The sequence below is a fragment of the Salmo salar genome, unplaced genomic scaffold, assembly GCF_905237065.1.
Source record: "Salmo salar unplaced genomic scaffold, Ssal_v3.1, whole genome shotgun sequence".
NCBI classification, from domain to species: domain Eukaryota; kingdom Metazoa; phylum Chordata; class Actinopteri; order Salmoniformes; family Salmonidae; genus Salmo; species Salmo salar.
In genome coordinates this window covers 1-122,500 of record NW_025548927.1, presented here as the reverse complement: position 1 = coordinate 122,500, position 122,500 = coordinate 1, and the positions used below count along the sequence as shown (strand labels likewise).

Sequence of the window (122,500 nt, the reverse complement as noted above, 5' to 3'; positions counted from 1 at the left end):
ATCCAATCACTGAATAGCCTACTTTGTTTAGTACAACATCCCTCATGAGGTCACCAGAAACAATATTTTATTGAACCTTTATTTAACTAGGCAAGTCAGTTAAGATCAAATTGTTATTTTACAATGATGGCCTGCCCCGACCAAACTCGGACGGCGTTGGGCCAATTGTGCGCCGCCCTATGGGACTCCCAATCACGGCCGGTTGTGACACAGTGATTGTGACACAGTGGTTGTGACACAGTGATTGGGACACAGTGATTGGGACACAGTGATTGACAGTCTCAGACTGAAGTATGTAGCAGACCGATAGAGCAGCGGAAGAATTCAGTTTGAGTCGTTAAGGCAACAAAAGTAGTGCAATAAATAGCGAATAGGGTATGATGTGGGACGGAGCCCCTGCAGTTATAATTTATGAATGACTGGTTGAATGCGAGTGGAGATAGTGGGGTTTTACTGCCACCTAGTGGACTGAGTGAATACTGCATGTAATTATTTTCCACTGAGTTGGAGGCATTCTACATCACAGAAATGTTTTGACTCTTGGAGACAACTGGCAAGAGTTCAAATAGATTCCCTGACTGAAAGAGTTAGAAATAAAATGATATGAGGTCAAATCCAAAACCTTTTTCAGTTTTGGTTTTGCACAGTGTTGTCAACTTTGACATTAAAATAGTTAATGAATAGGGAAGCTCTCTAGCTCTCTAGCTCTCGTGTGTGTGTGTGTGTGTGTGTGTGTGTGTGTGTGTGTGTGTGTGTGTGTGTGTGTGTGTGTGTGTGTGTGTGTGTGTGTGTGTGTGTGTGTGTGTGTGTGTGTGTATTGCTGTTATGGCCCCCTGTTGGATGTCAGACAGGAAGCTCCTAACTACCCAGAGTTAATCAGTCATCTGCATTGTTTCCTCTGACTCAATAATGACTATAATGATGAATACTGATCACCTATTCATTCTTACACACACACACACACACACACACACACACACACACACACACACACACACACTATGATCCTCTCTCTCGCTCTCTCTCAATCTTAACAGGAAGTGGTGTAAGAGGGGATTGTTGTTCTGAGATGATGGACTTCCTGTATGGTTCTCAGAGTTCAACAGCAGCCAGAGGAAAAGACACACCTGCTGTGTGTGTGTGTGTGTGTGTGTGTGTGTGTGTGTGTGTGTGTGTGTGTGTGTGTGTGTGTGTGTGTGTGTGTGTGTGTGTGTGTGTGTGTGTGTGTGTGTGTGTGTGTGTGTGTGTGTGTGCATGTTTAATTATACTTGTGAGGACTAGAAGTCCCCACGAGAATAGTAAACAAACAAAAATTTGACCAACTGGGGACATTTTGTTAGTCCCAAATGCTATTTCTACGGGGTTTAAGGTGTGTGTGTGTGTGTGTGTGTGTGTGTGTGTGTGTGTGTGTGTGTGTGTGTGTGTGTGTGTGTGTGTGTGTGTGTGTGTGTGTGTGTGTGCTAACTTCAGATACAGTGACATTGAGCTGTCAGCAGTGACGGGTTGATGATTGACAGGTAACTCTGTCCTCTGCGGACACACCGGTCGGCATGACAATGAGCGAATACAGCCAAAGACCTGGGTACAGTTAACACTGATCTGGGACCAGGATAAATGGTGATTGGAGACTAGTCAAGGACAAGGTGAGGTCAGAGTTCAACTATCAGTCAAGGACAAGGTGGAGGTCAGAGTTCAACTATCAGTCAAGGACAAGGTGAGGTCAGAGTTCAACTATCAGTCAAGGACAAGGTGGAGGTCAGAGTTCAACTATCAGTCAAGGACAAGGTGGAGGTCAGAGTTCAACTATCAGTCAAGGTGGAGGTCAGAGTTCAAAGGTAATAGAGAATTGTCCTGTTTGTCTGTTAGTTTTTATGGAGTTTGGGGTGAGTGTCTTTCTGTCCATCTGTCTGTAACTTCTCATAATCTTGTTCTGGTTTAGCCAGTCTGTTTAACTCATGTGAAATCTGTTTTGGTTTAGCCAGTCTGTTTAACTCATGTGAAGTCTGTTTTGGTTTAGCCAGTCTGTTTAACTCATGTGAAATCTGTTTTGGTTTAGCCAGTCTGTTTAACTCATGTGAAGTGTGTTTTGGTTTAGCCAGTCTGTTTAACTCATGTGAAATCTGTTTTGGTTTAGCCAGTCTGTTTAACTCGTGAAGTCTGTTTAACTCATGTGAAGTCTGTTTTGGTTTAGCCAGTCTGTTTAACTCATGTGAAATCTGTTTTGGTTTAGCCAGTCTGTTTAACTCATGTGAAGTCTGTTTTGGTTTAGCCAGTCTGTTTAACTCATGTGAAATCTGTTTTGGTTTAGCCAGTCTGTTTAACTCATGTGAAGTCTGTTTTGGTTTAGCCAGTCTGTTTAACTCATGTGAAGTGTGTTTTGGTTTAGCCAGTCTGTTTAACTCATGTGAAGTCTGTTTTGGTTTAGCCAGTCTGTTTAACTCATGTGCAAATCTGTTTTGGTTTAGCCAGTCTGTTTAACTCATGTGAAGTCTGTTTTGGTTTAGCCAGTCTGTTTAACTCATGTGAAGTCTGTTTTGGTTTAGCCAGTCTGTTTAACTCATGTGAAGTCTGTTTTGGTTTAGCCAGTCTGTTTAACTCATGTGAAGTGTGTTTTGGTTTAGCCAGTCTGTTTAACTCATGTGAAGTCTGTTTTGGTTTAGCCAGTCTGTTTAACTCATGTGAAATCTGTTTTGGTTTAGCCAGTCTGTTTAACTCATGTGAAATCTGTTTTGGTTTAGCCAGTCTGTTTAACTCATGTGAAATCTGTTTTGGTTTAGCCAGTCTGTTTAACTCATGTGAAGTCTGTTTTGGTTTAGCCAGTCTGTTTAACTCATGTGAAGTCTGTTTTGGTTTAGCCAGTCTGTTTAACTCATGTGAAGTCTGTTTTGGTTTAGCCAGTCTGTTTAACTCATGTGAAGTCTGTTTTGGTTTAGCCAGTCTGTTTAACTCATGTGAAGTCTGTTTTGGTTTAGCCAGTCTGTTTAACTCATGTGAAATCTGTTTTGGTTTAGCCAGTCTGTTTAACTCATGTGAAATCTGTTTTGGTTTAGCCAGTCTGTTTAACTCATGTGAAGTCTGTTTTGGTTTAGCCAGTCTGTTTAACTCATGTGAAGTCTGTTTTGGTTTAGCCAGTCTGTTTAACTCATGTGAAGTCTGTTTTGGTTTAGCCAGTCTGTTTAACTCGTGAAGTCTGTTTAACTCATGTGAAGTCTGTTTTGGTTTAGCCAGTCTGTTTAACTCATGTGAAATCTGTTTTGGTTTAGCCAGTCTGTTTAACTCATGTGAAGTCTGTTTTGGTTTAGCCAGTCTGTTTAACTCATGTGAAGTCTGTTTTGGTTTAGCCAGTCTGTTTAACTCATGTGAAGTCTGTTTTGGTTTAGCCAGTCTGTTTAACTCATGTGAAGTCTGTTTTGGTTTAGCCAGTCTGTTTAACTCATGTGAAGTCTGTTTTGGTTTAGCCAGTCTGTTTAACTCATGTGAAATCTGTTTTGGTTTAGCCAGTCTGTTTAACTCATGTGAAGTCTGTTTTGGTTTAGCCAGTCTGTTTAACTCATGTGAAGTGTGTTTTGGTTTAGCCAGTCTGTTTAACTCATGTGAAGTCTGTTTTGGTTTAGCCAGTCTGTTTAACTCAGTGAAGTCTGTTTAACTCATGTGAAATCTGTTTTGGTTTAGCCAGTCTGTTTAACTCATGTGAAATCTGTTTTGGTTTAGCCAGTCTGTTTAACTCATGTGAAGTCTGTTTTGGTTTAGCCAGTCTGTTTAACTCATGTGAAATCTGTTTTGGTTTAGCCAGTCTGTTTAACTCATGTGAAGTCTGTTTTGGTTTAGCCAGTCTGTTTAACTCATGTGAAGTCTGTTTTGGTTTAGCCAGTCTGTTTAACTCATGTGAAGTCTGTTTTGGTTTAGCCAGTCTGTTTAACTCATGTGAAGTCTGTTTTGGTTTAGCCAGTCTGTTTAACTCATGTGAAATCTGTTTTGGTTTAGCCAGTCTGTTTAACTCATGTGAAGTCTGTTTTGGTTTAGCCAGTCTGTTTAACTCATGTGAAGTCTGTTTTGGTTTAGCCAGTCTGTTTAACTCATGTGAAGTCTGTTTTGGTTTAGCCAGTCTGTTTAACTCATGTGAAGTGTGTTTTGGTTTAGCCAGTCTGTTTAACTCATGTGAAGTGTGTTTTGGTTTAGCCAGTCTGTTTAACTCATGTGAAGTCTGTTCTGTTCATACCTCGTCATCACGTCACTTCATCCAACATCTAAAAAGGGGAGAGTCTGCTTATACAATTGCTCTCTCTCTCTGTGTGTGTGTGTGTGTGTGTGTGTGTGTGTGTGTGTGTGTGTGTGTGTGTGTGTGTGTGTGTGTGTGTGTGTGTGTGTGTGTGTGTGTGTGTACATAATTCATATATTATGTACTACTTTCTAAATTAGGTTAGCGCATATTTAATCATTTATGTATTCTCTTCTTCTACAACCCATAATTAAGAATTTATAGAGTTTTGAAAATGCTAATTTCCTTTCTGATCTAGGCAGACATCTGAAAGTTTGAGTGATTTGAAGCTCTGTGTTTTGAAGTTCAGCCTGACTATCTAGAAAATGTGTTGTTGATGATGCTTTTTAAATGATCAGGAAGTGGGAGAGGTGGGAGAGGGTAATTGAAAAGTGTGTGTGTGTGTGTGTGTGTGTGTGTGTGTGTGTGTGTGTGTGTGTGTGTGTGTGTGTGCTAATTTCAGATACAGTGACGGGTTGATGATTGACAGGTAACTCTGTCCTCTGCGTACACACCGGTCGGCATGACAATGAGCGAATACAGCCAAAGACCCGGGTACAGTAAACACTGATCTGGGACCAGGATAAATGGTGATTGGAGACTAGTCAAGGACAAAGGTGGGAGGTTATAATTGAACTCCATCAGTCAAGGACACGGTGAAGGTTATCTGTCAGATGACATGTTGTTGACACTTCTTATACTTTCAGATCTACATAGGGGCTAGGGGATCAGGTTAGGAGATAGGGGCTAGGGGATCAGGTTAGGAGATAGGGGCTAGGGGATCAGGTTAGGAGATAGGGGCTAGGGGATCAGGTTAGGAGATAGGGGCTAGGGGATCAGGTTAGGAGATAGGGGCTAGGGGATAAGGTTAGGAGATAGGGGCTAGGGGATAAGGTTAGGAGATAGGGGATAGGGGATAAGGTTAGGAGATAGGGGCTAGGGAATAAGGTTGGGAGATAGGGGCTAGGGGACAAGGTTAGGAGATAGAGGCTAGGGGATAAGGTTAGGAGATAGGGGATCAGGTTAGGAGATAGGGGCTAGGGGATAAGATTAGGAGATAGGGGCTAGGGGATAAGGTTAGGAGATAGGGGCTAGGGGATAAGGTTAGGAGATAGGGGATCAGGTTAGGAGATAGGGGCTAGGGGATAAGATTAGGAGATAGGGGCTAGGGGATAAGGTTAGGAGATAGGGGCTAGGGTTGATTTGGGATTCAAATCAAAGTTAATTTGTCACGTGCGCCGAATACAACAGGTGTAGACCTTACAGTGAAATGCTTACTTACAGACTCTAACCAATAGTGCAAAAAAGCTATTAGGTGAACAACAGGTAAGTAAAGAAATAAAACAACAGTAAAAACACAGGCTATATACAGTAGCGAGGCTATAAAAGTAGCGAGGCTACATACATGTAACCAATGTGAAATGGCTAGCTAGCGTTTCCATCTGCTGTTGTCGATGTGTGCAGAGGGTCCCTGGTTCGAGCCCAGGTAGGGGCGCGGAGAGGGACGGAAGCTATACTGTTACATACAGACACCGGTTAGTCAGGCTTATTGAGGTAGTATGTAGGTATGGTTAAAGTGACTCTGCATATATGATGAACAGAGAGTAGCAGTAGCGTAAAAGGAGGGGTTGGCGGGTGGTGGGATACAATGCAGATAGCCCGGTTAGCCAATGTGCGGGAGAACTGGTTGGTCGGCCCAATTGAGGTAGTATGTACATGAATGTATAGTTAAAGTGACTGTGCATATATGATAAACAGAGAGTAGCATAAAAAGGAGAAGAAAAATAATAATACTTTAACCATTTTCTCTGAATAAAAATACTATAAGGAGATTAGGCCAGCTGCAGTTTTGTAAACATTCGCTAGGTGACAGTAAATCCCCATTAATCCTCCCCTCCTCATCTTGTCTGCGTTCCACGCAAGCGCACAATGACGTCGTTTATCCTGAGAAGGATTCGAAATCGATTGTCGAAAAACTCAAGTCGATCAGCAAAATGTCGGATAAACAAAGTGCTCAAAAAAGGTATTACGAATCCAACTTGAATTCGTTTTTAGTACAGTATTGTGTATCAAATAACACATTGTTACTGTCTCATAATGTTTTATGATAGTTTGAATGTGTTAAACAAGGTGAATATGTTTTAGGAAACCGCTAGCTAACGTGACTAGCTAAGTTAGCTGCTTGCTATAGCTAAAATCGTAACTAACTTGTAGACATACAGATGATTCATAAATGGTACGTTTTTTTGTATGGCTGATTATTACCAACACTTGGTTTTCTGTTTGTAGTGCTAAAATAGCAGCTGGCGCCGTGGTGTGCGTGGAAAGCGAGATCAGAGGGGACGTCACTATTGGTAAGAGGACATAAAATGTAGCCTTTAGCTTAGCTAGCCAGGTAACGCTCGCTAACTATTTATTTAACAATGAGCAACAACATTCGTTTGTCTGTAGTAGCTCTAGTCTCCATATAGCTTGACATTATTACATGGTTCAGGTTACTGAGTACATATCCACTTTGCAGCCAGCTAAAATGGTTGATGTAGGAGGCTAACGTTACACATTTGACTATGGTTCTTCCAGGTGCCAGAACGGTGGTCCATCCCAAAGCCCGCATTATAGCCGAGGCAGGACCCATAGTCATCGGAGAAGGCAACCTCATCGAGGAACAAGCTCTCATAATTAACAGGTGAACATAACAATAGTGAATCTTATAGAAGTGGAAGGGTGCAATGGTGAGGTCTCTCCTGTGTTCTATTGATGCCTCTTTCTCCCCCCCCCTCTTAATTTCCCCCTCCCCTGTTACATCCATCCATTCTCCCTACACTTTATTCCTTCCATCCTTTTATTCTGTCTTTCCCCCACCTCTCTTTTGCTCTCTCCTACCTCTGTTTCCTCTGCCATATGATGGTCTACATTGTAGTGATTGAAGCTGGTGTTCTGTCTCTGATCAGTTATCCAGAGAACATAGCTCCTGACTCTGAGGGAGTGGAGCCCAAGACGATGACCATCGGCATCAACAACGTGTTTGAAGTTGGATGTAGTATCCTTTTATATTGAAGTGTGGTACACTGACCTATAGGGTACAGCCACTGACCTATAGGGTACAGCCACTGACCTATAGGGTACTGCCACTGACCTATAGGGTACTGCCACTGACCTATAGGGTACTGCCACTGACCTATAGGATACAACCACTGACCTATAGGGTACAGCATATAGAGGTGTAGTACAGCCACTGACCTATAGGGTACAGCCACTGACCTATAGGGTACAGCATATAGAGGTGTAGTACAGCCACTGACCTATAGGGTACAGCATATAGAGGTGTAGTACAGCCAATGACTGACCTTTAGGGTACAGCTATTTGGACATTTGACCTCTGTCTAATATTACATATCTGTATGTGTGTATATTGTTGCTCTGAAAGTCCTTTTGTTGGTAAAGTATGAAACTATCCTTAACCAATGATACTTGCAGTGTCTCAAGCTTTGAAAATTGGGGACAACAATGTCATAGAATCCAAAGGTAAGAAAGGTTAAAATGCCACAAATTCAGTAATGACAGTCTTCTTCCCAATGTTCTATATGACTGAGTGTGTCTGTGTAGTTTGGTTTTTAAATGACTTATGGAGAGAACCCTTCCATCATCTGAACTGTTGATTGGTTTATAAATGACTTATGGAGAGAACCCTTCCATCATCTGAACTGTTGATTGGTTTATAAATGACTTATGGAGAGAACCCTTCCATCATCTGAACTGTTGATTGGTTTATAAATGACTTATGGAGAGAACCCTTCCATCATCTGAACTGTTGATTGGTTTATAAATCACTTATGGAGAGAACCCTTCTATCATCTGAACTGTGTTCTCATATCTGTTCAACCCCCCCTCCCCCCTCCTCTCCAGCTGACCTGGGCAGGAACATGATTCTAACTTCTGGTTGTATCATCGGCGCCTGTTGCCAGGTCAACACCTGTGAGGTCATACCTGAAAACACTGTCATCTTCGGCTCGGGGTGTCAGAGACGTGTGCAGACAGAGCGACCACAGGTACACACACACACTGAGATTAGTGTTCTACGGGTCTGTGTGTATAAGGCCTGTACATACAGTCTATGTAGCTTTGTCTTTCTCCACTTTATACCAAAGAACCAGTCCATCCACTGTTTCCTCGTCAGCAGTGAAGAACAACATGTCTTTGTGTTCATGTGTTCTGCAGCCTCAGACTCTTCAGCTTGACTTCCTGATGAAGATCCTCCCCAACTACCACCACATGAAGAAGACTGTCAAAACCACCTCCGCCGTCACGCCGGCCAAAAACTAACCCCCAGCTCGCAGCCAAAAATGGACCTCTCTGGCAGACAGCGAATGAAGGAATCTCTTACCACTCAAAATGGACCTCTCTGGCAGACAGCGAATGAAGGAATCTCTTACCACTCAAAATGGACTGCTACTACTTTAACAAATAACTGAAGAATGTCACTGAACTGTTCTCCTTGTCTCACCACACCAAGGTCCTGTTTCCCAGACCCAGCTGGATTTAAAAAGCTTTTAGTCCATGATTAGGCTTGACCTGTGACTGGGAAACGGCCCCTTTGTAGTGGAAGTGTTATATGTTTCCTGTCTGACTGTTTACCACCAAATGCTTTATATCCAAATGTAATTAAAAGGACTTATTTAAAAGTTGTAGTTTGCTGTTTGGAGACTGTAGGACAGGGTTGCTGTACTCTGACTAGAAATACTCACTGGGTGCGTCCCAATAATCTCCCCTTTCTCCCAAAGTGTGCACTTGTTCACTTCCCTACATTGGATTTTAGGATCCCTCCCTGTTCTAACCTTCTCATCCTATGGGTTTTGAGGAGACGATTAGAGGACTCAAGGAAATCCAATACAATCTGTTTTGGTTTAGCCAGTGAAGTCCGTTTTTGTTTTACTTTAGCCAGTCTGTTTTAACTACATGGAAACTTGCTCCAACTCATGCCTACACCACTCCAATGCTCAGGAGGATGGAGAGGTTATTGGGACTCAGACACATTAATACCATGTGTAGATGTGGCAAACTTTAAACAGGTTTGGATTGGATCACTTTGATCAGATCAGAGAAACCACATGTTAATGTGAGGTGTAAACAGGGCTATACATATACCCTCTTCTCTTTTTTTTTAAATGGCATCCGCAAGATTAGAACCTGTGAACCTAGAACATTTGAGTCATTTAGCAGACTCTCTCATCCAGAGAGACTTACAGTAGGGAGTCATTTAGCAGACTCTCTTATCCAGAGAGACTTACAGTAGGGAGTCATTTAGCAGACTCTCTTATCCAGAGAGACTTACAGTAGGGAGTCATTTAGCAGACTCTTATCCAGAGAGACTTACAGTAGGGAGTCATTTAGCAGACTCTTATCCAGAGAGACTTACAGTAGGGAGTCATTTAGCAGACTCTTATCCAGAGAGACTTACAGTAGGGAGTCATTTAGCAGACTCTCTTATCCAGAGAGACTTACAGTAGGGAGTCATTTAGCAGACTCTCTTATCCAGAGAGACTTACAGTAGGGAGTCATTTAGCAGACTCTCTTATCCAGAGAGACTTACAGTAGGGAGTCATTTAGCAGACTCTCTTATCCAGAGAGACTTACAGTAGGGAGTCATTTAGCAGACTCTTATCCAGACAGACTTACAGTAGGGAGTCATTTAGCAGACTCTCTTATCCAGACAGACTTACAGTAGGGAGTCATTTAGCAGACTCAACGTAGTCAGTATGTAACATGAGGTTGAAAACCAGGCGGGCTGCTGTGTTCTGGATAAGTTCCAGGGGTTTGATGGCACAAGTAAGGAGCCCAGCCAACAGAGTTTCAGTAGTCCAGATGGGAGAGGACAACTGCCTGGATTAGGACCTGTGCCCCTTGCTGTGTGAGGCAGGGTCGTAGTCTACGGACGCTGTAGAGCATGAACCTACAGGAGCGAGTCACAGCTTTGATGTTTGGAGAGAACGACAGGGTGTTGTTCAGGGTCGTACTCTATGGACGCTGTAGAGCATGAACCTACAGGAGCGAGTCACAGCTTTGATGTTTGGAGAGAACGACAGGGTGTTGTCCAGGGTCACGCCACTGGTGTCGGCAACCGTGATGGAGAGATCTTTGAGTGGGCAGGCCTTTCCCTGGGAGGAAGAGCAGCTCCGTCTTGTCTAGGTTGAGCTTGAGGTGGTGGGCCGACATCCAAGCTGAGATATCTGCCAGGCACACACAGATGTGTGTCACCACCTCGGTGTCAGAAGGGGGAAGGAGAAAAGCAGTCGAGTGTCATCTATCTCAGTGCTAGCAGGGGGTGGGCCACCATCCTTGTTTTTGTATTTAAAGCTGTTCAGAGTTTGTAGGTTAGAAATGTAATTAGTAATGTTGGGTAGAGTTGGAAAACTAGTCGCAAACGGGATTAGAACTGGCGACCTTGGCAGGTTGCAACGCGCGTTTAACACCCCCCATACACCTCCAACCTGACACCCTAAAAAGTTACTTTTGTCTCTCAGCTGTAAATTCCACTCACTGCTCTGTCATTAAGCCTCGCCCACTGAGCTTTCATCCAACCAGTCTATTCGCCCACTGAGCTTTCATCCAACCAGTCTATTCGCCCACTGAGCTTTCATCCAACCAGTCTATTCGCCCACTGAGCTTTCATCCAACCAGTCTATTCGCCCACTGAGCTTTCATCCAACCAGTCTATTCGCCCACTGAGCTTTCATCCAACCAGTCTATTCGGCCACTGAGCTTTCATCCAACCAGTCTATTCGGCCACTGAGCTTTCATCCAACCAGTCTATTCGCCCACTGAGCTTTCATCCAACCAGTCTATTCGCCCACTGAGCTTTCATCCAACCAGTCTATTCGCCCACTGAGCCATCATCCAACCAGTCTATTCGCCCACTGAGCCATCATCCAACCAGTCTATTCGTCCACTGAGCCATCATCCAACCAGTCTATTCGCCCACTGAGCCATCATCCAACCAGTCTATTCGCCCACTGAGCTTTTATCCAACCAGTCTATTCGCCCACTGAGCCATCATCCAACCAGTCTATTCGCCCACTGAGCCATCATCCAACCAATCTTCATTTGTCTTTCCGTGATTCCTCGCGTCCTCTTTCTCCGAATCAGATATTACCTTTAAATGTAACAATCAGATTGAATCCAGATCTCATGTTATCAAGAAGAAACAGTACAGTGTGTTTTCTATGACTTTATTGTGTGTCCGTCAGAGAAAGGCCTCAGGAAAAGGTACTGTGTGTAACATGCTCAGTAATGAAGAAAGCTCCGAGACCAGCGGTCACCAACCAACCAGGAATTGGAGATACAGGGTGTGTAGGCTTTTGTTCTAGCCCTGCACTAACACAACCCATTCACCCAATCAAAGTCTTGATGAACAGTTTATTAGCTGAGTAGTATATTCTGATGAACAGTTTATTAGCTGAGTAGTATATTCTGATGAACAGTTTATTAGCTGAGTAGTATATTCTGATGAACAGTTTATTAGCTGAGTAGTATATTCTGTAAGGGTTCTATGGGAGTGGGGTGTTTGTCTAGCCTGGTTTCAACTCTGCTATGACTCCTTGTCATGCCGTTTGGAATGACAGCACAAAGACCTGGGACCAGGCTAGTGTTTGTCTGAGTAAACATGGTAGATTCTACGAGTTGTTTAGCTAATTCAGGAGTGTTTGTGCAGGTCTGGAGCAAAACCCTGCACGTCCTGTATTTCTCCAGGTTGCCATTGGTGACCACTGTTGTAAATGAATATAAGGAACATCCACAGCAGATGATCAGACTGCTATTATTTAAAACCACTTCCACACACATTCTCTCTCCAATACCACACACACAGTGTCCATCCTGTTCCAGACATTTACACATACAGCCCCTTCTAAGGCTGGAACTTTTCCAGACATCCCCATTGGAGTATTACCAGATTCCAGGGAATTTGTCATTACAGGAATATTCCAACTGGGATTTCTGGAAAACTGGAATTTTTGCTACCCTAAAGCCGTCCACCTTTTGTATTACCGCTTAGAACCAAACTGGTACAGTATTATCAGAAAGGACAGCGAGCGCCTCTTTAGGTTGGTGTGTTTGGCAAGGACTTCACTTCAGTCAATCAGTCAGCCATCTTGTGTCTCAATGTTCCAAAATGGCTTCCTTTCCTCATCTCTTCTCCTTTATCATCGGGGAGGAAAGGACACAAGAAAAGGAAGCAAGTTCACACTTTTGAGACACCGCCATTGTCTCCTCTCATCTTCATTGTAGTTTTGGTGAGACAAATAAAAAAAGTTTATTTCTGGCAAAACAAACTACAAAAACAACAACTCCCAGGTCACCCCTCTCTCACTGGGCCAGGGAAGAGGAAGTGGGAGGGGTATAACCAGGAAGTGACATCACTTCTTAGCGGGTACGCCCTCTGAGTAGTCCTCCAGTACTCCAGCCAGATGGTCGTTGTGAGTCTTGAAGCGCCTCTTCTTCTGTCCACCTGGCTTCTTCCTCTTGATTGGTAACTGTAGCAACACCACCAAAACAGACAATCACAGACCGGTTTATTGTAGAAACAACCAATCACAGATAAGTTATGTGATATGGATGAAGCAGTGTGTCAGTACTCAGTCGGGGTACCAGAGAGAGAGGAGAGGAATATAAAACAGACGGGGAGGGAAGGAGACAAGCTGAGAAATATGCAGAGAAAGATAGAGAGAGTGATAGGATAAGAGAGTGATAGAGCCAGGAGATGTGGACATAAATCCGTACCACCATAAATTGACTAAATTATCACAATGTCGATAAATAGAACAAGTTTATAACATGAATGTGCCCCTCAGTTACTTTTTATATGACCCTTCAACTTACTACTTCTAGTTTGAATGTTGTAGCGATCAACTGTCTCGGTAACAAATAGCCCATATCAGTATATCAGTCACGACTTATTTCATGTTAAACATCACATTCCTCTAGTAAAGGATCCTTATCATTACTATCCACATGTTAAATGTCCTCTCTATGTTCTGTGTGGGTGTCAAGATCATTTTCGGTTGATTGTCCCAGCAATGTGACAGACCGGCAGGCCTGGGCAATTCCAGTCGTCGGGGGGGGCTTGATTGGTGTCACACCTTTCCCCCCATCCCCTAGCAAAACACAGCTGATTTAAACTAACTGCTTTCTACACTGAAGATCATGATTAGTTGATTACTGGAGTCAGGTGCGTTAGCTGCCCCCCCCCACGACTGGAATTGAGACAGAAACAGAAAGTGAGAGAGAGAGAGAGAGAGAGAGAGAGAGAGAGAGAGAGAGAGAGAGAACAGCGGTGGAGAGGTAGAGAGATCTGGAGAGGTAGAGAAAGAGGTGGGGAGAGAGAGAAGCTCACCACTTTCTTGGGTCCAGTCTCCTGCATGGAGGAGATGCCCTGTCTCTTGAGATAGTCCTCTATCTTCTCTTCGTCCATAGAGTCCACTGGGATACTCCGCCACAGCTTGGTGAACTCTGGGACCATAGACCAGGAAACACAGACAGGATACCATTAGCTCGGGTAGGACAATAGTAGTTTATTACATTTTTACAACTAGGTCGTACTTGGCAGATAAAAGCTGAATTGCAGTACACAATACATACAAGTAAACAAATCAAAACATACAAGTAAGCAAAAAATTACATTCAGTTAATATCCTATATTGACTGAATGAATCCTGGTATGAACGAACTGAAAGCTCTACACTTCAAAATTACGTCATAGTAAAAAAAAGATATATATATAAACCTGCGGGATCTAACCACTGGGAGGAGCCATTGAGGTCATTACGTAAAAGAGAAACCAGACCAAGCAAAGGGAGAGAAACCGTACCAGTGCTCACACTTTCTACAGAGAACTAAGTGACTTTATGCAGTTGTACTTTAGACGTTACTTCTTTAGACTTATAAAACATAAACATTTTTTTTTAACCTTTGGCAATATTTACAGAATGTATTTCATGTCAATAAAGCTCCTTTAACTGAAATAAGGAAGAGAGACCTTATCAACGCTCTTATCTGAATCTACTGCAAACTGATAATTAAGGGAGAAATTGTACCAACACTTTCACATTCTGCATTGGAAGACAGGAGAAAAACCCTACCAATGCTCAGCTTTTCAACAGAGATTTAATGGGGAGAAACTATACAGATGCTCTCATCTTCAACCACTGCAAACTAAATTAAGGGAGAGACCATACCAACACTCTAGTTCTAATTAACATTATATTCTCACCTTCTACAGAGAACTAAGCAAAAGACACCATACCAATGCTCCCACTCATCTACCATGAGGGCATTTTTTTTTATTAAGGTAGAGAAACTACACCAACGCTCTCACCTTCGTCAACTGTAAACTGACAGTGTTTATCATTATAGAACAGAATCTTCTTCTTGTCTGGTCTTGTCACAAAGATGATCTGGTCTCCCAAAACCTGGGGAGGAACAGAGGCCGTTACTATGTCTGACTCATTAATACTCTTACACACACACACACACACACACACACACACACACACACACACACACACACACACACACACACACACACACACCTTTAGTGCCTTGGCAGAGTTAGGTAGTCCCTCCTCCACATCGTCTAGCAGTAATCCTCCCAGTCCCAGCTGGTCATGTTTATCCAACAGTCTGAGCAGGGCTTTCTTGTCCTTCAGGTGATATTTGGGCTTGAAGGCATATTTCCCATCCCTCACCTCTATCTTAGGGTTACTGGCCAGCGCCTGGGGGACGGGACAGAGACTTAGTCAAGTCACATTTATTTCAACGGGTCTCAAACCACTTGTCTGTTTGGCCCGAGGAAGAGGAGGGTGGGACGGAGGTAAATAAAGAGAGGGAGAGAGCAAGAAGAGAGAGAGGTGGAAGATGGTTTCTAAAAACGATGTTTTATGAGTAGAATAATGAGGGCAACAGTTTGGGGAGGTGGTAGTGGTTTTAAAGAATTCACAATTGATCCATATCAATAATCATTATCATTTAACAAGTTGTTGTTTCTGATACATGTCTTATTCTCTCTCTCTCTCCTTCAGACACACATGGGGCAGCAGGTGCTTGTGGGAGGTGGGAACTCAAACGTTACTGTTCACATGCTTTTGAAATCAAACCAATTCTTCAACCAATAGGATATCAGCTAGCTAAACGTTGCTAATAATAAAGTTAGCTAGCTTGCTTAACCTTGATCATATTGTCAAACGATCTACATTATTCACGTTGATAAGTTTGTAATTGTCAAAAACAGATTTGGCGTCATCTATTGAAAAGGTGAAAGGTCAAGCAACAAAACATTCTCAGTTTCCCACTCGCACCTCCCGATAATTCTGATAACATGAACGCCCCAACACACACCTCAGTCATCAGCCATTGTTTCTGCTTCATGATAACTCTGATAACCCCAACACACACCTCAGTCATCAGCCATTGTTTCTGCTTCATGATAACTCTGATAACCCCAACACACACCTCAGTCATCAGCCATTGTTTCTGCTTCATGCCGATGTCCAGTAGTTTGGTCTCATCTAGAATCTCCTCCACAGTCAAGTGGTGAGTATCACCCCGCTGGTGTCTGGTCTGGAGGACAGGAAGGAACATAGAGGAACAGGAAGGAACATAGAGGAACACATGATCAATAGTGAGACTCAGGGCTGGAAATGAAGCTAACCTGCTAGTCAAGGCTTTCAGTTTGGGCTTGAAAATATGACAAACTAAACCAACAGTAAAAATGTTGACTTTTCATGTATGGCATTTAGGACCTGAATGTCACCCAGGCTAGTGTTGTCTAATAGCCAGGTGGACAGTTTCTAAAATCCTTCAATTCAGTGTAGTAGGCTGAGTACCGTACAGAGAAGAACGGAACTCAGAATCCAGGACCTTATTGGTTGGTCACATGATACATTGCTTAAAAGAAGTCATCTGTGTAACAGCAGCTTGTCTGCATCGACTGTGTCAAGACAAGGTAGCTTCAGTACTGGGAGAAGGTATAGAGCACACACACACACACACACAGACACGCGCACACGCACACACGCACACACACACACACACAGGCACACACACACACACACACACGCACACACACACACACGCACAGGCACACACAGGCACACGCACAATCTGTGAACGTTATGCAGATTGTTATGAGTCAAAGTCTGGTGTGAAAAACCACCCAGGCTGTCAGAGTTACTGTACCAGAGCTCAACCATAAACATCTTGACTAAAAAAGTGTGTGTGTGTGTGTGTGTGTGTGTGTGTGTGTGTGTGTGTGTGTGTTGTTTACTTCCAAAAGAAAGAGTGGAGAACCAAAGAGTAGAAGGAGGAAGTAACATCACAATAAACCCAATAAGACAGATGGAGGGTTCAGAGGGGTTAAAGGGGAGTGGGGTAATTGAGATGACAGCTCAGACTGTTGAAGGAGGAAACAACCCAATAAGACAGATGGAGGGTTCAGAGGGGTTAAAGGGGAGTGGGGTAATTGAGATGACAGCTCAGACTGTTGAAGGAGGAAGTAACAACCCAATAAGACAGATGGAGGGTTCAGAGGGGTTAAAGGGGAGTGGGGTAATTGAGATGACAGCTCAGACTGTTGAAGGAGGAAGTAACAACCCAATAAGACAGATGGAGGGTTCAGAGGGGTTAAAGGGGAGTGGGTTAATTGAGATGACAGCTCAGACTGTTGAAGGAGGAAGTAACAACCCAATAAGACAGATGGAGGGTTCAGAGGGGTTAAAGGGGAGTGGGTTAATTGAGATGACAGCTCAGACTGTTGAGGGAGGAAGCTCACCATTCAGGACACCACTGAACAACCTCTATGACACCATGTGATTACTACAGTGGTGATTTGACAGTAGGATAACTGTGTGTGGTCCTGTGTAGATCAGTTGGTAGAGCATGACGCTAGCAACACCAGGCTTGTGGGTTCCACCAGTACGCAAACTGAACACACTCACTACTGTTAGTCACTCTGGACAAGAGCATCTGCTAAATGACTCAAACGTCATGGACATGGCATCATCCACGTATTGTGTGTGTGTGTCCACCTTACCTTCATGTAGTTGACTATCTTAGCCAGGCAACCAAACTTGTAGCCAGAGCTGCCTGTCAGAGCCTTCAGGTTAAAGTTACCATTACTGGTGTCTGGAGAGGAAGAGAGAGAAAAAAAACTAGTCAGATAAAACTATATCATAATTACCAGCTCAAATACAGACCAGGATCAGCATCTATACATGTTGTCCAGCTCAAATACAGACCAGGATCAGAATCTATACATGTTGTCCAGCTCAAATACAGACCAGGATCAGAATATATACATGTTGTCCTGCTCAAATACAGACCAGGATCAGAATATATACATGTTGTCCAGCTCAAATACAGACCAGGATCAGAATATATACATGTTGTCCAGCTCAAATACAGACCAGGATCAGAATCTATACATGTTGTCCAGCTCAAATACAGACCAGGATCAGCATCTATACATGTTGTCCTGCTCAAATACAGACCAGGATCAGAATATATACATGTTGTCCAGCTCAAATACAGACCAGGATCAGAATATATACATGTTGTCCAGCTCAAATACAGACCAGGATCAGAATCTATACATGTTGTCCTGCTCAAATACAGACCAGGATCAGAATCTATACATGTTGTCCTGCTCAAATAAAGACCAGGATCAGAATATATACATGTTGTCCAGCTCAAATACAGACCAGGATCAGAATCTATACATGTTGTCCAGCTCAAATACAGACCAGGATCAGAATATATACATGTTGTCCAGCTCAAATAAAGACCAGGATCAGAATATATACATGTTGTCCAGCTCAAATACAGACCAGGATCAGAATCTATACATGTTGTCCAGCTCAAATACAGACCAGGATCAGAATCTATACATGTTGTCCAGCTCAAATACAGACCAGGATCAGAATATATACATGTTGTCCAGCTCAAATACAGACCAGGATCAGAATCTATACATGTTGTCCAGCTCAAATACAGACCAGGATCAGAATCTATACATGTTGTCCAGCTCAAATACAGACCAGGATCAGAATCTATACATGTTGTCCAGCTCAAATACAGACCAGGATCAGAATATATACATGTTGTCCAGCTCAAATAAAGACCAGGATCAGAATATATACATGTTGTCCAGCTCAAATACAGACCAGGATCAGAATCTATACATGTTGTCCAGCTCTTGTTCCACACTAAGATGAGAGCAGTTATTCAATAGACTCATATAGGTCCTGTGAATATCAGTTATTCAATAGACTCATATATGTCCTGTGAATATCACATTGTACTAATTCAATAACGTTGTGATTATATTGTTTTTGTGGAAGATTTAAAAAAATATTTTAAAGAATTAAAATCTGTAGTACAAGCACTAGGAAGTGCCATTCCCCCTGTGTCTGATATGGTTATAAGGGCACTAGCTAGGGGGTATAAGGGCACTAGCTAGGGGGTATAAGGGCACTAGCTAGGGGGTATAAGGGCACTAGCTAGGGGGTATAAGGGCACTAGCTAGGGGGTATAAGGGCACTAGCTAGGGGGTATAAGGGCACTAGCTAGGGGGTATAAGGGCACTAGCTAGGGGGTATAAGGGCACTAGCTAGGGGTATAAGGGCACTAGCTAGGGGGTATAAGGGCACTAGCTAGGGGGTATAAGGGCACTAGCTAGGGGGTATAAGGGCACTAGCTAGGGGGTATAAGGGCACTAGCTAGGGGTATAAGGGCACTAGCTAGGGGGTATAAGGGCACTAGCTAGGGGTATAAGGGCACTAGCTAGGGGGGTATAAGGGCACTAGCTAGGGGGTATAAGGGCACTAGCTAGGGGGTATAAGGGCACTAGCTAGGGGGTATAAGGGCACTAGCTAGGGGGGTATAAGGGCACTAGCTAGGGGTATAAGGGCACTAGCTAGGGGGTATAAGGGCACTAGCTAGGGGTATAAGGGCACTAGCTAGGGGGTATAAGGGCACTAGCTAGGGGGTATAAGGGCACTAGCTAGGGGTATAAGGGCACTAGCTAGGGGGTATAAGGGCACTAGCTAGGGGGTATAAGGGCACTAGCTAGGGGTATAAGGGCACTAGCTAGGGGGTATAAGGGCACTAGCTAGGGGGTATAAGGGCACTAGCTAGGGGGTATAAGGGCACTAGCTAGGGGGTATAAGGGCACTAGCTAGGGGGTATAAGGGCACTAGCTAGGGGGTATAAGGGCACTAGCTAGGGGGTATAAGGGCACTAGCTAGGGGGTATAAGGGCACTAGCTAGGGGGTATAAGGGCACTAGCTAGGGGGTATAAGGGCACTAGCTAGGGGGTATAAGGGCACTAGCTAGGGGGTATAAGGGCACTAGCTAGGGGTTATAAGGGCACTAGCTAGGGGGTATAAGGGCACTAGCTAGGGGGTATAAGGGCACTAGCTAGGGGGTATAAGGGCACTAGCTAGGGGGTATAAGGGCACTAGCTAGGGGGTATAAGGGCACTAGCTAGGGGGTATAAGGGCACTAGCTAGGGGGTATAAGGGCACTAGCTAGGGTTCAGTTTCAGGCCCTACTCTAGTGGCTCTGCGTCTTTGGCTTCAGCTGTAAGATCCTCTTTCTGGAGACAAGCCAATCAGAGCAGCCCGTTGGTGTGACTCACTAAATGATTCATCACGTGGGCGGGAGCTGCTGCTGGGTGCTAATGAGAAGGCGGGGCATTCATTTAATCTGAGAAGATTTGGCCAATAGAGAGGAGAGGAACGGGGTGAGCTTAGCCATTGGTAGAGCGGTAAGGTCTGAGCACAGGCTGTGCCTTGTGTGGGGAAGATGAGCAGAACTGCAAGGAGTGGCAGGGAGGAGAGAGAGAGAGAGAGAGAGAGAGAGAGAGAGAGAGAGAGAGAGAGAGAGAGAGGACAGAGCGGGGGAAGGGAGAGCAAGAGCATATTTTGCCTGTATCCTTTACAAGCATCCACCCCACAGTATAAGCTACACAGGTGAGTCTGCATATTTCTCTGGCACAACGACGGTAAGTCTGTGTGTGTGTGTGTGTGTGTGTGTGTGTGTGTTTTTTTTGTGGGGACACAGGCAGATCTACAGTCTGTTTGCATGCTTGCCTGCTACAGCCATGTCTCAGGGCAAGGCATGTGTGTGGTGTGGTGTGTGTGTTGTGGTGTGGTGTGTGTGTGTGTGCATCTACTAGCCCAATCCATCCTATGAAGCCTACATTATATCTGTGATTGCTTTCATAAGAGGAGGGTTTACCTTCCATCCCTACAGCATTCTGGATAACAGCACTACATTATAAATGGTAAGGTTTATCAGCACCAGAGGACAGACAGACAGTAGCCCAGTCTATGGGTTATGCTGTGAGCAGACAGACGGTAGCCCAGTCTATGGGTTATGCTGTGAGCAGACAGACAGTAGCCCAGTCTATGGGTTATGCTGTGAGCAGACAGACAGTAGCCCAGTCTATGGGTTATGCTGTGAGCAGACAGACAGTAGCCCAGTCTATGGGTTATGCTGTGAGCAGACAGACAGTAGCCCAGTCTATGGGTTATGCTGTGAGCAGACAGACGGTAGCCCAGTCTATGGGTTATGCTGTGAGCAGACAGACAGTAGCCCAGTCTATGGGTTATGCTGTGAGCAGACAGACGGTAGCCCAGTCTATGGGTTATGCTGTGAGCAGACAGACAGTAGCCCAGTCTATGGGTTATGCTGTGAGCAGACAGACAGTAGCCCAGTCTATGGGTTATGCTGTGAGCAGACAGACAGTAGCCCAGTCTATGGGTTATGCTGTGAGCAGACAGACGGTAGCCCAGTCTATGGGTTATGCTGTGAGCAGACAGACAGTAGCCCAGTCTATGGGTTATGCTGTGAGCAGACAGACAGTAGCCCAGTCTATGGGTTATGCTGTGAGCAGACAGACAGTAGCCCAGTCTATGGGTTATGCTGTGAGCAGACAGACGGTAGCCCAGTCTATGGGTTATGCTGTGAGCAGACAGACAGTAGCCCAGTCTATGGGTTATGCTGTGAGCAGACAGACGGTAGCCCAGTCTATGGGTTATGCTGTGAGCAGACAGACAGTAGCCCAGTCTATGGGTTATGCTGTGAGCAGACAGACGGTAGCCCAGTCTATGGGTTATGCTGTGAGCAGACAGACAGTAGCCCAGTCTATGGGTTATGCTGTGAGCAGACAGACGGTAGCCCAGTCTATGGGTTATGCTGTGAGCAGACAGACAGAGATGAGTGTTAATATAACAGACTGTCAGACAAAGGATGAGTGTTAATATAACAGACTGTCAGACTAAAGGATGAGTGTTAATATAACAGACTGTCAGACTAAAGGATGAGTGTTTATATAACAGACTGTCAGACTAAAGGATGAGTGTTAATATAACAGACTGTCAGACTAAAGGATGAGTGTTAATATAACAGACTGTCAGACTAAAGGATGAGTGTTAATATAACAGACTGTCAGACTAAAGGATGAGTGTTAATATAACAGACTGTCAGACTAAAGGATGAGTGTTAATATAACAGACTGTCAGACTAAAGGATGAGTGTTTATATAACAGACTGTCAGACTAAAGGATGAGTGTTAATATAACAGACTGTCAGACTAAAGGATGAGTGTTAATATAACAGACTGTCAGACTAAAGGATGAGTGTTAATATAACAGACTGTCAGACTAAAGGATGAGTCTTAATATAACAGACTGTCAGACTAAAGGATGAGTCTTAATATAACAGACTGTCAGACTAAAGGATGAGTGTTAATATAACAGACTGTCAGACTAAAGGATGAGTGTTTATATAACAGACTGTCAGACTAAAGGATGAGTGTTTATATAACAGACTGTCAGACTAAAGGATGAGTGTTTATATAACAGACTGTCAGACTAAAGGATGAGTGTTTTTGTAACAGACTGTCAGAATAAAGGATGAGTGTTAATATAACAGACTGTCAGACTAAAGGATGAGTGTTAATATAACAGACTGTCAGACTAAAGGATGAGTGTTAATATAACAGACTGTCAGACTAAAGGATGAGTGTTAATATAACAGACTGTCAGACTAAAGGATGAGTGTTAATATAACAGACTGTCAGAATAAAGGATGAGTGTAGCAGAACAGAGACTAGACTGCTAGAGGATGGTTCCTGGTCTAAACTAGTGCACTACATAGGGAATAGGGTGCCAAGCAGGCAGTAAGGCTGTTGTGATTCAGACTGGCAAAGAGATGACCAGGTTTCTTCTCCTACACACACTCTATAAGGGTTTAATTAGGATGGATTTGGCTGGCTGGATGCAGCTGGCTGTATTCCCCCCCTCTAGATTGGATGGGACTAGACATTAGGGAGGGGGGGCCCTGCAGACAGACACAGCAGGAGACACCACTCTGCCTCAGCCTGCATGCTGTCTGGGGTCATACACCACTTCAGGGAGAAGACACAGAAAAGAGAGGGGGAGGGATGGAGAGGGAGGTAGAGGGTAATGGTAGGGAGGAACAGAGAGAGGAGGTAGAGGGTAACGGTAGGGAGGAACAGAGAGAGAGGAGGTAGAGGGTAATGGTAGGGAGGAACAGAGAGAGGAGGTAGAGGGTAACGGTAGAGAGGAACAGAGAGCAGAAGGTAGAGGGTAATGGTAGGGAGGAACAGAGAGAGGAGGTAGAGGGTAATGGTAGGGAGGAACAGAGAGAGAGGAGGTAGAGGGTAATGGTAGGGAGGAACAGAGAGAGAGGAGGTAGAGGGTAATGGTAGGGAGGAACAGAGAGAGAGGAGGTAGAGGGTAATGGTAGAGAGGAACAGAGAGAGAGGAGGTAGAGGGTAATGGTAGGGAGGAACAGAGAGAGAGGAGGTAGAGGGTAACGGTAGGGAGGAACAGAGAGAGGAGGTAGAGGGTAACGGTAGAGAGGAACAGAGAGAGGAGGTAGAGGGTAATGGTAGGGAGGAACAGAGAGAGGGAGGTAGAGGGTAATGGTAGGGAGGAACAGAGAGAGGAGGTAGAGGGTAATGGTAGGGAGGAACAGAGAGAGGGAGGTAGAGGGTAATGGTAGGGAGGAACAGAGAGAGAGGAGGTAGAGGGTAATGGTAGAGAGGAACAGAGAGAGGAGGTAGAGGGTAATGGTAGAGAGGAACAGAGAGAGGAGGTAGAGGGTAATGGTAGGGAGGAACAGAGAGAGGAGGTAGAGGGTAATGGTAGGGAGGAACAGAGAGAGGAGGTAGAGGGTAATGGTAGGGAGGAACAGAGAGAGGGAGGTAGAGGGTAATGGTAGGGAGGAACAGAGAGAGGAGGTAGAGGGTAATGGTAGGGAGGAACAGAGAGAGGAGGTAGAGGGTAATGGTAGGGAGGAACAGAGAGCGAGGAGGTAGAGGGTAATGGTAGGGAGGAACAGAGAGAGAGGAGGTAGAGGGTAATGGTAGGGAGGAACAGAGAGAGGAGGTAGAGGGTAATGGTAGAGAGGAACAGAGAGAGGAGGTAGAGGGTAATGGTAGGGAGGAACAGAGAGAGAGGAGGTAGAGGGTAATGGTAGGGAGGAACAGAGAGAGAGGAGGTAGAGGGTAATGGTAGAGAGGAACAGAGAGAGGAGGTAGAGGGTAATGGTAGGGAGGAACAGAGAGAGGGAGGTAGAGGGTAATGGTAGAGAGGAAAAGAGAGAGAGGAGGTAGAGGGTAACGTAGGGAGGAACAGAGAGAGGAGGTAGAGGGTAATGGTAGTGAGGAACAGAGAGAGGAGGTAGAGGGTAATGGTAGGGAGGAACAGAGAGAGGGAGGTAGAGGGTAATGGTAGGGAGGAACAGAGAGAGAGGAGGTAGAGGGTAATGGTAGGGAGGAACAGAGAGAGGAGGTAGAGGGTAATGGTAGGGAGGAACAGAGAGAGGAGGTAGAGGGTAATGGTAGGGAGGAACAGAGAGAGAGGAGGTAGAGGGTAACTAGGGAGGAATAGAGAGAGAGGAGGTAGAGGGTAATGGTAGGGAGCACAGAGAGAGAGGTAGTCAGGGTAATGGTAGAGAGGAACAGAGAGAGGGAGGTAGAGGGTAATGGTAGAGAGGAACAGAGAGAGAGGAGGTAGAGGGTAATGGTAGGGAGGAACAGAGAGAGGAGGTAGAGGGTAATGGTAGGGAGGAACAGAGTAGAGGAGGTAGATGGTAACGGTAGGGAGGAACAGAGAGAGGAGGTAGACGGGTAATGGTAGTGAGGAACGAGAGAGAGGAGGTAGAGGGTAATGGTAGGGAGGGACGTAGTTGGGGAACTAGACTTGGTAGTGTGGGTAGAGGAGGTAGAGGGTAATGAGGAACAGAGAGGGGTGTAGTCCTGGAGGAACTAGACAGGAGTGAGGTAGAGGGTAATGGTAGTGAGGAACAGAGAGAGAGGAGGTAGAGGGTAATGGTAGTGAGGACAGAGAGAGGAGGTAGAGGGTAACGTGGGAGGAACAGAGAGGGAGGTAGTCCTGGGTAACTGGTATGGTAGTAAGTGAGTAGAGGAGGTAGAGGGTAATGGGAACAGAGAGAGGTGTAGTGGGGAACTAGACTATGGTAGTGTGAGTAGAGGAGGTAGAGGGTAATGGGAACAGAGAGGGGTGTAGTCCTGGGGAACTAGACTATGGTAGTGTGGGTAGAGGAGGTAGAGGGTAATGGGAACAGAGAGGGGTGTAGTCCTGGGGAACTAGACTATGGTAGTGTGGGTAGAGGAGGTAGAGGGTAATGGGAACAGAGAGGGGTGTAGTCCTGGGGAACTAGACTATGGTAGTGTGGGTAATGGGAACAGAGAGGGGTGTAGTCCTGGGGAACTAGACTATGGTAGTGTGGGTAGAGGAGGTAGAGGGTAATGGGAACAGAGAGGGGTGTAGTCCTGGGGAACTAGACTATGGTAGTGTGGGTAGAGGAGGTAGAGGGTAATGGGAACAGAGAGGGGTGTAGTCCTGGGGAACTAGACTATGGTAGTGTGGGTAGAGGAGGTAGAGGGTAATGGGAACAGAGAGGGGTGTAGTCCTGGGGAACTAGACTATGGTAGTGTGGGTAGAGGAGGTAGAGGGTAATGGGAACAGAGAGGGGTGTAGTCCTGGGGAACTAGACTATGGTAGTGTGGGTAGAGGAGGTGAGGGTAATGGGAACAGAGAGGGGTGTAGTCCTGGGGAACTAGACTATGGTAGTGTGGGTAGAGGAGGTAGAGGGTAATGGGAACAGAGAGGGGTGTAGTCCTGGGGAACTAGACTATGGTAGTGTGGGTAGAGGAGGTAGAGGGTAATGGGAACAGAGAGGGGTGTAGTCCTGGGGAACTAGACTATGGTAGTGTGGGTAGAGGAGGTAGAGGGTAATGGGAACAGAGAGGGGTGTAGTCCTGGGGAACTAGACTATGGTAGTGTGGGTAGAGGAGGTAGAGGGTAATGGGAACAGAGAGGGGTGTAGTCCTGGGGAACTAGACTATGGTAGTGTGGGTAGAGGAGGTAGAGGTAATGGGAACAGAGAGGGGTGTAGTCCTGGGGAACTAGACTATGGTAGTGTGGGTAGAGGAGGTAGAGGGTAATGGGAACAGAGAGGGGTGTAGTCCTGGGGAACTAGACTATGGTAGTGTGGGTAGAGGAGGTAGAGGGTAATGGGAACAGAGAGGGGTGTAGTCCTGGGGAACTAGACTATGGTAGTGTGGGTAGAGGAGGTAGAGGGTAATGGGAACAGAGAGGGGTGTAGTCCTGGGGAACTAGACTATGGTAGTGTGGGTAGAGGAGGTAGAGGGTAATGGGAACAGAGAGGGGTGTAGTCCTGGGGAACTAGACTATGGTAGTGTGGGTAGAGGAGGTAGAGGTTAATGGGAACAGAGAGGGGTGTAGTCCTGGGGAACTAGACTATGGTAGTGTGGGTAGAGGAGGTAGAGGGTAATGGGAACAGAGAGGGGTGTAGTCCTGGGGAACTAGACTATGGTAGTGTGGGTAGAGGAGGTAGAGGGTAATGGGAACAGAGAGGGGTGTAGTCCTGGGGAACTAGACTATGGTAGTGTGGGTAGAGGAGGTAGAGGGTAATGGGAACAGAGAGGGGTGTAGTCCTGGGGAACTAGACTATGGTAGTGTGGGTAGAGGAGGTAGAGGGTAATGGGAACAGACAGGGGTGTAGTCCTGGGGAACTAGACTATGGTAGTGTGGGTAGAGGAGGTAGAGGGTAATGGGAACAGAGAGGGGTGTAGTCCTGGGGAACTAGACTATGGTAGTGTGGGTAGAGGAGGTAGAGGGTAATGGGAACAGAGAGGGGTGTAGTCCTGGGGAACTAGACTATGGTAGTGTGGGTAGAGGAGGTAGAGGGTAATGGGAACAGAGAGGGGTGTAGTCCTGGGGAACTAGACTATGGTAGTGTGGGTAGAGGAGGTAGAGGGTAATGGGAACAGAGAGGGGTGTAGTCCTGGGGAACTAGACTATGGTAGTGTGGGTAGAGGAGGTAGAGGGTAATGGGAACAGAGAGGGGTGTAGTCCTGGGGAACTAGACTATGGTAGTGTGGGTAGAGGAGGTAGAGGGTAATGGGAACAGAGAGGGGTGTAGTCCTGGGGAACTAGACTATGGTAGTGTGGGTAGAGGAGGTAGAGGGTAATGGGAACAGAGAGGGGTGTAGTCCTGGGGAACTAGACTATGGTAGTGTGGGTAGAGGAGGTAGAGGGTAATGGGAACAGAGAGGGGTGTAGTCCTGGGGAACTAGACTATGGTAGTGTGGGTAGAGGAGGTAGAGGGTAATGGGAACAGAGAGGGGTGTAGTGCTGGGGAACTAGACTATGGTAGTGTGGGTAGAGGAGGTAGAGGGTAATGGGAACAGAGAGGGGTGTAGTCCTGGGGAACTAGACTATGGTAGACCTGTCCCTTCACTACTCTCCCTCCATCAACATCAGCCAACAGAACATCCAGTAATACAATTAGACTACACTTTCACACAGGAAGTATCAGAGTAGAACTATAGTATTCTCCCCAGAGAGAGGAACCTTCAGTTACCATGACAGTGTTACTAATGTGGACTATCAATAGCAACACTACATAGCAACATTAAAAAGTATGATTAAAGTCCTATTGGCTACTAACATAGCAACATTAAAACAGTATGATTAAAGTCACAGTAGTCCTATTGGCTACTAACATAGCAACATTAAAACAGTATGATTAAAGTCGTAGTCCTATTGGCTACTAACATAGCAACATTAAAACAGTGTGATTAAAGTCGTAGGCCTATTGGCTCATTAGATGAGATGATGACAGCTAATGGGGATCCTAATAAACACACGTCAAATGATCCCAGTGACTTCATCAGAGACCGAGCCATTGTATTCAGGATAACTAGACTAACAGTCATTAGATTACTGTGGTTTGCTAACTCTATGTAATATAGAACTGTATATAATAGACATGTTGTCTGGTGTCCTCTAATGACAGGCCTGTATCATGTTACACTAACAACACTATGTAATATAGAACTGTATATAATAGACATGTTGTCTGGTGTCCTCTAATGACAGGCCTGTATCATGTTACACTAACAACACTATGTAATATAGAACCCTATATAATAGACATGTTGTCTTCTGTCCTCTAATGACAGGTCTGTATCATGTTACACTAACACTATGTAATATAGAACTGTATATAATAGACATGTTGTCTGGTGTCCTCTAATCACAGGTCTGTATCATGTTACACTAACACACTATGTAATATAGAACTGTATATAATAGACATGTTGTCTGCTGTCCTCTACTAATGACAGGCCTGTATCATGTTACACTAACAACACTATGTAATATAGAACTGTATATAATAGACATGTTGTCTGCTGTCCTCTAATGACAGGTCTGTATCATGTTACACTAACAACACTATGTAATATAGAACTGTATATAATAGACATGTTGTCTGCTGTCCTCTAATGACAGGTCTGTATCATGTTACACTAACAACACTATGTAATATAGAACTGTATATAATAGACATGTTGTCTGGTGTCCTCTAATGACATGTCTGTATCATGTTACACTAACAACACTATGTAATATAGAACTGTATATAATAGACATGTTGTCTGCTCTCCTCTAATGACAGGTCTGTATCATGTTACACTAACAACACTATGTAATATAGAACTGTATATAATAGACATGTTGTCTGCTGTCCTCTAATGACAGGTCTGTATCATGTTACACTAACAACACTATGTAATATAGAACTGTATATAATAGACATGTTGTCTGCTGTCCTCTAATGACAGGTCTGTATCATGTTACACTAACAACACTATGTAATATAGAACTGTATATAATAGACATGTTGTCTGCTGTCCTCTAATGACAGGCCTGTATCATGTTACACTAACACTATGTAATATAGAACTGTATATAATAGACATGTTGTCTGGTGTCCTCTAATGACAGGCCTGTATCATGTTACACTAACACTATGTAATATAGAACTGTATATAATAGACATGTTGTCTGGTGTCCTCTAATGACAGGCCTGTATCATGTTACACTAACAACACTATGTAATATAGAACTGTATATAATAGACATGTTGTCTGCTGTCCTCTAATGACAGGCCTGTATCATGTTACACTAACAACACATTGAAAGGGATCATCAGTCATCAGTCATCAGTCAGCAGTCATCAGTCATCAGTAAAGCTACTCAGAGCAGATCATGATAGTGGGAAGTACCACAGGAGAAGAGAGGTGGAATGACTCACTGCTAAACACACACACACCATAACAGCCTAGTCAGTCACACACATATTTGACGAGCAAAGGTGGAATGCGGAACAGAACAGTGAAACTCATGCACACATTCTACTTGAACTAGAGAAGCTTGAGCTCAACAGAGCAACCACACACACACACACACACACACACACACACACACACACACACACACACACACACACACACACACACACACACAGATAACTAATCAAACCAGGTCATACATTAACAGTCCAGTGTTTCAGGGTTGGTGGTTCCACACTAACAGTGTTTCAGGGTTGGTGGTTCCACACTAACAGTGTTTCAGGGTTGGAGGTTCCACACTAACAGTGTTTCAGGGTTGGTGGTTCCACACTAACAGTGTTTCAGGGTTGGTGGTTCCACACTAACAGTGTTTCAGGGTTGGTGGTTCCACACTAACAGTGTTTCAGGGTTGGTGGTTCCACACTAACAGTGTTTCAGGGTTGGTGGTTCCACACTAACAGTGTTTCAGGGTTGGTGGTTCCACACTAACAGTGTTTCAGGGTTGGTGGTTCCACACTAACAGTGTTTCGGGGTTGGTGGTTCCACACTAACAGTGTTTCAGGGTTGGTGGTTCCACACTAACAGTGTTTCAGGGTTGGTGGTTCCACACTAACAGTGTTTCAGGGTTGGTGGTTCCACACTAACAGTGTTTCAGGGTTGGTGGTTCCACACTAACAGTGTTTCAGGGTTGGTGGTTCCACACTAACAGTGTTTCAGGGTTGGTGGTTCCACACTAACAGTGTTTCAGGGTTGGTGGTTCCACACTAACAGTGTTTCAGGGTTGGTGGTTCCACACTAACAGTGTTTCAGGGTTGGTGGTTCCACACTAACAGTGTTTCAGGGTTGGTGGTTCCACACTAACAGTGTTTCAGGGTTGGTGGTTCCACACTAACAGTGTTTCAGGGTTGGTGGTTCCACACTAACAGTGTTTCAGGGTTGGTGGTTCCACACTAACAGTGTTTCAGGGTTGGTGGTTCCACACTAACAGTGTTTCAGGGTTGGTGGTTCCACACTAACAGTGTTTCAGGGTTGGTGGTTCCACACTAACAGTGTTTCAGGGTTGGTGGTTCCACACTAACAGTGTTTCAGGGTTGGTGGTTCCACACTAACAGTGTTTCAGGGTTGGTGGTTCCACACTAACAGTGTTTCAGGGTTGGTGGTTCCACACTAACAGTGTTTCAGGGTTGGTGGTTCCACACTAACAGTGTTTCAGGGTTGGAGGTTCCACACTAACAGTGTTTCAGGGTTGGTGGTTCCACACTAACAGTGTTTCAGGGTTGGTGGTTCCACACTAACAGTGTTTCAGGGTTGGTGTGTCTGTAGAGCAGTGCTCAGGACAAGCCCCATTTCCCATCCGTCTCTCTCTGGTTCACTCAACCAAACTGGGTCAGTCAGCACAATCGCTCTCACTGCTCCTGGCGTGTGTGTGTGTGTGTGTGTGTGTGTGTGTGTGTGTGTGTGTGTGTGTGTGTGTGTGTGTGTGTGTGTGTGTAAGCAAGCAGGAAGGCACTCTGCACCCCAGGAGGTTGTGTGCTGGTGGAGTAAGTGGTATCTCTCCCTCCAGGTCACAGCACCAGAACTCTGTGTTTAGAGGTTCTGTCTCTCTCCCTCCAGGTCACAGCACCAGAACTCTGTGTTTAGAGGTTCTGTCTCTCTCACTCCAGGTCACAGCACCAGAACTCTGTGTTTAGAGGTTCTGTCTCTCTCCCTCCAGGTCACAGCACCAGAACTCTGTGTTTAGAGGTTCTGTCTCTCTCCCTCCAGGTCACAGCACCAGAACTCTGTGTTTAGAGGTTCTGTCTCTCTCCCTCCAGGTGACAGCACCAGAACTCTGTGTTTAGAGGTTCTATAAAGGCTCTCTTTATAGACACTGGGTCTGAAAGACACGAGAACAGCCTGAACACCAGCAGCTCTCTCCCCTGTCAGACACTCTGATGTTACCCTGCTGTCCTTCTGTCTTTCAGACCCGGTGTCTGTTTACACCAGCAGCTCTCTCCCCTGTCAGACACTCTGATGTTACCCTGCTGTCCTTCTGTCTTTCAGACCCGGTGTCTGTTTACACCAGCAGCTCTCTCCCCTGTCAGACACTCTGATGTTACCCTGCTGTCCTTCTGTCTTTCAGACCCGGTGTCTGTTTACACCAGCAGCTCTCTGAAACCTCTCCAGGACCAAAACAACCCTGACTTCCTCCATCATTTCTCTCCCAGGTGAAACAACATGGACCGTCTCAACACCACCTCTCTCCCGTGGCTTCCTGACGCTGCCCCCCTGTCCCAGGTCTCCCTGCAGGTTCAAGAGGTGTACCCGTTCCACGACGGCTGGAACATAGCGTGCTTCGTCATCCTCCTCCTCTTCATCATCACAGTAGTCTCCCTGGCAGCCCTGGCCTTCCTCTACGAGCTGCTGGACTGTGGCTGCTGTGTCAAGGTTAGACTGGGCCCGTTACTATACTGTTCATTCAGCTGTTCCAGGGTTAGACTGGGCCCGTTACTATACTGTTCATTCAGCTGTTCCAGGGTTAGACTGGGCCCGTTACTATACTGTTCATTCAGCTGTTCCAGGGTTAGACTGGGCCCGTTACTATACTGTTCATTCAGCTGTTCCAGGGTTAGACTGGGCCCGTTACTATACTGTTCATTCAGCTGTTCCAGGGTTAGACTGGGCCCGTTACTATACTGTTCATTCAGCTGTTCCAGGGTTAGACTGGGCCCGTTACTATACTGTTCATTCAGCTGTTCCAGGGTTAGACTGGGCCTGTTACTATATCTATATATATCTATGAAGGTGACAGGTCTCCATCGTACAATAACAGGTCTATATATCTAAACTACGGTTATGAAGGTGACAGGTCTCCATCGTACAATAACAGGTCTATATCTACACTACGGTTATGAAGGTGACAGGTCTCCATCGTACAATAACAGGTCTATATCTAAACTACAGTTATGAAGGTGACAGGTCTCCATCGTACAATAACAGGTCTATATCTAAACTACGGTTATGAAGGTGACAGGTCTCCATCGTACAATAACAGGTCTATATATCTAAACTACGGTTATGAAGGTGACAGGTCTCCATCGTACAATAACAGGTCTATATCTAAACTACAGTTATGAAGGTGACAGGTCTCCATCGTACAATAACAGGTCTATATCTAAACTACGGTTATGAAGGTGACAGGCCTCCATCGTACAATAACAGGTCTATATATCTAAACTACGGTTATGAAGGTGACAGGCCTCCATCGCACAATAACAGGTCTATATATCTAAACTACGGTTATGAAGGTGACAGGCCTCCATCGTACAATAACAGGTCTATATATCTAAACTACGGTTATGAAGGTGACAGGCCTCCATCGTACAATAACAGGTCTATATATCTAAACTACGGTTATGAAGGTGACAGGCCTCCATCGTACAATAACAGGTCTATATCTAAACTACGGTTATGAAGGTGACAGGCCTCCATCGTACAATAACAGGTCTATATCTAAACTACGGTTATGAAGGTGACAGGCCTCCATCGTACAATAACAGGTCTATATATCTAAACTACGGTTATGAAGGTGACAGGCCTCCATCGTACAATAACAGGTCTATATATCTAAACTACGGTTATGAAGGTGACAGGCCTCCATCGTACAACAACAGGTCTATATCTAAACTACGGTTATGAAGGTGACAGGCCTCCATCGTACAATAACAGGTCTATATATCTAAACTACGGTTATGAAGGTGACAGGCCTCCATCGTACAATAACAGGTCTATATATCTAAACTACGGTTATGAAGGTGACAGGCCTCCATCGTACAATAACAGGTCTATATATCTAAACTACGGTTATGAAGGTGACAGGCCTCCATCGTACAATAACAGGTCTATATATCTAAACTACGGTTATGAAGGTGACAGGTCTCCATCGTACAATAACAGGTCTATATCTAAACTACGGTTATGAAGGTGACAGGCCTCCATCGTACAATAACAGGTCTATATATTAAACTACGGTTATGAAGGTGACAGGCCTCCATCGTATAACAACAGGTCTATATATCTAAACTACGGTTATGAAGGTGACAGGTCTCCATCGTACAATAACAGGTCTATATATCTAAACTACTCTATGAAGGTGACAGGTCTCCATCGTACAATAACAGGTCTATATATCTAAACTACGGTTATGAAGGTGACAGGTCTCCATCGTACAATAACAGGTCTATATCTAAACTACAGTTATGAAGGTGACAGGTCTCCATCGTACAATAACAGGTCTATATCTAAACTACGGTTATGAAGGTGACAGGTCTCCATCGTACAATAACAGGTCTATATATCTAAACTACGGTTATGAAGGTGACAGGCCTCCATCGTACAATAACAGGTCTATATCTAAACTACGGTTATGAAGGTGACAGGTCTCCATCGTACAATAACAGGTCTATATCTACACTACGGTTATGAAGGTGACAGGCCTCCATCGTACAATAACAGGTCTATATATCTAAACTACGGTTATGAAGGTGACAGGCCTCCATCGTACAATAACAGGTCTATATATCTAAACTACGGTTATGAAGGTGACAGGCCTCCATCGTACAATAACAGGTCTATATATCTAAACTACGGTTATGAAGGTGACAGGCCTCCATCGTACAATAACAGGTCTATATATCTAAACTACGGTTATGAAGGTGACAGGTCTCCATCGTACAATAACAGGTCTATATATCTAAACTACGGTTATGAAGGTGACAGGCCTCCATCGTACAATAACAGGTCTATATATCTAAACTACGGTTATGAAGGTGACAGGCCTCCATCGTACAATAACAGGTCTATACATCTAAACTACGGTTATGAAGGTGACAGGTCTCCATCGTACAATAACAGGTCTATATATCTAAACTACGGTTATGAAGGTGACAGGTCTCCATCGTACAATAACAGGTCTATATATCTAAACTACGGTTATGAAGGTGACAGGCCTCCATCGTACAATAACAGGTCTATACATCTAAACTACGGTTATGAAGGTGACAGGTCTCCATCGTACAATAACAGGTCTATATATCTAAACTACGGTTATGAAGGTGACAGGTCTCCATCGTACAATAACAGGTCTATATTTAAACTACGGTTATCCTTCTCATCCAGGGGAAGACCCATCGTGACCTGATGGAGGAGGAAGGACCCTTCCAGAACATGGTGGAGAAGATCCACAGTCCCACGGGGTCACAAACCGAGGTGGTGTAAAGGGGTTAAGGGGTCGTTGCCACAGTGACCAGGGCCAAGCAGGAAGTTAGGTCATGACCGTTGACCCTGAATCTGAACCCGAGACTGACTGTGCTGTGTGCTCACAGTTGGAGAATAGTGAGAATGCACCTTCGTATGTGTGAGATTGTGTGTGTGTGTGTGGAATGGTGGTGTAATCTATTCAAAGCACATCAGCAGGGAAGGCAGGAGAGAAGAAGAGCTCTCCTTTGCCAAGTCCAGGGGTTTTGACAAGTCTATTATTCGACGGATGTTTAGCCTAGCCTGCATCTTCATCCATCACCACATTGTAAAGTACAAGACATACCATTCCAGACAGCTAAAGACACAGAGGAGATCCACAATGATAGGCAACCCTCTAGGACCCAACAGAGCAAGAAAGTCACCCAAAGTCAACGACCAAGATGACCAAAAATTAAAGTAACTGTCGTAGTGTTTCCAGATTTCTATGAAAGTTTTCCTTTACAAAAAATAGTAATTAAGTTAAAAAGCAGCTTTTCTGTGTTGGAATGGTGTGGGCGTGTACTGGTTATTAAAAATATTAATGGAGCAGACCGCTGGTTGGCCATCTCATCCTGCTCAGGATGATGACCTCATCCTATATGAGGAAATAACAAGCGTTTTTTTAAATGGTCTGTTTGAGATCCAAGTTGGAGGTGGGGGGTTTTGAAGTGTTTTTTTCTCCAATTTATGATTTGACCACAAATACGATTATGGGAATTAATCAAAAACATTATGAGTTAAGCTCACTTTTAAAGTTAATATTCTGTTTTCACTGGACAGTTACTTTAAAAATGTCAACAAAAGATCCAGCTACCACAGAAGAAGTCCCACATTTTAATGTAATTTACAGATTGTTTTTATTCAATGCCCTAGTGCTTTGACTGCCTTTGTAGTGAAGATCTCATCCATTTGACAAAAACTGTTCACAACTTGCTGTGTAGTAATGATGTAATCAACATGTTGCCTGTGATAATGTCACCACTCACCAACATATTTTAAACCACAGCCAAGTGGCCATGATACTACTCTCTCTTGAAGGGGGGCACCTGTACACACACCGATGTAAATAAAATAACCTACTTGCATTGAGCACAAGGTATTATTTCACTTGCCTAAAATGATGATGTTGATGAATAAACAATTATCACGTAAGAAATACAAACTGTGTGGTCTCATTTCAAAAGTACTGACTAATGTTGAAATGAAGCTTATTAAAGTGTACAACGAGTGTTTGTGGTCAACGAAGAAAAACTAAACAAGCCATTTAAACATGTTTGTAGAAAATAACACTTTCATTGTAGAATGTAGAAGCAAGCAGGTACCCAGGCTACAGATGTGACACACAACCAGCAGTATAATAGATTTCAAGACTGTATGTTTTACAACGGAAAACGAAAACAAGCGTTTCTTATTTGACAGGTAAGTTTAGGTAATCTCTCCCTGTTTCAGTCAGATTTGTTCCATCTGGTGCCTAATGAACATGACCCAAATATAAAGGTGTGTACTCACTAGTAGAAACCAGATGGAAGTAAAAAGGCTGAAATGGGGGAGGAAGGGACACACCTACATTTGTCCAATAAGAAGTGCTTGTTTTCGTTTTTCTGTTGCAAAATCTTTTACTACAATTTATACTAATGAATACACTCCAGGTTGTAGAGCCTTTCTGGGGTGTATTCATTCTTGCAGCGGAAACAGTTTACCACTTAAGAACAAAATGGAAGCAAACGGGCAAACGAAACAGGGAGGGACCTACCTTAATTTGTCCAATTGAAACTATTTTTCTTTGCAAAATGTTTTCTATTTGGAGTAAATGGAAACCTTTTGCAACAGACTAAATGTTTTGCAACAGGATCGGCTTAATTAATACACGCCTGGTCTTACCTGCGCCATGTTTGGACCCGGATGCCTCTTTGTCAGCTTTGGACTTCTTCTTCTTGGAACCACCTGACTCGGAGGCTGCAGGTCTCTTCTCAACCGTGGGCTGAGAGAGAGCCCTCTTCTTAAAGAGCTCCCGCTCTCTCAACAAGGCTGGGTCCATCCTGATACAACACAACATTACAACGTTATACGCTAGCTACAGAAAGACAAAAATATACCTGAAGGCAACACAATGTTAGGGTTGGGTCCATCCTCTAAGTCAACATATAGCAGCATTATTAGCTCCTCAAAGACAAAATCCAGCTGAAGGCAACACAAACAAATAAAGTTAGTTCACAGAAACATGCACAACGTTGTTACACTTCTCAGTAGATATATGGGCTGAACAACGAGCAAACTATTATTTATTTAAGTCAATGTTTCAGACCTAGCTTGGGTGTTCACATACCATACAGCTTTTTATGATGTTCACACATAACGTTAGCTAGCTAGGTTTACGTAGCTAATACTGGTATCACACTGGTCAAGTTGCTACTCTGATACCTAACTAGTAGGTTGTCTGACACATCTGCCAGATCATCTAAGTGACATCACATCTTATGAGTGACAACAAATACAACTGAAATATGTATATTAGCTTCCTAGTTGCTATAAAATAAAACTAGTAAGCTAGCTAACTAGTCAGACAGCTTTTGGGCTTTGCTAGCATTTAAGATAATTTAGCTAGCTTGATTATTTCTGCTTACCTTTTTTTCTTCAAATGTCTAATCCCCTCTTTTGGATGAACAAATATTTAAACACTTATGCGCTAGCTAATTTGGGCTTTTGTTTCTTTAATATCAAGCTAGCTTCTTGTCATCGTGCATTCTCCGACTTCCGCTCTTAGTTCGATTGATCGGTAATCGGCAGCTAATCCTTGATTGTGTAGGTGCGTTCCATCCGGACGAGCAGAGCTCCGAAAAGCAACATTGCCATGTCAGCAGGTTTCCAGAAATGTTGCTACTTTCAATACGATGTCGCGGGTGGAAATGTATTGGTCGCGGGTTTTTGGGCTACTTATATTTTACACATCCGCCGCAATGTCATTTCTCTTAAAAAATAAAATAATGTATATATATTGTTGTTGTAGCCTATATATATTTCACTGTGACCTGCCGCTGCTGACTATCAGGCAGTGAGGCAGGCTGTTGCTGAGTGAGTGGTGGGGAGATCCGTGTGTGTGTGTGTGTGTGTGTGTGTGTGTGTGTGAGAGAGTCACGTGAGTGAATGAGCCATAGCAGCATGCGCGCACATTGTGATAACTTCACACATATTTCTAACCATTTGTCAATTAAACATATCAAAGTGCGTGCTAGAACTGATGCGTATCAAGAAATAACAGCTACAAACCACTAGAAAACTACTTTAGGCGCACTAGCAATAAAGCGCATTAGTTACATTCGATCAGAGGTGGTTTAAACTGCATTCTAATGTCGATTTATGGAAAACTGGATCAAGCAAAGGGTTTTACACATACTCAGTTATTGGGTCTGGAGCGCTGCACAAGTGGACATTTTTAAATGGAAGTTATGGAACGACCTCTGTGCTTCTGTTTTATGGGAAAAAGTTCCACGATGAAACTGACATTAAATGTAGAGGATTTAACATCTGCATATGTTGTCATCAAGTAGCCTATTCATTTATATGCCATTGTAGGCTACTGTAAATATTTGTGCCCCTTAGTTTAGCCTACCTGGAGCTGGCAAACCGATAAAAAAAATAATAGCCTATGACCTCAGTGTATTGTTGTTGTAGCCTTGTGTTATGATGCAATTATTAACGGCCATGTTTAGTCTGTCAATTTGAACTAACCATGCTGCTAAATCTTTCAGTTTACATCTTGCCTTGGCTACTATCTGAAATGAGATGTAGGCCTATCTGGGGCTATAGGCTACCTGCATCTAGCTAAACAAACCATGGCAAAATTGAATTAGCCTACAATCCTAATCCCAGATTTTAGTCAGTAACATATACCTATTGAAAAGAAAAGTCAATCTCGCAAAATATGCCATTTATAACAGTTTGTGTTCTTCACATCTGGCAATAGGCCTAATAACGCACATTTGCCAGAAGATAGCCTATTTTTTTAAAAGTTCTTCCAAGTGTTTCTTGCTCAGAGATTTCGAGTTCCTCTGTCCAACTTTCATCCCTCAAACTCTCCTGTCGGATTGATCTGTAATTATGCACATGCGCAGTCAAACGTGTTTAATCGATATCCATTGATGGAAATGATCTGGGGAGTTTAATAAAGGCAAATATTATTTTCTGTTGCAACATGTTAAAATTCCTTTATTATGTCACATTTGTTGGTAATAATTATTATTTTGATCGAAAACCGAATTTTGCTTCTTATTTCGTCGGTATTCCTTAGCAAATTCGCTTGATAAGTTATGGGAAAAGGGTTTATTGGATAAATGTGGCAACTCCTCTCTTGCTCAGATACAATATGTATTTTTACTTAATTCTCCATACTGGCTAATGATTATAATGGCGATTCTGATCCAACCATTAATTCATACATTGTTGTGCTCCTGGCCTGAGAGGATGGAAGTTCAACATGTAGCTAGATGTAGAAGGCTAATGTTAACTAGCTAACGTTGTCCATGAATGGAAGTTATCCTAGCGAGCATTTTAGCCATATAGCCTAGAACAACAAAAAATAAAAGCGGTACTGTATGACAGAGTGATAGACCATTTCATCAACATGAAAGAGAGGAGGAGCATTTGCTTTTCTCTACAAGTAGGGTGAGTCAACGTGTTTCTACTTGCACGCACACACACACACACACACAAATCAGAACTATGGACATGGCTTCCCCAGTGGTTTTACACACGCACCGCTACTGGAACTCGCACTCATCACGAGTTGATTCATGTGCAGCACCGTTATGTAATCGTACTTTGACCCTCCTCGCTCCCACTAGCATGTAAAAAACAAGGTGGGATCGGAAGTGTTATGGAAAGAGGCAAAATAACGAAAAAACACAAAGGCACATCTTCAGGCGGTGGGGACTGGGAGGGAAGGGAGAAAAACATCAACATGGTACAGCCAGAAAAGCATTACAAGGTGTTTTTCCTAGCAGTGATTACTTTGCTGGTTGCCATTTGCGTGGCAGAAGTCCCCTGTAAGTAAAATGATGAATAGTTAATTAAATTCATCCGTGCTAGTTAAAAAAAACTCCCAGGGCTAACGTTAGTTAAACGTTCGCTAGCGAGTTAAACAATATGAAAACTCACTCTTTGTGTGAAAGTTTACGCCACAAATGATTGAAATATGTCAGTTTGGTGGTTTCATTTCCTCGGTTTGGTCGTAAGAAGCGACAGACGTGGTAGAGACAACGGTAGCCGTAGCTAGCCACGTAATGTGTGCTGTAGCTAATGCTAACTTGGGAATCTCCTATCAACTACAATGGTGTGTAGTTAATGTTACCAAGGCCAATGTCAGCCACCGAAAAAACGCTGGTTTAGCTAACCGCCCTATTTCACAGCAACGTTTAAACTTCCCGGCTCCTCGGGGATATATTTTCTTCTTCTTCACTTCGAGGAGAAGTGGATTAATAAATCACATGATATCGGAGTGTGATAGCCATAACGTCATGCCTCCCTCCCTCTAGTGTGATTCAGTAACTAGCAGCAGTCTGAAGGCTAGTAGGGCTGTTGACTTGAGGCTAGTCTTGGCTAGCTAGCTACCGATCACATTGGTTAGGGGCTGACTACGTCTTCTTCGTGGTAAGTACTGTGCATGCCAAATGAGGACAATGACGTTTGAAGGATAGTCTGTACAGCAGGAGTTTTTGATTCAAAGGTAAACGGTTGTCAACAACGAGGAGAGTATCAGTCACTAAGCAGCTACTGCAGTGTAGGCCTACATTGATGGACCATTGTACACGTTCTATCTAGACTAGAAATGTGTGTGTGTGTGTGTGTGTGTGTGTGTGTGTGTGTGTGTGTGTGTGTGTTCTCAGCGTAAATATAAGCCTCTATTTACGCCACTGCTCATCAAAGAATGTGTGTGACTATTCTTATCAGGTCTGTGGTGTCTCATGTGCTCTCTCTGTGTGTCTCTCTCGGTCTCTGTCTCTCTGTCTCTCTGTGCGTGTGTTCCCCAGTATGCCACCCTCGGCATAAGGCTACAGTAGTAAAGATGGACGAGGCCTCTCTCACTGTGAACAATGAGCTGGAAGCTGAGATGGTCGTGAGTTGGCTATCAGACCACTGCTATCAGGTAACACTGACCTTTACTGCTGTATCTATCTCACACACACACACACACACACACACACACACTGTTGTCGTCATATTTCCCCTGTGCTCCAGTGTGTGTACCAGCCCCTGGGTGTGGTGCCAGCAGGCCCTGGACCAGGCATTCCCAGCTCAGTGGACTTCACCGTGGGCACACAGCATGGCATCACCCTGCAGCTCAACAGCAGCAGCCTCGTCAGCCTGGAACACTGCACGTAAGTAAGGAACCACCTATCAACATTACCACTACTAACCCTGGCCCTATGTCCAGCCCTATTCCCTATATAGTGAACTACTAGTGACCAGAGCCCTATTCCCTATATAGTGCACTACTTTAGACCATAGCCCTATTCCCTATATAGTGAACTACTAGTGACCAGGACTCTACTAAAGTAGTGCACTATATAGGGAGAAGGATACCGTTTGGGACGTACCCTTTATTATAGATCTGAAAGTATTGGACCTCAGTGTCTACAGTTGGATTTTGCACTGTAGGGTATAATCCAATTAAATACAATATCTAGGAAGTACATTGTATTTATACAGAAAGTACACTCACTGGTAGTAGTTTCCTGTCTCCTCCCCAGGGTTCATTTCCACTTTTGGGAGCATGGTAACTACTCTCTGTGGGTCAAGAACCTGAACGACTCTTCAGTGGTCAACTGTTCCATGGTCACTGACACAGAAACGGTCAACAGCTACCTGCGTGAGTACACACACTCACACACACACACACAGTTTTGTGCTCTGAAACCATTATTTTGAACAATGAGATGCCTTTCTGTCCTTAAAGCCATCATGGTGGCCTTTCTGTTGTTCACGGGCCTGGCGATACTGTCTGCTATTGGAGGCACAGTCATGGGGTAGGTTTGGATTATTTTAGAAAACATTAACACACGTTTCCATTTACTATCTTTGTTACCGTATGTCATCCCATTGTCTTGAGCCTGCCATCTGCATTTTTGTGGAGAGATGATCAGAGGCTTCTCCTAATCGATTGGTTATGTCTTGTATGGTACAGGCTGGACGTGGTGAAGAATCTGATGTTCCGATTGGGCAACTCCATGGAAACTGAGAGGCTCATCAACTCAGTGAGTCTCTGTGGTGGTCATTCTCCAGACTTAGTTCCGGAACAGGGGTCACTACAGTTAATCGGGGGGTCGCTACAGTTGATCGGGGGGTCGCTACAGTTGATCGGGGGGGGTCGCTACAGTTAATCGGGGGTGGGTTGCTACAGTTGATCGGGGGGGGTGGGTTGCTACAGTTGATCGGGGTGGGGTCGCTACAGTTGATCGGGGGGGGGTGGGTTGCTACAGTTGATCGGGGGGGTCTCTACAGTTGATCGGGGGGGTCACTACAGTTGAGGGGAGTTTTAGTGTTCTTTTGTTGGGTTCAGAGTTATATTTTCTTCTCAACGTGGCTGAACTATGCTCCTAAAGCATTGTTCAATATCCTTGGTCCTGGAGAGCTTATACTATACAGGGTATGCAGGCTTTTGTTCCAGCCCAACACTAACAGCTTTTGACTTACTCTCCTCTTTTCTCCTAGGAGCTGGGGTTTCCAGGCAGGACGGTGGAGACAGCCACAGACACCATACTCCCCACCCCAGCCACCCCCAGCCGGAGGCTCCGATCCCTGGACACTTTCAGAGGGTTGTCCCTGGTCATCATGGTGTTTGTGAACTACGGAGGAGGGAGGTACTGGTTCTTCAGACACGAGAGCTGGAACGGTGAGTCCACCATTCTGAATAGGAAAATATGAAGTACACACTTCTAGTGGTTTTTAGCAAGTGCTGGAGATCCAACAATATGTTCAGGAAAAATGAGAAGACTGAACTGCATTGTTAAAATGACAATATTTTTCCCCTCTTCACAGGACTCACAGTTGCTGATTTGGTCTTTCCCTGGTAATATCAGTTTTAATATTTTGTATTTAAGGACAAAATGTATTGGCTTTTTATTGAGGAAATCTAACTTTGCTCCAAAGGAGGAAACTGTGTGCCTCTAGTGAAGTCTGTCTCTCTCTCTCTCTGTCTCCCTTTCTCTCTCTCTCTCTCTGTCTCTCTCTGTCTCTGTCTGTCTCTCTCTCTGTGTCTCTGTCTGTCTCTCTCTCTGTGTCTCTGTCTGTCTCTCTCTCTGTGTCTCTGTCTGTCTCTCTCTCTCTGTGTCTCTGTCTGTCTCTCTCTCTGTGTCTCTGTCTGTCTCTCTCTCTGTGTCTCTGTCTGTCTCTCTCTCTGTGTCTCTGTCTGTCTCTCTCTCTGTGTCTCTGTCTGTCTGTCTCTCTCTCTGTGTCTCTGTCTGTCTGTCTCTCTCTCTGCGTCTCTGTCTGTCTCTGCCTCTCTCTCTCTCTCTGCCTGTCTCTGCCTCTCTCTCTGTCTCTGCCTCTCTCTCTGTCTCTGCCTCTCTCTCTCTCTCTGCCTCTCTCTCTCTGTCTCTCTCTCTGTCCTGTCTCTCTCTGTCTCTCTCTCAGGTTTGTGTTCATCATGGGCACATCTATATCCCTGTCTGTCAGCTCAGCCCTGCGGTGTGGTTTGTCTCGCTTCTCTCTCTTCACCAAGGCAGTCTGGAGGAGTGTTCAGCTCTTCCTCATAGGACTCCTCATCATCAACCCCAACTACTGTCAGGGACCACGTCAGTACACACACAAACACACACACACACACACGTGCTCACTCCCTTACAATGTTTTACTCTTCTAATCTGTGTGTGTGTGTGTGTGTGTGTACTACAGTATCATGGGACTCCCTGCGTATCCCTGGCGTGCTTCAGCGTCTGGCCTTCTCCTATCTGGTGGTGGCGTCTCTGGACCTCTGTGTGGCCTGGAACAGCCTGGACAACCTTCCTGTGGTCAGTCTGATATAACTACATGTAGAATTAACAGGACCTCTGTAAATGAACTGTTATTATACTGTTATAACACAAATAACCATGTTATAACCATGTCTGAATCTGTGTGTGGTGAGAAACCGCCTGGACAGCCTACCCGTGGTCAGACCAGCCTTATAACCGCGTCCCCGTGGTCAGACCAGCCTTATAACCGCGTCCCGTGGTCAGACCAGCCTTATAACCGGCGTCCCGTGGTCAGACCAGCCTTATAACCGCGTCCCCGTGGTCAGACCAGCCTTATAACCCGCGTCCCCGTGGTCAGACCAGCCTTATAACCCGCCCCGTGGTCAGACCAGCCTTATAACCGCGTCCCCGTGGTCAGACCAGCCTTATAACCGCGTCCCCGTGGTCAGACCAGCCTTATAACCCTGCCCCGTGGTCAGACCAGCCTTATAACCCGGCGTCCCCGTGGTCAGACCAGCCTTATAACCCGCGTCCCGTGGTCAGACCAGCCTTATAACCGCGTCCCGTGGTCAGACCAGCCTTATAACCCGCGTCCCGTGGTCAGACCAGCCTTATAACCGCGTCCCCGTGGTCAGACCAGCCTTATAACCCTGCCCCGTGGTCAGACCAGCCTTATAACCGCGTCCCGTGGTCAGACCAGCCTTATAACCGCGTCCCGTGGTCAGACCAGCCTTATAACCCGGCGTCCCGTGGTCAGACCAGCCTTATAACCGCGTCCCCGTGGTCAGACCAGCCTTATAACCGCGTCCCCGTGGTCAGACCAGCCTTATAACCGCGTCCCCGTGGTCAGACCAGCCTTATAACCGCGTCCCCGTGGTCAGACCAGCCTTATAACCGTGTCCCGTGGTCAGACCAGCCTTATAACCGCGTCCCCGTGGTCAGACCAGCCTTATAACCGCGTCCCCGTGGTCAGACCAGCCTTATAACCGCGTCCCCGTGGTCAGACCAGCCTTATAACCGCGTCCCCGTGGTCAGACCAGCCTTATAACCGCGTCCCCGTGGTCAGACCAGCCTTATAACCGCGTCCCCGTGGTCAGACCAGCCTTATAACCGCGTCCCCGTGGTCAGACCAGCCTTATAACCGCGTCCCCGTGGTCAGACCAGCCTTATAACCGCGTCCCCGTGGTCAGACCAGCCTTATAACCGCGTCCCCGTGGTCAGACCAGCCTTATAACCGTGTCCCGTGGTCAGACCAGCCTTATAACCGCGTCCCCGTGGTCAGACCAGCCTTATAACCGCGTCCCCGTGGTCAGACCAGCCTTATAACCCTGCCCCGTGGTCAGACCAGCCTTATAACCGCGTCCCCGTGGTCAGACCAGCCTTATAACCGCGTCCCCGTGGTCAGACCAGCCTTATAACCGTGTTATTACACTTCTAATCTAATGTCATGTCAAAATGTATCTCTAAATATATGTCGTAATGCTCACATTGAGTACGGATGGTTACAGTCAGATCAATATAATGGTTAGTTTAAAATGTTTACATGCTTAGCAAGTAGAACCATTTCCCTAATAATCCTGTTTATATGAACACATCTGAAATCAGACTACCTGATGGGACTTTGATAAACGCAGAAAATCGCCAATAAAAATGAACATTCTACCACAGCGACCATGTTATTTTTGTGAATCGTATTTCATTCTGAGTTTGGACACAAACTTTATATGTGAAAACTATTTCTAAGATGCATATTTAAAGTTGTTCTGAACTCTCTCGCGCGTAACAGAGAGGTTCGATCGGCTGATGCTCATGCTCAGATCAAATACACCGCTGGAACGCCGATTTAAGATGTTTACATGTCCTAATCGTTTAAAAGATGGCTCAGAAAACCAGGCCTGTGTACTATACTAAGATGTTTACATGTCCTAATCGTTTAAAAGATGGCTCAGAAAACCAGGCCTGTGTACTATACTAAGATGTTTACATGTCCTAATCGTTTAAAAGATGGCTCAGAAAACCAGGCCTGTGTACTATACTAAGATGTTTACATGTCCTAATCGTTTAAAAGATGGCTCAGAAAACCAGGCCTGTGTACTATACTAAGATGTTTACATGTCCTAATCGTTTAAAAGATGGCTCAGAAAACCAGGCCTGTGTACTATACTAAGATGTTTACATGTCCTAATCGTTTAAAAGATGGCTCAGAAAACCAGGCCTGTGTACTATACTAAGATGTTTACATGTCCTAATCGTTTAAAAGATGGCTCAGAAAACCAGGCCTGTGTACTATACTAAGATGTTTACATGTCCTAATCGTTTAAAAGATGGCTCAGAAAACCAGGCCTGTGTACTATACTAAGATGTTTACATGTCCTAATCGTTTAAAAGATGGCTCAGAAAACCAGGCCTGTGTACTATACTAAGATGTTTACATGTCCTAATCGTTTAAAAGATGGCTCAGAAAACCAGGCCTGTGCTTTCATCAATTATGACCTTTTTACGCTGATTAAGATGAGCAGAGTAAGATGTTTACATGACTTTAGCATAATCAGCCTAATGCCATTATCAGTTTAATATCTAATTATTAATGTGCATGTAACTGTACTCATTGTCACATAACCATCTTCTGACACTCAACATCAGCTAACTGTGACATTGACCGTTCTAGATGTACGGAAGAGATTGTTTTCAGACAGAATTCACCCCATTTCACTTGGTGTTAATGTTTTACCCGACTCATTGTCTGCTGGTCGGTATTGTTTCCATAGTGACCAAAACGGTTGTTTTGTTTTGGGGCTGTTTTTTTTTAATATTTTTTTTTTACCCAGGATGCTTGGTGGTACTCTGCTCGTGAGTTCCTGCTCTACTGGCCAGCCTGGCTGTGTGTGATCGTCTTGGAAACCGTGTGGCTCTGTCTCACCTTCCTGCTTCCTGTTCCTGACTGCCCAAGGTGAGATGAGAGGGAAGACTATGGCCGTGAACACATTGAGACAACACAGTTTCCATGGATCTGTCGCAGGATGAATGACAACGGAGATGATTTTCCGACCCCCCCCCCAAAAACAACGGTCTGACTTTTTAACGTATGCAACTCCTCTGACAATAGTTGATTTGAGTTGTACTTCTGACAGACAAAACGGACAATGATATAGTTCATATATGATTTAATCCTCGTCCATGAGTCTGAGGGTGGCCGGAGGTGATAGGAACTAGGAGATAACTAACACCTGACTCAAATCACCTACTGACCAGCATCTTCTCTCTCCTTAGTGGTTATTTGGGCCCGGGTGGTATTGGGGACATGGGCCAGTACCCTAACTGTACAGGGGGAGCAGCTGGATATGTAGACCGCTGGCTACTGGGAGAGAACCACATCTACCAAACACCTTCCTCGCGGGTGAGTTAACACTGACTTGTTTCAGGCAACAAAGAGAAAAATGACTTTCTGCGGGTGGTTTTTTTTCTTCTCGTAACGTGACGTGTCCATTTTTCAGGTGATCTACAAGTCTCACATGCCCTTTGATCCAGAGGGAGTCCTTGGCAGCATCAACTCTGTCCTCATGGCTTTCCTGGGACTACAGGTCACTGGAATTATCATTCACTGTCTCGCTCTGTCGCAGTCTCTCTCGTCTCTTTCTTGCGGTCTCTGTTTCTCTCTCTGTGTCTGTCTGTCTCTCTCAACACTCCTTCTCTGCATCCAAACTAATCTGCGTTCCTCTCACATATTCCTTCCCTCGTCCTTCTCTTTCCAGTGGTTCTGTTTCTACAGTACTAGACCGATGTGTGTAATTGCAGACGTGGAGTTGAATGTCTCAGCATAACTGAATGGATCAGTCTAATGTAATAAATGGGATTAACTATGAGGCTCCGTTTTTGTCCCTGGTATCTGTATCCAGGCAGGAAAGATCCTCCTCCACTACAAGGATCAGCATTCCAGTATAATGGCCCGGTTCCTCATATGGAGCCTGGTTCTGGTGAGATGATTACATTGCTGTTTGTCATTACTGTATTAGCTTTTGGTATATAGCCTTGGTCTGTCGCGTAAGCCTCGGTCTGTCGCGTAAGCCTCGGTCTGTCGCGTAAGCCTCGGTCTGTCGCGTAAACCTTGGTATATAGCCTTGGTCTGTCGCGTAGCCTTGGTCTGTCGGGCAGCCTTGGTCTATAGCCTTGGTCTGTCGCGTAAACCTTGGTCTGTCGCGTAAGCCTTGGTCTATAGCCTTGGTCTGTCTGGTATCCTTGGTCTGTCGCGTAAGCCTTGGTCTATAGCCTTGGTCTGTCTGGTATCCTTGGTCTGTCGCGTAAGCCTTGGTCTGTCGGGCAGCCTTGGTCTATAGCCTTGGTCTGTCGCGTAGACCTTGGTCTGTCGCGTAAGCCTTGGTCTATAGCCTTGGTCTGTCTGGTATCCTTGGTCTGTCGCGTAAGCCTTGGTCTGTCGGGCAGCCTTGGTCTGTCGCGTAGCCTTGGTCTGTCGCGTAGCCTTGGTATATCATTTAACATTTTAGTCATTTAGCAGACGCTCTTATCCAGAGCGACTTACAGTAGTGAATGCATACATTTCATAAATACATTTCTCCGTACTTTCTCCACACAGCCTTGGTATATTGCATCTTTTATCAGACTAAACCTCTCCATGTGTCTTCATATGACAACACTGAGACATAGTAGCATAGTATTTCTGTGTTCACCGTGCATGTTTTTTCCTTGTCAGCGTGATGTATCTTAATGTTTATCTTTCCAGGGAATCATATCAGCCACTCTGACCAAATGTTCACTGAATGAAGGCTTCATCCCCATCAACAAGAATCTATGGTAAGGAGACCAGGCCACATATAATGCAGTTTAACACTCTCAGGGCCAGTTTCCTGGACACAGATTAAATCTAGTCCTGGACTAAAGAGCACTTTGAATGGAGACTTTTCATTGAGTTTCTTAGTCCAGGACTAGTTTTAGGCTAATCTGTGTGCGGGAAACTGGCCCTTGATATTTCCAAGTAGGGCCGGGACAATACTCGTTAGTGTCGTGGCAAGAAAACGGAACACACAGCTGATTTACCTTCTTTAGGAAAACAGCCCTGATGTTGGAAACAAACATCATTATGTTGGAAAACAGCCCTGATGTTGGAAACAAACATCATTATGATGGAAACAAACATCATTATGTTGGAAACAAACATCATTATGTTGGAAACAAACATCATTATGTTGGAAACAAACATCATTATGTTGGAAACAAACATCATTATGTTGGAAACAAACATCATTATGATGGAAAACACTTTTGGAAACAAACATCATTATGATGGAAACAGACATCATTATGTTGGAAACAAACATCATTATGATGGAAAACAGCCCTGATGTTGGAAACAAACATCATTATGATGGAAAACAACCTATGTTGGAAACAAACATCATTATGTTGGAAAACAGCCCTGATGTTGGAAACAAACATCATTATGTTGGAAACAAACATCATTATGTTGGAAACAAACATCATTATGTTGGAAACAAACATCATTATGATGGAAACAGCCTTTTAAACAAACATCATTATGTTGGAAACAAACATCATTATGTTGGAAACAAACATCATTATGTTGGAAACAAACATCATTATGTTGGAAACAAACATCATTATGTTGGAAACAAACATCATTATGTTGGAAACAAACATCATTATGTTGGGAAACAAACATCATTATGTTGGAAACAAACATCATTATGTTGGAAACAAACATCATTATGTTGGAAACAAACATCATTATGTTGGAAACAAACATCATTATGATGGAAACAAACATCTTATGTTGGAAACAAACATCATTATGATGGAAACAAACATCATTATGATGGAAACAGACTCATTATGTTGGAAACAAACATCATTATGATGGAAACAAACATCATTATGTTGGAAACAAACATCATTATGATGGAAACAAACATCATTATGTTGGAAACAAACATCATTATGATGGAAACAAACATCATTATGTTGGAAACAAACATCATTATGTTGGAAACAAACATCATTATGATGGAAACAAACATCATTATGTTGGAAACAAACATCATTATGTTGGAAAACAGCCCTGATGTTGGAAACAAACATCATTATGTTGGAAACAAACATCATTATGATGGAAACAAACATCATTATGATGGAAACAAACATCATTATGTTGGAAACAAACATCATTATGATGGAAAACAGCCCTGATGTTGGAAACAAACATCATTATGTTGGAAACAAACATCATTATGTTGGGAAACAGCCCTGATGTTGGAAACAAACATCATTATGTTGGAAACAAACATCATTATGTTGGAAACAAACATCATTATGATGGAAACAAACATCATTATGATGGAAACAAACATCATTATGTTGGAAACAAACATCATTATGTTGGAAACAAACATCATTATGTTGGAAACAAACATCATTATGTTGGAAACAAACATCATTATGTTGGAAACAAACATCATTATGTTGGAAACAAACATCATTATGTTGGAAACAGCCCTGATGTTGGAAACAAACATCATTATGTTGGAAACAAACATCATTATGTTGGAAACAAACATCATTATGTTGGAAACAAACATCATTATGATGGAAACAAACATCATTATGTTGGAAACAAACATCATTATGATGGAAACAAACATCATTATGTTGGAAACAAACATCATTATGTTGGAAACAAACATCATTATGTTGGAAACAAACATCATTATGTTGGAAACAAACATCATTATGTTGGAAACAAACATCATTATGTTGGAAACAAACATCATTATGTTGGAAACAAACATCATTATGATGGAAAACAGCCCTGATGTTGGAAACAAACATCATTATGTTGGAAAACAGCCCTGATGTTGGAAACAAACATCATTATGATGGAAACAAACATCATTATGTTGGAAACAAACATCATTATGATGGAAACAAACATCATTATGATGGAAACAAACATCATTATGATGGAAACAAACATCATTATGTTGGAAACAAACATCATTATGATGGAAACAAACATCATTATGATGGAAACAAACATCATTATGATGGAAACAAACATCATTATGTTGGAAACAAACATCATTATGTTGGAAACAAACATCATTATGTTGGAAACAAACATCATTATGTTGGAAACAAACATCATTATGTTGGAAACAAACATCATTATGTTGGAAACAAACATCATTATGTTGGAAACAAACATCATTATGTTGGAAACAAACATCATTATGTTGGAAACAAACATCATTATGTTGGAAACAAACATCATTATGTTGGAAACAAACATCATTATGTTGGGAAACAAACATCATTATGTTGGGAAACAAACATCATTATGTTGGAAACAAACATCATTATGTTGGAAACAGCCCTGATGTTGGAAACAAACATCATTATGTTGGAAACAAACATCATTATGTTGGAAACAAACATCATTATGTTGGAAACAAACATCATTATGATGGAAACAAACATCATTATGTTGGAAAACAGCCCTGATGTTGGAAACAAACATCATTATGATGGGAAACAAACATCATTATGTTGGGAAACAGCCCTGATGTTGGAAACAAACATCATTATGTTGGAAACAAACATCATTATGTTGGAAACAAACATCATTATGTTGGAAACAAACATCATTATGATGGAAACAAACATCATTATGATGGAAACAAACATCATTATGATGGAAACAAACATCATTATGTTGGAAACAAACATCATTATGTTGGAAACAAACATCATTATGTTGGAAACAAACATCATTATGTTGGAAACAAACATCATTATGATGGAAACAGCCCTGATGTTGGAAACAAACATCATTATGTTGGAAACAAACATCATTATGTTGGAAACAAACATCATTATGATGGAAACAAACATCATTATGATGGAAACAAACATCATTATGTTGGAAACAAACATCATTATGATGGAAACAAACATCATTATGATGGAAACAAACATCATTATGATGGAAACAAACATCATTATGTTGGAAACAAACATCATTATGTTGGAAACAAACATCATTATGTTGGAAACAAACATCATTATGTTGGGAAACAGCCCTGATGTTGGAAACAAACATCATTATGATGGAAAACAGCCCTGATGTTGGAAACAAACATCATTATGTTGGAAACAAACATCATTATGTTGGAAACAAACATCATTATGATGGAAACAACCATCATTATGTTGGAAACAAACATCATTATGTTGGGAAACAAACATCATTATGTTGGAAACAAACATCATTATGTTGGAAACAAACATCATTATGATGGAAACAAACATCATTATGATGGAAACAAACATCATTATGTTGGAAACAAACATCATTATGTTGGAAACAAACATCATTATGTTGGAAACAAACATCATTATGATGGAAACAAACATCATTATGATGGAAACAAACATCATTATGTTGGAAACAAACATCATTATGATGGAAACAAACATCATTATGATGGAAACAGACATCATTATGTTGGAAACAAACATCATTATGATGGAAACAAACATCATTATGATGGAAACAAACATCATTATGATGGAAACAAACATCATTATGATGGAAACAAACATCATTATGATGGAAACAAACATCATTATGTTGGAAACAAACATCATTATGTTGGAAACAAACATCATTATGATGGAAACAAACATCATTATGATGGAAACAAACATCATTATGATGGAAACAAACATCATTATGATGGAAACAAACATCATTATGATGGAAACAAACATCATTATGTTGGAAACAAACATCATTATGTTGGAAACAAACATCATTATGATGGAAACAAACATCATTATGATGGAAACAAACATCATTATGTTGGAAACAAACATCATTATGATGGAAACAAACATCATTATGTTGGAAACAAACATCATTATGATGGAAACAAACATCATTATGTTGGAAACAAACATCATTATGTTGGAAACAAACATCATTATGTTGGAAACAAACATCATTATGATGGAAACAAACATCATTATGATGGAAACAAACATCATTATGATGGAAACAAACATCATTATGATGGAAACAAACATCATTATGTTGGAAACAAACATCATTATGTTGGGAAACAGCCCTGATGATGGAAACAAACATCATTATGTTGGAAACAAACATCATTATGTTGGAAACAAACATCATTATGATGGAAACAAACATCATTATGTTGGAAACAAACATCATTATGTTGGCATCCAGAGTCACATGTATTTATTTTCCAAGTTGTAGCACACCATATTTTACATCCAGCAGGTTTTTAAAGCACCAAACAGTTTGCTTTGTGTTTTATTTTGTTGCCATGGAATAAATGTAGCGATCCTGGAATAATTAGTGCCCTAGTTAATAGTGTAGTGTGGAATAATCAACCTCTGAGTTGTCTGTCAGGTCTCTCTCCTACGTGACCACCCTGGCGTGTTTTGCCTTGCTGCTTCTGGTGTTGATCTACTACACAGTAGATGTGAGGAGGTGGTGGTCTGGGGCTCCCTTCTACTACCCTGGTGAGAACTAGTTCTGTGTCAGCAGCTCTGCTTTGTACATTTATATATTTCAATCTGCATATATAGAAATGTACGCATAGATCTGACAATGATCCCTATTCTGCGTGACAGGAGAATCACGTCTGTCCTAAACTATACATTTCTATCTAAATGTTACGCAACTCCTGAACAATCCCTCTGACCCCTGTGCTCTATCCTGACCTTTGACCCTTTCCAGGTATGAACTCCATCCTGGTGTACGTGGGACACGAGGTCCTGGAGGAGTACTTCCCGTTCCGCTGGCGCATGGCCAACAACCAATCCCACGCAGAGCACCTGACCCAGAACCTATTGGCCACTTCCTGCTGGGTCCTCATCTCCTTCCTGCTGTACAGGAAGAACATCTTCTGGAAGATCTAGAGGGCCAGGACACGTTTCAATAGTCTTTCTTCAAGTCCTCTAAAGATTTAGGGGGAAGGTCTAAGGGGCCGGGCTGCGTCTCATAAATATTTTCTCAAGTCTTTCTGAAGGATCTGCTCTCTTCAATTCCTTGTGTCCTGTAACCAACGATCCACTGGGAGATGTCGAGCTGGGCCATATCTCAATAGTCCCCTCTCTCAATTCCTTGTGTCCTCTGTAACCAACGATCCACTGGGAGATGTCGAGCTGGGCCGTATCTCAATAGTCTCCTCAATTCCTTGTGTCCTTGAAGATCTTTGGCTGGGTTGCATTTCACTTGTCTTTCATCAATTCCTTGTATCCTTTCTCCAGCTTCCTTTTAAAAAGGGATAGTGTAAAGCGTTTCCTCTCCTTGTTTCCTTTCCTCATGTGCTCTACTTGCTTGACCCTGATGTTTTGAGAAGGGAACATAATCACTCAGGAAAAGGCTGGTCTGGGATTGTATACAAGAGACACGGAAACTCAAGAAACCATGATTACCATTTTTCTGCTCATCAAATGTTATTAGTCACATGCGCCAAATACAACAGGTGCAGTAGACCTTACCGTGAAATGTTTACTCACGAGCCCATAACCAACAATACAGTTGAAGAAAATAGAGTTCATGGAAACAATGCTACAGGCTCTGGTCTACGCTACACTTTCACTATGGACACACAGTTCAGAGGTCACTGGGATGTGTGTGACATCCATGTGGGATCAAACTGGGCTTCACAAAAAAAAATGGAGTGTACAGCCAAACAGGTATTGAATAGTGTATCATGGATAATACAAATGTGTTGATTCTCGTTTGTGCATGTACGAGCGCTTGCTTTCTTGGGACTGAAACAACCAATGCCAGACAGTTGAAATAACTTGTACTAATTAATGACATTGTCTTTTTTTTTTCTTTGCCAAAGTCATCAAGGAAATGAATGATGGATGAACCAACCGCCAACTAACTGTATGTGTACATTTCACGGGTCGTTCCACAAATTCAGTGCCTTTTTGAGAAGTGTAACTTGGTTTAAAAAAAAAAAAAGGTTTGATTTCACCTCATTTTAATATTCTGTCATAAAGAGCGCATATTCAACTTCATGACATGTTTTCCCATTTCAAGAGTACCACAGTAGGTGCCTATTCAATGCCAAATAAAGTAACAGGGTTGATGATCTCATCGTAAATCTGCCGTAAATCCCATTGTGACGGGAGAAGGAAAGCTCATGTGCAACAGGGAGTGGCAATTTAAATGCAAGAATCACCAAAAATGTTTAATTGTTAAAACATTTCTAGCCTGTCCGTCTATGGGTAAAAGGCTATGGGTAAAAGGGTTGACTTGTAATGCTCGACACGCTCAGTTTTCCAACACAAAACGCCAGAAAATGGCCATAAAGAGTAAAACCAGCTTACATGATTTGATTATTAGATGTTCAATGTCTCGAATTTTTTTTTTTTTTAATGAAAAATGTTGCCCTATTAAAATGAGACTTCAGTTCACGCAACAGGGTTCACTTTAAAATGAGGGACAGGTCATTTAATCCCTAAATAATCTTTAGAAATGACTTTTTGTCAAAGTAACAAAATAACTAGGGCTTTACAATGATGGTGAAAACATGGGGGACGTTTTTGGGGTTAAGTCGGTTAAAATCTTCCTAGAAGAAGTCGCAGAGGGTGCAAGGGAGGACATGTCAAATGCTGAATTATGTCACTTTAGCAAGTCTTATTCATATAAAAAAAAATCGGATTGATTGAATTTTCCATGTGGTCTATATTAAAGGGCGCTTCATTTAATATAACAGGCTTTTTCTCTTTTTTTCTACTTAAAATATCAAAGGAATACAAAAGGACCTTTTTCGTGGAATGACCCTCCATATGAACATACAGCAGTGTGCCAAAACACTACAGAAGAAGGAACCTTGGTCTCTTTTAAGTCCCAAATAGCACCTTATTCCCTTTAATAGTGCACTACATTTAACCAGAACCATATGGGTCCTGGTCAAAAAGGAGTGCACTACAAAGGGTACCATTTAGGATGAAATCTAGGACTTTCCTTTTAGGTAATTGTACTGTATGATATGTAAATGGGCACAACTATTCATGCAACACTGATGATTTATACCAAATTGAGACAACTGTGAACTTCTGTTACTGTATCATACTGAATCCTTCGCCCAAGTACTAGTATTTGTGTTTTAACGGTGTGGTTAATGAATTAAACTGTAAAAATGAAAATATATCGACCTAAGCTCATGCAAATAATGTGATATGTGTACTTTTCATCATTGTGAATAAATTGTATCAATAACTTTTAAATGCGACCAAAGACGACTAGCAGTGCTATTTGATACAGTACCAAAAAAACCCTCATTAAATAAATCTGAAAATGTATTCACTCACTGCTGTTATTCTCTCAGGGTAAGACCCACTGGGCAAACACTGGTTGAATCAATGTTGTTACCACGTCCTTTCAATTAAATGACTTTGAACCAACGCGCAATAGACGTTGAATTGACGTCTGTACTCAGTGGGGAGCGTCTGCTAAATGACTAAAATGTAAATAAAGCTTCGTGCCAAATGGCACCCTATTCCCTATATAGTGCACTACTTTAGACCAGAGCCCTATGGCACCCTATTCCCTATATGGTGCACTACTTTAGACCAGAGCCCTATGGCACCCTATTCCCTATATGGTGCACTACTTTAGAGCAGAGCCCTATGGCACCATATCCCTATATAGTGCACTACTTTAGACCAGAGCCCTATGGCACCCTATTCCCTATATGGTGCACTACTTTAGAGCAGAGCCCTGGCACCATATTCCCTTTATAGTGCACTACTTTAGACCAGAGCCCTATGGCACCCTATTCCCTATATAGTGCACTACTTTAGACCAGAGCCCTATTGGTCCTGGTCAGAAGTAGCAAGCTACACTATATAGGGAATAAGGCCCTATTGGTCCTGGTCAGAAGTAGCAGGCTATTCTATATAGGGAATTGGGCGGCAGCGTAGCCTAGTGGTTAGAGCATTGGACTAGTAACCGAAAGGTTGCAAGATTGAATCCCCGAGTTGACAAGGTACAAACCTGTCGTTCTGAACAAGGCAGTTAACCCACTGTTCCTAGGCTGTCATTGAAAATAACAATTTGTTCTTAACTGACTTGCCTAGTTAAATAAATAAAAATAGAGTTCAATTTAGATCCTGACATTCTTTCCTTTTTGTTATTGTTTTAGACATTTGAACATTCCATGTGATTCCTTTAAATTATTTTATTTTAATAAAATATAATCTATTACATGTGATCTGTTTGCGTACAGTCCTTGTGCCGTTTTGTTCTTACTTTACAACGTTGTTTCCATTAACTAGTAACAAAAGCCGTTGTTTAGTTGAATCGGGTGTGTTTGTGCTGGGATGGAACCAAAATGTGCACACCCAGTGGGATTTATTGAGAAGCACTGGGCTTCTATGTTATATGTGTGCCATCTGGTGAATGCAATTATAAAATAATGTTAATCTAGTTTGCTTAATTTGAAATGCGGTATAGTTTTAACAGTGAGTTGTTTTTGTAATCTAGCAAGTTGTATTCTCGGCACACAGGGTTAACTAACTCTGTGCACTCCAACCCCCCTTCACTGGTAAATGCAAACCAATATCATCTTCACTTTATGAATAACATTTTAATCTACAGTTTAGGCTACAATTATGCTGTGAGGTGTATCTTCACTCCTAAAGCAACCACTCTACTGTAGTTTATGACTGTATAAAAGCGTGGGAATCGAGTTACAGTTTCACCTTGTGGGAAGGAGAAGAGAAAAAAAAAACGAGCATAATCTCGCGATAGGTCGAGTCCAAACCCATTCTTGTCTATTGTGAGAGTTTTTCTATTCTCGCGCGATTTCGCAACTTTCCCACGCCTGTTGTGGCGTCTGCCCTCTGTCCGCCTCTCCTCCCCCTTTTTCTACTCTCGTTTATATTTTTCCCCTCGGGGTTTCTGTTCGTTCTGTTGTCCCAGCGGCGTTGGGAATGGATTTGGGATCTCGCGATATTTGGGACTTTGAGTTACAGTCGAAAATGGCGCCCGTTGTGACGGGGTAAGTGTTGAAATTCAGAGCAAAAATGAAGGAAGAACCGTTTAAAAAGTTCACTTTCTTTGTTTGGGTAACTAGTTTCCTAACCACTTTTTTGCACTCGCTTTTGTTCCCAGATAGCTTTGAAAGTGCTTTATAAATTGGCGTCGCGCACTTATTGCTACTTTTGTGTCAATGTTAGTGCGGTGTGTAACGTTAGCTAGCCACAACGAAAAGCTAGCCAACTAACGTTACCTAACTACCACTTTTTTTCGCCAGTAATGATATAGCTAACTAGTTACTTATTTTAGCTACATTTATGGCTAGATCACCTAGCCATTATGTGTATGCTGAGTTCAATTAAACAATGTTTTATATTTGTTCAATGTTACCTATTTCATTTACAAATCATGTAAAGTAGCAAAGACAGTATTGCTCGCATTTGTCCGACAAACTCGCAACAAAGTTAAACTAACGTTACTGATTGAATCTTGCCACCTGCAGCAGAAATCTAAGCTACTGTTTAGTAGAGGTTTTTTCATGGCAACACTCACCTGTTAATAATCATGATGTTTCAGATAGCTAGAATTGTGACAACTTTATAATTTAACGTTAGCTAGTATAATGATGTTGCGCTGATAGAAAAGTACCTTTTTTTTGTTTTGTTAAACAGGAAGTTCAGTGAGCGAGCTCCACCGCAGCGCCTAACAAGGTAAGGAAACGTACCCACCACAAGTTTCATAACTCCTACATCTCATTTAAACTGTTACATCAAAAATGAGAAAAATCTAGCTTCCACCTCCACGGCGTTTTGTATTACTAAGGTGTAAAACCACTTATCCACTTTCATTTCTTCCACTTTATCATAATATTTCTTCACACCCGTTTCTATAAAGGCGCACCATTCATACTGCTATAATCAATAGTGTACCTGTGACGGTTCCATAGGTTCCACTCTATGACGTAAATCAACAACTCAAGTGTCTAAAAGCATTATTTTTTATTTAACCAGGCAAGTCAGTTAAGAAGAGATTCTTATTTACAATGACTGCCTACCTGGGTTAATTAACTGCCTTGTTCAGGGGTAGAACAACAGCTCTTTTTACCTTGTCAGCTCGGGGATTCGATCTTGCAACCTTTCGGTTACTGGCCCAACGCTCTAACCAATAGGCTACCTGCCACCCTAAATTCCCCGTCGTATTTGACCGATGGTGTATACACCCTTGTTATTTGACCCAGGTCTATGTATCTTTGCATAGTTGTGGTCTTACCTTGAATAAGCATTGTCTGATTGTTATTTGACTCAGGTCTATGTGTCTTTGCATAGTTGTGGTATTACTTTGAAGAAGTGTTGTCGGAACGGTCTCCACCCCCAGAGGCAATGAGAAACATATGCATCGGGTGTACTCATTCCACCGATTCTGTTGCAAAAATTTTATTAGACATAAACAAACGAAATTGAGGGACCTGCCTGAATTTGTAAAATAGAAACTCTTGTTTTAGCGGAATAAATACACCCCAGTTGATTTATATATATTTTTTATAAAAATGTAACCTTTATTTTACATTTTGCTCTATGTAGCGCTGTACCCCGGTGCATCTATGTAGCGCTGTACCCCGGTGCATCTATATAGCGCTGTACCCCGGTGCATCTATATAGCGCTGTACCCCGGTGCCTCTATGTAGCGCTGTACCCCGGTGCCTCTATGTAGCGCTGTACCCCGGTGCCTCTATGTAGCGCTGTACCCCGGTGCCTCTATGTAGCGCTGTACCCCGGTGCCTCTATGTAGCGCTGTACCCCGGTGCCTCTATGTAGCGCTGTACCCCGGTGCATCTATGTAGCGCTGTACCCCGGTGCATCTATGTAGCGCTGTACCCCGGTGCCTCTGTGTAGCGCTGTACCCCGGTGCCTCTGTGTAGCGCTGTACCCCGGTGCATCTGTGTAGCGCTGTACCCCGGTGCATCTGTGTAGCGCTGTACCCCGGTGCATCTGTGTAGCGCTGTACCCCGGTGCCTCTGTGTAGCGCTGTACCCCGGTGCCTCTGTGTAGCGCTGTACCCCGGTGCCTCTATGTAGCGCTGTACCCCGGTGCATCTGTGTAGCGCTGTACCCCGGTGCCTCTATGTAGCGCTGTACCCCGGTGCCTCTATGTAGCGCTGTACCCCAGTTTATTTATGTAGCGCTGTACCCCAGTTTATTTATGTAGCGCTGTACCCCGGTGCCTCTATGTAGCGCTGTACCCCAGTTTATTTATGTAGCGCTGTACCCCGGTGCATCTATGTAGCGCTGTACCCCAGTGCATCTGTGTAGCGCTGTACCCCAGTGCATCTGTGTAGCGCTGTACCCCAGTTTATTTATGTAGCGCTGTACCCCGGCGCCTCTATGTAGCGCTGTACCCCAGTTTATTTATGTAGCGCTGTACCCCAGTTTATTTATGTAGCGCTGTACCCCGGTGCCTCTATGTAGCGCTGTACCCCAGTTTATTTATGTAGCGCTGTACCCCAGTGCATCTGTGTAGCGCTTTACCCCAGTTTATTTATGTAGCGCTGTACCCCGGTGCATCTATATAGCGCTGTACCCCGGTGCATCTATATAGCGCTGTACCCCAGTTTATTTATGTAGCGCTGTACCCCGGTGCATCTATGTAGCGCTGTACCCCAGTTTATTTATGTAGCGCTGTACCCCAGTTTATTTATGTAGCGCTCTACCCCAGTTTATTTATGTAGCGCTGTACCCCGGTGCCTCTATGTAGCGCTGTACCCCAGTTTATTTATGTAGCGCTGTACCCCGGTGCCTCTATGTAGCGCTGTACCCCAGTTTATTTATGTAGCGCTGTACCCCTGGTTTTTACATGGAATATTGATTGGACGTTGTCTACAGAACGTTGTTGTTTGATTCTGTTCAATAAATGTTGTCTGAACGTTGTGTGTTTTCCCCCTATAGAGAGGCTATGAGAAACTACCTGAAGGAGAGGGGAGACCAGACCTTACTCATACTACACGCTAAAGTTGCACAGAAGTCTTACGGCAATGAGAAGAGGTGTGTATGAGAGAGAGAAAGTTATTCATGGTGTCTCTGTAGTTGATAGTGTCTGTATTCATGGTGTCTGTAGTTGATAGTGTCTGTATTCATGGTGTCTGTAGTTGATAGTGTCTGTATTCATGGTGTCTGTAGTTGATAGTGTCTGTATTCATGGTGTCTGTAGTTGATAGTGTCTGTATTCATGGTGTCTGTAGTTGATAGTGTCTGTATTCATGGTGTCTGTAGTTGATAGTGTCTGTAGTTGATAGTGTCTGTATTCATGGTGTCTCCTCTGTAGTTGATAGTGTCTGTATTCATGGTGTCTCCTCTGTAGTTGATAGTGTCTGTATTCATGGTGTCTGTAGTTGATAGTGTCTGTATTCATGGTGTCTGTAGTTGATAGTGTCTGTATTCATGGTGTCTGTAGTTGATAGTGTCTGTATTCATGGTGTCTGTAGTTGATAGTGTCTGTATTCATGGTGTCTGTAGTTGATAGTGTCTGTATTCATGGTGTCTGTAGTTGATAGTGTCTGTATTCATGGTGTCTGTAGTTGATAGTGTCTGTATTCATGGTGTCTGTAGTTGATAGTGTCTGTATTCATGGTGTCTGTAGTTGATAGTGTCTGTATTCATGGTGTCTGTATTCATGGTGTCTGTATTCATGGTGTCTGTAGTTGATAGTGTCTGTATTCATGGTGTCTGTAGTTGATAGTGTCTGTATTCATGGTGTCTGTAGTTGATTGTGTGTTCTACCTGATGGACTGTACTAACCATATCTATCTATCCTGCAGGTTTTTCTGCCCCCCCTCCCTGATGGACTGTACTAACCATATCTATCTGTCCTGCAGGTTTTTCTGCCCCCCCTCCCTGATGGACTGTACTAACCATATCTATCTATCCTGCAGGTTTTTCTGCCCCCCCTCCCTGATGGACTGTACTAACCATATCTATCTATCCTGCAGGTTTTTCTGCCCCCCCCTCCCTGATGGACTGTACTAACCATATCTATCTATCCTGCAGGTTTTTCTGCCCCCCTCCCTGATGGACTGTACTAACCATATCTATCTATCCTGCAGGTTTTTCTGCCCCCCCTCCCTGATGGACTGTACTAACCATATCTATCTATCCTGCAGGTTTTTCTGCCCCCCCTCCCTGATGGACTGTACTAACCATATCTATCTATCCTGCAGGTTTTTCTGCCCCCCCTCCCTGATGGACTGTACTAACCATATCTATCTATCCTGCAGGTTTTTCTGCCCCCTCCCTGATGGACTGTACTAACCATATCTATCTATCCTGCAGGTTTTTCTGCCCCCCCTCCCTGATGGACTGTACTAACCATATCTATCTGTCCTGCAGGTTTTTCTGCCCCCCTCCCTGATGGACTGTACTAACCATATCTATCTATCCTGCAGGTTTTTCTGCCCCCCTCCCTGATGGACTGTACTAACCATATCTATCTATCCTGCAGGTTTTTCTGCCCCCCTCCCTGTATCTATCTGATGGGCTGTGGCTGGAAGAAGAAGACTGAGGAGATGGAGAGAGAGGGCTGTTCAGAGCAGGAGGCTCAGCCCTGTGCCTTTATAGGGATAGGAAACAGTGACCAGGAGATGCAGCAGCTCAACATAGAGGGGAAGGTAAGGGACAACACACACACACACACACACACACACACACACACAGACACACACACACACACTGACACACACACACACACACACTGACACACACACACACACACACTGACACACACACACACAGACACACACACAGACAGACACACACACGACACACACACACGACACACACACACACACAGACACACAGACACACACACACGACACACACACACACACACGACAGACACACAGCACAGACACACACACAGACAGACACACACACACACAGACACACAGACACACACACAGCACACACACACGCACACACACACACGCACACACACGCTCACACACACACACGCACACACGCACACACACACACACACACGCTGCACACACACACACACACACACGCTACACACACACACACGCACACGCACACACACACACACAGACACGCTCACACACACACACACGCACACGCTCACACACACACACGCTGACACGCACACACACACACACGCAGACACGCTACACACACACACGCACACACACACAGACACGCTCACACACACACACACACACACACACACGCCACACACACAGACACACACACACACACACACACACACGACACACGCTCACACAGACACACACACACACACACACACACACACAGACACGCTCACACAGACACACACACAGACACGCTCACACAGACACGCAGACACGCTCACACAGACACACAGACACGCTCACACACACACACAGACACGCTGACACACACACACACAGACACGCTACACACACACACACACACACGCTGACACACACAGACATGCTCACACACACACACACACGCTCACACACACACACACACGCTCACACACACAGACACACACACGCTGACACACACACAGACACAGACACGCACACAGACACGCTCACACACAGACACGCTGACACACACACACAGACACGCTACACACACACAGACACACACAACACGCTGACACACACACAGACACAGCACACGCCACACAGACACACAGACACGCACACACAGACACGCTGACACACACACACACACACACAGACACGCTCACACACACAGACACACAGACACGCTGACACACACAGACACAGACACGCTGACACACACACACACAGACAGACACGCTGACACACACACACGCACAGACACGCTGACACACACACACACAGACACGCTCACACACACACAGACACGCTGACACACACACAGACAGACACGCTCACACACACAGACATGCTGACTGAAACCCACACATCCTCATTTTCTCTCCCCAGAATGTCTGCAAGGGTAAAACCGTGTCTATACACACACACACACACACACACACACACACACACACACACACACACAGAGGGAGTCACACTGACACACACACACATACACACACACAGAGGCAGAAATACACAGTGTAACACACACCCCACAGCCTTTCCCCACAGAACTTCTGCACGACTGAAAATCCTGTGTATACACACTCAAATGACCTCTCCTTCTCACTCTTCTCTCTCCCTCCCTTTCTCCTTCTCTCTCCCCCCTCTCCTCCTCTCTCTCCTTCTCTCTCCCTCCTCTCTCTCTCCCTCCTCTCTCTCCCCCCCAGGACTTCTGCACAGCTAAGACTCTATACATCAGTGACAGTGACAAGAGGAAACACTTCATGCTGTCAGTCAAGATGTTCTATGGTAACAGTACAGACATAGGAGTGTTCCTTAGTAAAAGGATCAAGGTTATCTCTAAACCTTCCAAGAAGAAACAGTCTCTGAAGAACGCTGACCGTGAGTATGGAGAGGAACACACACACATTTCCACACTAATGGATAATACATGTGTATTAGACTATCTAATATGTCATCCACAGCCCAAAACAAGTACTTCTATTTCAGTATTTCAATGGTTATTTGTAGAAGACCAAACGGTATACAAAATTGTATTTGAGAGGATTTTCAAATACCTGTGTTTTTTTTAAAATTCCTTAAAATATTCAACTACTTTTCTTTTCAAATAAAATATATCTGAATGCTTTAAGTGCATGTGAACAGAATTGAGATGTTTTAAATAGTATTTGGACCCATGTCTGTCTCATATATATGCATACATGCATACATACACACACGCATACATACATATATACATACATACATACATACATACATACACAGAGGATGCTCTCACCACATTTCGAGCAGATTTACGGTTACATAGAACTGAGTATGCAAAACACACAAGCTTGATGCACAATGGTAGGGTTTTCCTGAGTGGTTTCGGCACAAAGGTCTTTTTTTACGAGCTGTGTCGTAACTCTGCTGTTTTTATTTAACATTGATCAACTTCAAAGTGTGATCTCTTCATGAATGCTTATCTAACCCTCTCCCTACTCTCTCTCTCGCTCCCTACTCTCTCTCCCTCCCTACTCTCTCTCCCTCCCTACTCTCTCTCCCTCCCTACTCTCTCTCTCCCTCCCTACTCTCTCTCTCCCTCCCTACTCTCTCTCCCTCCCTTCTCTCTCTCTCGCTCCCTACTCTCTCTCTCCCTCCCTACTCTCTCGCTCCCTACTCTCTCTCTCCCTCCCTACTCTCTCCCTCCCTCCCTACTCTCTCTCTCCCTCCCTACTCTCTCTCTCTCCCTCCCTACTCACTCTCTCTCTCCCTCCCTACTCTCTCTCTCCCTCCCTACTCTCTCTCTCTCTCTCCTCCTACTCTCTCTCTCCCTCTCTACTCTCTCTCCCTCCCTACTCTCTCTCTCTCTCCTCACTCTCTCTCTCCCTCCCTACTCTCTCTCTCTCCTCCCTACTCTCTCTCTCCCTCCTACTCTCTCTCTCCCTCCCTACTCTCTCTCCTCTCCCTCCCTCCCTACTCTCTCTCCTCCCTACTCTCTCTCTCCCTCCCTACTCTCTCTCTCCTCCCTACTCTCTCTCTCCCTCCCTACTCTCTCTCTCCCTCCCTACTCTCTCTCTCCCTCCCTACTCTCTCTCTCCCTCCCTACTCTCTCTCTCCCTCCCTACTCTCTCTCTCCCCTCCCTACTCTCTCTCTCCCTCCCTACTCTCTCTCTCCCTCCCTCCTCCTCTCTCTCTCCCTCCTCCCTACTCTCTCTCTCCCTCCCTCCCTACTCTCTCTCTCCCTCCCTCCCTACTCTCTCTCTCCCTCCCTCCCTACTCTCTCTCCCTCCCTCCCTACTCTCTCTCTCCCTCCTCCCTACTCTCTCTCTCCTCCCTCCCTACTCTCTCTCTCTCCTCCCTCCCTACTCTCTCTCTCCTCCCTCCCTACTCTCTCTCTCCCTCCCTCCCTACTCTCTCTCTCCCTCCTCCCTACTCTCTCTCTCCTCCCTCCCTACTCTCTCTCTCCCTCCCTCCCTACTCTCTCTCTCCCTCCCTCCCTACTCTCTCTCTCCCTCCCTCCCTACTCTCTCTCTCTCCTCCTCCCTACTCTCTCTCTCCTCCTCCCTACTCTCTCTCTCTCCCTCCCTCCCTACTCTCTCTCTCCCTCCCTCCCTACTCTCTCTCTCCCTCCCTCCCTACTCTCTCTCTCCCTCCCTCCCTACTCTCTCTCTCCCTCCCTCCCTACTCTCTCTCTCCCTCCCTCCCTACTCTCTCTCTCCCTCCCTCCCTACTCTCTCTCTCCCTCCCTCCCTACTCTCTCTCTCCCTCCCCTCCCTACTCTCTCTCTCCCTCCCTCCCTACTCTCTCTCTCCCCTCCCTCCCTACTCTCTCTCTCCCTCCCTCCCTACTCTCTCTCTCCTCCTCCCTACTCTCTCTCTCTCCCTCCCTCCCTACTCTCTCTCTCCCTCCCTCCCTACTCTCTCTCTCCCTCCCTCCCTACCTCTCTCTCTCCCTCCCTCCCTACTCTCTCTCTCCCTCCTCCCTACTCTCTCTCTCCCTCCCTCCCTACTCTCTCTCTCCCTCCCTCCCTACTCTCTCCCTCCCTCCCTACTCTCTCTCCCTCCTCCCTACTCTCTCTCTCCCTCCCTCCCTACTCTCTCTCTCCCTCCCTCCCTACTCTCTCTCTCCCTCCCTCCCTACTCTCTCTCCCCTCCCTCCCTACTCTCTCTCTCCCTCCCTCCCTACTCTCTCTCTCCCTCCCTCCTCTCTCTCTCTCCCTCCTCCCTACTCTCTCTCTCTCCCTCCCTACTCTCTCTCTCTCTCCCTCCCTACTCTCTCTCTCCCTCCCTACTCTCTCTCTCCCTCCCTCCCTACTCTCTCTCTCTCTCCCTCCCTACTCTCTCTCTCTCCTCCTCCCTACTCTCTCTCTCTCTCTCCCTCCTCTCTCTCTCTCTCTCCCTCCTCTCTCTCTCTCTCCTCCCTCTCTCTCTCTCCCTCCCTCCCTACTCTCTCTCTCCCTCCCTCCCTACTCTCTCTCTCTCCCTCCCTCCCTACTCTCTCTCTCTCCCTCCCTACTCTCTCTCTCCCTCCCTCCCTACTTCTCTCTCCCTCCCTCCCTACTCTCTCTCTCCCTCCCTCCCTACTCTCTCTCTCCTCCTCCCTACTCTCTCCTCCCTCCCTACTCTCTCTCTCCCTCCCTACTCTCTCTCGCTCCCTCCCTACTCTCTCTCTCGCTCCCTCCCTACTCTCTCTCTCGCTCCCTCCCTACTCTCTCTCTCGCTCCCTCCCTACTCTCTCGCTCCCTCCCTCCCTACTCTCTCGCTCCCTCCCTCCCTACTCTCTCGCTCCCTCCCTCCCTACTCTCTCGCTCCCTCCCTCCCTACTCTCTCGCTCCCTCCCTCCCTTCTCTCTCGCTCCCTCCCTCCCTACTCTCTCGCTCCCTCCCTCCCTACTCTCTCTCTCCCTCCCTCCCTACTCTCTCTCTCTCTCTCTCTCTCTCTCTCTCCCTACTCTCTCTCTCTCTCCCTACTCTCTCTCTCTCTCTCCCTACTCGCTCGCTCCCTCCCTCACACTCACTTCCTTCTCTCTCTCTCTCTCTCTGTCTGTCTCTCTCTGTCTCTCTAGTGTGTATAGCGTCAGGGACCAAGGTTGCGTTGTTTAACCGGTTGCGTTCTCAGACCGTCAGTACCCGCTATCTACACGTGGAGGGAGGGAACTTCCACGCCAGTTCACAACAGTGGGGAGCGTTCTACATACACCTCTGTAAGTTACCCCCTCCTCTCTTCCGTTCACCCCAGTCCCCCCCTCTTCCGTTCACCCCAGTCCCCCCCCTCTTCCGTTCACCCCAGTCCCCCCCCTCTTCCGTTCACCCCAGTCCCCCCCTCTTCCGTTCACCCCAGTCCCCCCCTCTTCCGTTCACCCCAGTCCCCCCCCTCTTCCGTTCACCCCAGTCCCCCCCCTCTTCCGTTCACCCCAGTCCCCCCCCTCTTCCGTTCACCCCAGTCCCCCCCTCTTCCGTTCACCCCAGTCCCCCCTCTTCCGTTCACCCCAGTCCCCCCCTCTTCCGTTCACCCCAGTCCCCCCTCTTCCGTTCACCCCAGTCCCCCCCTCTTCCGTTCACCCCAGTCCCCCCTCTTCCGTTCACCCCAGTCCCCCCCTCTTCCGTTCACCCCAGTCCCCCCTCTTCCGTTCACCCCAGTCCCCCCCTCTTCCGTTCACCCCAGTCCCCCCCTCTTCCGTTCACCCCAGTCCCCCCTCTTCCGTTCACCCCAGTCCCCCCCTCTTCCGTTCACCCCAGTCCCCCCTCTTCCGTTCACCCCAGTCCCCCCCTCTTCCGTTCACCCCAGTCCCCCCTCTTCCGTTCACCCCAGTCCCCCCCTCTTCCGTTCACCCCAGTCCCCCCCTCTTCCGTTCACCCCAGTCCCCCCCTCTTCCGTTCACCCCAGTCCCCCCCCTCTTCCGTTCACCCCAGTCCCCCCCTCTTCCGTTCACCCCAGTCCCCCCTCTTCCGTTCACCCCAGTCCCCCCCTCTTCCGTTCACCCCAGTCCCCCCCCCTCTTCCGTTCACCCCAGTCCCCCCCTCTTCCGTTCACCCCAGTCCCCCCCCTCTTCCGTTCACCCCAGTCCCCCCCCTCTTCCGTTCACCCCAGTCCCCCCCTCTTCCGTTCACCCCAGTCCCCCCCTCTTCCGTTCACCCCAGTCCCCCCCTCTTCCGTTCACCCCAGTCCCCCCTCTTCCGTTCACCCCAGTCCCCCCCTCTTCCGTTCACCCCAGTCCCCCCCTCTTCCGTTCACCCCAGTCCCCCCCTCTTCCGTTCACCCCAGTCCCCCCCTCTTCCGTTCACCCCAGTCCCCCCCTCTTCCGTTCACCCCAGTCCCCCCCTCTTCCGTTCACCCCAGTCCCCCCCTCTTCCGTTCACCCCAGTCCCTCTCCTCTAATAGCTTCCTTCCTGACTTCCGTCTGTTGAACTCTCTCTCCTCTGTTTCAGCCAATCATGTTGTTTTTCTGTTGATTATGCTGCATTGCCATGGTGATGTCGAAGTCAATGCCACCAAGACAATACTTCAGATAAAGATAGATATATAGCATCATATAGAGGGTTGTTATAGTAACTACATATATATCAACTCCATTATCATGGTAGGGCTGATTTCAGTTATTAAATATATATCCTACAGTAATAACTCTCTGTAGCATCATATGGTAACTATCAGTTATTAAATGTATATCCTACAGTAATAACTGTCAGTTATTAAATGTATATCCTACAGTAATAACTGTCAGTTATTAAATGTGTATCCTACAGTAATAACTATCAGTTATTAAATGTATATCCTACAGTAATAACTCTCTGTAGCATCATATGGTAGCATCATATGGTAACTATCAGTTAAATGTGTATCCTACAGTAATAACTGTCAGTTATTAAATGTGTATCCTACAGTAATAACTCATATGACTCTTTCCCCTGTAGTGGAGGAGGAAGAGCCAGAAGGGGAGGAGTTTGCAGTGAGGGATGGATACATCCACTATGGTCAGACTGTCAAACTGGTCTGTTCTGTCACTGGTATGGCACTGCCTAGACTGGTACGTACCAACCAGTCTCACCTCTACCTACAGGTCTGGCTGTCTCTCTCCTGTTCCTACATATTCACCTCTCTCTACCTACAGGTCTGTCTGTCTCTCCTGTTCCTACATATTCACCTCTCTCTACCTACAGGTCTGTCTGTCTCTCTCTCCTGTTCCTACATATTCACCTCTCTCTACCTACAGGTCTGTCTGTCTCTCTCCTGTTCCTACATATTCACCTCTCTCTACCTACAGGTCTGTCTGTCTCTCTCCTGTTCCTACATATTCACCTCTCTCTACCTACAGGTCTGTCTCTCTCCTGTTCCTACATATTCACCTCTCTCTACCTACAGGTCTGTCTGTCTCTCCTGTTCCTACATATTCACCTCTCTCTACCTACAGGTCTGTCTGTCTGTCTCCTGTTCCTACATATTCACCTCTCTCTACCTACAGGTCTGTCTGTCTCTCTCCTGTTCCTACATATTCACCTCTCTCTACCTACAGGTCTGTCTGTCTCTCTTCTGTTCCTACATATTCACCTCTCTCTACCTACAGGTCTGTCTCTCTCCTGTTCCTACATATTCACCTCTCTCTACCTACAGGTCTGTCTCTCTCTCCTGTTCCTACATATTCACCTCTCTCTACCTACAGGTCTGTCTGTCTCTCTCTCCTGTTCCTACATATTCACCTCTCTCTACCTACAGGTCTGTCTGTCTCTCTCCTGTTCCTACATATTCACCTCTCTCTACCTACAGGTCTGTCTGTCTCTCTCTCCTGTTCCTACATATTCACCTCTCTCTACCTACAGGTCTGTCTGTCTCTCTCTCCTGTTCCTACATATTCACCTCTCTCTACCTACAGGTCTGTCTGTCTCTCTCTCCTGTTCCTACATATTCACCTCTCTCTACCTACAGGTCTGTCTGTCTCTCTCCTGTTCCTACATATTCACCTCTCTCTACCTACAGGTCTGTCTGTCTCTCTCCTGTTCCTACATATTCACCTCTCTCTACCTACAGGTCTGTCTGTCTCTCTCCTGTTCCTACATATTCACCTCTCTCTACCTACAGGTCTGTCTGTCTCTCTCCTGTTCCTACATATTCACCTCTCTCTACCTACAGGTCTGTCTGTCTCTCTCCTGTTCCTACATATTCACCTCTCTCTACCTACAGGTCTGTCTGTCTCTCTCTCCTGTTCCTACATATTCACCTCTCTCTACCTACAGGTCTGTCTCTCCTGTTCCTACATATTCACCTCTCTCTACCTACAGGTCTGTCTCTCTCCTGTTCCTACATATTCACCTCTCTCTACCTACAGGTCTGTCTCTCTCTCTCCTGTTCCTACATATTCACCTCTCTCTACCTACAGGTCTGTCTGTCTCTCTCTCCTGTTCCTACATATTCACCTCTCTCTACCTACAGGTCTGTCTGTCTCTCTCTCCTGTTCCTACATATTCACCTCTCTCTACCTACAGGTCTGTCTGTCTCTCTCTCCTGTTCCTACATATTCACCTCTCTCTACCTACAGGTCTGTCTGTCTCTCTCTCCTGTTCCTACATATTCACCTCTCTCTACCTACAGGTCTGTCTGTCTCTCTCCCTGTTCCTACATATTCACCTCTCTCTACCTACAGGTCTGTCTGTCTCTCTCTCCTGTTCCTACATATTCACCTCTCTCTACCTACAGGTCTGTCTGTCTCTCTCTCCTGTTCCTACATATTCACCTCTCTCTACCTACAGGTCTGTCTGTCTCTCTCTCCTGTTCCTACATATTCACCTCTCTCTACCTACAGGTCTGTCTGTCTCTCTCCTGTTCCTACATATTCACCTCTCTCTACCTACAGGTCTGTCTGTCTGTCTCCTGTTCCTACATATTCACCTCTCTCTACCTACAGGTCTGTCTGTCTCTCTCCTGTTCCTACATATTCACCTCTCTCTCTACCTACAGGTCTGTCTGTCTCTCTCCTGTTCCTACATATTCACCTCTCTCTACCTACAGGTCTGTCTGTCTCTCTCCTGTTCCTACATATTCACCTCTCTCTACCTACAGGTCTGTCTCTCTCTCCTGTTCCTACATATTCACCTCTCTCTACCTACAGGTCTGTCTGTCTCTCTCTCCTGTTCCTACATATTCACCTCTCTCTACCTACAGGTCTGTCTGTCTCTCTCCTGTTCCTACATATTCACCTCTCTCTACCTACAGGTCTGTCTGTCTCTCTCTCCTGTTCCTACATATTCACCTCTCTCTACCTACAGGTCTGTCTGTCTCTCTCTCCTGTTCCTACATATTCACCTCTCTCTACCTACAGGTCTGTCTGTCTCTCTCTCCTGTTCCTACATATTCACCTCTCTCTACCTACAGGTCTGTCTGTCTCTCTCCTGTTCCTACATATTCACCTCTCTCTACCTACAGGTCTGTCTGTCTCTCTCCTGTTCCTACATATTCACCTCTCTCTACCTACAGGTCTGTCTGTCTCTCTCCTGTTCCTACATATTCACCTCTCTCTACCTACAGGTCTGTCTGTCTCTCTCCTGTTCCTACATATTCACCTCTCTCTACCTACAGGTCTGTCTGTCTCTCTCCTGTTCCTACATATTCACCTCTCTCTACCTACAGGTCTGTCTGTCTCTCTCTCCTGTTCCTACATATTCACCTCTCTCTACCTACAGGTCTGTCTGTCTCTCTCTCCTGTTCCTACATATTCACCTCTCTCTACCTACAGGTCTGTCTCTCTCCTGTTCCTACATATTCACCTCTCTCTACCTACAGGTCTGTCTCTCTCCTGTTCCTACATATTCACCTCTCTCTACCTACAGGTCTGTCTCTCTCTCTCCTGTTCCTACATATTCACCTCTCTCTACCTACAGGTCTGTCTGTCTCTCTCTCCTGTTCCTACATATTCACCTCTCTCTACCTACAGGTCTGTCTGTCTCTCTCTCTCCTGTTCCTACATATTCACCTCTCTCTACCTACAGGTCTGTCTCTCTCTCTCCTGTTCCTACATATTCACCTCTCTCTACCTACAGGTCTGTCTGTCTCTCTCTCCTGTTCCTACATATTCACCTCTCTCTACCTACAGGTCTGTCTGTCTCTCCTGTTCCTACATATTCACCTCTCTCTACCTACAGGTCTGTCTGTCTCTCTCTCCTGTTCCTACATATTCACCTCTCTCTACCTACAGGTCTGTCTGTCTCTCTCTCCTGTTCCTACATATTCACCTCTCTCTACCTACAGGTCTGTCTGTCTCTCTCTCCTGTTCCTACATATTCACCTCTCTCTACCTACAGGTCTGTCTGTCTCTCTCTCCTGTTCCTACATATTCACCTCTCTCTACCTACAGGTCTGTCTGTCTCTCTCCTGTTCCTACATATTCACCTCTCTCTACCTACAGGTCTGTCTGTCTCTCTCCTGTTCCTACATATTCACCTCTCTCTACCTACAGGTCTGTCTGTCTGTCTCCTGTTCCTACATATTCACCTCTCTCTACCTACAGGTCTGTCTGTCTCTCTCTCTGTTCCTACATATTCACCTCTCTCTACCTACAGGTCTGTCTGTCTCTCTCCTGTTCCTACATATTCACCTCTCTCTACCTACAGGTCTGTCTGTCTCTCTCTCCTGTTCCTACATATTCACCTCTCTCTACCTACAGGTCTGTCTGTCTCTCTCTCCTGTTCCTACATATTCACCTCTCTCTACCTACAGGTCTGTCTGTCTCTCTCTCCTGTTCCTACATATTCACCTCTCTCTACCTACAGGTCTGTCTGTCTCTCTCTCCTGTTCCTACATATTCACCTCTCTCTACCTACAGGTCTGTCTGTCTCTCTCTCCTGTTCCTACATATTCACCTCTCTCTACCTACAGGTCTGTCTGTCTCTCTCTCCTGTTCCTACATATTCACCTCTCTCTACCTACAGGTCTGTCTGTCTCTCTCTCCTGTTCCTACATATTCACCTCTCTCTACCTACAGGTCTGTCTGTCTCTCTCTCTCCTGTTCCTACATATTCACCTCTCTCTACCTACAGGTCTGTCTGTCTCTCTCTCTCCTGTTCCTACATATTCACCTCTCTCTACCTACAGGTCTGTCTGTCTCTCTCTCCTGTTCCTACATATTCACCTCTCTCTACCTACAGGTCTGTCTGTCTCTCCTGTTCCTACATATTCACCTCTCTCTACCTACAGGTCTGTCTGTCTCTCTCCTGTTCCTACATATTCACCTCTCTCTACCTACAGGTCTGTCTGTCTCTCTCTCCTGTTCCTACATATTCACCTCTCTCTACCTACAGGTCTGTCTGTCTCTCTCTCCTGTTCCTACATATTCACCTCTCTCTACCTACAGGTCTGTCTGTCTCTCTCCTGTTCCTACATATTCACCTCTCTCTACCTACAGGTCTGTCTGTCTCTCTCCTGTTCCTACATATTCACCTCTCTCTACCTACAGGTCTGTCTGTCTCTCTCTCTGTTCCTACATATTCACCTCTCTCTACCTACAGGTCTGTCTGTCTCTCTCTCCTGTTCCTACATATTCACCTCTCTCTACCTACAGGTCTGTCTGTCTCTCTCTCCTGTTCCTACATATTCACCTCTCTCTACCTACAGGTCTGTCTGTCTCTCTCTCCTGTTCCTACATATTCACCTCTCTCTACCTACAGGTCTGTCTGTCTCTCTCTCCTGTTCCTACATATTCACCTCTCTCTACCTACAGGTCTGTCTGTCTCTCTCTCCTGTTCCTACATATTCACCTCTCTCTACCTACAGGTCTGTCTGTCTCTCTCTCCTGTTCCTACATATTCACCTCTCTCTACCTACAGGTCTGTCTGTCTCTCTCTCCTGTTCCTACATATTCACCTCTCTCTACCTACAGGTCTGTCTGTCTCTCTCCTGTTCCTACATATTCACCTCTCTCTACCTACAGGTCTGTCTGTCTCTCTCTCCTGTTCCTACATATTCACCTCTCTCTACCTACAGGTCTGTCTGTCTCTCTCTCCTGTTCCTACATATTCACCTCTCTCTACCTACAGGTCTGTCTGTCTCTCTCTCCTGTTCCTACATATTCACCTCTCTCTACCTACAGGTCTGTCTGTCTCTCTCTCCTGTTCCTACATATTCACCTCTCTCTACCTACAGGTCTGTCTGTCTCTCTCTCCTGTTCCTACATATTCACCTCTCTCTACCTACAGGTCTGTCTGTCTCTCTCTCCTGTTCCTACATATTCACCTCTCTCTACCTACAGGTCTGTCTGTCTCTCTCTCCTGTTCCTACATATTCACCTCTCTCTACCTACAGGTCTGTCTGTCTCTCTCTCCTGTTCCTACATATTCACCTCTCTCTACCTACAGGTCTGTCTGTCTCTCTCTCCTGTTCCTACATATTCACCTCTCTCTACCTACAGGTCTGTCTGTCTCTCTCTCCTGTTCCTACATATTCACCTCTCTCTACCTACAGGTCTGTCTGTCTCTCTCTCCTGTTCCTACATATTCACCTCTCTCTACCTACAGGTCTGTCTGTCTCTCTCTCCTGTTCCTACATATTCACCTCTCTCTACCTACAGGTCTGTCTCTCTCCTGTTCCTACATATTCACCTCTCTCTACCTACAGGTCTGTCTGTCTCTCTCTCCTGTTCCTACATATTCTCAGGTGATATATGATAGATAAGCAGGGTGTGTGTGTCTCACTTCCTTCCCAGGTGATCCGTAAGGTGGACAAGCAGACAGCGTTGATGGATGCAGACGACCCAGTGTCTCAGCTCCATAAGTGTTCCTTCTACCTGAAAGACACAGAGAGAATGTACCTCTGTCTCTCACAGGAGAGAATCATTCAGTTCCAGGTACACACACAGACAGACTGAAGGACACACACACACAAGCACTCGTGCTAATACACACACACACACTCCTAGCCCCTTGTAGATCTGAGCCAGGTTTGTGCTATCTGGTAATAGCTTTTCCCAGCCCTCTGTTCATCTAAAATCAGAGTTCCTTATTGGACCACTAGTTCGTCTAGTCCCTCCCTGTTTAATGAGGGTTTCTTATTGGACCACTAGTTCATCTAGTCCCTCCCTGTTTAATGAAGGTTTCTTATTGGACCACTAGTTCATCTAGTCCCTCCCTGTTTAACTTCTTACATCTATGGGTTCCGCTAGCGGAACGCCTCGCCAATATCCAATGGAAGAACGTGGTGCGAAATACAAAAACCTCAAATGCAATAATTTCAATTTTTCAAACATACGACTATTTTACACCATTTTAAAGATAAGACTCTCGTTAATCTAACCACATTGTCCAATTTCAAAAAGGCTTTACAGCGAAAGCAAAACATTAGATTATGTTAGTAGAGTACACAGCCAAAAATAATCACACAGCCATTTTCCATGCAAGCATATATGTCACAAAAAAAAAAAACACAGCTAAATGCAGCACTAACCTTTGATCTTCATCAGATGACACTCCTAGGACATTATGTTATACAATACATGCATGTTTTGTATAATCAAGTTCATATTTATATCAAAAAACAGCTTTTTACATTGGCGTGTGATGTTCAGAAATTGTATTCCCACCAAAAACTTCCGGTGAATTTACTAAATTACTCATCATAAACATTCACAAAATACATAACAATTATTTTAAGAATTATAGATACAGAACTCCTTTATGCAATCGCTATGTCAGATTTTAAAATAGCTTTTCGGCGAAAGCACATTTTGCAATATTCTGAGTACATTCCGGTCTTCACTGTGGCTCAGTTGGTAGAGCATGGTGTGTGCAACGCCAGGGTTGTGGGTTCGATTCCCACGGGGGGCCAGTACAAAATGCATGAAATGAAATGTATGTATTCACTAATGTAAGTCGCTCTGGATAAGAGCGTCTGCTAAATGACTAAAATGTAAATGTAAAAATTTACATAGCTCAGCCATCACAGGCTAGCTATTCAGACACCCGCCAACTTCGGGGCTCACTAAACTCAGAATTAGTATTAGAAATATTGTATTACCTTTGCTGTTCTTTGTCAGAATGCACTCCCAGGAGTGCTACTTCCACAAGAAATGATGTTTTTGTTCCAAATAATCCATAGTTATGTCCAAATACCTCTGTTTCATTTGTGCGTTCAGGTCACTATCCAAAGGGTAACGCGCAAGCGCAATTCGAGACAAAAAAATTCAAAATGTTCCATTACCGTACTTAGAAGCATGTCAAACGCTGTTTAAAATCAATTTTTATGGTATTTTTCTCGTAAAATAGAGATAATATTCCAACCGGACGATAGTGTATTCATTCAAAGAGGAAAATAAAAAACAGCGTGGTCTCGTGAATGCGCATATCCAATCTCTTAGTCACCAGGCAGACCACTGACAAACTGAGCTACTATACTCTGCCCAGAGACAGGAGACGCCTCAATCCGCTTTCTGAAGGCTTTAGAGAGCCAATGGAAGCCTTAGAAAGTGCTACGTAACCCCACAGATACTGTAGTTTCGATAGAGAACCAAAAGAAGAACTACAAATTCTCAGACAGGCCACTTCCTGCTTGGAAATTTCTCAGTTTTCTGCTTGCCATATGAGTTCTGTTATACTCACAGACACCATTCAAACAGTTTTAGAAACTTTAGGGTGTTTTCTATCCAAAGCTACTAATAATATGCAAATATTTGACTCTGGGCCCGAGAAAGGCCGTTTAATTTGGGTACTCTACTGAGGCGCTCTTGATATTTCACCTGCTGTTGATGGGGTGTACCAGGGGTGGGACGCTTGCCCATAGAAGTTAAATACGCAACACCTGGCCACACCCACCGAGCGGGAGCGAAGTCTGTTCCAGGACGTTTTGGGGAAACGTGTCGTTCTGTACAAACTGTTACGCAACTTAGCTCACGTTAACTCGAACTGAACGCACCTCAGTAAGGAGATTATGAACTACTAATTAGCATATCTCCTCCCCCAGGCCACGCCCTGCCCCAAAGAGCCCAGTAAGGAGATGATAAACGATGGAGCGTCCTGGACCATCATCAGTACAGACAAGGCAGAGTACACCTTCTACCAGGGGATGGGTCCTGTACTCTGTCCTGTTACACCGGTTCCTGTGGTGGAGAGTCTGCAGGTACACACACCTAAACACACACACCTAAATATACATTAACATATACCTAAACACACATTAACATATACCTAAACACACACACAGTATATTCTCTACTGAAACACTCTAACTTTCATAACCGGAGAAAGTGACACACTGGATGCTCTCACCACATATCTAGATACTCTCTCACACACACAGACACACTAACCCTCTTGTCTCTGTAGTTGAATGGTGGAGGTGATGTGGCCATGTTGGAGCTGACAGGACCCACACTAACCCTCTGTTGTCTCTGTAGTTGAATGGTGGAGGTGATGTGGCCATGTTGGAGCTGACAGGACCCACACTAACCCTCTGTTGTCTCTGTAGTTGAATGGTGGAGGTGATGTGGCCATGTTGGAGCTGACAGGACCCACACTAACCCTCTGTTGTCTCTGTAGTTGAATGGTGGAGGTGATGTGGCCATGTTGGAGCTGACAGGACCCACACTAACCCTCTGTTGTCTCTGTAGTTGAATGGTGGAGGTGATGTGGCCATGTTGGAGCTGACAGGACCCACACTAACCCTCTGTTGTCTCTGTAGTTGAATGGTGGAGGTGATGTGGCCATGTTGGAGCTGACAGGACCCACACTAACCCTCTGTTGTCTCTGTAGTTGAATGGTGGAGGTGATGTGGCCATGTTGGAGCTGACAGGACCCACACTAACCCTCTGTTGTCTCTGTAGTTGAATGGTGGAGGTGATGTGGCCATGTTGGAGCTGACAGGACCCACACTAACCCTCTGTTGTCTCTGTAGTTGAATGGTGGAGGTGATGTGGCCATGTTGGAGCTGACAGGACCCACACTAACCCTCTGTTGTCTCTGTAGTTGAATGGTGGAGGTGATGTGGCCATGTTGGAGCTGACAGGACCCACACTAACCCTCTGTTGTCTCTGTAGTTGAATGGTGGAGGTGATGTGGCCATGTTGGAGCTGACAGGACAGACACTAACCCTCTGTTGTCTCTGTAGTTGAATGGTGGAGGTGATGTGGCCATGTTGGAGCTGACAGGACCCACACTAACCCTCTGTTGTCTCTGTAGTTGAATGGTGGAGGTGATGTGGCCATGTTGGAGCTGACAGGACCCACACTAACCCTCTGTTGTCTCTGTAGTTGAATGGTGGAGGTGATGTGGCCATGTTGGAGCTGACAGGACCCACACTAACCCTCTGTTGTCTCTGTAGTTGAATGGTGGAGGTGATGTGGCCATGTTGGAGCTGACAGGACCCACACTAACCCTCTGTTGTCTCTGTAGTTGAATGGTGGAGGTGATGTGGCCATGTTGGAGCTGACAGGACCCACACTAACCCTCTGTTGTCTCTGTAGTTGAATGGTGGAGGTGATGTGGCCATGTTGGAGCTGACAGGACCCACACTAACCCTCTGTTGTCTCTGTAGTTGAATGGTGGAGGTGATGTGGCCATGTTGGAGCTGACAGGACAGAACTTTGCTCCAGATCTCAGAGTCTGGTTTGGAGATATAGAGGCTGACACTATGTACAGGTAAGCTGTGTGTGGTAACTGTTTAATTGTGTAATTGACAATTATGGATGAAGACTGTCATGAAAATACAATTATTAAAATGGTTATTTTATTCTTGTATGAACTAAATTTTTAAGAGGACAGACTTTACCCAAAAGCAGTAAATTGAAAAGTGAGGTACAAACCACAGCCACAACTGATATCTGGAGAGACCAGAGGAGGCTAACCTAACCCGTTTTAAATTGTTAAGTTAACAAACGGCTGACTGAAGATGGCTGACATGCGGTCGAGTCCGTTTCCGTGGTAACACAAGCCTCTACAACGTGGTGAATCTGTCTTTGTCTAACCCCTTCTGTCCCAGGTGTGGAGAGAGCGTGCTCTGCGTGGTGCCTGACATCTCTGCCTTCAGAGAGGGGTGGCGCTGGGTCCGTCAGCCCGTCCAGGTCCCCGTCACCTTGGTCCGCAACGACGGAGTCATCTACTCCACGGCCCTCACCTTCACCTATACCCCAGAACCAGGCCCTCGCCTTCACTGCAGCGCTGCCGGGGCCATCCTCCAGGCCCACAGTCACAGTATCTCATCCTCACCTTCCTCTTCCTCAGGGAGTCTGGGGATGGGAGGTTTAGGGGGGTTGGCGGAAGGACAGGCGGGCTACGGGATTGGCCAAGGGGGAGGGTCAACCAATAGCGTTGGGTTGTTGTCGGGTTCATCGGTGATGTCTGTTTCGTCATAGCAGCGGGGAAGTGTGTGTATGAGAGGATCATGGACCTGCTTTGGAACCACACACGCTCGCTTGCTCGCTCAAGGACTCTTTGGAAGGAGAGCGATTGAGTTGAGGAGGAGAAGGGAAGAGAGATGAGGTTCTGATGAAAGACAGACCTGGATGGAGGGGATCCCCCTCTGGCGCCCCCGTGTGGCCATTTGTGGACATGACACTGCAGCCTGGGTCATTCAGTCTGGGAGAGGTTTCACCTCCAGGATGACACAATAACTAGGAGCCCTTTTTATACATTTGATGGAGAACAGTTTTTTTTTTATTTACATTTTTTTTTCAACACTCACTCTTTCTACAAAGTTTAGATTTTTTTTTGGACCACAACAAAGGGCTTGGTAATGATGGAAGTATCACTCGTGTGCAGAGAAACTTCATTATTGTTTATGGGGAAACATTTATTATAGTAACAATTTTTACGGACCAAGGAATATTATTATTATTATTATTATAGTATTTTATTCTTTATGATATTTTATAAGCTTTAGCCGAGGTACATTTTCAAATGTTTTTTGTATTATAACGTTTTAGGAAGTACACTTTTTGTTACCAAATAGTTTTTTTTTTTTTCTCTCTCCATTTGAGATTGACTAACGTGATTCAGGCTGCGTCTCAATCGCCTAAACTGGATTCCTCCCTTCAATCATATTAGTGTGACTGAGTGAAGCAACCTCAGTGCTTGTGCAAGTCTTAAAGTCTAGAAAAGATCAGGGTTGTAGTTATCTGAATAGGGCTAGAGTTGAACAAGTGAAAACCTACTGCAAGTTTGCAATCTCCATCTACCCCATCTCTTTCACCTTCTCTGTCCTGTCCAGATATTAAGGAGAGGAAATTAGGCTTGGGGTAAAGGGAGGAAGGAAGCCATTTTAGACGGTTGAGACGCACCCCATAATCTCAGCCAGTTTCTACAGAAATCTTAAATCTTCCTGGCCAATCGCCTTAAATCGATCAGTGTCTCACCAGACCTTTTTAGAAAAAAAAGAGAAAAAAAAGATGTACTTTTTTTCTTTCTATGTTGTGTATAAGGTTGTCGTTTTCTGAAACTGTATAAGAGTGTTTGGTCGACACTCGTCAAGCCAAGGCCTGGGAATGTTTAATCATGTCGTTGGTCTGTCTCTCAAATGACACCTGATTTCCTAAATAGTGCACTACTTTTGACCAGGGCCCTCCTATGGGGGATCCTAAATAGGGATTGGAGTGCCGTTTGTGATGCAGAAGTTGTTTTTACACTACCGTTCGGCCTCATTCCCAAATCGGCTCCTAGCACCTTGCCACTAGTAGACGTTTGTGTAAATCTGAGGGGATTGGACAAGTATTAACAATATGGTAGTCACCCCTCTAGCCTTCCAGACTTGGGGTAATTCATGCCATTTTGATTACTTAGTGCATACTATCTAGGAGGACATTTGCTTACCTAGTGCACACTATCTAGGGGCTAGGGATTGGTTTGGGACTGGGCAGAAGTCTTTTTTTAACAAAGAGCTTTAAAAAATACCACCACTGCCTTTACCTTGTAACACTTCCAACCAGCTCCCCCTCTTATCTAATGAAGCCGTAGCATCAAACAGAAATCACTTGCGTCGCTAAGCTGATAGCCCACTACACTGTAAATTTAATTAGCCTAAAGCTTCATTGGAATTCAATTGGCTAAGCTAATGGCTAATGCTACAATGTAATTATATGAGTGAAGCTAAGCTGAAGCTAATGCTACTATGTAGTTCTATTAGTGAAGCTAAGCTAACGCTAAGCTACAATGTAATTCTAGTAGTGAAGCTAATGCTAATATGTAATTAATGTCACTTGGCTACAGCTAAACTTAATTGAAATCACGTTGCCTTAAAAACCACTCCCTAGCAAGAGACTGTTTTCTGTCTCACCACTGTGTCTTCTCACAAAGTAGCCTTTTTGTAGCTAAAGTGTTTCACACGTCACATATTAGGCCAGATAGCTAGCCTACCAGTTGGTGTGTTTATTTTTGTTCATCATGAGGGAATCATTTTCTATGTTCACCATACAACTACAGAGTTTTCCACTGTAGAAAACGTTTATTGAAATGATCGCCACAATGTGTGTCCCAACTTCTTGGGGTTTGGTCGATGGACCTGTCACCTGTTGCTACCTGTCAGTCATTGGTGCTGTACTACATTGAAAGGGATGGTTGCTCTGTTACTATGGGAACAGGTTATTATAACGCATACTGTAAAGTAACTGGGTCTAACTGATTGATTTTGTTTGAGTTGTAAAACAGTTTATTTTTTATTTTTTTACCGGTATTCGTCTTGGATCAATTCTCGTAGTGCTATTGTTTTTTTGGTGTTATTCATTGATAAAACCCTGTGGAAGTTATTATTTGTCCACCGGTTCTCAAATACAGGTCACTAATTTTTGCCTTTTTTGGAAGAAATTCTCTTTGGTCTGCTCTGCTTTAATTGTGGTGCCTTGCCCCTTAACAAGTAAGAGGAACAATATGACTGTTCTCAAATCTGTGTTCCCCACCTTAACCAGTATAAGCTACACAACTACAAACTGGCCTGGGATCATTTGTTACATTATGATTTTTCCTCCTTCATATTGGTGGTGTCTCTTGGGTCGTATTCACTAGGAAACTAAACCGAATCAAACTCTGCAGGAAACTACCTGAACTTGTCTAAATAAGAAACGCTTGTTTTCGTTTTTCCCATTTTGATTTGCTCTAATGAATACGACCCTGGCCCAAAACCCCTTTTTGTCCCTTCCCTGTTACAGCTAAACCACTCTTATTGCCTTAGCTTAGCCCCTGGAGTGAGCCATCGCTGGTTCTGGTGGGCTGTAGTGTGAATGCAGGATTTTGTTCCAGCTCTAACATACCTAATTTAATCTAGCCTAATCATGGTCAACAAATCAATTCAAGACCAGGAGTAGTGGATTCATTTTCAGTTGTGTTAGAGCTGGGTCGGGACAAAACCCTGCACACACAACTCTTAAGAAGAGAGTTGTGTACCCCAGCCTTATCTATAGTGTAGATGAACCTAACACAGAAATAGCACCACCCTGTGGTTGTCTGGGTTGAGGACACTGATCTGATGCCTCATTCACACTAAATGGAGGCGTATATCAGTCCAGTACAGCTCGGGTTTGGCCCTATAGTTGTGAATCAAGTGTTTTGCTTTCCTGAGAACTGAAACGATAACCAATACTCTCTTAACATGCCAAATGAATTAACTTTTCCCTTGTTTTAACTTAGTGTCTGCATCTGAACGGGGACCCTATTCCATATATAGGTCACTACCTACAGAGCCTGATCAAAAGTATCACTGTGTAGGGAATAGGTTGCCAGTTCAGACAAAGACAGTGTTTTTCATGCTTTTGGACCTCAAGACAGGCAGCTTTTTTAAAACCACATAAAAAAAAAGGCAAAATAAATAAAATGCATTGAGTTTTTTTTTTTTAATTTCTCTGAAGAAAAGGTCTATGCCTTCAGCTCTCTTGGTTGAGAGGGTCACTAAAAAGGCAGGTCTGACGACAGTGTTGGCAAAAGAAAAGGTCAATAAATACAATTTGGGAGTTGGCTTGTCTCTCTGTTTCTTTCCTGTAATAGGTTTGATCCATCAGTTCGTCCATGTTTGTCATCCACAGTTATGGTGACACTAGGGTTGGAGTCCGTTCCTCTTCAGTTCGAGGCCAGGCACCATAGCGTTAAATTACATTTTTGCTTCTACTTATCGATTTTTGTAATTTGAACCATTTAATATTAGTGTTTTGTTAAATAAAAATGTGGAAGTTGATAATTTTATATGTTCCTTAGTTTATCGTAGTACCATCAACATTTCATGAGTTGTTACCACTTAAGTGGACATGCGTCCATCATTTCAATGATCATTGAAACACAATTCGAAGCCGATTACATACATAATGTTAACTGGACTATATGTAGTATGTTACTTTGAAGAGATGGTGATTGGGTCTAGGTAAGTGTTTCCTAGTCTAAATTCAGTGTATTTGTCTTCAACTGTTCGCTAAATATAGCCTACCTTTTTAGTATTTTACAGATAGAAATATTACAAACATTTATCCACAATCTGCTATTAATAAATCCGGTCCTAGAGTTTCGTAACACAATTAAATCAAAATATTTAGACTGACTTCCAGTGTACAGAGAAGTTGATTTTCGTGATATGGGGTGGCAGGTAGACTAGCGGTTAAGCGCGTTGAAAACCATTACAGCATCTGACTTGTGATTGTGGAAGGCGCACCTCCCCTGACTACTATCGTTGACTTCCACCTGAAATCCTCTGCTTTTGGAAGTCAACTCAAATACGCTCAAGGTCTTTCATATACTTTACAATGGTCATCGACTGGGATGTCTTATCACCCTACATTATATTTTATAATCACCCACCCTGCTTCCTGATTGTCACATAGTCTCAAACACACACTATGTTCACACGCAGTAATAATGTCCCCCCCACACTCTTCGGAGCCCGCTGACTCCCAGGGATGGACAACTGTCCCCTGCACATGCTCACAGGGTAAAGGTCAGCCCTAAAGCCGGCCCCTTTTTATTTTTAGGCTCTCAGGGGGGTTCCCGGGAGAAAGACGACACCCTGTTCCTCTAACGAGAGAGAGACGTCCTCGTCCGCTTGCTGTGTTCATCAGTGGGTTTGTGAAGAATGCAGCCCTTTACAAGTATTTCTAACTGCATCAAATAGCCTACTGTGTCTGATATAGACGTCATCAGAGAAGGCCTTTTAACAGGTGTCCAAACACTGGTTAATCCCATCCACATGACCTTCAGGTCTGGGGAAACATGCATAAACAGTCGGGAATTCGCCTTGACGCACGCATACACGCGTGCACAAACGGATCCAATGGACACGCAGTCAAGGGATGACCGGAAAAAATGTGTTTCTGAGTGTTTGTGCAAGCTGCTGGGACTCGGGAGGGACAACTAGCCTTAGTGTCATTTAATCTCTCTCTGTGTGTGTGACAGTTTCTCGCAAGATCGTCACGACGGGAGAGCAAGAGAAAATATATATATGGAAAACTGGAGAGAGTTGACATGTCTATAAAGAGTTATAGTATATGACTGCAGTATTTGACAGGATATTGAACTGCGATCAAAGAACTTTCAGTGCACTTTGGAACTGTATTTAGAACTTTGGAACTGTATTTGGAATTTTGGAACTGTATTCGGAACTTTGGAACTGTATTTGGAATTTTGGAACTGTATTCGGAACTTTGGAACTGGATTTGGAATTTTGGAACGCTCGACTTTTGATCTCCATAATCCCGATCAAATTCAACCCGTGGATTTAATTTGTGTAGAGAGCGCTTCGGTCTCACTCAGATTTCCTTGCTGTCGAAGTTTCTATTGGATTTTCTTATTGGATATAATAATCTTGGATTCAAACCATTCTTTTTTTGTAACCCATGATAAGGATTAAAATAATTCGAACCCTTTCTGGAGTTTTAATGTAACGGATGAGTTGTTTTATAATGTTATCGAATATTTCACCATACCCCCTTGGTTAGTTTCTCCACCCGAACCCAATCATTAGCGTCACATCTCTGAATAACGGTTCGGTTAATAGCTCAATCTGATCGCGTAACACTTGCGCACGGTGGTGCATGTGAGTGTTGGCAGTTGACATCGTTAACCAACCGGGTTTGTGTAGCCTACATCTGTTTTTGTGGATCTTCTCCCGGTTCTCTCGCTCCCACCGGGGTGAGAGTTTCTCTTAACCCCATGATGTTGCTCCTTTCCCCGGTTCTCCTCCTTCTGCTCCGCGGGGTCTTATTCGAGGCTTCGCAGAGCATCATCCAGGACAGCGGCTACTATCACCACAATGACCCGGAACTCGGACTCACCTTTGCCGGCCAAAGAACGGTGTTGGACTCGACAGGTAAAAATGATCCCTGAATGACTGACGGTGACAATAAGCGTGGATAGCCGTAGCCTAAAAATGCGTCCATACGCTCTCATTACCTCGAAGTAAACCCTGCTCCAACATGGATCTAGCAACGATTGGATAGGTGAATAGGACAGGTATATAGGACAGGTAAATAGGATAGGGGAATAGGATAGGGGAATAGGATAGGTGAATAGGACAGGTATATAGGATAGGTGAATAGGATAGGGGAATAGGATAGGTGAATAGGACAGGTATATAGGATAGGGGAATAGGATAGGGGAATAGGATAGATGAATAGGATAGGGGAATAGGACAGGTGAATAGGACAGGTGTATAGGATAGGTGAATAGGATAGGCGAATAGGATAGGTGAATAGAATAGGTTAATAGGATAGGTGAATAGGATAGTAGAATATGATAGGCGGATAGGACAGGTTAATAGGATAGGTGAATAGGATAGGGTCCACATATGTAGTTGAAACACAACCACTTCAGCCGTTCTGCTGCACTTCCGCTGATGTAAGAAGGGCTTTATAAATACATTGGTTTTGATTACATTTGATTGATTATGAATACATTTGATTGACTTGAGTCAGATCAGTGCAGATCTGGGTCAAATAGCATCAACACTTTCTTATCATTGAGCTGTGCGTAGTTTGCCCGGTGTAATGGAACCTGTGGAATATCCCCAAAAGTAAATCCAGGCGCAACTAAACTAGCTACATTTATTTGGCCCAGGTCTGCAGATCTTTGATTAATCAAGAGAAGTTATTCCAACCACAGGGCAATGTGTGTCCTGAAGCAGGATCTCGCGGAGACAGGGAGTGTTTTGCGCACTCAGCGGTTATCTGAGCTCGGTGTTAGGAGGAGTCATCAATGTTGAGAAACAACCTGGCATTGTGGAAATGTACCGTTTTATCAACACCTCTTCGGTCACTGGTCCTATCGTTCTATAGTCACTGGGACACATGGAGTTGCAGGACATTGGGCATTGGAGATGGGCACAGTTGTGGAGTGGCATGGTATTCTTGCCATGCAGTAGTCTAGCAGCTGTTTGTAGCCGAACATAGTTGGATGCGGGATGGATCATCTGAATTGACACATTCAGAGACACAGGGCACCACTGGACATTGAGAATTGGACATGAGCACTTCGGCAGGGCAAGGACCAGAGGTGTGGTTTGGACTGGGGCAATTCCATGATGACGGAGTTGCGTTGTGACATAGATGTGTCACTTTAGAATTTAACAAACCATGTAACTCTATGCACACAACCTAATTTTGCAGATTACAAGTGTATTTTTTTTCGAGCGCACTACACGATTTTGTATACAGGGAATTTCAATCACAGATAAAGACACATTAGGTTACTTAAGACAAACAATCAACGTTGGTTGGTTGGTTGGTTGGGGAGGATGGGTGGGGGTGTTAGAATCTCATCATGGACAATTAGCATTTTTAGCTAATTAGCAACTTTGCAAGTCCTTATTACTTTTGAGCTACTTTTGCAACAATTTAACATGTTAGTTAATCCTTCCCCTAACCTTGACCTTAGAATAAAGGGTTAACTCCTAACCTTAACCCTAACCTTAACCCTTTAGCTACTTAGCTAGCATGTTTCCTTACCCTAATCTTAACCCCTATACCTAACCTTAACCCCTAGCCTAGCTAATGTTAGCCACAACAAATGATTAATGCCACACAAATCGTGTATTACACACCAAAAATACAAGGGAACAAGATTCCCACCTTTTCCATCGTCAATAATACATTTTCCCCATATTCTTGATTAATAATTTTAGTAAGCTCACTGTTTGTTTTCAGAGATGAAATGAATCATAATTGTAGGTTCATTATCATGTCTACACACTTTCTACCAGGGTTTAGTAGTTTAAATTCAGACTGAGTATTTTTCACCTCCTCCCACAATTTTGTTTGGGGGGGTTGTGACTCCCCCAGTGGAGAATTGTGGCAGTAGAGTAGAGAAGAGTACAGTACATTACAGTACAGTACAGTAGATTAGAGTACAGTAGATTAGAGTACAGTACAGTAGATTAGAGTACAGTACAGTAGATTAGAGTACAGTACAGTAGAGTACAGTACAGTACAGTAGATTAGAGTACAGTACAGTAGATTAGAGTACAGTACAGTAGAGTACAGTACACTACAGTACATTACAGGAGAGTACAGTAGATTAGAGTACAGTACAGTAGATTAGAGTACAGTACAGTAGATTAGAGTACAGTACATTACAGGAGAGTACAGTAGAGTAGAGAAGAGTACAGTAGATTAGAGTACAGTACAGTAGATTAGAGAACAGTACAGTAGATTAGAGTACAGTACAGTACATTACAGGAGAGTACAGTACAGTAGATTAGAGTACAGTACAGTACATTACAGGAGAGTACATTACAGGACAGTACAGTAGATTGGAGTACAGTACAGTAGATTGGAGTACAGTAGATTAGAGTACAGTAGATTAGAATACATTACAGTACAGTAGATTAGAATACATTACAGTACAGTAGATTAGAATACATTACAGTACAGTAGAGCACAATACAGTAGAATACTGTACTGAACTGTGCAGTAGAGTACTGTGCAGTAGAGTACTGTAGAGTACAGTTTGGTTCAATGCAGTACAGTAACTCTAGTGTGCTCTACTGTTTACTGTACTGAACTCTATTATACTCAAGTGTACAGTACAGTGCAGGACTGAACCAATCATGGATGTCTATGTTTGGCCCCAAACAATTCCGGAACAAACCAAAAATTGGCATCTGTGGATGTTGAAATATAAATCTGGTCCAGACCGTACCAAAAACAATTCTGTGGACAAGGCAGACTGACCAAATTTCAACTACTTTTCAAATTCCATGAACATCCGGTGCCGGTCGGTGCTCAGTGACTAAGAATGCAGGTTACAGTGAAATAGGAGCAACAACGGCTCAGCCGCGAAGTGGTAGGCCACACAAGCTCACAGAGCGGGATGTCAGAGAGCTGAAGCACGTAAATCGTAAAAATCATCAGTCCTCGGTTGCAGCACTTATTACTGAATTCTAAACCGCCTCTGGAAGAAACGTCAGCACAAGAACTGTTCATTGGGAGCTTGATGAAGTGGGTTTCCATGGCCAAGCAGCCACACACAAGCCTAAGATCACCATGAGCAATGCCAAGCGTTGGCTGGGGTGGTGTAAAGCTCGCTTACATTGGACTCTGGAACAGTGGAAACTCGTTGTCTGGCAGTCCGATGGATGAATCTGGGTTTGGCGGATGCCAGGAGAACGCTACCTACCCCAATGTGTAGTGCCAAATATTAAGTCTAGTGAAGTAGGAATACTGGTCTGGGGCTGTTCTTCATGGTTTGGGCCCCTGAGTTCCAGTGAAGGGAAACTACAGCATACAATGACATTCTAGAAGATGCTGTCCTGTTTCAGCATGATAATGCTTCCATGCAAAAAGCGAGATCCATACAGAGAATGGTTTGTCGAGGTTGGTGTGGAAGAACTTGACTGGCCTGCACAGAGCCCTGACCTCAACCCCATCTAACATCTTTGGGATGAATTGGAACGCCAACTGCGAGCCAGGCCTAATCGCCCAACATCAGTACCCGACCTCACTAATGCTCTTGTGGCTCAATGGAAGCAAGCCCCACAGCAATGTTCCAACATCTAGTGGAAAGCCTTCCCAGAAGAGTGGAGGCTGTTATAGCAGCAAAGGGGGGACCAACTCCATATTAATGCCCATGATTTTGGAATGAGATGTTCGACAAGCAGGTGTCCACATACTTTTGGTCATGTAGTGTATATTGATAAACCTTGTACTGCAGTGGGCTAAATCAGGGTCACACAGAGTGTTTCTTGTTAGCCTAAAACAAATCTACTTTGACACAAAAGTATACACCTCACACACATGTTTATGGACTTAAACATAGTAAGACACCTGTACCATGTCAGATATAGAGATGAAATGTATTACATTTAGAGTTTTCATCCCAATATTACACTTTATATACATCACAGAAGACCGAACTATAACAAAACAGTTTGACATAGAAACACCATATTTTTGTCAGTTAATTTTGTTTTTAAACTAATTCTGAAAAACATGAATAACATTCCACCATGAATGAGGCCACTAGAGGGCACTTTTGGTGATTGACTGCAGGAAAGGGCTACCTAACATATTGATAAATGTATTGATTGACCGTCTCTATAGACCCATGCCTGGTGGTGTCACCTCCCTGTATGAACGAGGCAGACCGATACAGTCTGGAGGGTCTGAGGAACATCCACAGAGAGATGGATGACGACCAGGATGGAGGGATAGAGGTGGAGGAGAGCGTGGAGGTACGGTAACCATGGAGGAGGGATTCAGGTGTGTTTTGATTGGACAACAGATGGTAGGGGTCTTTATTCAGTTACATGCTGTGTGTATATCCTCGTCGACCAGTCAGACCCTTACCATCTGTTGTCCAGTCTGTCTGTCTCATGATTCCTGTCCTGTTAGTTTGTTTAAGCCACAGACACTAGAACCCCTTTAGAATAAGTGACTCCAGATTAGAAGTGTAGAATGTTGGACTGTTTGTCCCAGAACTCCAGAACTCATCAGAATGTCACCCAGGGCTAGATGATCCATGGGATTGGGTTGCTGTTACCGTGGAGATGGGAGGGGAAGGTGGCTGATATTCCTGTCCTCATCACATGAAGAATCGAATTACAGCCAAGGATAGATTCCAAGATGGTGGAGCACACGCACGCACACACACACACACACACACACACACACACACACACACGCACACACACATACACAGACACAGACACCCAGTCTATTTTATCTCTAAACTAAAATGTCTTGGTCCTTATCATTGGTACAGTTGACAGTCGTCAAACTAATGTGGAAAGTTAGAAAGGTTAAGGATGTGTGAACTGTTTATTAGACATGTGTGGTTGTGTGTGTGTGTGTCCCTCTGTGTGTGTGTGTGTGTGTGTGTGTGTGTGTGTGTGTGTGTGTGTGTGTGTGTGTGTGTGTGTGTGTGTGTGTGTGTGTGTCCCTCTGTGTGTGTGTGTATCCCTCTGTGTGTGTGTGTGTGTGTGTGTGTGTATCCCTCTGTGTGTGTGTCCCTCTGTGTATGTGTGTGTGTGTGTGTGTGTATCCTTCTGTGTGTGTTAGACATTTACCTTTTGACATTAAGCTGTAAGCTTTTCATAATCCTGTGTGTGTGTGTGTGTGTGTGTGTTATCCCTCTGTGTGTGTGTTTGTGTGTATCCCGCTGTGTGTGTGTGTGTGTGTGTGTGTGTGTGTGTGTGTGTGTGTGTGTGTGTTATGTCTTGGCTGTGTAGTTCATCATCGAGGACATGAAGCAGCAGCAGACCAACAAACACAGCAATCTTCACAGAGAGGACCAACACATCACCATAGAAGAACTATGGAGGGGCTGGAAGTTCTCAGAAGGTACGCTGTGTGTGTGATTATGCAATATGTTATTACATTCACAGTTTCTTCATTACCAAACCCTCCCACCTCTCTCCCCCTCCTCCTCTCTCTCCTTTCCCCTCCCTCTCTCCCTCGTGCTCTCTGTCCTTTCCCCTCCCTCTCTCCCCCTCCTCCTCTCTCTCCTTTCCCCTCCCTCTCTCCCCCTCCTCCTCTCTCTCCTTTCCCCTCCCTCTCTCTCCCTCTCTCTCCTTTCCCCTCCCTCTCTCTCCCTCCTCCTCTCTCTCCTTTCCCCTCCCTCTCTCCCCCTCCTCCTCTCTCTCCTTTCCCCTCCCTCTCTCCTCCTCCTCCTCTCTCTCCTTTCCCCTCCCTCTCTCCTCCTCCTCCTCTCTCTCCTTTCCCCTCCCTCTCTCCTCCTCCTCCTCTCTCTCCTTTCCCCTCCCTCTCTCCTCCTCCTCCTCTCTCTCCTTTCCCCTCCCTCTCTCCCCCTCCTCCTCTCTGTCCTTTCCCCTCCCTCTCTCCCCCTCCTCCTCTCTCTCCTTTCCCCTCCCTCTCTCCCCCTGCTCCTCTCTCTATCAGTCCATAACTGGACTCAGGATGAGGTGTTGAGGTGGCTCAGGGAGTTTGTAGAGCTGCCTCAGTACGAGAAGAACTTTAAAGACTTCAGAGTCAACGGCAACACCCTCCCCAGGTGAGAACGGCCAATCAGAAACCTCAGAGAGGCTCTTCCTGGTGGGCACAGCCAATCAGAAAGCTTCTTACTGAAACTTGCTGGCCAATCAGGTAACACACCCTAGTTACAATGTCCATTTGGTAAATTTTGAGTCATTACTATACAATTACAAACAAATCCGAAGCAGCTCAATTTGTCAAATTAAAACGCTTAATAATAACAGAACAGAAAGAGAAACACAGTCCAATCAGATGTAGAAAGATCCAATCAGAACACTTTAGTTTTCTCGTCTAATCAGAGCTGGTGTTGTTGTGATGTGTGCAGGATAGCAGCCAATGAGCCGTCGTTCCTGAGTGGCCAGCTGAAGATCCTGGACCAGAGAGACAAACAGAAACTCAACATCAAGGCTCTGGACGTGGTGCTGTTTGGTGCTCCTATACGTGTGTAGACAGTACACACACACACACACACACACACACTTTGTGCATTTGCTCATGTCCACTGATTATATTGAAAAGCTCTAAACAAATGAAATCATCTTTCTCCTCTTCCCCCTTCCTCTTCTCTCCTCCTTCCTCTCCTCCTCCTCCTCCTCCTCCTCCTCCAGGCCCACCCCATAACTACATGAAGGACTTGTTGCTGCTAGTTTCTGTGATGATGGGTGTAGGAGGCTGCTGGTTCTCCCAGGTGCAGAACAAAGCTTCTAAAGTTCACATCTCCAAGATGATGAAGGACCTGGAGAGTCTGCAGAGTGCTGAGCTCAGCCTCAGAGAACTACAGGAACAGTGAGTGTCTATAACTGTGTGTGTATAAGAGGGTTGAGGAGTACTGTTATGTGTGTTTCCTGCTAATGTGTGTGTGTGTGTATGTTTGTATGTTTCCTGATAATGTATGTGTTTGTCCTGCTTACCTCCGTGTGTGTGTGTCTTTCCTGCTGTCCTACTAACGCGTGACCCGTCCTGATACCAGGCTGGAGCAGGCCCAGGAGGAGAAGCGTAACGTGGCGGAGGAGAAACAGAACCTGGAGGAGAAGATGAGGGATGAGATCATGGGAGCCCAGGAGGAGGCACACAGACTCCATCAGCTGAGAGCTGGAGCCGTCAGTCAACTGAGCAGACTGAGATATGCAGAGGAGGAGCTGGAGCAGGTAGAGAACCTAACCTAACCTAACCTTAACTAACCTAACCTAACCCTACCTAACCTACCTAACCCTACCTAACCTAACCTACCTAACCCTACCTAACCTAACCTAACCTAACCCTACCTAACCTAACCTAACCTACCTAACCTTACCTAACCCTACCCTACCTAACCTAACTCTACCTAACCTTACCTAACCTAACCCTACCTAACCTAACCCTACCTAACCCTACCTAACCTAACCCTACCTAACCCTACCTAACCTACCCCTACCTAACGCGACCTAACCTAACCCTACCTAACCTACCTAACCTACCCCTACCTAACCCTACCTAACCTAACCCTACCCTACCTAACCTTACCTAACCCTACCTAACCTAACCCTACCCCTACCTAACCCTACCTAACCCTACCTAACCTAACCTAACCTAACCCGACCTAACCTAACCCTACCTAACCTAACCCTACCTAACCTTACCTAACCTAACCCTACCTAACCTAACCCTACCTAACCTAACCCTACCTAACCCTACATAACCCTACCTAACCTAACCCTACCTAACCTAACCCTACCTAACCTTACCTAACCTAACCCTACCTAACCTAACCCTACCTAACCTAACCCTACCTAACCCTACATGACCCTGCCTAACCCTACCTAACCTAACCCTACCTAACCTTGCCTAACCCTGCCCTACCTGGCCTACCTGACCTGACCTACCCTACCTAACCCTACCTAACCTAACCCTACCTGACCTGCCTAACCCTACCTAACCTAACCCTACCTAACCCTAACTAACCTTACCTAACCCTACCTAACCTTACCTTACCTAACCCTACCTAACCTAATCCTACCTAACCTTACCTAACCCTACCTAACCCTACCTAACCTAACCTAACCTAACCCTACCTAACCTTACCTAACCCTACCTAACCCTACCTAACCCTACCTAACCCTAGCTAACCTTACCTAACCCTATCTAACCTAACGATACCTAACCTTACCTAACCTAACACTACCTAACCCTACCTAACCTAACCCTACCTAACCTAACCCTACCTAACCTTACCTAACCTAACACTACCTAACCCTACCTAACCCAACCTTACTAAACCCTACCTAACCTTATCTAACTTTACCTAACCCTACCTAACCTTACCTAACCCTACCTTACCTAACCTAATCTTACCATACCATACCTAACCCTACCTAACCTTACCTAACCCTACCTAACCTTACCTTACCTAACCCTACCTAACCCTACCTTACCTAACCTAACCTAATCTTACCATACCTAACCCTACCTTACCTAACCTAATCTTACCATACCTAACCTATCCTAACCTAACCTTACCTAACCCTACCTAACCTTACCTAACCCTACCTAACCTTACCTAACCCTACCTAACCTAACCTTACCTTACCTAACCCTACCTAACCCTACCTAACCTTACCTAACCCTACCTAACCTAACCTAACCTAACCCTACCTAACCCTACCTAACCTAACACTACCTAACCCTACCTAACCTTACCTAACCCAACCTTACTAAACCCTACCTAACCTTATCTAACTTTACCTAACCCTACCTAACCTTACCTAACCCTACCTTACCTAACCTTACCATACCATACCTAACCCTACCTAACCTTACCTAACCCTACCTAACCTTACCTAACCCTACCTAACCCTACCTTACCTAACCTAATCTTACCATACCTAACCCTACCTTACCTAACCTAACCATACCTAACCTATCCTAACCTTACCTAACCCTACCTAACCTTACCTAACCTTACCTAACCCTACCTAACCTTACCTAACCCTACCTAACCTTACCTTACCTAACCTTACCTAACCTAATCTTACCATACCTAATCTAATCTTACCATACCTAACCTATCCTAACCTAACCTTACCTAACCCTACCTAACCTTACCTAACCCTACCTAACCTTACCTAACCTAACCTACCTAACCTAACCCTACCTAACCTAACCCTACCTAACCCTACCTAACCTAACCCTACCTAACCCTACCGAACCTACCCCTACCTAACCCTACCTAACCTACCTAACCTACCCCTACCTAACCCTACCTAACCTAACCCTACCTAACCTACCTAACCTACCCCTACCTAACCTAACCCTACCCTACCTAACCTTACCTAACCTACCTAACCTAACCCTACCTAACCTAACCTAACCCGACCTAACCTAACCCGACCTAACTCTACCTAACCTAACCCTACCTAACCCTACCTAACCTAACCTAACCCGACCTAACCTAACCCTACCTAACCTTACCTAACCCTACCTAACCCTACCTTATCTAACCTAATCTTACCTAACCTTACCATACCTAACCTATCCTAACCTTGCCTTGCCTAACCTAGCATTACCTAACCTTACCTAATCTTACCTAACCTTACCATACCTATCCTAACCTAACCTTACCTAACCTAACCCTACCTAACCTAACCTTACCTAACCTTACCTAACCTAACCCTACCTAACCCTACCTAACCTTACCTAACCCAACCTTACCTAAACCCTACCTAACCTTACCTAACCCTACCTAACCCTACCTAACCCTACCTAACCTTACCTAACCTAACCTAACCTAACCCTACCTAACCCTACCTAACCCTACCTAACCCTACCTAACCTAACCTAACCCGACCTAACCTAACCCTACCTAACCTTACCTAACCCTACCTAACCCTACCTTATCTAACCTAATCTTACCTAACCTTACCATACCTAACCTATCCTAGCCTTGCCTAACCTAGCATTACCTAACCTTACCTAATCTTACCTAACCTTACCATACCTATCCTAACCTAACCTTACCTAACCTTACCTAACCCTAACCTTACCTAACCTTACCTAACCTAACCCTACCTAACCTAACCTTACCTAACCTTACCTAACCTAACCCTACCTAACCCTACCTAACCTTACCTAACCCAACCTTACTAAACCCTACCTAACCTTATCTAACTTTACCTAACCCTACCTAACCTTACCTAACCCTACCTTACCTAACCTAACCTTACCATACCTAACCCTACCTAACCTTACCTAACCCTACCTAACCTTACCTAACCCTACCTAACCCTACCTTACCTAACCTAACCTAATCTTACCATACCTAACCCTACCTAACCCTACCTTACCTAACCTAACCTAATCTTACCATACCTAACCTATCCTAACCTAACCTTACCTTATCTAACCTTACCTAACCCTACCTAACCTTACCTAACCTTACCTAACCCTACCTAATCTTACCTAACCTTACCTAACCCTACCTAACCTAACCCTACCTAACCTTACCTTATCTAACCTAATCTTACCATACCTAACCTAATCTTACCATACCTAACCTACCTACCTAACCTTACCTAACCCTACCTAACCTTACCTAACCTTACCTAACCTTACCTAACAATACCTAATCTTACCTAACCTTACCTTACCTAACCTTACCTAACCCTACCTAACCTTACCTAACCCTACCTAACCCTACCTTATCTAACCTAATCTTACCTAACCTTACCATACCTAACCTATCCTAACCTTGCCTTGCCTAACCTAGCATTACCCAACCTTACCTAATCTTACCTAACCTTACCATACCTATCCTAACCTAACCTTACCTAACCTTACCTAACCCTACCTAACCCTACCTTATCTAACCTAATCTTACCTAACCTTACCATACCTATCCTAACCTTGCCTAACCTAGCATTACCTAACCTAAGCGTACCTAAGCTAACTCTAACCCAAACTGAGCTGACTCAGATGTGTAGAGGAGGAGCTGGAGCGGGTAGGGTTGTCCTCGTGTCCAGTTTAAGTGGTTCCATTTCTCCTGCACCAGCCCTCAGCTTTAGAGCAAACCAAGTGGCAGGGCTGTTTGGAAGGTTTTTTCAAATTAAGGAGTGGGCCTTTAACCGCCTTTGATCTTCCAAACACATGCTATTTGCTAACCAGTTCCATCTCCTGTGTGAAGCAAGTCCACAGTGTAGGAAACGCTATCAGTATTGGGTTAAGGCTGGTGGTGAAAACGGGCCATCAATCAATCAATCAAAATCTCTAACCCTTTTCCTGTGTGTGTGTCTGTGTGTGTCTGTGTGTGTCTGTGTGTGCCTGTGTGTGTGCGTGTGTGTGTGCCTGTGTGTGTGCCTGTGTGTGCCTGTGTGTGTGCCTGTGTGTGCCTGTGTGTGCCTGTGTGCGCCTGTGTGTTTGTGTGCGCCTGTGTGTTTGTGTGCGCCTGTGTGTTTGTGTGCGCCTGTGTGTGTGTATCTAGGTTCGGGGAGCATTAAAGAAGGCAGAGAAGGACATGATGGCTTACTGGTCTGTCCCGGAGGCCCTACAGCTCTGGCTACAGCTGACCCATGAGGTGGAGGTCCAGTACTACAACATCAAGAAACACAGTGCTGAGCTGCAGCTGAACGTAGCCAAGGAAGAGGTAGGAGACTACTGATTATTTGGTGGATTAGTTGGTTGGTGGATTAGTTGGTTGGTGGATTAATTGGTTGGTTGGTGGATTAGTTGGTTGGTGGATTAGTTGGTTGGTGGATTAGTTGGTTGGTTGGTTGATTGGTGGAATAGTTGGTTGGTTGGTTGGTGGATTAGTTGGTTGGTTGGTTGGTGGATTAGTTGGTTGGTTGGTTGGTGGATTAGTTGGTTGGTTGGTTGGTTGGTTGGTTGGTTGGTGGAATAGTTGGTTGGTTGGTTGGTTGGTGGAATAGTTGATTGGTTGGTTGGTGGATTAGTTGATTGGTTGGTTGGTGGATTAGTTGGTTGGTTGGTGGATTAGTTGATTGGTTGGTTGGTGGATTAGTTGGTTGGTTGGTTGGTTGGTGGAATAGTTGGTTGGTTGGTTGGTGGATTAGTTGGTTGGTTGGTTGGTTGGTGGATTAGTTGGTTGGTTAGTTGGTTGATTGGTTGGTTGGTTGGTTGGTGGAATAGTTGATTGGTTGGTGGATTAGTTGGTTGGTGGATCAGTTGATTGGTGGATTAGTTGATCCGTTGGTTGATTGGTCCAGTACTACAACATCAAGAAACACAGCGCTGAGCTGCAACTGGCCACCGCAAAGGAGCAGGTAGGAGAGAGACGTAAAACCAATCAATCAGTTTATTGATTCAACTGATTGACTGTTCACTGACTTCACATATGAAGAAAGAACATAGGGGCTGTAATTAACCCCTGGTGTGGACATGACCAGGATAATGCATTAAACAAGTCATCTGTCCTCTATATTAACCCCTGGTATGGACATGACCAGGATAATGCAATAAACAAGTCATCTGTCCTCTATATTAACCCCTGGTATGGACATGACCAGGATAATGCAATAAACAAGTCATCTATCCTCCATATTAACCCCTGGTGTGGACATGACCAGGATAATGCATTAAACAAGTCATCTATCCTCCATATTAACCCCTGGTGTGGACATGACCAGGATAATGCATTAAACAAGTCATCTATCCTCCATATTAACCCCTGGGATGTAGGGCTAGGGGGCAGCATTGACACGGCTGGATAAAAAACATACCCGATTTAATCTGGTTACCACTCCTACTCAGTAACTAGAATATGCATATACTTATTACATATGGATAGAAAACACCCTAAATTTTCTAAAACTGTTTGAATGGTGTCTGTGAGTATAACAGAACTCAAATGGCAGGTCAAAACCTGAGAGATTCCTTTACAGGAAGTGGCCTGTCTGACCATTTCTGGAACTTCTTTGCCATCTCTATCATTTACTAAGGATCTCTGCTCTAACGTGACACTTCCCACGTCGTCCATAGGCGCTCAGAGCCCGGGAAAAAGAGAATGTCGTCATTCCAGCCCCAGGCTGAAACACATTATCGCCTTTCTCAAGTGGCCCATCAAGGGACACTAGCTTATGCGCGTGACCCCGACCGCCCCGCCTTTGGGATTTTTTCCTCTGTTTGCCGAAAAGGAGATTCCCTGTCGGAATTTTATCGCTTTTCTACGAGAAAAATGACGTAAAAATTGATTTTAAACAGCGGTTGACATGCTTCGACGTACGGCAATTGAATACTTTGAATTTTATTGTCAGGAATTGCGCCAAGCGCGCGACACTTCTTTACTATTTCGGATAGTGTCTGGAACGCACGAACAAAACGCTGCTATTCGGATATAACGATGGATTATTTTGGACCAAACCAACATTTGTTATTGAAGTAGACGTCCTGGGTGTGCATTCTGACGAAGACAACAAAAGGTAATGACATTTTTATAATAGTAAATATGATTATGGTGAGTGCTAAACTTGCCGGGTGTCTAAATAGCGAGCCCGTGATGCCTGGGTTATGTACTTAGAATATTGCAAAATGTGCTTTCACCAAAAGCTATTTTAAAATCGGACATATCGAGTGCATAGAGGAGGTCTGTATCTATAATTCTTAAAATAATTGTTATGCTTTTTGTGAACGTTTATCGTGAGTAATTTAGTAAAATGTTAGCGAATTCCCCGTAAGTTTGCGGGGGTATGCTAGTTCTGAACGTCACATGCTAATGTAAAAAGCTGGTTTTTGATATAAATATGAACTTGATTGAACAAAACATGCATGTATTGTATAACATAATGTCCTAGGGTTGTCATCTGATGAAGATCATCAAAGGTGAGTGCTGCATTTAGCTGTCTTCTGGGTTTTGGTGACATTATATGCTGGCTTGAAAAATGGGTGTCTGATTATTTCTGGCTTGGTACTCTGCTGACATAATCTAATGTTTTGCTTTCGTTGTAAAGCCTTTTTGAAATCGGACAGTGTGGTTAGATTAACGAGAGTCTTATCTTTAAATGGCTGTAAAATAGTCATATGTTTGAGAAATTGAAGTAATAGGATTTTGAAGATTTTGAAAATCGCGCCACAGGCTGGCAGTGGCTGTTACGTAGGTGGGACGAATTCGTCCCGCCGGTCCCATAGAGGTTAAACAAGTCATCTATCCTCTATAGTAACCCCCTGGTGTGGACATGAACAGGAGGATGTGACCTCATATTTACCCTTGGTATGTGTATATCCTGTCCAGGCAGAGAAGATCAAGAAGAAGAGGAGTTCCCTCATGGGGACCTTCCACGTGGCTCACAGCTCCTCACTGGATGATGTTGACACCAAGATCCTGGAGGCCAAGTGAGAGACACACATACACACACTTGTTTTTCTATCCTCGTGGGGACCTAAAAATTGATTTCCATTCAAAATCATATTTTCCCTAACCTTAACCCCTAACCCCTAAGCTTAAAATAGCTTTTGTCCTCATGGGGACGTGGGGATTTCAGGTCCCCACGAGGATAGAAGAACAAGATCACAAACACAGACACACACACAGTCTTAATTTAGTAAACAATAACTATGACAAAATAACAACCTATTTTTCCTGACTAAAACTATGAGGATAACGAGATCAGAGAGAGAAAAACATAACTGTAACAAATTACTTTGAATTTCAGTCGATAAAAATGTGACATACGAGAATTCCACATCAAATCAAATGTATTTATATAGCCCTTCGTACATCAGCTGATATCTCAAAGTGCTGTACAGAAACCCAGCCTAAAACCCCAAACAGCAAGCAATGCATGTGAAAGAAGCACGGTGGCTAGGAAAAACTCCCTAGGAAAAACTCCCTAGAAAGGCCAGAAACCTAGGAAGAAACCTAGAGAGGAACCAGGCTATGAGGGGTGGCCAGTCCTCTTCTGGCTGTGCAGGGTGGATATTATAACAGAACATGGTCAAGATGTTAAAATGTTCATAAATGACCAGCATGGTCAAATAATAATAATCATAGTAGTTGTCGAGGGTGCAACAAGCACGTCCGGTGAATAGGTCAGGGTTCCATAGCCGCAGGCAGAACAGTTGAAACTGGAGCAGCAGCATGGCCAGGTGGACTGGGGACAGCAAGGAGTCATCATGCCAGGTAGTCCTGAGGCATGGTCCTAGGGCTCAGAGAGAGCATATTATTAGAGAGAGCATATTTAAATTCACACAGGACACCGGATAAGACGAGAAATACTCCAGATGTAACAGACTGACCCTAGCCCCCCGACACATAAACTACCGCAGCATAAATACTGGAGGCTGAGACAGGAGGGATCAGAAGACACTGTGGCCCCATCCGATGTGAATGTTAAAGTCACCAAAAATTAGAATATTATCTGCTATGACTACAAGATCTGATAGGAATTCAGGGAACTCAGTGAGGAACACTGCATATGGCCCAGGAGGCCTGTAAACAGTAGCTATAAAAAGTGAGTGAGTAGGCTGCATAGATTTCATGACTAGAAGCTCAAAAGACGAAAACGTCATTGTTTTTTTTTTTGTAAATTGAAATTTGCTATCATAAATGTTAGCAACACCTCCGCCTTTGCCGGATGCACGGGGGGTATGGTCACTAGTGTAACCAGGTGGTGAGGCCTCATTTAACACAGTAAATTCATCAGGCCTAAGCCATGTTTCAGTCAGGCCAATCACATCAAGATTATGATCAGTGATTAGTTCATTGACTATAACTGCCTTGGAAGTGAGGGATCTAACATTAAGTAACCCGATTTTGAGATGTGAGGTATCACAATCTCTTTCAATAATGGCAGGAATGGAGGAGGTCTTTATACTAGTGAGATTGCTGAAGCGAACACCGCCATCTTTAATTTTGCCCAACCTAGATCGAGGCACAGACACGGTCTCAATGGGGAAAGCTGAGCTGACTACGCTGACTGTGCTAGTGGCAGACTCCACTAAGCTGGCAGGCTGGCTAACAGCCTGCTGCCTGGCCTGCACCCTATTTCATTGTGGAGCTAGGGGAGTTAGAGCCCTGTCTATGTTCGTAGATAAGATGAGTGCACCCCTCCAGCTAGGATGGAGTCTGTCACTCCTCAACAGGCCAGGCTTGGTCCTGTTTGTGGGTGAGTCCCAGAAAGAGGGCCAATTATCTACAAATTCTATCTTTTGGGAGGGGCAGAACACCGTTTTCAACCAGCGATTGAGTTGTGAGACTCTGCTGTAGAGCTCATCACTCCCCCTAACTGGGAGGGGGCCAGAGACAATTAATCGATGCCGACACATCTTTCTAGCTGATTTACACGCTGAAGCTATGTTGCGCTTGGTGACCTCTGACTGTTTCATCCTAACATCGTTGGTGCCGACGTGGATAACAATATCTCTATACTCTCTACACTCGCCAGTTTTAGCTTTAGCCAGCACCGTCTTTAGATTAGCCTTAACGTCGGTAGCCCTGCCCCCTGGTAAACAGTGTATGATCGCTGGATGATTAGTTTTAAGTCTAATACTGCGGGTAATGGAGTCGCCAATGACTAGGGTTTTCAATTTGTCAGAGCTAATGGTGGGAGCCGTCGGCGTCTCAGACCCCACAACGGGAGGAGTAGAGACCAGAGAAGTCTCGGCCTCCGACTCCGACTCGCTTAATGGGGAGAACCGGTTGAAAGTTTCTGTCGGCTGAATAAGCGACACCGGTTGAGCATTCCTACAGCGTTTCCCTCCAGAAGCCATGAGAAAGTTGTCCGGCTGCGGGGACCGTGCGAGGGGGTTTATACTAACGTTACTATCTGTACTTACTGGTGGCACAGACGCTGTTTCATCCTTTCCTACACTGAAATTACCCTTGCCTAGCGATTGCGTCTGAAGCTGGGCTTGCAGCACAGCTATCCTTGCCGTAAGGCGATCGTTCTCCTGTATATTATAAGTACAACGACTGCAATTAGAAGGCATCATGTTAATGTTACTTAGCTTCGGCTGTTTGAAGTCCTGACGAACCATGTCCAGATAAAACCTCCGAGGTGAAAAAGTTGAATGAAAAAAGTTGAGTGAGGGAAAAACTAAAAATATACGGTAATGAAAAAGTAAAAACCGTGAGGTAGCAAAGTAAGATCGGCAACAAAACGCACAGCAGCACGTAAACAAGTCTGCAAGTTGTGACCGGAAACAGGAAGTCACACACACCAGGATCTGTTCACTACAACAGCCACATGTGACTGATGGACATTTAACTTGACATGAATCTACTTTTCATCCGTTTTGTCCAATTCTAACCAAGCATGCAGAATATTTAATGTAGTCCTCTCATTGGCAGAATTAAAGTTGTGTGATCTGATCTGACTGGCTCTCCCACACAGCTTCCAGGTGGTCTCTTCATTCACTCTTCAGTCTTTTGAACTGATGTGAAGCAGGACACTGGACTTGTAACTAACCTCAACTCAAAACAATGTTTACTCTCACTCTTACTTTCATGGGGGCTATTTTCTGATTTGATTACATCAGAAGCTCAGTTTTCCCATGTGTGCTGTTATTCGTTCATCTGTGCCACAGTCCGCAACTATGAGTTGCAGTTGCTGTTCTCGTGTTTTTGTGACGTGTTTTTGTGACGGAGTTGACGTGTTTTGTGACGAGTTGACGTGTTTTGTGACGTGTTTTGTGACGGAGTTGACGTGTTTTTGTGACGGAGTTGACGTGTTTTTGTGACGGAGTTGACGTGTTTTTGTGACGAGTTGACGTGTTTTGTGACGTGTTTTGTGACGGAGTTGACGTGTTTTTGTGACGGAGTTGACGTGTTTTTGTGACGAGTTGACGTGTTTTGTGACGTGTTTTGTGATGGAGTTGACGTGTTTTTGTGACGGAGTTGACGTGTTTTGGTGACAGAGTTTTTGTAACAAATTTGACTTTGTTGTGTCACAGTAACATACTAAACTAATGTATGTTGTGTTGACATAGCTGACATGTTACTGTATTATAGCAGTCCTTACCTGTGTGTTGTATCAGCTAGCTGACGTAAACTGTGCTTTTGACATCCCTCACAGGAACGCCCTATCAGAAGTCACGGCCTGCCTACGGGAGCGTCTCCACCGCTGGCAACAGATAGAGCGTCTGTGTGGTTTCCCTCTCCTCAGGAACTCTGGCCTGGCCAGCCTGACAGCCACGCTGTATTCAGACTCTAACTGGGTGGCAATGCCCAGGGTGTCTGTTCCCACCTTCCCTTCCTGTCATGAAACAATACAAGGCTCTCTGGAGGATCTGATGGAAGACCCCTCAGCACCCATCTTAGGTAGGTTATAGCAATCAGTCGCTCGGTTGGTCAATATAATGAAAATATAATATGGTCATTAAGCAGACATCTTTATGCAAACAGATTTACAGCACAGTGAGTGTATGTTTATGGGATCACCGTGGTAATCAATCAACCAATCTCATGCCCATACGTAGTCAAGGGCTTGACGATTAGTTGACACGTTGAATCAGGTGCTAGCTCTGGAATATATCAAACACATGGAACAGCTGGGGGTCCTGAGGAGAGGTTTAGAACAGCTGGGGGTCCCCAGGAGAGGTTTGGAACAGCTGGGGGTCCCCAGGAGAGGTTTGGAACGGCTGGGGTTCCTGAGGAGAGGTTTGGAATGGCTGGGGTTACCGAGGACAGCCCCGAGGAGAGGTTTGGAACGGCTGGGGGTCCCGAGGAGAGGTTTGGAATGGCTGGGTGTCCCGAGGAGAGGTTTGGAACAGCTGAAGCTCCACAGGAGAGGTTTGGAACAGCTGGGGGTCCCGAGGAGAGGTTTGGAACGGCTGGGGGTCCCGAGGAGAGGTTTGGAATGGCTGGGTGTCCCGAGGAGAGGTTTGGAACAGCTGAAGCTCCACAGGAGAGGTTTGGAACAGCTGGGGGTCCCGAGGAGAGGTTTGGAACGGCTGGGGGTCCCGAGGAGAGTTTGGAATGGCTGGGTGTCCCGAGGAGAGGTTTGGAACAGCTGAAGCTCCACAGGAGAGGTTTGGAACAGCTGGGGGTCCCGAGGAGAGGTTTGGAACGGCTGGGGGTCCTGAGGAGAGGTTGGAGAACCACTGCCATACCTGATTCAAGGTTTAAGTGATTAGCTGCTTAGTTGAATCAGGTTTAGTTTTATTTTTGCGAGGTTGTCCATGAATAGGTTTCCATAAAATGAAAAAAATTCCAAAAATGGTCCCCAAAAATTGTCCCCAAAATTTGTCCCCAAAATTTTTCTTACCGGGAATGTTCCCTTACCTTTGCAACCCTAGTTCCATCAATGAAGCGCTCCCCTCGCTCTCGTGGATCTACCTCCACCGTGTGTCGTCAACGGCGTTCTGGACACGCCTCCTCTTCCTCTTCCTCATCCTCCTTCTCCGACCCTGATATCCTTATCCCTATCCACACCACGCTCCCCTGCTTCGAGGAAGAGGAGCAGATCTTCATCAACGCCCAGCGGAGGGGGTGAGTCGCACAGTTTCAATTCAGTCAATTTAGGAAATAAACTGACGTTCCAATTCTGATTCCAATTTTCTACAACGCTTCTCTGTGTCCACTGATTACAAGCTTACTCACGGTAACACTTACAGTATTTTCAATGTATGATTGAAACTTTGTGAACCTTGATGGAATCTTTCTCTCTCTATATCTTTTCCTCTCTCTCCCTCTCACTCTCCCTCACTCCCCCCCTCTCTCTCCCCTCCCTCTCTCTCTCCTTCTCTCTACAGAGATTCTCAGGTAATTTATTCTGACAGGACCCCTCCTGTCAGCAGAAGGTCATCAGAACCTTCCGGAACAGAATCCCCCGTTTGTAAGATATCTAGTGGAGAACTGGAAGCTTCCTTGGATGAAGCCACATTGAAGACATCATCTAAAGACGAGCCAGACTCTTCTGCTGTGGACAACACTGCTCCAAGGAAAATGCAAAGAGGCAAAAGTGAGACTTCCATGGACCCCCCCGCCGACGCAGCAGCCAAAAAGGTCTTGGGTCGTTCGATGGACAACGTCTCAAGGAAGTCATCCAGAGATGAGTATCACGAGGTTCCGTTGGAGACTCACGTCTCAAAGAAGAGGTCTCTTCTATCTACAGACATGATCGGTGTGTCTCTGGACACCGGCTCCAGGCAGATGATGAGAGAGAGCAGGGGAGAAGTCTCATTCAACAACACCATGAGAGGAAGGCCCAGAGAAGAAATGGTGGCGGCCATTGGAACCCCAACGAGAAGGATATCCCGAGAGGAGGTGGACTTCTTAGCCGACAGCGCTCAGAGGAGGATGGCGATGACCAGAGACAAACTGACCCTTCATCTGGACAGCAACTCTTCTCACAAGATGCTCAGGAAGAAGATAGAGTTCCCAGTGGAACCACCATCTGCCGCCACGAGGAAGATATCGATAGACGAACACCATGAGATGTGCTCTCACGCTGGCAGACGAACAAACAGCGATAAGATTGACAGATCCATAGACACTCCCACTGGGAAGATCTACCCGGACAGGGTCGACAGTGCCCCGGAAATCCCCAAACGGAGGATATCCAGGGAGGAGTATGCTGGGTCGTCCCAGTTGGGTCACGGTCCCCAGGTTTTGGATCGAGGTCAGTTCGGACAACCTGACCTCACATTGTCTACGCCATGGAAACAAGCCCAGACCCCTGACCCTTATACCTCCGACCACCTGACCGAACTGGTGTATGACGGAATTCTGGAGAAGTCCTGTATCACCCCAGCAACGACCCCAGCAACAACCTCTGACCTGCCCCAGAGGATCACGGAAGGAGGAGAGCGAGAAGGGAATCCTCCTGTTCCGCCCCCGAGGAGCGGCCGGTCCCTAAACACGTTGCCCCCGGAGATGAGAGGCGAGAGGCACCAAAAGGACAAAGACAAAAGCACGAAGTCATCCAAACTCAAGAACCTTTTTAAGAAAAGGAAAGATCATACCCCAGAACTGCCACAAGGGGGCCTGAACAATCTCTGACCGTTAACTGGAATTTAAACACTTTTTTACGTTAATTTTTTTAACCAGGAATTCTCTTGAGGTTATGAAACTCTTCATTTTTTTAAAAGAGAGAGATCTGGAAAGACCTCAGCCATGAAAAGCTGAGAGGAAACATGAACATTAGTCTTATAGATTTGATTTTCTAAAAACCGACACGGATTCTTGGCTGGGATTGCATGTTTGAAAGAAAAAAACATGAGCAATAGGCTTGATAAATGTTTTTTCAAAGTCAACAAAGACTGATTTTTGAAACCCAGAAAAATAGTGTCCTGGCCGAAAAAGCGCAGATTACTGGGCAACATCTTATTTTGGCAATGGCTAGTCAATGGGCAGGCACCAAACTCTTGAGTTGACATGTCAGTCTCTAAGACTGATCAAACTCATACTGGACTGAATACTCTGAAAACAGGAGACAGTGTTTGGTATAGTTTCGGTAATATTTTGGTAATACAAAGCAGAATCAATTAACCAGCTATCTTTTAATTCACCATAGTTAACCATCTAACTTTGATAAATAACCAGAAATAACTATTGATTTTCTGGTTCATTAAGAAAAGCTAAACTTAGATATGTGTGTCTTTGGTTGTTTAGTCAATTGGACAATGCCCATGTCAAGCTTAAAGGTATAAAAAGCTATTTTCATAACGTTTAGGCAAGTTAGCTGGCTAACTCATTGATCCTGCTTTTATAGTATACCCCTCTGGCCGGATTTCCTCAGAGGGACAAAGAGGATGAAGGGTGTAAGATAACCTATGGTGCACAAATGTTGTCTCTGCAAGGAAGTCTTAATAAGTAGACCAATGATGGGTGTCCCGTTTCAGCTTCATTTGGAAGCAGTGTGATCCCATACTATGTTTGATCGCCTCCTATGTTCAGCGTTGGGTGTTTAGAGCTGAGCTATTTATTTCTTGACTAGGGAGCATTTCTTCGGAGCTCTTCTCCTGTACGATAGAAGCAACTGTAGTTTATTTGGATTGGGGAGTGCTGTTCAATGGTTCCTAGACCTTTTTATCAGTACAGTCACCGTGCTTTGTTCAATGGTTCCTAGACCTTTTTATCAGTGCAGTCACAGTGCTGTTCAATGGTTCCAATACCTTTTTATCAGTGCAGTCACAGTGCTGTTCAATGGTTCCTAGACCTTTACCTCAGTGCAGTCACAGAGCTTTGCTTGGGGGAGATTTCTAGTATGTGTACGGTTGCAACATTTAGATAACTTTCCCAAATTCCCAGGTTTTCCGGTCAGAAGATTCCCTGGAATCCTGGTCAGAAGATTCCCAGAATCTAGAGGGAAAATCGAGAATATTCCAACCAGGATTTCTGGAAAACCTGGAAATTAGTTGAAAAGCATGTTTTTTTTTAAATTTAACTAGGCAAGTCAGTTAAGAACAAATTCTTATTTACAATGACGGCCTAGGAACAGTGGGTTAACTGCCATGTTCAGGGGCAGAACAACAGATGTTTTACCTTGTCAGCTCGGGGATTTGATCAAGCAACCTTTCGGTTAGTGGCCCAACGCTCTAACCACTAGGTTAGACTCTCTAACCACTGTTGCTTTTCGTTTCTTTTAGAACTGAGCTTTGAGAAAGGATGTGATTTTTTAAAAACTAAATTAATCTAATTAAATTAGCTTGTTTTTGAGAATTGTTCTGTTCTTTTTCTTTGTGGAAGTTCAGTTTTTCTTTTCAAGGTGATTAATTTACTGATTTTATTTGAAGGTGCCTTTGGGGGGTAGTTTCTCAATTTTTATGTAAAAAAATGTTCATGACATCTTTTACTTGTTTGTTAATTAAATATAATTTATTTTATTGACCGTTTTACAGTCTTGGGTGTCTAGGATAGAGTCAACTATATCTAAAGAAAGTCTTGACCAAGTCAAGGTCCTCAGAAACGGACCTGCACTAAAATACTTTATTGAAAGGAAACTTTGTATGCATTGATAATGATGAATTTTAAAATAAATGTTAACAAAATTTCGAATGTATCATTGTTTTGTAAGTATTTATTGCTTGGTTACAGTACATTTTCAAACAAAATGCTAAAACAGTCACATAGCTACAGATAAAAGTAAAGATAACCTTTTTACATAATTGAGAATTCACATTTTTAATAAGGGAATACATTTAATTGGTGTTAAACACCTTGGGTAATGGGTGACACACACAACTTTAATCAAAAGACAAAGCATAAAGGCTCCATTGACAAAACGTATTGCACGATTTTCTAGAAAAACAATACTGATTTTATCATAGAAAAACCTATTACATCTCTCAGGGGACATAACAACTGCAGTGGTGTCATGGAGGATGACTGGTCTCTCAGGGGACATAACAACTACAGTGGTGTCATGGAGGATGACTGGTCTCTCAGGGGACATAACAACTACAGTGGTGTCATGGAGGATGACTGGTCTCTGGTTATTTTCTGGCATTCCTCCTCGCTCCTAATATAAAAATTAAAAAAACATTAAAACTAGTACACACGTCAACAGATATTCGTCATAATCAGTAGGGAATAACAGACATGTCATTCAGTAAGGGACTGTAACAATATTGTAAGATAATACACAACACAGAGGACTAGAGGTCAATGGGGCATGAATGATCAATGGAAATAGTTATTTTTCAGTTCAACATCTGTGTAGGGATTTCAGTCTGGGACTCATAGCTACATGTCAAGTTTTCATTGGTCCAAATCGTCTATACGTTGAGCCTGAAACAGGATACTTGTTATTTGGCCATTGGCCCAATTTTACTGCAAGGAATTCTAATTGGTCGACCACAGGCTAGCTAGGACAGGGAAGAATGACCATCTACTTCCCAGAATAACATCTATGATTCCTTCTCTTTGAATAAACCACTTTTTCTCCCCCTGATTTGCTTTGGGGTCTGTGTTATTGAAGAATAACATCAACTGCTATCATGACAAACACCTTGATACATAACAAAACTAACTGATATCAGTAGGCATGTAGCCCCCAATGTCCTGCTGACTCACTGTGTATTTGATACATAACAAAACTAACTGATATCAGTAGGCATGTATCCCCCAATGTCCTGCTGACTCACTGTGTATTTGATACATAACAAAACTAACTGATATCAGTAGGCATGTATCCACCAATGTCCTGCTGACTCACTGTGTATTTGATACATAACAAAACTAACTGATATCAGTAGGTATGTAGCCCCCAATGTCCCCCTGACTCACTGTGTATTTTTCCGACCCAGAAGGCAGCAGGAATGAGGAGCAGGAACAGAGATTTGGAGGCCAGTACCAGGACCCAGCTCAGACCACATTCAGGGTCAGGGTTGTCCTGGATGTTCTCTGTTTAATGGTGAGGTACATTATCAGTGGGCAACTTTCTGTGTTATTTTCAGACCTATCAATCAGTATGTCCTTTCTACATTACACCAAGGGAAATGGAAATATTGTGTTTACACTGATATTGTTGACAGTAAAAATCTTATGATGATACAAAGGTTAAATAAATGTTCCTCCATCAATTTTAGTCACATAAAGACATTTATACACTTTCTAGACTTTTTCCAAATGAAACCAATCGATAAAACAGAAACATGTAAAAAGAAAGGAGTTTGTTCTCACCAAAGGAAATCCTAGTGGTGATGTTTCCATAGCGATAGACCTCCAGGTAATATACAGCCCCGTCGGATCTCTTCTGCTCTTCTGTCCCCATGGTGGCGCAGTAGTACAGTCCCAGGTCAGACTCAGTGATGTTCTCAATCAGCAAGTCATTGAATCTCAGAGACCGCCTCCATAGGAAAGTGAAGCGTGGGACAGGGATCATTAGCGACTTGAAGACAGAAACCTCACACGTTTCACTCCCACGAGAACAGTTTCTGATCCAGACTGTTTCTATGTTGTGTCTGATGTCACAGTGAAGAACAACGTTGTCTCCTGGTCTGACTCTCAGCTCCACCTCTGTTCCAGAGATCCCATCCTGACTGGAGGAAACAGCACCTACAGGTAGCAGAGGAACAGTGTTAGGATGAACTGACTGGAGGAAACAGCACCTACAGGTAGCAGAGGAACAGTGTTAGGATGAACTGACTGGAGGAAACAGCACCTACAGGTAGCAGAGGAACAGTGTTAGGATGAACTGACTGGAGGAAACTGCACCTACAGGTAGCAGAGGAACAGTGTTAGGATGAACTGACTGGAGGAAACAGCACCTACAGGTAGCAGAGGAACAGTGTTAGGATGAACTGACTGGAGGAAACAGCACCTACAGGTAACAGAGGAACAGTGTTAGGATGAACTGACTGGAGGAAACAGCACCTACAGGTAGCAGAGGAACAGTGTTATGATGAACGCTATGAAACTACAACAATGTTAAAGACTAAAAAACAAGTCCATTTACAATACACATGCTCTGCTATGCAGATCATTGGCCTACAATACACAGAAGAGACCTCAGATTGGACTCTGTCAAAAATAACTTAAAATAACACATCTAATTTTTACAGTGAAAGAATGGAGAACCATATGTTTTCATCTCAAATTGATCAATATAGACCAATAATGTAAAAGTTTACTCACTTAACAGTGTGATCAGAGCGATAAACAGCCTACCCATCCTAGGGTCTGGTGGAGACTGTCTGAGAGTAGCATAGCAGAGGGGTATTTCCACTCCAGCGTAGGAGCATAGAGTTAGAAAGAGGGCCCTGCCCTAGCTTCTGCCATCATGGCCTCCGTGGACTTCTTCAACAGGCTTTGTGTCAACAAGTGCCCTCTACCCATCTCTATGTGTAGGAGGCCATCATCATTTAACACTTTTGTTGAACCTCTTGATGCTCGTTTAGTCACCCATGTAGGAAGCTCACACCACACCTGGGTTCAGATACTAGTTGAAATCTTTCAAATACCTTGAGCGTTTGCTCTGGCCTGCCTGGAGTTACAGATGGTTGCGGTTTGAGACCGTTCTATTGGTCCGTTTAGCCAGGCAAGCTCAATCAAGCACCAATTTAAGTACTTGAAATGATTTCAAATAGTATTTGAACCCATGTCTGTTCAGACCACATACAGTATAGGTGGCGATTGGTGCTGGATGATGTCTCACTCAAGACAACGAGTTTAAGTTGCTATCTGGTTGTCTGACCCTTCATACATTCCCTTTAATACTACTTCTACTGAGGACATTGAATGGTATTGATGTACTGTCTCATCTTATCACTTGCTAAGACCAAACAGGTCATAAAGCCAGTGGAAACAGTTGTGGTTTTCTGCAAGCCTCCTACGCCTCCAGCCTCCAGCCCACACTGAGCAGCAGCAGAGCTGAATCAACCACAGACTCACCTAAGCATGCACTTTGCACACACACACGCAGGCAGGCAGGCAGGCAGGCAGGCAGGCATACACACACACACACACACACACAAAGGGTGTGTTGCAGAGGCTAAGAGGGTGTGGTTTAGATGTTGAGGGTGTGGTTTAGATGTTGAGGCTGTGGTTTAGAGGGTAAGAGGGTGTGTTTTAGAGGGTAACAGAGATGACGAGGAGAACCACAACAGTTTCTACCTGTTTGAAGATGTTTGTCAGCAGCTCAGTAAAGATTCCAACAACATTCTCCATAGAGTTGAACAGTCAAATCAAGTTATACCACAGAACAATACAATCTTTGTAAAATCAAGAATTTTGTTTTAAAAGATAGCTATTACAAAGCAAAATGCAGTGGTGGAAAAAGTACCTAATTGTCATTCTTGAGTAAAAGTAAAGATACATTGATAGAAAATGACTCCAGGAGAAGTGAAAGACACAGAGTAAAATTCTACTTGAGTAAAAGTAAAAAAGTATTAGGTTTTAAAAGTATCAAAAGTAAAAGTATAAATATTTTAAAATTGCTTATATTAAGCAAACCAGAAGGCACAATTTTCATTGGGGGGGAGATAACCAGGGTGACACTGCAACACTCAGGAATAATTTACAAAAAAAGTATTTGGGTTTAGTGAGTCTGTACTTAAATACTTTACAACACTGGCAAAATGTCACCAATGTAAATCCCATATTAACCACAGATTTCTTTAAAAACACAGTATTGTCAAACAAATGGTTGTACATGTTTATATGTCTTAAAAAAGCTTAATAAAAAAAAGTGGATATTGGAAATTCATTGATGCATACTTTTATAAAAGCTGACGTCAGTGGATGTGTAGAAAAGCAGTTGACTGGTCTCTCAGGGGACACAACAACTACAGTGGTGTCATGGAGAATGACTTGTCTCTGGTCTCTCAGGGGACATAACAACTACAGTGGTGTCATGGAGAATGACTTGTCTCTGGTCTCTCAGGGGACATAACAACTACAGTGGTGTCATGGAGAATGACTGGACTCTGGTCTCTCAGGGGACATAACAACTACAGTGGTGTCATGGAGAATGACTGGTCTCTCAGGGGACATAACAACTACAGTGGTGTCATGGAGAATGACTGGTCTCTCAGGGGACATAACAACTACAGTGGTGTCATGGAGAATGACTGGTCTCTCAGGGGACATAACAACTACAGTGGTGTCATGGAGAATGACTGGTCTCTGGTCTCTCAGGGGACATAACTACAGTGGTGTCATGGAGAATGACTGGACTCTGGTCTCTCAGGGGACATAACAACTACAGTGGTGTCATGGAGAATGACTGGTCTCTCAGGGGACATAACAACTACAGTGGTGTCATGTAGAATGACTGGTCTCTCAGGGGACATAACAACTACAGTGGTGTCATGGAGGATGACTGGTCTCTCAGGGGACATAACAACTACAGTGGTGTCATGGAGGATGACTGGTCTCTCAGGGGACATAACAACTACAGTGGTGTCATGGAGAATGACTGGTCTCTGGTTATTTTCCTTCATCATCTTCCCACAGGATCCTGATTTTAATCAAAACAACAACACAACACAACAGGTAAAACTGGAAGTCCCAGCCAGTGTACTGAGTTAAAACACAAACTGATATGAGTAGCAGACTAGTCCTGACCCACCATGTATTTTTCCAAACCAGAAGGCATCAGGAATGAGGAGCAGAAACAGAGCTTTGGAGGCCCCCACCAGGACCCAGATCAGACCACAGTCAGGAAGGCAGCGGGAATGAGGAGCAGAAACAGAGCTTTGGAGGCCACCACCAGGACCCAGATCAGACCACAGTCAGGAAGGCAGCGGGAATGAGGAGCAGAAACAGAGCTTTGGAGGCCACCACCAGGACCCAGATCAGACCACAGTCAGGAAGGCAGCGGGAATGAGGAGCAGAAACAGAGCTTTGGAGGCCACCACCAGGACCCAGATCAGACCACAGTCAGGAAGGCATCAGGAATGAGGAGCAGAAACAGAGTTCTGGAGATCACCACCAGGACCCAGATCAGCTCAGGTGAAGAGCGTTGGACCAGTAACCGAAGGGTTGCTGGTTAGGATCCCTGAGCCCACTAGGTGGTGGCCTCCAGAGCAAATTGGTTTTCTGTTTTAGATTCAGCTACTGATGTATTTGGTGAATATACCTGTAATAAATATATTTTCTAATCAAAGATTATATTGTTCTGTGGTATAATTAACTTGACTTGTTGTGTAACTCTTTTGAGAATGTGGTTAAAAGCTTTACTGAGCTACTTTCAGTAAACTTTAACCTCTCTAGGGTAGGTGGCACCAAATCGTCCCACCTACGTAACAGCCAGTGTAATCCCGTGGCGCGTTATTCAAAAACCTAAGAAATGCAAAAACTTCAATTTTTCAAACATATGACTATTTTACACCATTTTAAAGACAAGACTCTCGTTAATCTAACCACACTGTCCGATTTCAAAAAGGCTTTACAACGAAAGCAAAACATTAGATTATGTCAGCAGAGTACCCAGCCAGAAATAATCAGACACCCATTTTTCAAGCTAGCATATAATGTCACATAAACCCAAACCACAGCTAAATGCAGCACTAACCTTTGATGATCTTCATCAGATGACAACCCTAGGACATTATGTTATACAATACATGCATGTTTTGTTCAATTAAGTTCATATTTATATCAAAAACCAGCTTTTTACATTAGCATGTGACTAGCATGTGACTAGCATTCCCACCGAACACTGCCGGTGAATTTACTAAATTACTCACGATAAACGTTCACAAAAAGCATAACAATTATTTTAAGAATTATAGATACAGAACTCCTCTATGCACTCGATATGTCCGATTTTAAAATAGCTTTTCGGTGAAAGCACATTTTGCAATATTCTCAGTAGATAGCCTGGCATCACAGGGCTAGCTATTTAGACACCCAGCAAGTTTAGCACTCACCAAAGTCAGATTTACTATAAGAAAAATGTTATTACCTTTGCTGTCTTCGTCAGAATGCACTCCCAGGACTTCTACTTCAATAACAAATGTTGGTTTGGTTCAAAATAATCCATAGTTATATCCAAACAGCGGCGTTTTGTTCGTATGCGTTCAAGACACTATCCGAAAGGGTAAATAAGGGTGACGAGCATGGCGCAATTCGTGACAAAAAAATTCTAAATATTCCATTACCGTACTTCGAAGCATGTCAACCGCTGTTTAAAATCAATTTTTATGCCATTTTTCTCATAAAAAAGCGATAATATTCCGACCGGGAATCTGCGTTTAGGTAAACAGACGAAAGAAAATAAAGCATTCGGTCGACTCGGGCATGCGCCTAAGCCCATAGTACTCTGATCGGCCACTTGCCAAAAGCGATAATGTGTTTCAGCCAGAGGCTGCCTCGATATCGTTCAGCTTTTTCCCGGGCTCTGAGAGCCTATGGGAGCCGTAGGAAGTGTCACGTTAGAGCAAAGATCCTCAGTCTTCAATAAAAACAGCCAAGATGAAAGACAACTTGTCAGACAGGCCACTTCCTGCATGGAATCTTCACAGGTTTTGGCCTGCCATTTGAGTTCTGTTATACTCACAGACACCATTCAAACAGTTTTAGAAACTTTAGGGTGTTTTCTATCCAAAGCCAATAATTATATGCATATTCTAGTTACTGGGCAGGAGTAGTAACCAGATTAAATCGGGTACGTTTTTTATCCGGCCGTGTCAATACTGCCCCCTAGCCCTAACAGGTTAACGATAGGCTAGGTGTTTGTATGAAACCATGGAAACTGTGGTTGTTCTGTTCAGCATCTCTGTCTTCCTCTAAAGCCACACCCTTTCAGCATCCATACCGCACCCATTTTCCTCCAAAACACACCCCTTAGTATCTAAACCACACCCCCTTAATGTTCAAAAGACACCGCTTTGCCCCAAGACACACCCCTAGCCTCTTAGCCACACGCTCAAATAGAAACCTCTGAAAGGTTGCTGGAGCGTTTATCAAACCGAATAGCATGACCTTGTCTTCCTCTCAAGCCACACCCTCTGGGCATCCAAGACACACCCTGTTTATATCTAGCCACACCCTCCACACTCCTTAACACCAACCTCTGAAAGGTTGCAAGACTGATTGGCATGACCTGGAAGTGGAAGAGAACATAGGACAAGCAGTGAAACAATATTTTTTTTAATTAAATATAATGAAATCAATGTTTATTCAGTGTGAAATTAAAACATCAATACACTATAAAAAATAATTCCAACGAAATAACAACATTTATATTTAAAACTATAACAAGAGCTATTTAATCAACAGGTGTCAATCTTGACCCCAATGGGTAAAAAAATGTTCAAATTTCGAACTCAATTCTTTTTTTTATCCTTCGAAATTGTAGAACTTTGTCAAACACCTAGTTAATGACAAACACAATTTACCTGATGATTTCTGTGTTAATATGGAGGAATGAAAAATAATCTCTCTTTTGTGTACTGGTGGTGCAACTACGCTTTTTAGATGTATTTGCTCAATAGTACAATAGTACAATAGTACATATCAATAGTACATATCAGCTCAATAGTACATTTTGTGATAAAAGCACCACATTTGGTACAGAGGTACTGGTGACTGCCAAAATAATGGAAACATTTGAGTAAATTTAGGAATACAAAGTCTACTGAAAGCATTGGCTACTGAATGGTTTGAGGAGCATAAAAACTATTTAAACCATATACGCCCTATTAAAACACTTTGTGTTGGTGTTTCCTTTATTTTGGCAGTTACCTGTCGATGTACCTGAAAAGATATAGAGCCACCCCAGTCAGATGGCCCCGGCGCACATATCACCTATATCGGTGGTCATATTAGGTCGTACCGGTGGGTCAGCCTCTGAGTACTACAGAAACACAACATTTTGAATGAATAACAGACAAATGTTCATAAGTGACTATGGATGAAATTGATCAAAATGCATGTTCAAAACATGAAAAACATACAAAAACGTATATTGTGAAACATCAAATTAGACTAGAAATGTGATTAAAAAAAGGCTTATTTTGGGGGAATTTAAACCATTTACTTGTGTTACAAAAGGTTAATTAAATAAAAAGTGTAGGTGCTTGACGTACAGTGTCCCTTTGCAATAATTACTAATTTGGGGTCCAAAATGACCCCCGCTTTATGCCCCAAAAATCTTGAAACTTTTTAGGGTTAAAAACAACACTTGAAAAATGGAATCCGCATCAGTGGAAACAGCGCCACTGTCCGCACATTTGTTATTGTTTTTTGTTTTGTGGACGAAAGGTAGGAGTTGCGTTGAGCAGCATGAACCAAAAAACTGCAGTACATATTCTGCTGTTCCATCGCACGTACAATGATATTTGAGGGAAAAAACTGTTTGTTGTTTGCAGTAACCTCTTTGTTGCTGTAATATTAGATGTGCTGGTTTCATCATTAAGGATTCCACCTTTAAAAATCCCTGTTATCATTATTAAAAAGTAAAAACCAAAAGGGTACAGACAAATGTAAAAAACACAAAAATAACTTTTTTTTAAGGACTCGTAAAAAACATCAGGCCTCATTTTCATGCATTGAGAGAGAGATTGGAAGTTTAAAATATTCCATAGAAACATAAAGTATTAAAAACTTTGTCCTCACAACTAATGCTGTAATGGTGTATAGGTCTATCTAACTCTGTCCTATCATATGATGATGGTATTGATGGATGGTATAGGTCTCACACTCTGCTGGTATTGATGGATGGTATAGGTCTCACTCTGCTGGTATTGATGGATGGTATAGGTCTCACACTCTGCTGGTATTGATGGATGGTATAGGTCTCACACTCTGCTGGTATTGATGGCTGGTATAGGTCTCACACTCTGCTGGTATTGATGGATGGTATAGGTCTCACACTCTGCTGGTATTGATGGATGGTATAGGTCTCACACTCTGCTGGTATTGATGGATGGTATAGGTCTCACTTTGCTGGTATTGATGGATGGTATAGGTCTCACTTTGCTGGTATTGATGGATGGTATAGGTCTCACTCTGCTGGTATTGATGGATGGTATAGGTCACACTCTGCTGGTATTGTTGGATGGTATAGGTCTCACTTTGCTGGTATTGATGGATGGTATAGGTCTCACACTCTGCTGGTATTGATGGCTGGTATAGGTCTCACTCTGCTGGTATTGATGGATGGTATAGGTCTCACTCTGCTGGTAATGATGGCTGGTATAGGTCTCACTCTGCTTGTATTGATGGATGGTATAGGTCTCACACTCTGCTGGTATTGATGGATGGTATAGGTCTCAAACTCTGCTGGTATTGATGGATGGTATAGGTCTCACTCTGCTGGTATTGATGGATGGTATAGGTCTCACACTCTGCTGGTATTGATGACTGGTATAGGTCTCACTCTGCTGGTATTGATGGATGGTATAGGTCTCACACTCTGCTGGTATTGATGGCTGGTATAGGTCTCACACTCTGCTGGTATTGATGGATGGTATAGGTCTCACTCTGCTGGTATTGATGGATGGTACAGGTCTCACTCTCTGCTGGTATTGATGGATGGTATAGGTCTCACACTCTGCTGGTATTGATGGATGGTATAGGTCTCACACTCTGCTGGTATTGATGGTTGGTATAGGTCTCACTCTCTGCTGGTATTGATGGATGGTATAGGTCTCACACTCTGCTGGTATTGATGGATGGTATAGGTCTCACACTCTGCTGGTATTGATGGTTGGTATAGGTCTCACTCTGCTGGTATTGATGGATGGTATAGGTCTCACTCTGCTGGTATTGATGGATGGTATAGGTCTCACACTCTGCTGGTATTGATGGCTGAGTAGGTACTGAAGTCAGAGTTCGTGGTTCTCTTCTTCTTCTTTGGTCTCCTCTGTCCCTGACGGATATCCAACGAGGCGTAACACAAGTCTCCTTCCTCCTGAGAGACAGAGAGAGAGAGACAGAAAAAGAGGCAGAGAGAGTCAGAAGGAGAGAGAGAGATGTTATTTAAATATTCTGTTAATCTTATTGAAATATAAACATTAAGATCATATAATATGTTTTGTTGCTATCTATCTTCTGTTTTTAATTATTATAAATGCCATTGAAAAAATACTATGTGAATAGGGTAGGGTTTCCAAACACGTGGACTACAAATCAAGATGGCTTCCCAAAATATAACTACAACACCCACTTTGACTGTAGTCTGCTCTCTGCTGTCACTTCCCCTGGTGGTGGTCCTGTTCAGAGGAACCTGAGTCTCAGTTGGAGCTGCAGAGGAAGTGTTATCACCATTAAAACACCAAGTTTGAGGTTAAACTGCAACATATCAGTTAAAAGTTATTAGATGTTTACATATTGTAGTCAAAATAATAAGGTTAAAATCATAGGTAATTATTTAAATAATATGTTAGACTGATTAGTAGTAACCAGACTTAAAACATGAATGAGTGATAAGTGAATCTTGACTGAGAGAGTGAGTTTACCTGTTGTTCTGCAGAAGGAGTAGAAACAGGCGGAGGAGAGGAGAGAGGAGAGGAGAGCAGACACAGGACACAGACTGAACAGCAACATCCAACACAGACCACAGTCTACAGGAGGAGGGGAGGAGGAGGAGGGCTCAGGAGGACTGGTGTCTGGACAAAACATAACTACACTCTTAGAAACAATCAAGGCCGTGTCAATAATCTGTTGTTAATAATGACTCCTGGTTGGTTAAACATGAATTTGAGGGGACATTATATGCACTTGATCAACCACAAATTATTAATTCAAAATAGGATACAGTTTCTTTGACGTTCCTTATAACTCAACCTCCTCTCATTCAAGGAAACCAGACACACCAATACTGATACAATATTAATAATACCAAAGATACAGCCAGAAGATAAAGACAGAATAATAACTGTTCTTACCAAGTGAAATCCTAGTGCTGATGTTTCCATAGTGGTACAACTCTTTCTGTTTAATTCCTCCTTTACCTCCATCATCCACTACCTTGTTCCCCATAGTCCCACAGTAGTAGAGTCCCAGGTCAGATTCAGTGATGTTCTCAATCAGTAGATCATAGGAGTTGTTAGAGGGGTTCCACACCACATTATATCCAGGGAGAGAGATGGAACTTAACAACTTAGTTGAAATAACTAGAGGAGGCTGGTAGTTGTGAGAACAGTTCCTATACCACATAATGTATACTCCAGAAGTTATGTTACAGTCACAGTAGAGAGTGATGTTGTCTCCTGGTCTGACTCTCAGCTCCACCTCTGCTGCAGATATCCCATCCTGACTGGAGGAAACAGCACCTACAGGTAACAGAGGAACAGTGTTAGGATGAACTGACTGGAGGAAACAGCACCTACAGGTAGCAGAGGAACAGTGTTAGGATGAACTGACTGGAGGAAACAGCACCTACAGGTAACAGAGGAACAGTGTTAGGATAAACTGACTGGAGGAAACAGCACCTACAGGTAGCAGAGGAACAGTGTTAGGATGAATCACAGAATGTCATATGAAAATATAAACATCATGTCTTTACCACAGTCACCACAATATCACAATAATAAGATAACAAATCTGGTCAACCATAAAACCACATAAAGAAATCATCTATCATCCAGCTATAAGGCCCAGTAAAAAAGTTCCTCACATAAGAATGCAATCAGAGAAACACACAGCCTGTCCATCTGGTGGTCTGGTGGTCTGATGGTGACTGTCAGAGAGTAGCTGGGTCTTTGAGTAACAAGGTCTTTGCTGCGTATTTCCGTGTTCATGACTCGATGTACTTTACCATGAAAGGACATACGAGCAGCGATTGGTTCGATCGAGTGGAAAGTTTTCAGCTTGTGGTCCTTTTCTCTGAAACCCATGTTGTGACAGGAAGAGGAGGGTCTAGCATCGAGGTAAACAGGTTTCACACCAACGTGACGTCAATGGAAAATATTCAGCTTTGAGGAGTTCACCTTAGATAGCAACACCTTAAGAGACCTATAGACACTCTATGAAGAAAGAAACGCACATTTTGATGACTGAGTTGACCTTTAAACCAGAAAATACACTTATACAGAGGCTTAAAGTAGGCTTATAGGTCTTTATACCTGTAGTCAGGCAGTAGGCCTAATGTTAGACCTAAAGTAGACCTTTATACCTGTAGTCAGGCAGTAGGCCTAATGTTAGACCTAAAGTAGACCTTTATACCTGTAGTCAGGCAGTAGGCCTAATGTTAGACCTAAAGTAGGCCTTTATACCTGTAGTCAGGCAGTAGACCTAATGTTAGACCTAAAGTAGGCCTTTATACCTGTAGTCAGGCAGTAGGCCTAATGTTAGACCTAAAGTAGACCTTTATACCTGTAGTTAGGAAGGATGCCTAATGTTAGACATAAAGTAGGCTTTTATACCTGCAGTCAGGATGTAGGCCTTATGTTAGACCTAAAGTAGGCTTTTATACCTGTAGTCAGGCAGTAGGCCTAATGTTAGACCTAAAGTAGGCCTTTATACCTGTAGCCAGGCAGTAGGCCTAATGTTAGACCTAAAGAAGGCTATAGGTCTTTATCCCTGTCAGTAATTAGACCTAATGTTAGTCCTAAAGTAGGCCTTTATACCTGTAGTCAGGCAGTATATAATAATAGCTACACCATGACAACAGCATAAAGGAAGTCAGTGTGGGTTTCCTGTGTACTGAGTGTGTCCTCTCAGCCAATCAGTGACTAACTCTTATACGAGTACTGTAATACCAACATCATAATATCATAATTATCAACATTAGTAGTGGTCAATGTATGTTTATGTTTACATATATGTGTGTATATGGGAGTGTGTCCATATGATTGTATATCATGTATAGTCCTATGTGTGTGGTTGTGGTTTACTCAGCTAGTGCTGCTGCTCTGTAGGGGAGGGGTTAAGGGGGCCTGGGTTTGAGGTCTGAGGGGTTAAGGGGGGCCTGGGTTTCAGGTCTGAGGGGAGGACTGAGGGGTTAAGGGGGGCCTGGGTTTCAGACAGTTGCTGGACCTGGTACTGTGAGAGGCGGGAAGAGAGAGAGAGTGACAAACAGAGAGATTGAGAAAGAGTAGAGTGGTTCACATCACTTCAGGTCTGAGGGTTAGTTTTCATGTCTGTAGAAACCACAATGTTTCCATCTACTTGACAAGTGATGTGTCAACTGCTTGGCCAACCACTGTGGAACTGCACATACGTGTAACGCGGGTCGTACAAAGGGGACCAAGACGCAGCGTGAAGAGTGCTCATCTTCATTTATTGAAGTAACGTGAACACTTAAACAAAAATAACAAAACCACACACGACAGTTCCGTAAGGCAACATAGACTATACGGAAAACAACCACCCACAAAACACAATCGAAACAAACGTCAACTAAATATGGCCTCCAATTAGAGACAACGACAACCAGCTGCCTCTAATTGGAGGTTCTGCCAAAAACCCAACATAGAAATAGAAAACTAGAATTAAACAGAAATAGAAAACATAGAACAAAACCCCAAAACAAACACCCCCTGCCACGCCCTGACCATACTATAATGACAAATGACCCCTTTTACTGGTCAGGACGTGACAATACGTGTGTTTGTGTGTGTACAAAATACTGTGTGACATTATTATTATAGAATAATATGTAATATTTCTCCAGTATGCATGGTATAAAGTGTAGTATTAACAGTCTGTATGAGGAACCAGATACCAGATAGATACTTTATGACGTTACTTTGACTGAAACAACAGTCATTCAGCTGTATCAACACCTCTAAGACTCAAGTCATGATGTGTGACTTCCTCATGTGGTGTGGGTCCATCTCAGTCTGGCTGTGTTCCACATCTGGAGTCTATCATTACCCATCAGACCTTGAGATGGACTAGTTCAAGTCAAGAGATGTGAACTGTTAACATGAGAGGGCAGGGCAGTAGTTGTGATTGTATCTTTTATGGTTGTGTTTACCTGTTATACTAACTGATATCTGGATCAGAGACC

The 122,500-nt window shown here is 44.2% G+C and overlaps 7 protein-coding genes across 11 annotated transcripts; 5 read left to right on the top strand and 2 right to left on the bottom strand.

Moving 5' to 3' along the window:
* The first annotated feature begins 6,130 nt into the window (after positions 1 to 6,130).
* Positions 6,131 to 8,940, top strand: LOC100196300 (Dynactin subunit 6). 2 transcript variants are annotated; one of them, NM_001141329.2, is given in 8 exon segments: positions 6,210 to 6,281; positions 6,548 to 6,612; positions 6,839 to 6,944; positions 7,210 to 7,298; positions 7,736 to 7,783; positions 8,165 to 8,307; positions 8,477 to 8,608; positions 8,647 to 8,936. In NM_001141329.2, coding segments are annotated over 7 exon segments (585 nt in total). In that variant the 5' UTR covers positions 6,210 to 6,252; the 3' UTR covers positions 8,582 to 8,608; positions 8,647 to 8,936.
* Positions 8,941 to 11,468: 2,528 nt separating this feature from the next.
* gtf2e2 (general transcription factor IIE, polypeptide 2, beta) lies at positions 11,469 to 39,716 on the bottom strand. 2 transcript variants are annotated; one of them, XM_045712869.1, is made up of 8 exons: positions 39,456 to 39,716; positions 36,183 to 36,340; positions 17,340 to 17,431; positions 15,761 to 15,868; positions 14,842 to 15,024; positions 14,628 to 14,721; positions 13,647 to 13,762; positions 11,469 to 12,786 (listed from the first exon to the last, which is right to left on the bottom strand). In XM_045712869.1, exons 2-8 carry the CDS (start codon positions 36,337 to 36,339, stop codon positions 12,670 to 12,672), a joined length of 867 nt encoding a protein of 288 aa, XP_045568825.1. In that variant the 5' UTR covers position 36,340; positions 39,456 to 39,716; the 3' UTR covers positions 11,469 to 12,669.
* Positions 20,131 to 35,463, top strand: LOC106598337 (small integral membrane protein 18). The gene is made up of 3 exons (XM_045712879.1): positions 20,131 to 20,277; positions 31,232 to 31,451; positions 34,182 to 35,463. Exons 2-3 carry the CDS (start codon positions 31,242 to 31,244, stop codon positions 34,278 to 34,280), a joined length of 309 nt encoding a protein of 102 aa, XP_045568835.1. The 5' UTR covers positions 20,131 to 20,277; positions 31,232 to 31,241; the 3' UTR covers positions 34,281 to 35,463.
* On the top strand, positions 39,099 to 53,413 carry LOC106610562 (heparan-alpha-glucosaminide N-acetyltransferase). Of its 3 annotated transcripts, none has more exons than XM_045712875.1 (17): positions 39,099 to 39,343; positions 40,328 to 40,443; positions 40,536 to 40,675; positions 41,048 to 41,166; positions 41,254 to 41,323; positions 41,482 to 41,551; positions 42,009 to 42,189; positions 42,336 to 42,366; positions 42,930 to 43,090; positions 43,191 to 43,306; positions 46,078 to 46,199; positions 46,520 to 46,646; positions 46,744 to 46,830; positions 47,146 to 47,223; positions 47,988 to 48,058; positions 52,713 to 52,825; positions 53,043 to 53,413. In XM_045712875.1, the coding sequence occupies exons 1-17, from the start codon at positions 39,175 to 39,177 to the stop codon at positions 53,222 to 53,224; spliced, it is 1,953 nt and encodes a 650-aa protein (XP_045568831.1). In that variant the 5' UTR covers positions 39,099 to 39,174; the 3' UTR covers positions 53,225 to 53,413. The 3 variants fall into 3 exon arrangements, with proteins under 3 accessions (XP_045568831.1, XP_045568834.1, XP_045568832.1); XM_045712878.1 differs by having other exon boundaries at positions 39,117 to 39,285; XM_045712876.1 differs by lacking the exon at positions 39,099 to 39,343 and adding an exon at positions 39,827 to 39,947.
* Positions 53,414 to 57,222: 3,809 nt separating this feature from the next.
* Positions 57,223 to 82,782, top strand: LOC106564636 (recombining binding protein suppressor of hairless). Its single transcript, XM_045712871.1, has 11 exons — positions 57,223 to 57,330; positions 57,980 to 58,018; positions 60,250 to 60,345; positions 61,799 to 61,964; positions 63,599 to 63,773; positions 66,939 to 67,076; positions 68,788 to 68,900; positions 74,562 to 74,702; positions 76,811 to 76,966; positions 78,380 to 78,483; positions 78,824 to 82,782. Exons 1-11 carry the CDS (start codon positions 57,263 to 57,265, stop codon positions 79,194 to 79,196), a joined length of 1,569 nt encoding a protein of 522 aa, XP_045568827.1. The 5' UTR covers positions 57,223 to 57,262; the 3' UTR covers positions 79,197 to 82,782.
* Positions 82,783 to 83,826: 1,044 nt separating this feature from the next.
* Positions 83,827 to 108,157, top strand: LOC106564637 (stromal interaction molecule 2). The gene is made up of 12 exons (XM_045712873.1): positions 83,827 to 85,117; positions 89,343 to 89,473; positions 90,470 to 90,581; positions 91,140 to 91,251; positions 91,558 to 91,673; positions 91,841 to 92,018; positions 92,203 to 92,380; positions 96,685 to 96,846; positions 99,448 to 99,548; positions 103,229 to 103,473; positions 104,451 to 104,643; positions 104,907 to 108,157. Exons 1-12 carry the CDS (start codon positions 84,961 to 84,963, stop codon positions 106,153 to 106,155), a joined length of 2,934 nt encoding a protein of 977 aa, XP_045568829.1. The 5' UTR covers positions 83,827 to 84,960; the 3' UTR covers positions 106,156 to 108,157.
* A 10,072-nt stretch (positions 108,158 to 118,229) lies between these two features.
* On the bottom strand, positions 118,230 to 120,205 carry LOC123734138 (uncharacterized). Its single transcript, XM_045712880.1, has 5 exons — positions 120,164 to 120,205; positions 119,433 to 119,819; positions 119,004 to 119,153; positions 118,712 to 118,788; positions 118,230 to 118,456 (listed from the first exon to the last, which is right to left on the bottom strand). Exons 1-5 carry the CDS (start codon positions 120,198 to 120,200, stop codon positions 118,331 to 118,333), a joined length of 777 nt encoding a protein of 258 aa, XP_045568836.1. The 5' UTR covers positions 120,201 to 120,205; the 3' UTR covers positions 118,230 to 118,330.
* Positions 120,206 to 122,500: the final 2,295 nt, after the last annotated feature.

Coding starts and splice junctions, on each gene's coding strand:
- LOC100196300 (XM_045712870.1), top strand. CDS start 6,253: ATGTCGGATAAACAAAGTGCTCAAAAAAG. Junction 6,613..6,838: donor CAGAGGGGACGTCACTATTG/GTAAGAGGACAT, acceptor TGGTTCTTCCAG/GTGCCAGAACGGTGGTCCAT. Junction 8,308..8,476: donor TGCAGACAGAGCGACCACAG/GTACACACACAC, acceptor TGTGTTCTGCAG/CCTCAGACTCTTCAGCTTGA.
- LOC106598337 (XM_045712879.1), top strand. CDS start 31,242: ATGGACCGTCTCAACACCACCTCTCTCCCGTGGCTTCCTGACGCTGCC. Junction 31,452..34,181: donor ACTGTGGCTGCTGTGTCAAG/GTTAGACTGGGC, acceptor CTTCTCATCCAG/GGGAAGACCCATCGTGACCT.
- gtf2e2 (XM_045712869.1), bottom strand. CDS start 36,339: ATGGACCCAGCCTTGTTGAGAGAGCGGGAGCTCTTTAAGAAGAGGGCT. Junction 17,432..36,182: donor CGGGTCCAAACATGGCGCAG/GTAAGACCAGGC, acceptor CTTCCTCTCCAG/ACACCAGTAATGGTAACTTT. Junction 13,763..14,627: donor TCAGTTTACAGTTGACGAAG/GTGAGAGCGTTG, acceptor CTATGGTCCCAG/AGTTCACCAAGCTGTGGCGG.
- LOC106610562 (XM_045712875.1), top strand. CDS start 39,175: ATGGAAAGAGGCAAAATAACGAAAAAACACAAAGGCACATCTTCAGGC. Junction 41,324..41,481: donor ATTGGAGGCACAGTCATGGG/GTAGGTTTGGAT, acceptor TGTATGGTACAG/GCTGGACGTGGTGAAGAATC. Junction 47,224..47,987: donor TCATATGGAGCCTGGTTCTG/GTGAGATGATTA, acceptor TTATCTTTCCAG/GGAATCATATCAGCCACTCT.
- LOC106564636 (XM_045712871.1), top strand. CDS start 57,263: ATGGATTTGGGATCTCGCGATATTTGGGACTTTGAGTTACAGTCGAAA. Junction 60,346..61,798: donor TCTTACGGCAATGAGAAGAG/GTGTGTATGAGA, acceptor TCTATCCTGCAG/GTTTTTCTGCCCCCCTCCCT. Junction 74,703..76,810: donor AGAGAATCATTCAGTTCCAG/GTACACACACAG, acceptor CTCCTCCCCCAG/GCCACGCCCTGCCCCAAAGA.
- LOC106564637 (XM_045712873.1), top strand. CDS start 84,961: ATGATGTTGCTCCTTTCCCCGGTTCTCCTCCTTCTGCTCCGCGGGGTC. Junction 89,474..90,469: donor AGGTGGAGGAGAGCGTGGAG/GTACGGTAACCA, acceptor TTGGCTGTGTAG/TTCATCATCGAGGACATGAA. Junction 104,644..104,906: donor ATCAACGCCCAGCGGAGGGG/GTGAGTCGCACA, acceptor TTCTCTCTACAG/AGATTCTCAGGTAATTTATT.
- LOC123734138 (XM_045712880.1), bottom strand. CDS start 120,200: ATGGACAGGCTGTGTGTTTCTCTGATTGCATTCTTAT. Junction 119,154..119,432: donor CAGCACTAGGATTTCACTTG/GTAAGAACAGTT, acceptor TGTTTTGTCCAG/ACACCAGTCCTCCTGAGCCC. Junction 118,789..119,003: donor CTCCTTCTGCAGAACAACAG/GTAAACTCACTC, acceptor CTTCCTCTGCAG/CTCCAACTGAGACTCAGGTT.